This window comes from Heloderma suspectum, chromosome 1 (genome assembly GCF_057233095.1).
Source record: "Heloderma suspectum isolate Gila_16-S chromosome 1, 16-S_ref, whole genome shotgun sequence".
In the NCBI taxonomy this organism is placed as follows: domain Eukaryota; kingdom Metazoa; phylum Chordata; class Lepidosauria; order Squamata; family Helodermatidae; genus Heloderma; species Heloderma suspectum.
This window is the reverse complement of record NC_139458.1, coordinates 320,653,976-320,776,696: the sequence shown is the minus strand read 5'-3', so window position 1 is coordinate 320,776,696 and position 122,721 is coordinate 320,653,976. Positions and strand designations below refer to the sequence as shown.

Here is a 122,721-nt window from a genome sequence, read left to right as displayed (position 1 = left end):
CCAGATTTTCAGAGACACTCTTCTCCAACCAGCCTGCATGTGCAACTATTCTATGATTTTGGAGATTCAAGTTCTAGGGCCAGACACAGGTTTCTGAGGGAATTAAGAATCTAAAACTGGTCAGCCCTGTCTTGTGAAGTGCTGGAGTTTGCTCTTCTAGCTGTGAATGTGTCCTGACTACATTAATGTAAATAGGGAATGTACTATGTTGCTTCAACATATAAGATAGTTGACTTTTAGTTTACATTCTGGTGCTAGAAGGGGTTCTGATATCCTTATATAATGCTACCCCTTCATCATCAATTGAATATATAATTAACTGAGCTTCCTTAAAATGAAGATTTTTTAAAATGAAGGCTGCACTCAATATGCCAACAAATTTGGAACACTCAACAGTGGCCACAAGACTGGAAAAGGTCAGTTTACATTCCAATTCCAATTCCAAAGAAGGGCAACGCCAAAGAGTGTTCAAACAACCGTACAATTGCGCTCATTTCACATGCCAGCAAGGTTATGCTCAAAATCCTACAAGCTAGGCTTCAGCAGCATGTGAACCGAGAACTACCGGAAGTACAAGCTGGGTTTCGAAGAGGCAGAGGAACTAGAGATCAAATTGCCAACATTCGCTGGATCATGGAGAAAGCAAGAGAATTCCAGAAGAACGTCTATTTCTGCTTCATTGACTATGCTAAAGCCTTTGATTGTGTGGATCACTACAAACTGTGGCAAATTCTGACTGAGATGGGGGTACCAGACCACCTTACCTGTCTCCTGAGAAACCTGTATGAGGGTCAAGAAGCAACAGTAAGAACCAGACATGGAATTTGATTGGTTCAAAATTGGGAAAGGAGTGCGACAAGGCTGCATATTGTCGCCCTGCTTATTTAACTTATATGCAGAGTACATCATGAGAAACGCCGGATTGGATGAATCACAGGTCGGAATTAAGATTGTCAGGAGAATGATCAACAACCTCAGATACGCAGACGACACCACCCTAATGGCAGAAAGCGAAGAGGATCTCAAGAGCCTCTTGTTGAGGGTGAAAGTGGAGAGTGCAAAAGCTGGTTTGAAACTCAACTTTAAAAAAACGAAGATCATGGCATCTGGCCCCATCACTTCCTGGCATATAGAAGGGGAAGAAATGGAAGCAGTGACAGATTTTATTTTCTTGGGCTCCAAGATCACCGCAGACGGTGACTGTAGCCATGAAATTAAAAGACGCTTGCTCCTTGGGAGGAAAGCTATGGCAAACCTAGACAGCATAGTAAGAAGCAGAGTCATCACCTTGGTGACAAAGGTCCGTATAATCAAAGCTATGATTTTCCCAGTAGTAATGTATGGCTGTGAGAGCTGGACTATAAGGAAGGCTGAGCGCTGAAGAATTGATGCTTTCGAACTGTGGTGCTGGAGAAGACTCTTACGAGTCCCCTGGACTGCAAGGAGGTCAAATCAGTCAATCCTAAAGGAAATCAACCCTGAGTGCTCATTGGAAGGACAGATACTGAAGCTGAAGCTCAAATATTTTGGCCACCTAATGCGAAGAGAAAACTCCCTGGAAAAGACCCTGATGCTGGGAAAGATTGAAGGCAAAAGGAGAAGGGGATGGCAGAGGATGAGATGGCTAGATAGCATCACCGATGCAATGAATATGAATTTGAGCACACCCTGGGAGAGAGCGGAGGACAGGAAGGCCTGGCGTGCTATGGTCCATGGGGTCACAAAGAGTCGGACACAACTTAATGACTGAACAACAACAACAAACTGTTTTTGAACATAGCTATAATGTTTTATTTTTCTTTGGCAGTTTTAAACACAATAACCATATTCAAACTGTATATTTAAGGACACTGCAGGTCTTGGAAAGTGTCATTTTAGTTTTCCAAGTAAGTATTGCACATTGTGGTGAGTTGTGTTTAAAAGTGTATGAATCAGCATTTTTGAAAATTCTGATGAAAGGCTCATGTTCCTTCCTCAAAATTTGCAAGGATGCTGAATGGACATGTTGGATTTAGACTCCTTTGGAGAGGAACATGACTGAGCTGTTTTCGCTACAAGCCAAGTAACTGAGGGCCATTCCATACAGCAATCTTTAATATCATGCAATCAGCATAACTTCATTTTTCCCAGCAAAATTTTTGGCAAATTGAACTGGTTTTGCAAATGGACGTGTTTATACTATACAACACCACCTCTTTTCTACAAAATCTTCTGAAAGCAGTTTGAACATGGGCATGGTGTCTAGCTTTGTGATACGTTCCATGGGGTTTTCTTGGCAAGAATACTGGAGTGGGTTGCCATTTCCTTCTCCTGTGGACCACATTTTGTCAGAACTCTCCACCATGACCTGTCCGTCTTGGGTGGCCCTGCATGGCATAGCTTATGGCTTCACTGAGCTGAGGAAAGAAGGGAAGTGAAAAGCAAGGGAGAAAGGGGAAGATATATCCAACTGAATGCAGAGCTCCAGAGAATAGCAAGGAGAGACAAGAAGGCCTTCTTAAATGAACAATACAAAGAAATCGAGGAAAACAACAGAATGGGAAAGACTAGAGATCTTTTCAAGAAAATCGGAGATCTCAAGGGAACGTTTTGTGCAAAGATGGGCATGATAAAGGACAAAGAAGGCAGGGACCTAACAGAAGTAGATGAGATTAAGAAGAGGTGGAAAGAATACACAGCAGAACTATACAGGAAAGATCTGAATGTCCCTGATAGCCATGAAAATGTGGTCACTGAACTTGAGCCGGACATCCTAGAGAATGAAGTCAAGTGGGCCTTAGGAAACATTACTGACAACAAAGCTAGCGGAGATGACAGTATTCCAGTTGAGCTATTTCAAATCCTAAAAGATGATGCTGTTAAAGTGCTGCACTCAATATGTCAACAAATTTGGAACACTCAACAGTGGCCACAAGACCGGAAAAGGTCAGTTTACATTCCAATTCCAAAGAAGGGCAATGCCAAAGAGTGTTCAAACTACCGTACAATTGCGCTGATTTCACATGCCAGCAAGGTGATGCTCAAAATCCTACAAGCTAGGCTTCAGCAGCATGTGAACCGAGAACTACTGGAAGTACAAGCTGGGTTCCGAAGAGGCAGAGGAACTAGAGATCAAATCGCCAACATTCGCTGGATCATGGAGAAAGCAAGAGAATTCCAGAAGAACGTCTATTTCTGCTTCATTGACTATTTCTGCTTCATTGACTACGCTAAAGCCTTTGATTGTGTGGATCACAACAAACTGTGGCAAATTCTTAAAGAGATGGGAGTACCAGACCACCTTACCTGTCTCCTGAGAAACCTGTACGAGGGAAAAGAAGCAACAGTAAGAACCGGACATGGAACAACCGAGTGGTTCAAAATTGGGAAAGACGTACGACAAGGCTGTATATTGTCACCCTGCTTATTTAATTTATATGCAGAGTACATCATGAGAAACGTCCGGTTGGATGAATCATGGGTTGGAAGTAAGATTGCCGGGAGAATTATCAACAACCTCAGATATGGAGACGATACCACCCTAATGGCAGAAAGCGAAGAGGATCTCAAGAGCTTCTTGTTGAGGGTGAAAGTGGAGAGTGCAAAAGCTGGTTTGAAACTCAACTTTAAAAAAACGAAGATCATGGCATCTTGTCCCATCACTTTCTGGCATATGGAAGGGGAAGAAATGGGAGCAGTGACAGATGTTATTTTCTTGGGCTCCAAGATCACCGCAGACGGTGACTGTAGCCATGAAATTAAAAGACGCTTGCTCCTTGGGAGGAAAGCTATGGCAAACCTAGACAGCATAGTAAGAAGCAGAGACATTGCTGACTAAGGTCCGTATAATCAAAGCTATGGTTTTCCCAGTAGTAATGTATGGCTGTGAGAGCTGGACTATAAGGAAGACTGAGCGCCGAAGAATTGATGCCTTCGAACTGTGGTGCTGGAGAAGACTCTTACAAGTCCCCTGGACTGCAGGGAGGTCAAATCAGTCAATCCTAAAGAAAATCAACCCTGACTGCTCATTGGAAGGACAGATACTGAAGCTGAAGCTCAAATATTTTGGCCACCTAATGTGAAGAGAAAGCTCCCTGGAAAAGACCCTGATACCAGGAAAGATTGAAGGTAAAAGAAGGGGACGGCAGAGGATGAGATGGCTAGATAGCATCACCGATGCAATGAATATGAATTTGAGCACACTCCGGGAAAGAGTGGAGGACAGGAAGGCCTGGCGTGCTATGGTCCATGGGGTCACGAAGAGTCGGACATGACTTAATGATTGAACAACAACAAATGGTGTCTAGCCACATGGAAATGTGCTAAACCATTCACAAAGTGTGACAAGCAAACAGCATGTCATATGCATGTGTATTCAAAAGTACATCCCATGCACACCCTAATAAGTGTACACAGTACTGCTACAGTCCCAAAATTGATTCACATAATTGTCTCAAATGACTAGGTGTATGGTGGTGGGTAGTACCTGTTGGTTTCTTGTCCATGGCCAGCCCAGCATATTCCACTCACTATACATAGTTGCTCTTTGAGGTATTTCTCTAGTTCATTCGTTCATTTATTACATTTCTATAATGCCCAACAGTCAAAGTTCTCTGGGTGGTTTACAAAGTTTAAAACCTTAAGAATGCAATATAGTAACTTAATATAAAAACCATTTACATACCAAAAATATCAAAAGAAAGCATATGCTGTCAAATGCCTGGGAAGGTCTTAGCCTGGTGTTGAAGGATGCCTATGTTGGCGCCAGGCAGACCTCACTGGGGAGAGTGTTTCATAATTGGACTGGGCTGGGGAGACCACTGAGAAGGTCCTCTCCCATGTAGCCATCCTCTGAACCTCTCTTGGAGGAGGCACTTGGAAAATGGCCTCAGATGACAACTGGTAGCATATGGGTAGGTTCATACTGGGAGAGGCAGGCTGTCAGGTATTGCAGTATCAAGCCATGCATGGTTTTATAGGTCAAAACCAGTACCTTGAATTGGGCTCAGAAATGTACAGGAAGCCAGTGTGAGCGGGATGGAATATACTCAGACCTTCTAAGCATATCAATCTGGCCACTGCATTTTGCACAACATACTGCATTTTGAGCTGATGACTGTACTGGTGAGAAGAAAAAGATCTGTGACATAGAGCCTCATACTAGCCTTGTAAATCGGCACAAGAAGATTGAGATGTCATAATGATAACACCCACATCTTCTGGCATTAGGCTTTGTCTCCAGTCTGCTGTTTATCATATTTGAAAATTTGTAATATAAATGGCAGCGATTGAAGGTGGTCTGTATATAAAGCATGTGCTCTGAATGATGGCTTTCCTTACATGGTTGCATGGGTTTCATTCTCCGTTGGGTACTAGGGGGGTCTGGAAGCAGGGATCCTAGAAGGAGAATGCAGGCATTCATGCAACCTTATCCTATGCAGAGTTAGGTGCAATCCTATGTATGTCTAGACAAAAAAAGTCATAACCTCCCAACATGCCAGAGCCAGTATTTTTTGTCTAAACATGCATAAGATCGCCCCTGTAGGCACTCCTAAACCCATTGTAATCAATGGGCTTTAGGAGAATTCAGCGTTACATCCCCTCCTCTCCCGCCGGCCTTCCAATCCCGGTGGGTCTTTAAAGTAAATTCTTCATGCACCGCTAATCGCCCTTCCCCGCTTCGCCTCCTGGCTGTCTCCCGCCGGCCCCCCCTTTACGGTGCATTGTGGGAGCTATAGTTCTCCACGCCGGTCTCTGCATGTTCTCCACGTCGTGTTCAAAGGGTAAGTGGCCGTAGGAAGACTACAGTCCCCGTGGTGCTTTGCGCGCGCAGAAGGATTGCTCCCTCCGGGTGCGGGCGGCGGCTGGGCCGGAGCGTGTCGCGGGGGCGTCACGTCGGCTGGTCGCCCGTGAATAAGAAGGCGAGAGGGGTGGGGGCTGGGTTGCTGTGTGGTGTCGCCTGAGGGGGCCTCCCAGCGCCTCTCCCTTCCTCCGCTGCCCCCCACCCCCGCCGCCGCGGCGTCTCCTTCCGTAGCAGTTGGGCTCTGCGGTTCTCCGACTGGACAGGCGCGAGCGGGAGGGCGGGGGAAATGGCCGAGACCATCGCGGACACCAGGCGCCTCATCACCAAGCCGCAGAACCTCAACGACGCGTACGGCCCCCCGAGCAACTTCCTCGAGATCGACGTCAGCAATCCGCAGACGGTGGGGGTGGGCAGGGGCCGCTTCACCACCTACGAGGTCAGGGTCAAGGTGAGAGATCCCAACGAGGTCGCCTGCTGGGCGGGGTCGGAGCGGAGGCTGGGCTTGTTCCGGCGAGGGAGCCCCGCTGGAGTCTTGCGGCTGGTCCACGGGGATTCTGCCCTGCCTCTGCAACTTCCAGGTGGAAGGGCCTCTTCACTCCTGTGCCACTCGCTCCCAGGTGCGTGTGCTGCCTGGGGCTGTGGGAGAGCCGGTCTTCCCAGGCTGCAGTGCACCCCCTTCTCTCCGTTCCCCTGTTATCCCCACCCCAAGGTTAGGCGGGAGTCCTCCTTGGACGGCCCACTGGCTCCCTGGCACACCTTTGGACAAGATGCTGCAGTGCCAGGCGCATAGCCGATCCTCCGTGAGCATTCTGACTCGGCCAGGCTGACCGAGGCTGACAGCGTCTTCCTGTGCAGTTGAGGGTGGCGGAGGCGGCCGTGTTTGTGTGCGTACACACGCAGAGGAAATGCTTTAACACGTTCCAAGTGCTTTCCTTCAGCATCTCGTGGTCTGGAATCCCGCCTGACTGCCGTTACCTCAGTGTTTGTACTACGGTGCAGAAGCCAAGCCCGCACGCATAGCGAGGTTCTTAAACATAGATGGAGGTCCTAACTCGTGTGGCTTCCAGAATACTAGTGGTTGGAAGTGTGTGTGTTTCGGTGTTACTTATCTTTGCAATCCAGATATGCAGGTTGCTTTGTGTCTGCACTGTTCCTTGCTGGACCCATGTGCTGATCTACGCTAAGTTGTATGCATAGCTGGCTTCCTGTGCCCATTCTATGGGCAGGTCCCCATGATATTGCTCTGTTTTGGTTATCCACTACAGGAGATAGAACTTTTCAGAACTGTTGAAGCCATGGAAAAAGTTGTGTGTTTCAGTTTTTTCCTCCATTAAAAACAAACATTTTGGGGGAAATGGAAATATATTCAGTATTATTAAACCAAAACTTATTTTAGTGCTTTAGCGACATAAAATACATCATGTAACTTATACTATTTGGTGTATTTATGACATTTACAGAGCAGTCTTGCTTTTTAGGCCACCGTTTGGGGATAAAAACTCTCCCCAGGTGGCTTAACCTAAGACTCCTATGCATGTTTACCCAGAACTAAGATCCACTCCCCAGTAACTGCTCATCGGAATTCAGCTTCAGAAGTATAACTGTCTTATTTTCTAAAAGCAAAATTGTGTCTATAACAAATACTAGAGAGCTGCGCCCTATGATATGTAAGCACACATCTTAGTTTTTGCCATCTGGAAAAATAAAAGTTGAAAACAAATCACATGTTTTGTAGTAAATACAATATATTTAGACAAATAGTCTCATACAGTCACAATATTGAGGACAAGCAGCATATTTGGGTATTGAATTTATTTATTTATTTCTATACCGCCCAATAGCCGAAGCTCTCTGGGCGGTTCACAAAAATTAAAACCAAACAGCACACAATAAAACAATTTAAAATATATAGAACATTAAAACCACAATATAACAATACAGCCACAATAAAACCTAGCAGCAGTGCAGGATTTTAAAATATAGATTTAAAACAGCAAACTTTTAGCAAAGCTAAAAGTTTAGAAAGCTAAAATGCTACAATGCCTGGGAAAATAAAAAGGTCTTCACTTGGTGCTGAAATGAATACAATGTAGGTGCCAGGCGAACCTCACTAGGGAGCTCATTCCAGAGCCGGGGTGCCACAGCAGAAAAAGCCCTCCTCCTAGTAGCCACCCGCCTCACTTCCTTTGGCAGGGGCTCACGGAGAAGAGCCATTGACGATGATCTTAGGGTCTGGGCAGGCACATATGGGAGGAGGCGATCCTTCAGATAACCTGGCCCCAAGCCGTTAAGGGCTTTAAATATTAATACCAGCACTTTGAATCGGGCCTGGAAATGGACTGGCAGCCAGTGCAGCTGGAAAAGTACTGGCATAATATGAGCTCGCAGGTCAGTCCCTGTTAACAATCTTGCTGCCCTATTTTGGACCAGCTGAAGTTTCCGGACTGTTTTCAAAGGCAGCCCCACATATAACGCATTGCAGTAATCCAGACGAGAAGTTATCAGAGCATGGATAACTGTAGCTAGGCTATCGCCCAGATAAGGGCGTAGTTGGTATACCAGCCTAAGCTGATAAAAAGTGCTCCGTGCCACTGAGTTCACCTGTGCCTCAAGTGACAGTTCTGGATCCAAGAGCACCCTCAAACTACGAACGTGATCCTTTAGGGGGAGTGCAACCCCCCCCCCTCCCCGAACAGGTTGAATATCACCTAGCCGGGCAAACGAACCACCCGCTAACAGTACCTCCGTCTTGTCTGGATTGAGTTTCAGTTTATTGGCCCTCATCCAGTCCATTACTGTGTCCAGGCACTGATTCAGAACAGCCACTGCCTCACCTGGTTTTGATGAGAAAGAGAGGTAGAGCTGGGTGTCATCTGCATATTGATGGCACCTCAGCCCACACCTCCGGGTAACCTCCCCCAGCGGTTTCATGTAGATGTTAAACAGCATAGGGGATAAAATAGAGCCCTGTGGAACCCCATGGCACAATTGCCATGGCACAGAGCAATAACCCCTAGCACCACCTTCTGGAATCGGCCATCCAAGTAGGAGCGGAACCACTGTAGTACAGTGCCTCCAACTCCCAACCAGAAGGATACCATGGTCGATGGTATCGAAAGCAGCTGAGAGGTCCAGGAGAATCAACAGGGTCGCACTCCCCCTGTCCCTCTCCCGGCAGAGGTCATCCCACAGGGTGACCAAGGCAGTTTCCGCTCCAAAACCAGGCCTGAAGCCCGATTGAAATGGATCTAGATAATCCGTTTCATTCAACAGTGCCTGGAGTGTCCTACAACCGCCTGCTCAAGCACCTTGCCCAGGAAGGGGATGCTGGCCACTGGCCTATAATTGTTAACATCCTCTGGGTCCAGGTTAGGCTTTTTCAGGAGTGGTCTAATTACCGCCTCTTTTAAAGCGGCAGGCACCACTCCCTCTCTCAAGGAGGAATTTACAACCCCCTGGACCCAGCTGGACATCCCCTCCTTGTTTGATTTAATAAGCCATGAAGGGCAAGAGTCAAGCACACAAGTGGTCGATCGGACTTGGCCAAGCACCTTGTCCTCATCCTCAGTAACTGAAACTCATCCAATAAAACTGGACCAGACGGTGCTTGAACGCCTCTACCATTGGAACTGCATTAATCGTTGTGTCCAATTCATGACGAATCTGAGCGACTTTATCTTCAGAGTTCCTTGCAAACTTATCACAGCGTGCCGCCAAGGGTTCTACTGTCTCTCTCCCTGGCCCAGAATGTAATAGGCCGCGAACCACTCGGAAAATCTCCGCTGGATGACATTGAGAAGATGCAATGCTGGTGGACAAGAACTGTCTCTTTGCCACCCTCACCACCACAGAGTAGGCTTGATAGTGGGCTCTTACCTGTGTTCGGTCAGACTCAGCACGAGTTTTCCTCCACCTGTGTTCTAGCCATCTCCCCTCTTGCTTCATTGCCCTCAGCTCAGGTGTATACCAAGGAGCTGGCCGGGCTCTGCTCAGAGGGAGAGGGCGCTTGGGCGCGATCGTGTCAACCGCCCGAGTCATCTCTGCATTCCACAGAGCGACCTGGGCTTCGACAGGAGCATCAGCCATACCAGCAGGAAAATCCCCCAGAGCCCTCTGGAATCCATTGGAATCCATTAATCTTCAGGGGTGGACCATTTTAATAGGTCCCCCACCCTTGCAGAGGGGGAAGGCTGCCAGGAGTCTAAATCTCAGCCGGAAGTGATCTGACCATGACAAAGGGACGGATGTTAATTCCTCCACTTTCAGATCACCATCCTCCTGCCCAGTCGAGAAAACCAGATCAAGCGTTTGTCCTTCTATATGCGTTGGGCCAATGACATGTTGGGACAGCCCCATGGTTGTCATGGCGGCCATGAAGTCCTGAGCCACCCTGGATACAGCGGCCTCGGCATGGAAGTTGAGATGCCCCAGGACCATCATCCTAAGGGTCCTCAACACCAAGTCCAAGACCACCTCCGTCAGCTCAGGCAGGGAGTCTGATGGGCAGCGGGGTGGGCGGTACACCAACAGAATCCCTAATCTGTCCCGGGTACCCAACACAAGGTACAAACACTCAAGATCTGCACTCGAATGAGCAGGAAGCCTGGAGAGGGAGATTGAATTCCTATAGACCACGGCAGCCCCCCCTCCCTGACCCTCAAGTCGGTGTTGGTGCTGCACCAAGTACCCAGGGGGGCACAGCTGGGAGAGAGTGACCCCTCCCAGTTCCCCCACCCAGGTCTCAGTAATACATACCAGGTCAGCCCCCTCATCCACAATCAAATCATGGATGAGGGAGATTTTATTTTGGGCCGACCTAGCATTCAGCAGCAGCAGCACCAGACCCGAGGGCAGGCTGGTAAGGCTGCCAGAACCATCAGGCTGGGGGAAGAACCAGAAGAGGGAACAGCTGTAAGGTGTCTAGCCCCTCTTCTCCTTAGCTGGCTTGTTAATCCCCCAATGCCATACCTCCCCCTGCCCATGACCACAGTTATAGTGGCACCTCCCCAACCCCCTGAGTTGCTCAATAGTCCTTCCAGGCACATATTAAAATGTTAGGATATAAAATGTACAACAGTGTAAAATAATATAAGAGATAAAAGAGAACAGCAGCTAAGAAGGAGCAGATAAAATCCACGTTTGCCCCTTTCTCCCTGGTCTTTAAAGCTGCTGCCCTCTGCTGCTGCTATTTGCTGCTGGTATCTGTGGCTGCTGGTGTCTCTGGAGAGGCAGGTGGGTGGGTCTTCAGGTGCTGTTCCGTGCGACTCCAAGTGCGACACTAAGTGCGTACTTAGCGTTGCACTTGGCGCAACGCCGAGGCGCAGCCTCTGGCAGCCCCCGCCTTAAGTACCTGTTTGGCGGGGCAGAAGCAGGCTCAGGATCCACCTGGTACAGCTGGCTGGTCCTTCCCACAGGCTCCTTCCGGCTTGAAAACCCTTAACTCTTCAATAATGTGTTACTATATTCTAATGCTGTTGATTGTCTTGCATAAAAAACTTCATACTACACATTTTGAATGAATAAAACTTTTCACACATTCCACAAGAGAATATTTCATAGAAGATTTTTTCCCAGTATTCTACCAAATTTCCAATTTTTCCTTTGGGAAAAAAATCCTTGGAGAAAAATGGAACCCCTCCCCCGGGCCTTCACATCTGTATGCTCTACAGCAGGCATGAGCAGAAGGTCGATGTCCAGATGTTTTAGACCTCAGCTCCTAGAAGCCCCTGTTAGTATGGCTGATGGCGCGAATGGTGGCTGTTAAAATCCAAAAGATCTGGAGATCTACTTTCTGCCTACCCCTGCACTATAGCACCAGTTCTATTGTAGAAAGGCTCAGTCTGGACAAGCCCTTGGTATCAGAGATGAGTACAAATTTCCTTACTGGGTGACCAAAGGAACCAGTGCTATTGGAAGAACCAGAAGTCATATCCCCCTTGAAAGATTACAACTCCCACATGATAGTGGTTTGTCTGTTTGCCTGCCTGGTATCTGGTTAGCCAGTAGCATGTTCATTGCCTCTGTTTGGGTCTGTCACGATTCCCTTAGTCCCCACTTCACTTCAGTGCCCAAGCATACACCAACGAGAGGCTTCAGTCTACAGCTTTTAATCCATTGCTTCACAGGGTCATACAGATGGAAATTCGCAGAGGAACTGTCTACAACGAATGCCTTCAGGGAATCCAAATGGAATTTACGAGACTTGCCCACCGTTTGAAGAGGGATGCAGACTCGCTAGCCTAACTTAAGGGGGCGAGGTCCCTCTCCTCTCGTGAGGCCTCTAAGCTAGGGATGTATGAAACACTTACCTGGTTTCGTCCACGGACATCCGCGGTGGGAGCGAGGTGCTCCGTCCCTCCCCCCCAAATCCTCGACGGGGGGGAAGCGCTCCGTCCCTCTCCCCCCGGAATCCTGCCTGGCCAGCTCCGCTCTGCGGCCAGGCTGCAGAGCCGCCGGCCAGGCCAACCCACAGCGGGGCCTCCAGCCGCTGCCGGGCTGCTGCGGACACAAATGGCGTCCTGAGTAGGGGACGCCATTTGCGTCCCTATGGTAGCCTGTGATAGGCTACGTAAATATTTACGTAGCCTGTCACGGCTAAAGCGGGGACGCAAATGGCGTCCCTTACGCCATTTCCGTTCCCACTTTAGCTGTCATAGGCTACATAAATATTTACGTAGCCTATCATGGGCTACCATAGGGACGCAAATGGCGTCCCCTACTCAGGAGGATGCCATTTGCGTCCGCAGCAGCCCGGCAGCGGCTGGAGCTGCCGGAGCCGCCGCCGCCACCGGAGCTGCTGCCAGAGCCGCCACCAGGTAGGCTCTGTTCCGGGGGGCTTCTGCGGGGTGGTGGGGTGGGTTGCTCCGTCCCGCCACAGATTCTGGGGGGCTGAATTCACTGGAATTCGGCCCCCCTGGGATCCATGGCAGAATTCTCTAATATCCCTACTCTAAGCCCAGCTTCTCATGCAAGGCCAATCGGGTAGTCCGTCTAAGTTCTGCACCTGCCGTCTTTCTCCTTGCTCTGCGCCTGGCATCTATTAGGTCAATCTCCTGTTTGCTGCCTGTCATGGGGGTGAGGAGGGACCCTCACGCTCAGCCATCTGAACGTTTGTAATCTGAGAAGCAAGGCTACTCATATCTGGACTAGCCTGGGAAACGCCTCCCTCGTGTCTGATGATTCTCCTTCAGAATCTGAACCGCTATCCCACTCCCTGCGCTCACAAACACCCCTGACAGGGTCCATCTTTTGAATGTCAATGTCATTTCATTTCTGTATGTTTATTTGCACCCTGCTGTTCCCTCCTAAAGGAAGCCCAAAGTGGCATTCATTTAGGATATGTATTGTCTGAATGACTTCTCTCCATAGGTGACATAGCCTTCCTTGTTGGTTGGTAGCATTCCCTACATTCCTGTAACTTAAAGGCTAACCAGGGGAATGCATTCTGTCGTGGAATACCCCACAGTCATCATGTTGATTGTGTCACCATGATACTGAAGAGATAATCTCAAGGCTGATAAAAGTAAGTTAGTGTAAACTCATTCTTGGAGGTAGGGGAGAGGTTGTAAGGCCTCTTTAAAGTGAAATAGTGGATTGGGGCCAACCACTGCATCACACTGGTTGCTCCTCAGATGTGTTACTTGTGCACTTTGGAACATCTCAACAGATGTTCTTTCTCCTCTCCTTTCCTCTCCTCGATTTTCAAGTTATAGATTAGAACTGAGAAGCAAGGGTTGAATAAGTAATATTCTGCTTCTTGGTTGCACAATTTCTGAACTTATCAGAAATAATACTTTGCCTAAGACTGTTGCCCCAACCTTTGCCTATAATTATGTTCTTGCCTTTATAATATATTTTTTAAAAAACAACAACCACAACAAATGTATCGGTGTAGGCCTGGTATAAAACAAGAGATCTCTTGTTTCTGGTATTGCTCCTGATCTGTTCCACATACAAGTTTCTAGAAAAGCTGGGAATGATCATGTGAGCTAGATTTATTGGCCAATATGTTTATAGATTGCTGTAAGTAGTCCAAGTCTAGGATGATCTCTGGCCTATCTTATCTTAACTGCTTGTGTACATAAATGGGCCAGGGTGGAAATGTATGTGCTTAAGGCATGTGTGTTGGATAATTCAAAATGTGGAGCCATAGCACGTGCGCTGCTTTCAAAAGGTCCTGGGTTCAATCCCTGGCATCTCCAGTTAAGAGGACTTTGGGTAATGGGACTGGGGAAGACCTCTGTCTTAAGATCTTAGGAGAGCTGCTACTGGCTGGAGTAGATCATGCTGGGCCAGTGGACCAGTACTGTAACTTTGTATTAAGCATCTTGGTACTAGCTGAGGAAGAACTTCACTGGAACTATCAAGGTGGCAAAGCTTCAATGAATACAACCGTGTTTTCCTTTTAATCAGCTAGTTAGCCACTCTGGCATTTGGTTGTCCCTGCTTGTTACTTAAACTTGTATCCTGTTCTAGCCCAAACGCTCAGGATGTCTTGTACTTATTTATTACATTTCTCTACCGCCCAACAGCCAGAGCTCTCTGGGCAGTTCACAACAATTAAACCATAAAATATAAGATGATAAAAAACAATATAAAAAGTTAAAAGTGTAAAAAATAAAAATAACCAAATAGAACCTAGCCCAGTGCAATGATTTAAAATACAATACCATATTTAAAACAAACAAACTAAAATGCCTGGGGAAAATAAATAGGTCTTAAACTGATGCCAAAAAGAGCATAGTGTAGGCGCCAGGCAAGCCTTTCTGAGATGCTCATTCCACAACTGGGATGCCAAAACAGAAAAGGCCCTCTTCTTAGTAGTCACCCACCCCACTTCCTTTGGTGGGGGCTTCCAGAGAAGGAGCACTCAAGCTGATCTTAGGGTCTGGGCAAGTGTATATGGGAGTCCATTTAGGGCTTTGAAAGTTAATACCAGCACTTTGAATCAGGCCATTCTAAAACACGGAATAATTTCTTCTGCAGCCATTCTTTTGTAGATCTGCTTGTATGTTTAGGATCATTGTCTTGTTGCATGACCCACTTTTGGTTCAGCTCATGGACGAATGGCCTGACATTCCGCTCTAGAATCTTCTGATACACTGCAGAATTCATGGTTGTGTCAGTGATGGCAGGCCGTCCAGGTCTTGAGGCAGCAAAGCAGGCCCAAACCATTACATTCCCACCACCATGCTTGCCAGTTGGGATGAGGTTCTTCTTTTTGAACTCAGTGTTTCTTTTTTTGCCAAGTATAATGTTTCTCATTGAGGTCAAGAAATTCTACCTTTGACTCGTCTGTCCAGAGAACATTGTTCTAGAAGTCTTGGGGATCATCTATGTGATCTTTAGCAAACTTCAGATGGGCAGCAGTGTTCTTTTTAGAGAGCAAGTGGTTTCCTCCCAGCTATCCTTCCTTGAGTGCCATTCTTGTTTAGTCTTTTTCTGATCGTTAAGTCATGAACACTTGCATTAGCCAAACTGAGAATAGCCTGCAGATCCTTGGATGTTACTCTGGGGTTCTTTTTGATGTGCTGGTTTGTTCTTGGAGAGTTTTTGGTAGGATGAATGCACCTGGGTAGAGTGACTGTGGTACTGAACCTTCTCCGTTTGTAGACTACCTGTCTGACAGTGGATTGGTGGAGCCCCAAATCCTTAAAAAATGGTTTTGTAACCCTTTCTGGACTGATGAGCCACAATAACTGCTTTTCTGAGGTACTCAGATGTCTTTTGACTGTGGCATAACATATTTCCACACAACTGTATGGTGAAGACCAAACTCACAAAGTTTCTGATACTTTTATAGGATGGGTCCTCCCAAACTCAGCCCTGAAGATCTCCCTAATTAAACACCTGATTCTAATTATTGCCTTTAATTGAGCTGATGCAACCAAGAGATTCACTTTTGCACATACCCTGACTTTTAAGTACTCATTGTTTGCCTCATCTATACATCATGTTATGTCACAAAACACGGAATTGGTTAATATAAACCTATTGCATACTTAGAAAAGGATTAGTTTTGATTCATGAAGGATACCATGGTAAAACTATGGAATTTCCATAATTATAATTAGAGCTCACAAACTTTTTCTCGCCACTGTATCCAGATGAGAGGTTATCAGAGCGTGGATAACTGTAGCTAGGCTATCTGTCCGGAGAAGGCTGTTGTTATATCAGCCTAAGTTGATAAAAGGTGCTCCATGCCACCGAGTCCACCTGTGCCTTAAGTGACAATGATGGATTGAAGAGCACCCCCAAACTAGGAACCTTATCCTTTAGGGGGAGTGCAACCCCCTCCAGAACAGGTTGAACATCACTTAGCTGGGCAGATGAACGACCCACTAGCAGTACCTTTGTTTTGTTCGGATTGAGTCTCAGTTTATTGGCCCTCATCCAGTCCATTACCGTGCCCTAGCATTGATTCAGAACATCCACTCCCTCACCTGGATTTGATGAAAAAGAGTGAGAGAGCTGGGTGTCATCTGCATACTGGTGACACCTCAGTCCATATCTCTGGGATAATCTGGGATGGGATAATCTCCCCTAGCAGTTTCATGTAGATGTTAAACAGCATGGGGAATAAAATAGAGCCTTGTGGCACCCCATGGCATAACTGCCATGTAGGAGCAGAAGCACTGCAGAACAGTGCCTCCAACACCCAGGCAAGATAACCTTTCTGGAAAGACACCATGGTCAATGGTATCAAAAGCCACTGAGAGGTCCAAGACAATCAACAGGGTCACACTCCCCCTGTCCGTCTTCTAGCAAAGATCATCCCATAGGGTGACCAAGGCAGTTTCCATTCCAAAACCAGGCCTGAAGCCCGATTGAAGTGGATTTAGATAATCTGTTTCACTCAAGAGTGCCTGGAGTTGACCGGCAACCACCCTCTCAAGCACCTTGCCCAGGAAGGGGATATTAGAAACTGGCCTATAGCTGTTAACATCTTCTGGGTCCAAGTTAAGCTTTTTCAGGAGTGGCCTAATAACTGCCTCCTTTAAAGTGGCCAGCACCACTCCCTATCTCAAGGAGGAGTTGATAACCTCCCGGACCCAGCTGGACATCCCCTCCCTATTAGTAGTATTACCCTATGATGGGCAAGGGTCAAGCACCCAGGTGGTCAACTAGACATGGCCAAGCACGTTGTCCCCATCCTTGGGACTCAGCAGCTGAAACTCATCCAATAAAACAACTCATCCAATAAAACAACTGGATGATGTTCTGGACACCTCTACTAATCAATGAAAGTGTGCCTACTGTATACGTGTGCCCTTTATCAAGGCATAACCCAAGCAGAAAGGTCTTGCATTGCCTTCAGAAAATGCTCCACTATGAAGCTTGGAGGCACTGTGTTCTGGTAGGTACAGCCTACATATGGTACAAACTAAGCTCTTTAAGAACAAATTGTGCCTAGCAAGCCAATGCCAATCCCAGAGCACCTGTACCATAAGTATGTCCTTCTGTATACTACCCCATCACAAGGCTTGTGGACCAGCTGCAGCTTCTAGGCAAATCAGTCCTCGAGGGCAGCTCCAGTAGATGGTGGTAATATAGTGAAGACTCTGAAGGCATGTGTGGCAAGTTGCAAAATCCAAATCAAAGACACTGCAACCTATTCACCAGGTGGGGACAGTAAAACATATTCCTTGCTATTAACTTACTTGTATTGCTGTAACCTAATTTTATGAATGAATATGCCCTGGATGGTCTCCTAGATGATCTGTGGATCTGAATCACTATTTTAGCCAGTGCTCATTCTGAGGATGTGACATCCAGATACAGTGATGGGTCTTGAAACAGCAAGGCTGTGACCCGTGGGGGCCACGAAATGCATAACTTTGGTTTGACTTGCAAATGGATTTGTTTTGCCTGGACTCAGTTTCATTAGCTTCCTTGTGTCTAGCCTGGTAATGGTTGCTGAGCAGCACTAGACTTTTCTTATTATGTTTCTGTTCTGCCTTCAGAGACATGAGCCTGATGTGTGGAAGGTTAGCCCATTTTCTAAACAAACCTATTGTGCAGGGTTGGGCAACTTGTCCTCCAGATGTTTTGGCCTGCAACTGCCATCAGCCCTAGCTAGCATAGTCTGTGGTGAGGGATGATGGGAGTTGTAGGCTAAAGCATCTGGAGGGCTACAAGTTGCCCATCTCTGCTGTAGTGTTTATGTTAAGCAGGGTGCCGTAACCATGAAAATATGGAAGTTGTATCATTTTAAATCAATATGTACAAATTATCTGTGATCTTATGCTGCAGAACTTCCAAAGTGCTTTCCATGCAGGGGTAGGGAGGAAACTGGTATACAGGAAAACACTAGTAAACATGCCAAGCCTTATCTATGTCGTTTACTTTCCCTCATTGGGACTCTTGTGAAGATGAGAACATTCTTAATAGAACTAAATATTTATGAATTTAACACTTTACTGTAATACTCAAAACAGTAAGAGAACCTCAGAATGAGCATTGGCTAAAATATACTGATTCAGACCAACAGAGCATCTAGGAGACTAGCCAGGGAGTTTTCATTCATAAAATTTGGTTTATAAGTACCAGTGTAAAAAACAACCTCCAGGTTCAGTTTAATACCAGCTGTGGGGGACAACAATGGGAAAGGGCTGTTATCTTTATATCCTGCTTGTAGGCTTCCTAGAGTCAGCTGGTTGGCCACAAGATAGATTTTTGACCTGATCCAGCAGTTCTAGCTGCCTTCTGAATAAATTGTGGATTATTAATAAGTAAAATTCTCGCTTATGAATTAGATAAGTACTCTTGCCTCTCTGGAGGTACCTTATTGGACCATGGAATCAACAGTGGGGCAAGTCTTCAATGACACCTGTGCTGCGAACCAGCTCATTGTGTGCACATGTAATGACAACCCAGAGTATGGGATTGAATATGGGCTTTTGTTGAATTGTGGGTTGTGGTTGTTGTGTGCAAACCCCGCACTATGGTTTAACTATGGGTTGTTAACCATGAATAACCCGGATCTCACAATCCAACAACAAACCATGGCTTCTCTTCCTGGGTTGTTCATGGTTAACAACCCATAATGCAGGATTTGCATGTAACAACAATTTACGATTCAGCAACAACCCATACCCAACCTGTACTCTGGGTTGTCATTACATGTGAACCACGCCAGTGTTGCAGGCCATAACGTGCTTTTGAAATCTGTGATCTAAGATGACAGATGGCATCAGCTGAAATCTGAGTCATGAGTACTTTTTTGTGGGTGGGGGTATTTACTTAGCAATCTTCTAGCTCATGCTGACATTTGAACACAGAGTACCAGGAAATAATATTTCTGAAGTCGGATGCCTAATTTTGCTGTATAAAGATCTCTTTAATCTGTTTTAAACTTCGCTTTGATAGACAAAACTTGTGGTTCCTAAACTTTACTTTTTTACAGCCTGTTGAATCATCATCTTCAACCAAGAGCTGGAGTGTGCCCTAAGCTGCATCTGCTCCAATAAGTCTAGCATAGGCAAGCTTGAGTCAAGACAGTCATCATTTTAAACCAATAGTTTAAAAGTTGGAGCTGAACCCTAATTAATTGGAAGCCTGCCAGTTTCTGCCCTAGGAAAAGCAGAGTATGTATACTTGGGTATGCCTGAAATGGTTGAAAACAGTTGGCAGTTGATGTCTGTGATTCCTGATTCCACTATATAAATTGAGGATATGGCTGGAACCAGAGAGTATTTTCAAAGCAGGTAAAACCTGCATTCCTCCCCACTGATGTAGCTGTAAACCATTTAGATAGTTCGACTACAGTCTTAGCTACACTAAGATGCTTTGGGCATGAAAGGTAAGCGGAAGTGGCAAATGGACATCTGCTCCATTGGGTAAGCAGCTCTGTACTGCACCTAAGAAAAAGAAACCAAATCCACAGTTACAAGATGGGGGATACTTGGCTCAACAATACTACAAGCTAGGGATGGCGGAGAATTCCTCCACGGACTCCAATGAGGCCAGATCCCCCCAGAATCTGTGGTGGAATGGAACACTTACCTCCACCTCCCTGCAAAATCCTTTTCGGCCGGATCCTCTGGCTTCGGATTGCCAGCGATATGGCCACCATGCCATATTGCTGGATGAAGGGGATTGACTGTGGATGCAAATAGTAAATGGCTGCATTTAGCTTAAACTAAGAGCTTTACAGCTGCAAATGGCGTCCTGGACGCCATTTGTGGCCCTGTTTTTTCACGCAATAGGCAATGCAAATACTTGTGTAGTGTATCGCGTGAAAAAAAAGCAGGGACGCAAATAGCATCCAAGACGCCATTTGCAGCCATAAAGGTCTTAGTTTAAGCTAAATGCAGCCATTTACAGCTCCATTTACCTTAAACTAAGACCTTTACGGCTGCAAATGGCGTCCTAGACTCCATTTGCGTCCGCAGTCAATACCCCTCAGCCAGCGATACAGCATGGCGGCCCTATCGCTAGCGCTTCGGAGCTGGCCAGCAGCTCCATGAATTGCTGCGGAGTGGAGCCAGCTGAAGAGGATTCTGGGGGAAGGAATGGATCTCCTCCCCCCCACTGGTGGATTCCCCATGGACTGGCAGGTAGGGAATCCGCCCATCCCTATTACAAGCAAGAAGGATCTTGGAATTGTGGTAGATCACAAGCTGAATACAAGCCAACAATGTGATGTGGCTGCAAAAAAGGCAAATGGTATTATAGGCTGCATTAATAGAAGTATAGCTTCCAAATCACATGAAGTACTAGTTCCCCTCTACTCAGCACTGGTTAGGCGTCATTTTGAGTACTGTGTCCAGTTCTGGGTGCCACACTTTAAGAAGGATGCAGACAAACTGGAGAGGGTTCAGAGGAGGGCAACAAAGATGCTTCATGGGACTGGAAGCAAAGCCCTATGAGGAGATACTGAAAGAATTGGGCATGTTTTGCCTTGAGAAGAGAAGACTGAGGGGAGATATGATAGCGCTCTTCAAGTACTTGAAAGGTTGTCAGATAGAGGAAGGCCAGGATCTCTTCTCGATCATCCCAGAGTGCAGGACATGGAATAATAGGCTCAAGTTACAGGAAGCCAGATTCCATCTGAACATCAGGAAAAACTTCCTGACTGTTAGAGCAATATGACAATGGAACCAATTACCCAGGGAGGTAGTGGGCTCTCCCACACTGGAGGCATTCAAGATGAGGCTGGACAGCCATCTGTCAGGGATACTTTGACTTAGATTCCTGCATTGAGCAGGGGGTTGGACCTTATAGGCCCCTTCCAACCATACTATTTTTTGATTCTATGATTCCATGATTGACGATCTTGTAGATGTAGAAAACACAGTCCTCCATGTAACAGTGCAGAGCTGCTTAAAGCGGGTGTCCATTTGCCACTTCCACTTCCACTTTGTGCCCAAAGAGCTTCTGTTTGTATTAACTGATGGATCACAGTTCAGGCTACAATAAGAAGCTAAGGCCATCAACGGATGGCATAAACCCGGTTGTTTAGGTAGAGGCAGATGTTGTCCCCAGAGAACAGAAACTAAAAGTTTCCGGCCCCAATAAGGTAGAAAACTCTTCTCTAGTAAGGGCAATATCACTGATTTGGAGGGAGGGGGCAGTTCAAAAGTAACAGTGTTGGCATACTCTTGTCTCTAGCCCCTGGAAGCTGGCATAGTCAGTTAAAATACCAGTTGGGACAGATCTGATCTTCTGTGAAATATTTCATGAATGTGCTGACCAAGCGATAAGTGAGACCAGCAGCTAAACATTTGGGCCTGAATAGATCAATATCTGTAGTATCGTGCAGCTCTGAAACCTACAAAGACGAAAAAAATCCAACCATTCCCTATTCTACCTTTTATCAACTGGACATGGGCAAAGATAAAGCAATTGAATATAGAGCTGCCAGCACTAAGGTTTGCCTGTGTGTCTACAAAATAAACAGCTTAGATTTTGAGTTAAGTAGATATTTGTGCATATAATTGGTCAGCTAAGGGCGCGATCCTATGCATGCTTAGACAGAAAAAAGGCCTACAATTTCCAGCATTCCCCAGCAAGCTGGCTGGGGAATGCTGGAAGTCGTAGGCCTTTTCTCTGTCTAAACATGCATAGGATCGCACCCTAAATCAATGAGGCTAGTGGTCTGTAGGTTGTTGGAAGACTGTCCCCCTTTTAAAAAATGGGGTAGCATGTTTGAATTCCATCCCATAGGAATAATTGCAGTGGTATTATAAATACATAATTGGATACTACACAGTGTTTGAGTAAAAGCAAAATACTCTGGTGAATTTGTGTACCTTTGCCTTCAGAGTTCCGCAAAAGGTAAGAATCTCTTTTAGGTAAATGGAGAGATTCAAGGACCTGGGAGCACTAGTAAGAGGAAGAACCTTTGCCTTGCTAATTAAGAGATCCTGGCATCTACTTTCTAGGCAGGAAGGAAGATAAACCCGACTGCCCAATGGGAGGAGAAATCTGCTTTGAGTCCTCATTCCTGGATGTCTTTGGCAATCTGGCTGTTGGCCACAATTTTTTGCGTCCCAGTGGAAACTTCCGTGTGCGTGAGATTCCTTGAATATGGACTGCAGTGTGGAGAATATGCCTTGTTCATGTCCACTGGAGAGTTATCACTGTATTTTGAGGGTGGGGTGGGTGGGTGGATGTGTCTTTCATCTTGGTTAGGAGTCCCATCTGTCTGTAGGTTATGTGACTTATGGTTCTGATGAAGTTCCGTTTCTGTGAAAGTAGCACGTTTCTGATCCTGGATATGCAGTTGGATATGTATCCAATGTTAGTCAGAATAGGCCCATTGAAATGAATGGTACTTAAGTTAGTCATAACTAACAACTCTCATTCGTTTCAGTGGGTCTGTTCTAAGGAAGACTAACATTAGATACTACCTGCTATTGCCAGATGAGTAACTGTTCCTTTTGAATTGATCAGGTACATCCTGGATTTACTTTGACTGATAACTCTAACTTAATTTCTGCACTTGGTGATTTGTATTGCTGTGAGTGCTACAGTATTAGCATGCCTGCTAGATCCACTTTCCCCTGCTTCTGAGCCACAAAAGGGATGGGATTTTTCTTGTTTTTTTATCCCACTTATGCATTTATGACAGGGAGCTCTTTAAGTGTCTCAGCATCCCAAGGCTAAAACTAATTTATCAACCACACTTGATTTTGAGAGTGCGGAAGGCTTTGTGGCAATAGCTGGTATGACAGTGTGAATCTGCACGTAGCTTGAGTACATTGCTTTCACAAAAGACAAGGACAAATACATCTCTTTTACTTAAGTCAAAGTTACTATTGAGACTTCTAATGGAAACTCCTTTTTCCTAGCAAGCTTCAGATGAGATACTTAAAAGCTATTCTATATTACATTTACCACTTAACCTATATTAACTTTTAATACAAAGGAAATGGATGTAATCTTTCATGTTCAAATGTTTAAAAAAGTAATTGCTACCTTAAGCACTCCATGCAAGAAAGGCTTCATTGATAAGTTGTCTTAATGCTCGAACTAAACACGTATCTTATTCTTACCCTTTGGGCTTCCCATTATTAAGGAATTTAGGCACTGTGAAGAAATGGGAGGTGAGCAAGGCATCAAACTCCACTTTAACCACACTTCAGAATTTCTGAATTTTTTTATCTCAAATGGACAAGAACTGTAAATGAAGATAAGCACTGGGTGGGACAGGCTTTTCAATTGAAATGGCACTTTGTATGCCTCCATAGAATTGTGTTGTAGTCCAACAGCTAATGCGTGCTTTCTTATGGGGTTGCTCTCTTAAAATGCTCGTAGGTTTTAACACTTGCTTGCATTAAAGCTTTTTTTTTAATCTCTTGACTAATGTGAAGTAGTCTCTACTCTTTGAATGGCTTGGGACAGCTGATAGGAAATTGGATGCATTCTAGTTGAATGCAGAATGTTTTATTAGTGGAGTTGTGAAACTAGTGGTTGCTGGCAGTGGGCATGGACTTGCGTAATTTGGGGGAAGGCTTTTATTTGTTTTATTGCACTTGTATCCTGTCTTTCCTCTGAGGAACTCAAGGTGGTGTACATGTTTCTCCACCATTTCAACCTCACAACAACCCTGTGAGGCAGGCTAGGCTGAGAGATGGTGACCTAGTCAGCCACATGGCTAGAGTGGGGATTTGAATCTTGGTCTCCCAGGTTCGTGGATAGCACTGAAGCTCCACTTGGAGCCCTGACTTATTCTCTCTTCTCTCCAGAGTAGGAATAAATGTTAAATTCTCCCAATGGAGAGAAGTAAATAGCGGGGTCCCACAGGGATCTGTACTAGGACCAATGCTTTTCAACCTGTTCATAAATGATCTGGACTTAAGAGTGAGCAGTGAAGTGGCCAAGTTTGCCGATGACACCAAATTATTTAGGGTGGTTAAAACAAAAGGGGATTGTGAGGAGCTCCAAAAGGATCTCTCCAAACTGGGAGAATGGGCATCTAAATGGCAAATGGGATAATAATTATAATTATAATTATTTATATCCCACCTTTTCCCCAACACTGGGACTCAAGACGGCTTTACAACATTAAAAACTTGTACATTTAAAACATATAAATAGAAATATACGAAGGTTGAAAATGTATTTAAATCATCAATAAAATTAAAATTGTAGGAAATATCAGAATTTAAAAAACAACAGTATAAACTAGTAAGCAGTGTAAAGTAATGCATGCTGAGGCAAAAAATCCCAACTTCAAGTATAGCCTGATGGGATCTGAGCTAGTGGTGACTGACCAAGAGAGAGATCTTGGGGTTGTGGTGGACAGCTTGATGAAAATGTCAACCCAGTGTGTGGCTGCTGTAAAAAATGCAGATTTCATGTTAGGCATAATTAGAAAAGGAATTAAGAATAAAACTGCAAATATACTGCCCTGATACAAATCTATGGTGTGACCACACTTGGAATACTGTGTTTAGTTCTGGTCACCACACCTAAAAAAAGATATTGTAGAGCTGGACAAAGTGCAGAAAAGGGCAACTAAAATGATCAAGGGGCTGGAGCATCTCCCCTATGAGAGAAGGTTACAATAGCTGCGATTTTTTAGTTTGGGGAAAAAAAGGAGGGTAAGGGGAGACATGATAAAAGTGTACAAAATTATGCATGGTGTGAGGAATGTGGATAGGGAGACATTTTTCCCTCTCTCTCAAAATACTAGAACCCGGGGTCATCCCATGAAGCTGATTGGTCGGAGATTCAGGACAGATAAAAGGAAGTACTTCTTCACCCACGCATAGTTAAACTGTGGAATTCGCTACCACAGGATGTAGTGATGGCCACCAATTTGGATGGTTTTCAAAGGGGGTTGAACAAATTCCTGGAGGAAAAGGCTATCGGTGGCTACTAGTCTTGATGGCTATGTGCTACCTCCAGTACCAGAGGCAGTGAGCTTATGTACACCAGTTGTTGGGGAACATGGGTGGGAGGGTGCTGTTCTCCTTGTGGGTTCCTGTTTGACAGCTGGTTGGCCACTGTGTGAACAGCATGCTGGACTAGATGGACTCTTGGTCTGATCCAGCATGGCTCTTCTTATGTTCAGATGTAAGGACTAGATCTTCCCTGTCCTTTAAAAGCCATGCAGCCTTTACAGGTCTCTGTACTTCAAATCAGAAGTGCACAGATTGCAGTCCAGCATTCCGGTTTGTGAAAAGAATCAGATCTTGTGATTCAAGTGTATATTTAGCTTGTAGTACAGTCATACTACTCTGCCTCTGTATTGATTCCACGTCTAGCCAATGAGGCTGCTTGGGAGATAATACTGTATTCAGATAATTGTGGTTCTACTATATCTTTTCCTTTGAATGAATAATATTTTGTGTAATAAGTCAAAACTGAGGTCATGTATTTTTTATTGGAAGTGCTGAGTAAGAGGAAATGACCGTGTATATGTAATGCAGCTTTCAGCAACCTGCTTGCTTTCAAATCATGAAGCATACAGTTGGTCAGGTTGAAGCTAGTGAGCAGGCATTAGTTCACTTAAGGCACAATCCTATGCAAATTTAGACAGAAGGCCTACAACTCCCAGCATGCTCCAGTCAGCTGTGCTGGCTGGGGAATGGTGGGAGCTGTAGGACTTTTTTTTGTCTAAAAATGAATAGGATTGCACCATTAATGAACTTCTCTCATCAAGTGAAATGACACCAGCCTTCCTTAACCTGGCATATCCAGATCAGTTGAACTACAACTCCCATCACCACAACCAGCATGGCTATGGTGGTTGCAGATGATGGGAGTTGTAGTCTGGCTCATCTGAAAGGAATCAGGTGGGGAAGGCTGAGCAACCCCAATGTAAGATAACAGAAATGCCATGGCCTAGCTATGATGATGTGCTTTCAGTGCTATTGAAATTAGTGCTGTGCCGAACCCTGCTTCCTGTTTCAAGAAATTCTTCCCTCCCTGTGAAAGAGGCATTGTTTTTCTGCCTCTTTTGCAGAGTGGGAGCTCATTTCAAAGAAATGTCTAACTAGGAAGTAGGTTCCGTGTACCTTATTAATTGCCCATGGGGTCTGCTATCTATTTACTGTTAAAACACCATTTGCTCACAATATCATGGGGTTTTCAACTCGCAGCAATTCCTGGAATCCCCATTGCATCTGCACGTGATCTTGTTACAGCTGAGCTTTTTTCATATGATTAAAGGGTTTTACATTCTGTCCTTCTCTCCCCACACCCTCTTAGGAGGGTTAAACCAGGGGCGGACAAAAGGTAAATCTGGATCTACTGGTAGATCTCTTGGTGATTTGCAGTAGATTGGCAAGGATTTCTGACTCCCAATTGTTCAATAGTCATAACAAAATGACTGTCCCACATCGTAAATGATACTACTGAAATGAAGACAACTTAAGTGGGGGGAAGTAACTAGGAGTGTGGTTTTTGTGTGTGGAAGGACTGTGACCTGAGTTCAGTTCTAGTACTCCAAACAAATTCCTGGGCTTGGAATTCTTTAATTCTAAGTGCATCTCTTTTTGTCTCCAGTTGGTGGATCTTGAGGTTCTAGTAACACAACCGAAGGAGATCCTACACACCTGAAGTCTGCCCACCCGTAGGACAACTTTTAATAGCTCCCTCACATTCTGTTAGAGAAAATGACTTGCATCTGCTTTGACCTTGACAATATTATAGCAGAAGCTTAATTTTCTCCTCTAGTTGGTTAAGTTTCCTTTACTTCCAGCCAAGGGCATAGACAAGATACATGCTCTGTTCTTCCTACAACATGTACAACCATGCTCATATGGAAGAGCAAGGGAAACTGCTGCTTGTTCATATGTATGGAATCAGTGCTTGGGAGAGGGTGGTGATCCAGGTAGACTTAAAGAGGCAGTAGTGAGACTGCTAGTGAGACTGCAAATCAACCTCTACTTGAGCCCATAGACTAGTTCCAAATACCCCATTTCTGGGCATCATGGGCAAGTAGACTGTGGCAGAGCAGCTTCAAGTACTCCTGGATGATGCCAGTTATTTGGACCTAATTCAGTCTGGCTGGAATTTGGAACTGACACTGCCTTGATCACACTGGCTGTTGAACTTCCCCAGAAGAGATGGTACAGGGGAGTAACATGACCCTGTTGTTGTTTTTCCTAGATCTCTTGACTGTTGATAGCATCAATGTGGTATCCTGATCCAATTGGGGTTGGGAGTAGGGGGCATTGCTCTGCCTTAGGTCTGGTCATACCTTACCAGGAGATCTCAGAAGGTAGTGGTAGAAAGTTGGGAGCTCTTATGTGGGTTCTATAGGGATCTGTGATGTCTCCCATGCTTTGTAACTTCTACATGGAACTTCTGGGAGAGGATAATTGGGATGGATTATCGTTGGGTATCTTAGTGATGCCCAGCTCTTGTTCCTTCTAGCCTAACAAGGTGTGTGGTGGTAGCATTGACTACCTGAGGTCAGTAGTGGGCTAGATAGGGGTGAATAAACTAAAACTAATCCAGACTTGCAGTTGCTCTTGGTGGTTGTTCCTAAAGTTGGAGGAGTCATAGAATTGCCTGTCTGGGATGGGATTTTACTTCTAAGCTTCAGACTTGCTTTTTCAGAGGAGTGCTTTTTGATCCAGCTTGCCTCCTGGGTTCTCAGGTTGAAGATACTGCCAGAAGCATGTTCCTTTTGCTATGCCAGCTGCATCCTTGCTTCGAAAAGAGACCTTGTCACATTATTACGATGCACTGGTGACCTTTTGAGTAGAGAATTTAAGACACTGTTCATGAGAGTAACCCAGACTTCACTTGACCCAGAATGCAGCAGCCTGACAGGTGGTTTTTAGTAGGGCTGTGCACTGCTTCAGCCCGAGGCCCGAACCCTGAGTCGAAGAGGGCTGCTTCGGGTCATGTTGTGCCCCTTCCTAGGTGAAGCGGAGGGGGCACAAAGCGACACGGAGCGGGTCGGGGGCTCACTGAAGCACTCCTGGCACCTCCAGGTCCTTACCTGAGCCACCTTCACCACCACCACTGCCGCCTTCTCCTCACTGCCGCTGTGCCGCTACTTTCTCCACCGTTTGTGCTGCCGCCGCCACCACTGTCTTTGCCGCCGCCATCTCCTGAGGCCTGGACGCATGGAGACTCTTCTCTTGTTTCAAATGGCAACTTCCTGGAACTTCCAGGAGATTGCTATTTTAAAAATGGTGACTCCCTGGAAGGAGTCGCCGCGCGTTCAGGCCTCAGGAGATGGTGGTGGTGACGACGATGGTGAAGATGGCAGCAGCAGACAGCAGTGAAGATGGTACGATGGAGAAGGTGGCAGCTGTGGTGGCAGCAGAGAAGGAGGCGGCCCAGGTAAAGAGCTGGGAGGTTGCGCGGGGTCATTAGGGGGGGACCAATGCAGGTTTCGCCATCCAAATCCTGCTTCAGGGCCCTCCGAATCTGCCCGAGCTGGATCGGGCCCGCCTAGGAAGCTGCAAAGCCCTAGTTTTTAGCGGACAGGAGTATACAGTACCTTTCTTGCAAGAAATCCACTGACTGCTACTGGCAACGTGACTTACTTCAAGGTGCTTCTTCTTCTAAAAAACCTTATAGGACCTGTATCAGGGATACATTAAGGATTAGCTACTCCTATACGTACCTACCTCTTTGTTTGATGGGGTCCATTAATGAATCTCAGTGTCAGATGTAGTCTGTTTAAGAGCTTGGGTTGCCCTTGGCAGTCAGTAGACTGTTCTGTTGGTCCCCCAGACTTTATAGAATTGGTGATCTCTTGAGATTTGTCAGATTTGAGAACTGGCCCATTTATGTTGGGTGAAACTTTTAACCTCTCAGTTGTGATGCAGTTTGGTCTGCTGTTAAAATAGTGCTGCTGATTTAATTGGTATCTTTTCTCGGATATTCCAGTGTGTGGTTTTTAATATTCTCTCCTTTGAATGGCTTTTCATCATGCAACAAAATCATTTAAATAGAATCTTCAGATGTTTTACTTCAACAACACCAGGTGATCCGTATGTGGCACTTCTGTACATCCAAGGAAAGGTTACACTGATGACTGTTGGCCTGCTTCTGTTTCTGAGTCAATACTTAGGGCACGTAGGTCAGGGGTGCAGAATCTCTTTCAGCTTGAGTGCCAAATTCCATTTTGGACAAGCTTTCGATAGCCTCCTTCTAGTGGTGGGTGGGGCCAAAGGCAAAGGGGTGTGGCCCCAAAATACCGGCATATTTTCACTTAAATCTCTTCCTGCCAGTAACGAAGCCTTAGGGGAGGCATTTCAACCTTCTAGAAGGGGGAAAAACTGCACAAAGGTTGGAAAACTACCAGTCAGTAGTTGGGGGGGAAAGGGATGGGGCCAGAGGAGAGGGGCATGGCCATGTGGGAGATCCCAGGCCAGCTGGATTTGGCCTCTAGGCCTGAGGTTCTGTAGCCCTGATGTAGACAATAAGATGCTTGGGATGAGCGTCAAACAGAATAGGAAATTAAGGTGGTCGGTCATACAGTCATCTAACTGGTAGCTCCCTTAAAAAGATGTTGGTGACTGCTGAGAGTACCTGAACTCTGTCGACACTCCATTACTTTTTATCAACAGAAAAGCTTATTGATGTGTAATGGCTCTTTCTAGAAAATGTCTCGCTAGGCTTTGGGGTGTGCTTGCTGAAAGTCCTAAAATGATGCTAAATGATAAATGCAAGAGGGGAGAAATCTCTTTGGTTGTTGTTGTTGTTCAGTCGTTCAGTCATGTCCGACTCTTCGTGACCCCATGGACCATAGCACGCCAGGCCTTCCTGTCCTGCGCTCTCTCCCGGAGCGTGCTCAAGTTCATATTCATTGCATCCGTGATGCTATCTAGCCATCTCATCCTCTGCCGTCCCCTTCTCCTTTTGCCTTCAGTCTTTCCCAGCATCAGGGACTTTTCCAGGGAGTTTTCTCTTCGCATTAGGTGGCCAAAATATTGGAGCTTCAGCTTCATTATCTGTCCTTCCAATGAGCAGTCAGGGTTGATTTCCTTTAGGATGGACTGATTTGACCTCCTTGCAGTCCAGGGGACTCGTAAGAGTCTTCTCCAGCACCACAGTTTGAAAGCATCAATTGTTCGGCGCTCAGCCTTCCTTATAGTCCAGCTCTCACAGCCATACATTACTACTGGGAAAACCATAGCTTTGATTAGATGGACCTTTGTCGGCAAGGTGATGTCTCTGCTTCTTACTATGCTGTCTAGGTTGGCCATAGCTTTCTTCCCAAGGAGCAAGCGTCTTTTAATTTCATGGCTATAGTCACCGTCTGCGGTGATCTTGGAGCCCAAGAAAGTAAAATCTGTCACTGCTTCCATTTCTTCCCCTTCTATATGCCAGGAAGTGATAGGGCCAGATGACATGATCTTAGTTTTTTTAATGTTGAGTTTTAAACCAGCTTTTGCACTCTCCTCTTTCACCCTCAACAAGAGGCTCTTTAGATCCTCTTCGCTTTCTGCCATTAGGGTGGTATCGTCTGCATATCGGAGGTTGTTGATAATTCTCCCAGCAATCTTAATTCCGACCTCTGATTCATCCAACCCGACATTTCTCATGATGTACTCTGCATATAAGTTAAATAAGCAGGGTGACAATATGCAGCCTTGTCGTACTCCTTTCCCAATTTTGAACCAATCGGTTGTTCCATGTCTGGTTCTTACTGTTGCTTCTTGACCCTGGTACAGGTTTCTCAGGAGACAGGTAAGGTGGTCTGGTACTCCCATCACTTTAAGAATTTGCCACAGTTTGTTGTGATCCACACAATCAAAGGCTTTAGCGTAGTCAATGAAGCAGAAATAGACGTTTTTCTGGAATTCTCTTGCTTTCTCCATGATGCAGCGAATGTTGGAGATTTGATCTCTAGTTCCTCTGCCTCTTCGAAACCCAGCTTGTACTTCCGGTAGTTCTCGGTTCGCATACTGCTGAAGCCTAGCTTGTAGGATTTTGAGCATCACCTTGCTGGCATGTGAAATGAGCGCAATGGTGCGGTAGTTTGAACACTCTTTGGCGTTGCCCTTCTTTGGAATTGGAATGTAAACTGACCTTTTCCAGTCTTGTGGCCACTGTTGAGTGTTCCAGATTTGTTGGCATATTGAATGCAGCACTTTAACAGCATCATCTTTTAGGATTTTAAATAGCTCGGCTGGAATACTGTCATCTCCGCTAGCTTTGTTGTTACTAATGCTTCCTAAGGCCCACTTGACTTCACTCTCTAGGATGTCCGGCTCAAGTTCAGTGACCGCACTATCATGGCTATCAGGGACATTCAGATCTTTCCTGTATAGTTCTTCTGTGTATTCTTGCCACCTCTTCTTAATCTCATCTGCTTCTGTTAGGTCCCTGCCTTCTTTGTCCTTTATCATGCCCGTCTTTGCACAAAACGTTCCCTTGAGATCTCCAATTTTCTTGAAGAGATCTCTAGTCTTTCCCATTCTGTTGTTTTCCTCGATTTCTTTGCATTGTTCATTTAAAAAGGCCTTCTTGTCTCTCCTTGCTATTCTCTGGAACTCTGCATTCAGTTGGGTATATCTTCCCCTTTCTCCTTTGCTTTTCGCTTCCCTTCTTTCGTGAGCTACTTGTAAAGCCTCATCAGACAGCCACTTGGCTTTCTTGCATTTCTTTTTCTTTGGGACGGATTTCGTTGCTGCCTCCTGAACAATGTTACGGACCTCCGTCCATAGTTCCTCAGGCACTCTGTCTATCAGGTCTAATCCCTGAAATCTATTCCTCACCTCCACTGTATATTCATCAGGGATATGATTTAGGTCATACCTGAACGGTTTAGTGGTTTTCCCGACGTTCTTCAATTTAAGCCGAAATTTTGCAAGAAGCAGCTCATGATCTGAGCCACAGTCAGCTCCAGGTCTTGTTTTTACTGACTGTATGGAGCTTCTCCATCTTTGGCTGCAAAGGACATAATCAATCTGATTTCGATATTGACCATCTGGTGACGTCCATGTGTAGAGTCGCCTCTTGTGCTTTTGGAAAAGAGTGTTTGCTATGATCAGCATGTTCTCTTGGCAAAACTCTATTAGCTTTTGTCCTGCTTCATTTTGTACACCAAGGCCATGCCTGCCTGTTATCCCGGTGATTTCTTGACTTCCTACTTTAGCATTCCAATCCCCTATGATGAAGAGGACATCTTTTTTTGGTGTTAGTTCTAGAAGGTGTTGTAGGTCTTCATAGAACCGATCAACCTCAGCTTCTTCGGCCTCAGTGGTTGGGGCATAGACTTGAATTACTGTGATGTTGAATGGTTTGCCTTGGATTCGTACTGAGATCATTCTATCATTTTTAAGATTGTACCCCAGTACTGCTTTTCCCACCCTTTTGTTGACTATGAGTGCTACTCCATTTCTTCTAAGGGATTCTTGCCCACAATAGTAGATATGATGGTCACCTGAATTAAATTCGCCCATGCCTGTCCATTTTAGTTCGCTGATTCCCAAGATGTCGATGTTCAATCTTGCCATCTCATGTTTGACCACCTCCAGCTTACCTTGATTCATTGATCTGACATTCCAGGTTCCTAAACAATATTGTTCTTTACAGCATCGGATTTTCTTTTCACCGCCAGACACATCCACAGCTGAGTGTCCTTTCGGCTTTGGCCCAGCCGCTTCACTCTTTCTGGCGCTACTTGGAAATACCCTCTGCTCTTCCCCAGTAGCATATTGGACACCTTCCGACCTGAGGGGCTCATCTTCCGGCGTCATATCTTTTAGCCTTGTGATACGTTCCATGGGGTTTTCTTGGCAAGAATACTGGAGTGGGTTGCCATTTCCTTCTCCAGTGGACCACATTTTGTCAGAACTCTCTGCCATGACCTGTCCGTCTTGGGTGGCCCTGCACGGCATAGCTTATGGCTTCACTGAGTTACGCAAGCCCCTTCGCCACAACAAGGCAGTGATCCATGAAGGGGAATCTCTTTGGTAGACAATGGCAAAGGCATGAATTTGACCATCATGAACTTGCTGAAATCTTTCTTGGTCTGCTCACACTTAAGTGTTGTAATCTGGCACCATGCTGAACTGTCTTGTCCTTGCAAACTTGTTACTGAATGCCTCCATCAAATTCTGCCCTTGGCTGCAGCACTTGCAAGCCTGTTTTATCCTTTTCAAAAACATTGTAGGTGTTTCTTGTCGGTGTATACCAAATTGGTGCTAGACTATATCTCCAGAACAGATTTGCAGGGTACATGGAAGGCAGCAGGGGGGAGGGGAAATTCCATTTCCGTTCTGCTGGTAAAAGGACACTGTTGGATTTAAGCCAAAATGAAGACAGGTTCAACACATGCAAATTAACAACTGCTACTTAGTTGTGGAAAGAAAATCATGCAAGTTGGCTTGAAGTCCCTCTAGTAGGAGTGTTGTATAGGTTGTGCTAGACATATCACAAGTTATTCATCACTCCATGTTCTTAGACACCAGATGTAGCACACAAGATCTAGCAGCACTAATTCTGAAGAAGCAATCTTGAATTTCTAGAACGATGTACCAACTCCTTGCCATGCGACATCCTTCTGCCCAAGACCCTTAACTTGCGAAAGATGACTGAACAGGCAGAGTTAAGACTTCTGATGTGAAGAACTAAAAAATTCAACTGAGGATGGATATGCTAATGATTCTACCATTTCTAGGTGAAGGAAAAAACTACAACTGACTTTTCTTAAGCTGGTCAAATGAATATTTACTCTGAAGTTCTGAGTTCAGTGGGAATTCCTTCTAAGTATGAATAGGATTGCAGCCTTGGTTACATCTATCCCGGGGCGCACAACCTTTTCATACTCTGGGTCAGGAGCCACATGAACACACCAGCAATCCTGACACAGATTGCTCTTTTCTTGCTGCTAGCAGAAGTGCGGAAAGAGCTATCTTTATGAGGATTGTGGCGGCAGGGATTGGAGAGCTTTCTCACCCCCCAGGGATCCTGTTGCAGAAAGCTCTCTACTCACTCCCCCAGAAATCCTCCTAGAGATTGCTCATTCCTCCCTGGAAAGAGCAATCTATCATTGGCAACAACAATACATATGGTAGGGGGAGGGATTTGGCAGGGAGGTCAGGACACAGTCTCAGGGGGCACAGTTAAGGCCTTGGTGGCCCAGAGGTTTTGCACTCCTGCTGTAGCCAGAAACTCCCTAGAACAGCCTTCCCCAACCCGGCGCCCTCCAGATGTATTAGATCAAGTCCCATCATCCCCGGCCACTAGTCATTCTGGCTGGGTTGATGGAAGTTGTAGTCTAACACATCTGGAGGACTCTAGGCTGGGGAAGGCTGTCCTAGAATAACCTTTTTCTGACTATAAATTATATGAGATATATTACTCCTGTTAGCCTCTTGTCAAAGTATAAGGTCCAAAATTTAGCACAGCATGTCTTTACGGAAGAAGTGAAAATTGTGAGCTGGAATTTAGTATTTAGTATGCTCAGTCTTTACTGTTAATGTGGCACCTGCTTTTAGAAAATAACATTTTAAGGTGCAGTGGGAAGAGAACATTTTGTCTTAAGGCAGATTTGAGGGTGTCGAGGACACTTGCTGGGAAAAAGTGGGCATGGGAGTGATTAGCTGTAACCCATTGTGGTGGGATGGGCCAGGGAGGCCTGGGTTCAAATCCCCACTCTGCCATGAAGCTCACTGAGTAACTGGCCATGAAGTCACTATCTCTCAGTCTAATGTGCCTCACAGGGTTGTTGGGGGAAAAAATAGAGAAACATTATTTACCATACCCTGATGCCTTGGGGGAGGGGTGAGATTGGTAATAAACCCTGCTCTTGCTGCAGATTATCTCAGTTTTCCTCAGCGGTGTTTATTCTTCTCTCCCCACTCAAGCCAGGCTCTGGAACCAGCCCAGCTGTTGGGGAGGGGGTGTTATAGATGGAGTTAGGGACCTCTCCCTCCCACCAGTTATCTTAAAAATGCCCCCTCTCCCTGTGATACTTCATATCTCAAAACTTATAAAAAGGACTGCTTGTTGCTCTACATTTTAATGACTTTCCCACTTGCACGCATCTTGTGACTTACGGAAAAGTAATGCAAGACGGGCACTGCAGACACCATCTCAAATTTGGGAGGGACTTATGAATGCACCCTTGTTTAAAATGGAGTGCAAGAACTATCGTTGCTGCTTGAGAACAGGTTTGCTTAAGTGACTCAACTTGTCTAGATTTTTTTCCTCTTTATTCTCTACCACTCACCATACACTGAAATGAAGCTCTGTTTTGAGGCTGGCTTTACATGTTTTTCCTATATCTAAAATACTCTTGCTGCTGAAACATGTTGAGCAGTTGAAGGCATGGTTGTTTATTTCCGAACGTATATAAGGGCAGCACAGTTTTAATTACTGCCCTTCTATACTGCCCAATAGCCAAAGTTCCCTGGGTGGCTCACAAAACAAGACTTTACCCCATAAATGCAATAACATATAAAACATATATAAAAACATTAAATGGTTTAAAACAGAATAAAACTACAGTAAACAAATGCATGGACCACACAGAAGAAATCTAGATTTTCCAGAATATTTGGAGATACCCTTTGTATTAGGGCCATCACGCTTTTCCTGCAATCAAAGAAATGTTTTTGGCATGCTCTCAAATTCAAAATGGAGGTTGTTTTCAAAGCTTCATCTCTTTTAAAACTATACTCATATTTTCAGCAGGTTGTCAAAATGTTTATATTGTATCCTGATAGTGTTGGAATTTGCCAGCAGGAGGCAGTAGAAGAGCATTCTGTACACTTTGCCTGATTGCATAACTGTAAAGAGATGCTTGGCATTTGGTACCTCTTAGTAGCACGCCACTCTGTTGGCAATTGACTTGTATTAAGGCTACCATAACCTACTTGAAGAGCCGGCATCAAAATTGGTGCTATGGTAACAGGATAGCTTTGTCTAGAGAGACTTAATTCAGGAAATCTTTACTTGCAGGTGTGCTATAGATTTAAATAGAAATTGGTGGCCAAAATGAGAACAATTTTCCTTTAAAATATCTCAAGACAATTATAGAAATGGGGTAAGATGAGAAGTCTATGCATAATGAAAGGTGGCATATCAAATTCCTTTTCTTTGGTGTAGGAACCAGTGCTATACAGATCACTGTAATTCCCCTGACTGTGGCAATTCTTCCACTGTACGTCTGTAATCAGTAGTCTGAAATGACGGCACACTCATTGTGCTGGCCTGGTGATGCTTTGGGCTTCTTGACAAAGCACTGAGTTTGGGATGTTAAAGTGACTCCAAAAGCTAAGTATTCCAATGATGAATGTAAGAATGAACCCTGTCCAGAGGCTTCCAGTCTTAAAAGACAAGAACAATAAGGAAGGAGAGGCAGATAATGAGAGGACTAAGGCTCGAAAGAGATGCGTTATGAGACTTCCAGTGAGAAGTGTGCTCAACTCCCTCTGCCTCCCTTGAAATCAACTTTAAAGGTTTAACTTTGGGAGATTGTGTGAGATGTTGCTTTACTAGCAACAAACAAAATGGATATATCCCAGCTTTGTGTTAACTGGTGTAGTAGCCATAGGCCACCGGGAATTCCATGCAGGCAAGTGGGAAGTCTGGTTGAGAGAGATTACTCCATCCTTTCTCTGACAGGGTGCTTTGTTTCTGTGTTAACCGTGGAGGAAGGAAAGCCCCTTTTTCTATAACCAGCATGGAAATACAGAGCTGGCAGAGGGGGATGGATCCCTCTGTCCCTTCTCTGCCAGTGCACTTTGTAGAAGATTTTTCTTACCAGCCTCCCAAGTGGATGACGCTGCCTCTCTTCTGCAGATAGCATGGAAACACAGGCTACTAGCCTCACAGTAGGCAAGTCAGGTTTTTTAAAATAGGGTAATAACTTTTATGTGGGCTGTTTTAGAAAGCTGATTATATATACATATTCGTTGCTGTGCAGTGGGAGAGAAACAGCCAAATGTCTAGGAAGCCATTTAGCTCTTTAAACTGAATAGTATAAATAAGTCAGAGTTCTTGGGGGGCGAAATGGATCACATGACTAGGCAACAGGGTGGCCTCCAGATATTTTTGGAGTACAACTTCCATCAGCCTTAGCCAGTGCGGCCAGTGGAAAGGCATTATGAGAGTTGAAGTCCCAAACATCTGGAGGGTACCAGGTTGGACAGTTTTGATCTCTCTACACGATGAACAGTTGTACCAGCTATATCCATTTTTGTTAGCAGCACCATGACATGACATGCAAGGAAATGGTGACAGTACAGCAGTTGGACTGCTCTCTTTTAGGAGCTAGTTGGGAACTTTGGCTGGCTTGGTATATCTATCCTTGTCATAGGTTGTTCTGGCTTCCATCAAACTAAATCTGTATAGCAGTGTCAGAGCCCTTTCTGACTGTCCTTTTCAGAAGATTTTCTGCCTTGGTTTCCTTGGTTTTTTGTTTGTTTGTTTGTTTGTTTGGAGGCATGCCCATCTTGTGTAACAGCCAAAAGACTGTACATTGTTGCACTATACCTTCTGCGGTTCTTCTGTTATCTTGTCTAGCCCCGAATGTCAATATGACAGCAGTGAGCCAGTTTAGTGCTTAGCGTGTCAGACCACAAATGGGGAGACCTGTGAACTTGTGAAGCTCAGTGGATGACCTTGGGCCAGTCCATATCTCTCAGTCCAACCTACCTCACAAGGCTGTTCCAAGGATAAAGAGGGGAGAGCCATGTACATACTGCCTTGAGCTTCTTGGAGGAGGAATTGGTAGGATATAAATGTAGTCAATATATAAATAGGTTCTTTAAACAAATCTGAATTGTAACTAGATAGAAGGGGATGGGGGCAACACCAATACTGTAGCATTGCGCCTACATAACATAGGGGTCAAAAAACATTTGGCACTTAATTAACTGGATTAAGTATTTTATACTTCCTTTCAGCACTTGGATCCATCACAGGTAGAACTCAGTGTTATAGAATAGTATAAGAAGTGATGCCTTTCCTGTTCTTGAGGTAGCTAGCTGTGTGCCACAGGGTAGCTTTAGTCGTTGGCCTCCTCTCCTCTCCCAGAGCAACTAACCAGCTTCAAGGTTAGAGGAGTGCCATTCATGTCAGTTGTCTATACCACATTGGTGTAGATCAGCCTTTCCCCAACCTGGTGCCCTCCAGATATTTTGGACTTCAACTTCTATCAGCCCTAGCTAGTATGGCCAATGATCAGGAATGCTTGGAGTTGTAGTCCAAAACATCTGGAGGGCACCAAGCTGGGAAATGGTGATGTAGACCATCCATCTTGTCTTGAGTGTGCCTGTTAGAATCCTGAGTAGACGCTGCCTTAGCTGCTCAGTTCTAGATTTCCAGATGCATCTAGCTATCATGTGAAAATTTCAGTACTGTAAAAAATTAGTCTAGGCAGTTGGGATGAATGCACAACCTGCTAGAAGTACAGTTAAACTGTTGGAAGTGATACCTTTAGAGATGTAACAGAAGTGCTAACCAGCATAGAGAATCTCACACTTCTGTGAGTCTTTCAAGCCAGTTCTGAAGTAGCTTGTAGCCCTATTCAGGCATTCCTAATCTGTGGATAGTAAAAACACAAGGAAGGGAAGCGCACCAGCCCTGTCCCCCATGCCGTTGTTGCTTTCGTCACCCTCTACAGGTGGAGGGTGACTTTGGAAAGAGGAGAGCCGTGGAAAACCAGTGTTCTGGATTGCATGGAGAGAGAGCCCCCATGGATAGAAGGGCTCTCCTCTTCACAAATTCACCCTCCATGTGTAGAGGGGTGGGGCTAGTGCACTCCCCCTCCTCACGTGTTTACTATCCACAGATTAGGAATGCTTGAATAGGGCTTATATTTCAGTAGGAAGCTAAAAGAGTGGAACAGCCAAATGTGTTGGAGTATAATTGTGATTGTCAAAAGTTCAAAGGTGGAAAAGTGGGAAGGGTACAAGTACCGGTTCAGCTCACTTAACACTGTACTGCCGAGCGTTATATGTTGCTTGGAGATTAACTTTTATAGGCTTCCATACCAAGAAATAAGAATTTCTGAGGCACTCCTTTCAGTGCTTGGTCTTAACTTACTGAATAAAAGAGCAGTTAACAAGAAGGATTAAGTAACTTGAGAGGGTGGAATGTTAAAGGTAAAATCTCACCTGCAGAAAACACTAAAACTGTACAGGCTTTACACACTTACAATGACTTAATTTGGAAGGCTGAACTTCGCTAAGAAGCCAAAAGGTGAAATTAGAGAGCAGTAATCCACTGTTTTTATTTCTGGGAATCTTTACTCTGAGCTCTAGGGGAACTGTATAGTGGTGTTCCCTAGCTGGGATAAAAATACTTTCACAAAAGCCAGCATCTTTAAATACAAGCCTGACTTCTAGCATAAAGGAATTTGTTAAGAGTCTGTTTTTCTCTTCAGACATTAATACAATGAACTATGTTGTGCTTATCTGGGAAAACGCTAGTGCCTTCCTAATTCTGCTTGGGTTGGGTTTCGCACCGTATACATACAGATGCTGCTGTATATGATGGAATACCATAGACTTTACTACTAAAATGTGGGTTCTCAAGCCCTTCTACAGTAATCCTTCCCATAACCCACATATTTGATTAAGAGGTGGAGGAGGAGGAGGAAAGGAGATCTTGGATTAATTTTAGTAAGCCCCCATGGGCATGTTCTGGATAGCAGGTGCACGCTTTAGTCTACTCTGTCAGCTTTACCATTAGTAGCAGTTGTAATGGGTGAATCCTTATACAGCTTTTTAAATAAGATTCTTTAAAACAGCCATAAAGGATTGCTTAAAATGTTAACTGCAAATGTAAATACTGTTACTGGAAGCTGGAATTGGCTACAGCTCCCTGTGAACCTGGGTTTGCTGAATGTGTGAAATGCCCTTACTAGCTTCTGCAAGAGCGGCTGAGAGATTCTGCTCTTTTGGATCTGGTGCATACACATCTCTGGCCCTAGAATAAAAGGTGTGAGGGTGCGGGTGTGTTTTGAGGGTCTGCCCAGAAGGGTTGAGGAGAGGCTAGATGGTACCATTCTGTGTGTATGGTAGTGGATGGGCCATCCTGTGGGACAGGAGATCAAACTCTTGAGCCAGCACATATCCTGACTACCTTGGCAACAACCTTCTACATTTTAAAATGCTGCTAAATGCCAGTAAGGCTTCTGCCTGGATGTGCAAGCCAATCTGGTATCTGAAAGAAATCTGGTTGGATGAGGAGGGGGGAGTTAATCCCTGCTGCCCAACAGTCTTGCTGCCCAAGTTGATGCTTGTATCTTTTCTTAAGCTTCTCTTAAAGTGGAACCTCTTTTGCTGTGTGTTCTTGGCTTCTGCTTATCCTTTTATGAATATGTACGGACTTGTGCCCTAGTATGTGGATGTGATACTTGGAGATCGAAGGTAGACCTTCTCAATGCTTGCTGTTCCTATCTAGTTAAAAGCAGCCAGAGTAGGATTAACCAGTTGTGTGGTGGAATCATGAATGCTTCCTTAAGAGGCTGAGATATGAACTGTGTTAAAGGAAGCTGTGGAAGAAGCCTTCTTAGATCTCACTGTTTTGGAGAACAACCTATTACAAATCTCCATTATTTCAAGATGGTGGAATTCCAACTCCAGGCTTTCCTGCAGAATACATATTATCTTATTTATTTATTACATTTCTGTACTGCCCAATAGCTGAAGCTCTGGGCAGTTCTTCAACCTAGTTTGGGGAGGACAATCTTCTTTGGTTGCTCTGGATGTCCCAACTGGGTGGTGGTGGTGGTGGGGTGCCCCTGTTCTGCTGGATCCCTCAGTGGCTTTCACTACCATCAGCCATGGTCTTCTGTTGACTCCCTGCCAGGATGAGGGGCACCTCTTAATGGTACTTGCTTCAGAAGTCCAGTCTACAAGTTCCCCGAAAGGGAACATGACAGTCTAGACCAGCCTTCCTTAACGTGGTGCCATCCCAGTGTTTTGGACTCTAACTTACATTAGCTCTAGCCAGCATGGCTGACGTTTATGGGATGATGGGGGTTGTAGTGCAAAACATTGGAAGGGTACCAGGTTGGGGAAGGCTGGTCTAGACTCCAGTGTGATGCTGTGATTAGTTGTTAGCATGAACTTCTCTACAGTATCATTTTGGCTGGGTAGTGCTGCAATGCCACCATCAGCCTGCAGGTGCAGTGCAGGGGCGCTGTGAAAAGCCTCTGTTGCATGGTGTAAATAAGGGTAGAGGTAGATAGCGCATGGGATGTTTCAGAGTATGCAATCAGTACCTGAGAATTCTTGAACAATGTGCTGATCTGCCTGCACACAGAAGCAATAGAACCATCTACGTAAGTTTAAACCTCCATGCCCATCCTCCAGCAGTGGTAGGACGGATGGGCAGCCACTAGAGCTAAAGCAGTAAAATCCATTTGAAATCCACGCAGCTGCACAAGGCTGGCACTTGTGGTGTGTTCGTGTTCAATGAGAGGTGCATCTTGAGCGCAGTGTCCCTAAGGACAGGGACAGGGTACTGAAGCCCCGGTACGTCACTGCTGCCTTATTCAGTCAGGTGGAATTGACTGGCGGAACACCTTTCTTTCAGACAAACCTTCCCATCTTCAAACTGAAGGAGTCCTGTGTTAGGAGAAGATATAGTGACTTTGAATGGCTTCGAAGTGAACTAGAAAGAGAGAGTAAGGTAAGGCAAAAATGTTTTCTGGGGTGTTTAATGGCTTGATATTGGGGAGGATTGCCGACTTAATCCTAGGATTTATTATAATGGGAGCACATGCAGTACAAGCCACTCTGCATCCTCACAGCTCTGTTAAGCTTGGCACTCGTGTGTGTTTTTTCCACATTAAATCAGCAATGCATCTTGAGTGCCATGTTCCTAAGGGAAGGATCCAGTCCTAAGGATGGACCCAGTTAAGCCCATGTGCTTCTAAAACATCTTTGACTTTTATATAGCGCCTAGAAAATTTTAGGTGCTGTCTGTGTAAGGTAGGCACTCCAATTTTCAGTGTAATGGAGTTAATATATTACATCCCAACTGTCTTTCAGGTTGTTGTACCTCCTTTACCTGGAAAAGCTTTTCTCCGCCAATTGCCTTTTAGAGGAGATGATGGGATATTTGATGATTCCTTTATAGAAGAAAGGAAGCAGGGCCTTGAACAATTCATAAACAAGTAAGTGGAAGATTCTATTTCTTGTGTTGTCCAGAAACTTCAGTAATGAATTCCCAGGGGGGTAGCCATATTAGTCTGTTGCAGCAAAAACAACGGCCTTGTAGCTCTTTCAAAGACCAATACATTTATTATGGCAAAAGCTTTTGTGGACTAGAGTCCACTTTATCAGATGTATGACATGAAAGCATGTGCCATAATTTGTTAGTCTTTAAGGTGTCATAAGACTCCATGTTTTCAATAACAAAATGCATGATGGTACATGGGAGTTCCTAGCAATGGCATTAACATGCAGCCAGATCATACATGATGCATGCTGACACCCAACATTGCACTGTAAGCGTTTTCAGGTCCAGTGGGGCTTGTGCTAATACAAAGCAAAGCTCAGTTTACATGGTGAAAGACTCCTGAACTACTTTCCAGTGTTGAGCTGTGTAAGCGCCATCAAATATCCAAGCTGAACAGTGGACTACAAATGCTTAACACTTGCTGCAATGATTGAAGTATTTGTAGTGACCTGGGTTTTGTTTCTTAATTTATGCAAATTGCTGAAATTACAGCATGTAAAGATGGAATCATACAAATAAGGCTGGGGGGAGGGGGGGCGTACTTTTCATCAGCTGGAACAATTCGGTTATAATCTGACTACAAGCCTTTCAGACTGTGTAATGTACTTGCATATTTAATTTTTATGTCAAAGTGGGCTGAGGGAATGTCGTGTTTATCTTTACAATCTGAAGTGCCGCTTTGGTGGCTGCCTCTACAAAATCAGACTGGCTTATTTGCACACTTCGACCTTAGTGCTTGGGTTATGCCCTCAAATCGAGGAGGGGTAGTGAAGGTAAAGACACAGGAACTACGCCTCCTTAACAGTTTCTGCCAGCCAGCCTCTCCCAACCTGGCACCCTCCAGATGTGCTGGACTCCACTTCCCATCAGCCCCGGCCAGCATGGCCAATGGTCAGGAATGCTAGGAGTTCCATCTGGAGGGCAGCGGGTTCCTGGAAGGCTGCTCCAGGCTTTCCAACTCAGAAAGGAGGGCGGAATTATAGCAGGTAGTTGTGCTCTGCATCTAACGAGTACTTCCTTTCCTTCCGTTCCCTTCTGGAATTAAAACAGAAACGGGCCACCCAGGTATGATGCAAAACTGGGCCACGTTACTAAAGGAAGGCTATTCCTGCCGCTGCCCAGTTCTCCTTGGGGTTCGTGAGCAGGAGGGTAGACATTCTTGACTCGGTTGTGCCCCATCCCGTTGAGCTCCATGGAGGCAGGATCAGTGTTGCCAAATCAAAAGATTATGCTGAAGGCCCTGCCTGAGTTCATATGAAGAGAGCTTCGGGGGGATGTTTCCCAGCGGGCTGGCCAGGTTAGTCTGTTGCAGCAGCAAGAATGACGCAAAGAGTCTTGGGGAACTTTAGAGATTAACAAACTTATTTTGACAGAGACTTTTGTGGTAGCAGCTTTAAGTTGACTCAGACAATCTTGTACTTGTGCAGAGGCTCATTAATGTAAATGGCATCATAGAGCCAAATCTTTTTCAAATATGCACAACAGAAGTAGATCTGAGGCTGCTTGTTGCCATTGTAGTATTCCCTCCTGGGAAAACCCTTTTTTCTGTTGAAGTGGTGTCTTAATGTTAACCGAAATAGCTGTATAATGGCATCAAGTGCATGCTTAAGATGTAGCATGTCCCAGACTTGCTCCCTAGTTAAGAGAATTTGGGTTGCAGCAAGACCTAGGAAGGGTTGTCTGACTGAGCAGGACAGAGTCTGAAAGCAGTTGTCACTGCTGGGCTAGACAGACCATGAGTCTCTGCATAGGTTTCCATAATGCAGTTGTCATGTATCATCCAGAAGCACTAAAGCCTACATCAAAGTTCCCCAACCTGGTGCCATCCAGATATTTTGGGCTACAGTTCCTATCAGCCCTGACCGTTGGCCATGCTGGTTAGGGCTTATGAGAGTTGTAGTTCAAAACATCTAGAGCATTCTAGATTGGGGAAGGCTGCCTTAGATTCCTGGTTGCCTTCTATAACCATCCTAATCTATCTAGGTGGCTGTTGCTGATATAATAGGTTTGCCAATGAGCCTCTGCATGTAGGGTGTGGTAGGGTATGCTAAGAATTCCAGATAGCTAATGAATTCTGTGCTGTATTCACCCTTGTGATGGTGGTGGAGGCACTTCAGAACTCTGCCACAAAATCCTTGGTCAGGAATGAAATCTTTTTGCAGTATGAATGATCTGAAGTGATAGTGCCTCTTTAAAGTGCTTTGCACTTTCCACATGCTCTGTTAAAGGTGGATGCTAATCCTGGCAACAATTTGCATCTCTGCCATTTCTGGAAGCAAGGGGAAAAGTTCACTCTAGCACCATGAGTAGACGATGGACATGTTAAACACCACTTGTAAGACTACGAGATACAAGTGAACATCTCTTCCCAATATGGAGAAGGAGAATCCTGAATTTCAGCATATGTTTTTTAAAAATTATGGGGTATTTAGAAGAAAGTTGCTGACGAAATAGTCTTTCATGTTCAGATTGCAGAACAGATTTAAAATAGGAAGAGATCTAAAACTGGAAGATGTGATAACCTTTTGATTTTTAATTTCTAGAGTCGCAGGCCACCCATTGGCACAGAATGAGCGCTGTCTTCATATGTTCTTGCAAGATGAAGTAATAGACAAAAGCTACACGCCATCCAAAATAAGACATGCTTGAATGCTGCACAACACTTTAACTGGCATAAATGTTAGTGCTTAACTTACTTGGTCTAAGAGTTGTAGTTTAAGGTTTTAGCATGCTGCAGACAAACTGGCACAAGAAGCCTTTGGTATACTAATGGCACTGCTTGGTCTTTGCATTCATTTTATGGCATTAAAGAACTTTAGGCAAATCTGCTGTCAGACTATTGATTTAAATGGCTTTTAAAAATTAAATATTTCAAAATTCTTTTCTTCCTTTGCAATGACCTTGTGATGATTACTGACTTGGCCTTACTTGAACTTGCACTGTTCTGGTGTTGCACGTTCACTTTTATTTGATTAAAACACTAGAATGTTTCTGTAAAATAACTAGTATTCAACCTGCAGATTTGGTGACTAACATGGTGCATTGTTTTCAATACCCCCTTGTGTAAAATAAGCACTTCTGTAGTTGTATCCTTAAGCTTGGAAAAAACAAACCTTTGTACTAAATCAATGAGGGAACTATCTTTATATTGTGTAAAAAGAAATCAGATTTGTATACTATGATCATTTGTCTAAAGTTGTTTTAAAATAAAAAGTAAAAATACACGTAACGTCTCTTACTGCAATGGTGGGATAACAATAGTGCTGGATTTCCTCCTAGAAAAATTGTTCCACTGCAATGCATTGCAGGCTGGATGTACCTTCTGCTCATTAACATAAATGGTTCTGAAATTATTTGCCTTTATTCAACCTAAAATACTAAAATTCTCTCCTGGTAGGTTACAATCCTGCGCATTCTTGCTTGGGTGCAAGTCTCCTTAAACTAGTGCGACACCTGAGTAAATATGGATAGGATCAGGCGGTTGGTTCTAGCTGGGATATTGATACTTGTTGATACAGAACCTTTTGGTTTTGTCCTGGGTTTCCTTCCATAAGATTTCTAAAGACACCACACCAGTGGATCTGCAGTTACAGTTTACAAACTTCTGAATCAAGGTTGCAGTTCCCCTTGCTCTTATTCTAGATAGCAGCATTCACTGTAAGCTAGAATTGTCTTGCTAGGACTCTGAGAATTCTATTAGTCCAAAACAAACCTCTCAGCGCAGAAGCTTTTGTAGCTTATGAATGACCTTGCTATAACAGCTCTAATGCTCAGTCCTAGTACTGTGTGTATACTCTACTTGGAGTTGCCCATCAGGTGCTGAATCTGGACAGCCTCGCTTTACTTTTGTCTTTGTCTTTATTTTGGAGATGCCAGTGTAGTGGCTGAGCTTGTTTCCACTCTGCTTGACTATTTAGTCTGTCTCTTGTGGTTGTGGTTTCCTTTTCAAATGTCCCTACACCTAACTTCCATGTTGCAAGAAAGCATACAAGCGCAATCCAGCCCCAGTGCCAAAGCATGTGGCCCTCTTTTGAAAGCACACCTCCAGTTTGTAGACTTCAGTAAATCTTCAATTGAGATGGGTTACCTTGTTGGTTCTATCCTGATAATGCCCACTAAATGGTCAGAAAATCCACTAGATGGGGATTATTTGAGAAAGGCTGATTATACCAAGTCTAAGGCCTGGTATGGGACGCCCATAGATTTGTGTTAGCAAACCAGCCCTACCACTAGCCTGGCAGATCTGATGTTGCTATTCCTCCTGTTCCATGTTCTTTATTACGCTTGGGATTGAGCCACTGTGTTTCATGGCATCAATTTCATGAGCTTGGTCAACAACCCTTGTCAAGCTGTTTTCGAGGGCTGCTAATTTCTCCTTGTTCTAGCACTGTATCAAATACCACTTGAGTGTCCACTAACATTCAGGAATGATTTTGTTAGGAGAGGCCTTACAATCCTGGTTTCAAATGTGAAACATCATGTGTGGCCCTTTAGATCCAATTGCCTTGTTGGCAGTTGGATCCAAAAAGTGGATCCTGAAAAATGGGTTACTACAAGAAGAAAGCCTTCATGTCTACAACTGGGAGAGGATGGAACTGGTAATCTTGGACATATTAGTAAGTTAACTAGTTATAGCACTGAGTGGCATAGAATTCTCACTCCACTGGAATCTGGCAGAACTTCAGCAAGCCTAATGCAGAGCCAATTTTTATGTTTCATTTTAATTAGTTGATTAGCTAATTGCCCACCAGTTTGAGGGGAAAGAATTAGTTCTCATTTGATTCTAAGTGAGACATTTCCTTGGGATGAAACAGTAATTGGAAATCACTGTATCCTATTTCCAAAAACAAGTTAGTGCAAATTTTAGCACACTTCTACAGAAAACAAATAGCAGTTAAGTAGTAGTCATTTTGATGTTTCTTGTTTAATGGAATTATACTAAGATGAAATTGCAGCATCAGTGGGGAGCAATATTTAATCAAAGGCCATGTCATTTTAAACGTAATATATTTTTTATTCTTTGTAAATACAATGAGTACAACCTTAACTTCACAAATCAGTTAATCCACTTTTGTACAAGAGAAGTTTTACTCATTCTCTACTTCAAGTGCTGATTCTCCTTCCTCAGTGCTATTTCCTAAAACAAATAAAAACTTGAAAAGTACAGTGGTTATCTTAATTTTTTCCTACATTTTCCATAAGTATAGTCTCATCAAATTAAGCAGCTCTTAATATGTGTTTTTGTGGGGATGAGAAAGTATATGAGAGATAGAGGCTTTTATTGGGACCTGGAGTTTTCTAAAAAGCCACTAGAGAGTCTTAAAGACTTATTAGATTGTATCAATCAACCATCCTTTCCATCATTTGTAAGATGTTTCAGTTTATTGTAAGTTAAGTACCTTCTTGTACATCTCATTGACAAAGAGTTTGACTACCATTGCCTTTGGTTTCAGCACTATGCCAGTGGGACAGCGATCAGTTCACTGTATCGATCCTCTCCATTGTCTTTTATTTGGTTTTGCTGTTTAGTCTTCGCTTAACATGCATTTTTAAAAAACTTTTCCTTTAAAGCTCTTCTGTCTGAGATGTTAAACTGAACTGAAGTGTTGGCAAGTCTTAGGCGTGAAGTCCACCAATTTATTTTTGTTTTTTTAACAGGAGGCCTGGCCTATTGAATCCAAAAGATAATTGCCAGAAAGCGCCACTTAGAAGTTCATTATGAAGGCCACTTTTATTCTATGTTACAACTGAAGTAAATTTTTTGAGAACCTGCTGTTCAATGTTGACTCTCATATAAAAAGAATTCACCAGTAAGCTACTTAAAAAAAAAAAAAAAGACATGTGAAGGCCACCTCATGACACATTACAACAGAACAATGTTTGGTTACCCAATTTTTCAAAATATGAAAACAAACCCTAAAGTACTTTCTTTACCCTGTCAAACCTTCGAGCTAAATGACAGACTAGCACTGCCTTCGTTAACTATGAATGACAACTGAATTGGCTCCACCAAATTGCTACAGGAGAAGCAGCAGCCAAATTCAATCCGCGGCCATGTTTATGTTGCGCAGAGTCTTTTTCCAAGGACTTGTGTTGCTCTGTTCAAGGCTGCAGTACTGTATCTCTATTGGGTTTATTTTGTCAATAGATTAAATGTATCTGGGCTTCCACTTCTTGTAGAGCTTGTGAGCTGAGGCTTGTTCTCCATGGATTCAAAAGTTCTTCAGAAATGGTCACCCTGATCATTTTTGCCTCCCCCCAGGTCAGTCTATATGTCACTAGATTTGTACATATCTGAAAGCAGTCTTGTAATTGGCACATTCCCAATGGTTTTTTTGAAAAATACTTCTTCTATCGTAGTGGGGCTAATTGAACGTAAAGCTGGCAAAAGCAACAAGAGTTTCCCAAAACGACATGGTTGTGTGGGGTACCTGGAAGGCAAACATGAAAGTTAATGCTATAAAAAACAGTAGTGCTGTTGATCAATAATTCTATTGATCATTTGCTCTGAAAACATGTCAACCAAATAGCATTCTTCAGCTTTTAAAAACTTGAATCAGAATCTTGGATCTAGACACAGGGGTGGGCGACTTATGGCCCTCCATATGTTTTGGCCAACTCTCATCATCCCTCACCATTGGCCATGCTGCCTAGGGCTGATGAGAGTTGTCAGCCAAGACACCTGGAGGACTACAAGTTGCTTACCCCTGAGCTAGACCCATTCTGATGTGCTGCAGGGTTAGACAGACTTCAGGCTTGTCAGATCTTTTTTTTTTTTTTAACTAGAACCCCAACAAGATCCAAGTGCAAAATAGTATATCAGGAAATGGATATACACTTAGAATTAAGGGACAGGTGCCTCGAAGCACATGCTCAGCCAAGTATTTTATGTCAGTAGTAGAACTGAGCTCATAGTCCTTTCACCCCAAAATCTACTTGTGGTTCCCCCTCACCACCAAACCTTTCTTTTCTTGTGCTTTTGTTAAACAGAGGGGATTTAGAAACCCTTGCCAATCTACTCCATATCCTCCAAAGATCTACCAGTAGATCCAAATCTAGCTTCTACCTATCCCTAGTGGCCTGGTTTGCACAATCGTCATGACTTAAACAAGCCATGGTGGCTTGTTTAACCTGCTGCTGTGCATACCAGGTGCCATTTTTAAGTAACACTTTACTTCTATGTCGCCTTTTGGCCAAAAAACCCCCAAAGAAGCTCACAAAAATATACAAATATAATATTCAAACAATACACTAAACACAAATTTAAAGCAGAAATATCACAACCACCATTTAAAACTAAACAAATGAACAAACCCTGAAGCCCAAACACACCTACGTAATCAAAAGCAAAACCCATCCGCAAAAATGTCAGAGGAGAGTGGAATAATTTGCCTAATTACCCATGTAGCTTGTCATGATGTCTGCACCTGGGTGCCATGGCTTGTTGGAGGGGGAAACAACCCTCAAATAACCCAACGACAGGCCATGGGTTGATTCCCCCTCAAACAAGCCATTCTGCCTAGGTTTGGACAACACGACAAGCTGCTCCCATGTGGAAAATTAGGCAAATGGCATGTGGCAGATGCCATGGCTTAAACAAGCCGCCATGGTGCTGGACTGTGTTCAGTGAGTGCTGGACAGGTCTCTCTTCAGACATGAAGCATACACCTATAGATCCCGTTGATTTCAAATGGGAGGCCTAAGTGCTTAACTATGGCTTGGTCATGCTCTTTGATGACATATCCCCCAAGCCCCATCAGTTTAAATCCACCTCCCCCAATGGCCAATGCATGTGCTGGCTGGAGAAGTGGGAGTAGTCCCACACATGTGTAGGGCACCAGATTTATGGAAGGCAGATTTAAATTCTAAAAATATAAATGATAACCCCTGAAATCTTCCCAAAGCCCAACAAGATTAAAATCCCAAAATAACGCAATTGCGCTTTAACCCAGCAGATTAAAAACTAGGCCAGAGGAAAAACCCACCTGTTTTAAGAGTGCCAGTCACCTTCTGATCTTTGTAAAATAAATTAGTGCATAAATAATTTCTGATTAGGTATTCATTTTAAAACCATTGCCTTTCCTTTCTGTTTAATGCTTTCATCTGCATAGACTCCTTCTCTACTTCTTTAACTGGGATTAATTAACTTACTGCAGATACAGCAAATTCAAAGCTCAAAAAACAAAGGTCCAAATCTAGTGTCCTCACCTAGTATGAATGTAGCTGTTCAGGGTGAGCTGAGCTTCATCTTGAAGAGCTGCAATGGCGGCAGCATTTCTAAAACTTCTGAGTTCAGAACCGCTATGCGGAGGCACTGCAAAGCAGATAGGCCACTCTTCACTTATGCATCAGAACAGTCCAGTCAGCATTTACTACATCACTGTGTTACACTTGGTTCCCTAACAACTTTATAGTAGTGCCTGCAAGCATAAAGCATCGGAGTGGTTCAAGCAATTAGGGTAGGCACAGATGGTCGCCTGCTGAAAGCCCATGCCCTGAGCAATGACAAGAGTCCCCTGGACTTGGTCCTGCACTTCATTACTGTAACCTGCTTGTTCACTGGCTTCTCACTCTCGCCCAGACAGTGGTGGTGGTGAGAAGGGGCAGGGGCTGCCACTGCCTGCTGGCTCATTGGCTCTCTGCATGTCAAGCAAGCGGTTACAATGATGAGAACGAGGATGAGGGGCAAGAGCAGCTGGTGACAATGGTGGTGAGAAAACAGACTCGCCGAGGGAGAGGGCCCATCGAGGGTGCCTTGCCCAAGGGCCCTCAAAAACCTGGAGCCAGCACCGGGTTCAAGTTATCTGCTTATGGCATGCTACGATTTGGGTTTGTTGGCAGTTCACCCCATCCTGAAAGCACCCAGTGGATAACCATTTCAAGGAACATCCAGTACCATGACATTTTCAGTTAGTACCGAGGAACAAATGAAAGCTAAAGTGCCACATGTTTCATCCCAGCCTCCAAAGGCCAGCCAAAATAGAAAGATAATACAGGGCTGTGAATTCCAGTACCAGTGGGGCTGCCTCTGGGAAGGCATCCCCGCATGCTTACGATCTCCAGATACGGTGTGCTGATGGTAGCGTTAAGATTAAGATGGGCAGTCATGGTCAATGACAGTGTTTGCAACAAGACATAAAGGAAACCATGTCTCTTAGACTGCGTGGGGTTGTATAAGTCAAATTACAGCCCAGTTAAGAAGAGGATCTCCTCGGCACCAGCCTGCATAGCATAATAATCAATTCAATGCAATCTGCTACTGGAATGCTAGCAAGTCATCTGTTTTTATATTCCCCTTACCAGCTTTAAAAGTGACGATGCATTTGAGGCAGGCAAATTCCGTAGCATCTAACCGAAGCTGTCTAAATCTAGCCACAACCTCTTGTAACGCCTGGATCTCTGAGATAATTTTGTTCAGCTTTTGAGAATCTGTGTTGTCCCCATTCATGCCTAGAACACAAATGTGTGAAATAAATACACTAATAGGTCATATGAAGTATTTGATAGATTGATTTCTGGGGGGGGAAACCCATTAAAAATCACATGTATCAATAGCAATTCAATTGTCATTTTCTGAGATCTGCTTCAACACAAAACTGACTATATTGTAGGAAAGTTAGTATGAAATCTTCTCTTGCATGATAACAAACACAGTAATTTGCATTTAAATGACAATGCAAGCAGTCGTGAATGCAACAAAACAACATTATTTGCATTTAAATATAGATTTATAAATGACAGGTATACTCCATTGTTTGGAAGGGATTTGTTATTCTTTACATGTTGTCCTTTTTTCAATAATGTATTTTTATGGTAATTTGTATAACAAAGTCATTAAATTGTGCAATTCTTACCCGATACAGCCAGTAGGGTGTTAGCATCAACTGGAATGGCCCATTGTGCTATTCCTAGAACAAACAGTTCCCTCCAAGCATCTTCCAAAAGCATCAGCTGTCATACAATAGAGGTACAATATAACATGGTGTATAATTTATAGATTGATAAACAATTCCAATATGTAAATTTCTGTTGTTTCAAAAATGGCTTTAAAATGCCTGTACTGTTTCTCCATCCCACCCTGCTTGGAATATTTTAGTTATTCCTTTCTCATTTTGATCAAGAGTTTGTGAGCATCGCTAGATAAAATATTATAGAAATACCATAATGCGCGTGTGCGTGTGCGTGTGTGTGTGTGTGTGAGAGAGAGAGAGAGAGAGAGAGAGAGCACGCATGTGCATTTAGAGTTCTGTTCTGAAATCCTGGCTTCATATGTAGGGTACAGTGCAAAGACAATACATAAACATCTTGCTCTCCTAAGTGTGAAACCCGTAGGAAGCTCCACCCTTTCTCAAAAATGAACATCCCTATCCAGGAACTCCCCCCCCCCCTGCCCCCTGCTGTAAATAATTAGAGCTAAATGCAATACTGGAAAATTTTGTATTTTTCAAATTGAGTTGATTTCAACCAAACATTCTCCTTCTGCAAGTCCCATAACCAGCTTTCTTATGGGCATCTGCCCAATGAAACTGATCTGGTAGGTAAGCAAATTACTGCCATATAAGTCTTATTAGAACTTGTATAAAACCTTTTCTCTTTGGGATTGTTCAGGTAGTAGCATCCTTCACTGGACGGACAAGTGGATCCAGTTACCTTTTTCTCCCAGCCCATTTGTGGCAAGCCATTTTGTGGTTGTGGTCTGCACAGGCAGTGCTGGTTCTGCACTGGTCCTTTGTCAGCTGTGTGGGTCAGCAAGATCAGCACAGGCTGAAGCATGTTGAATGTAGGACTACAGGGGTCAAAGACTAGAAACAGCACTGTTTGTTAACCAGGCCTATGCATCCCCTGGTGCTATTTCTCTCCAGCAAATAAAATGGTTTCCCCTACAGCCACTTTTATGGGTAAATGGATCATTTAGCCACAAGGTGGTGGCAATGCTGGATAAGCTGTAAAAAAAAGAAGTCCTCCTAAGTAGTATATGAAGCCCTGCCCCAACTCCCCGTTGGTGACGAGGAATCTCATTGCTTAGTCTTTGGGAGGATGCTAGAGAGGTGAAGATGTGATATTTTTAGGAGTGCCTTCCTTTTGAACTGCCACTGTGGGATTAATGTTCTTCCTGTCCTGGCTTTGAGACTCTTAACAGCCCAGAGCCCTGGGACTCAAAACTTGACAGTCTTCAGAAATTGAGGAAGTTGATCTCCACCACCACCACTTCAAGGAATTATGGGGGCCAGCCCCTCTGCTTTCCCTTTCTCTGTCCCTCTGCCAAGCATAGCCAGAACAGGGCAGGTTTCTTTGAGTTCAGAGGGCAGAGTATCAGAGGTGGGGCTGGAAACACCTGTCTCATAGTATTGTCAGTGATCTCTGACATCTTCAATTGCCATTGTGTGATTGTGGCCTTTGGGTGGCTCAGCAGACTGGTTTTGCTTTTGTATTTGACGCCTAATCTATTGCCATATTTGTGGTCCGGAAGGAATGGTGTAATCCTTGCTCCTAAAGGCCTTGCAGTGCAAGCTGTGAAAAGTGGGAGGGGCATGGAATGGAGGGGGAAGAGAGTGGGATGTGAATTTATTTAGGAGAAAAGATGGCGGGAGCCAAGCCAGTAGAGGAGAAAAGATGGCGGGAGCCAAGCCAGTAGAGGAAAGAAGAGCAGCTGAGGAAAAAAACAAGAGAAGGCAGCAGAGTGAAGCAGAGCCATCAAGGAGAAAGGCGAGGGGAAGCAATGGAGTGGCTAAGACAAAGAGAAAGGAGATAGAGAGAGCAGCCCTCAGCCATTGAGGAAAGCTGAAACTCAATAGCAGTCTGGGGCACCATGAAAGCCATTGTCACTGTCCTAATTACAGTAACACTGTATGCATAATTAATTGTGGTTTAGGGTTAGAGTTATTTGTATTTGGTCTGTATGTTTAAACTTGTTATTTACTTAGAGAACAATCCTATCTAGATAGGTGGCCGCCTCTGAACTTGGAGGCGACTGCCTGTCCAAGGCAGGGCAGGGGAAGCCTGGAGGCGATCGCTCCCTCTGCGCTTCTCCTGCCCTGCTTTTTCGGCTAGACAGCCGATTGTGGCTGTCTAACTGCGGGACCACGGAGCGGGAAGGAGGCTGCTGTACAACACATAGGATGTGTCGTACGGGCAGTTACACTCTCCCCGCCCCAGAACACTCCCAGCCACGCCCCTTTCCAGCCGCTCTGCGCTCCTCTTGCGAGCGCGGAGGATGGGGCTATTCTGTGCTGCCTCCGAGGCAGCGCAGAAGTGGGGGGAGGTCGGTTCTCCAGGAACCGACCTCGGAGCATGGGCTCTGAGGTCGGTTCCCAGATAACAGCATATCCTATGGCCATCTAGCTGCTGTCTAGCAGCCATAGGATTGCTCCCTTAATGTTGTACTTACTGAACATCTTAAAGCCAAGTAAATATTTTTAGATATATTTATATGACTCCTAGTGGATTGCCAGCCTTTCTCTCCTTATTCTCATACTAAAACCTACTATGGTTGTGCATATCCCACTCTTACTCAGATGAACGAGTGGTCACCTGAGGAGTACTTCTCCTTCTGTTGCCACTGTGGCACCCACTAGCAATTATAAGACTACAGCTGCAGTCCTAAAAAACATTATTTTGCATGAAGTCCTATTAAACTCAGTGGGATTTACATCTAGCTAAAGGTGCCTAGGCTTGAGCTGCAAATAACACAAGAACATCAGTATGAAGAGCAGCTTCATCTCTCTTTTTGTCTCTCTCATATTGACTATGATTATTGGAACAAGAATTTGCATTTCATAGAAGCGGGAGAACAATAGAAGGAAAATGTCCACAATTCTTAATTTGGGGTAAGCTGAAACTTTACAACTCACAGTCTGGTCTCTAAAGCCCAGAGAGGATAATGGTGCCGTTAATGAAATCCTTGGGCTTTAAAAGGAGGATTAATTTCATGGAACAATTCATGAAACTTGCCTTTAATTTTGAACGTTAGATATGCAGCCTGTTCATTTACAATGACAGGATAATCTGATTCCTGACATGAATAATAGGCCTATTTTACAGAGATCTGTTCAGTGATAACTTTAATCTGCACTAAGCCATTCCTAGTATATTGATGGGACTCTTGTTTCTCCAAAAATCCCCCCCCCGCCACACCCCTCTTACTTCTACGTCCCATTTGCTCAGTTGGAATGTCTTTTTGGAGAAACAAAGCTCTGCCTTAAATAGAAGTCTTCCGTGCTGTTGGCAGTGTGGTAGCAGTGGAAGGAGGGCTACGGTGGAGCTGGGGTGCTGCTTCTACTTTAATTGGGTATCAGAGTTGTACCCCTTTCAGTAAGGTGGGCAGGGGTAGAGAGAGTATCGTTTGCTGTAAGTCAGCCGTCTGTGATCTCTCAGCGTCTGTTGTTCACACTAAATGCAATTTGCCATAATTCAAAGCAGGGATGTTGAACCTCTTTCAGCCCAAGGCCAAATGCAATTTCAGGGATGCTCTTGGGGGCTGCATTCCAGTGGTAGCTGAGGCTGAAGGCGAATGGGTTGGAGCCAAAATACCAGCATATTGTAGCCTAAGGCTCCTTGCTGCCAGTAACAGAGCGGTAGCGGAGGCATTTCGACCTTTTAGAATTTGGGGAAAACTGCACCGAAGCTGGGAAACCACCAAACAATTGGTGCCTGGGGGAAAGGGGGAAGAACCAGGGCAAGGGGGCTTGGCCAGCTGGGGAACCCCAGGTGGGCCAGATTTGGCCCCAGGCCTAAGGTTCAACATCTCTGTTTTAAAGTGTGTCAATTTAAAGGGGAGGGGAGAGATGGATCTCCTAAAACAAAGATTAGAGAAATGAATTTCACTCTTAAGTTTTGAACAAATCTTAATTAATTTAACTGAAGCATACAGTCCTGATCCAGAGGAGGTTAGTCTTGCCTACATCCTGCTGAAATCCACAGGAGAAGGGAGGCATTACTAATGTGACCTCAGCAGGACGCAAGTATGACTCCGCCCCAGTTCAGATGCAGCGTGGTCTCTGTGCAGCGCATCTCAGGAGGGTGCAGGGCTGCTGCGGCTGTGCTCTGAACTCCACAGAGATCACATGGAGGTGCCTTTTGTGCGAACTGGCATCTCCACATGGAGTTGCGCATGCTGCTCGCATGGCCTGTGCAATTGCAGCAACCCTGCGTAGAGCCACCGCCAGGGGCAAATCTCAGCAGCCATGCATATAGCCCCTACGAGGGGGCACCAGTTCATGCAAAGGACACCTCTGCAAAATCTCTGTTGGGGTAGCCTGCGAGTGATCCTGTGGGAGCCAATCTGGCTTGCTTCCGAGACAAAATGGGCTGCAAATCAATCAGTCCGATTAACCATATTTATGACCACTGCTGATTTTAAAAGCAACACCTTTGATTACATGGAGCTGGACTTCTTGGCTGAACTGAGAGGTGCTGCTGGGGTTGGAGCCCTTTGCCTGGAAGATTTGCCTGCTATCTGGAAGGCCTTTGTCCCAATGTCGGGCATTTGAGAGCCACTCAGTGACGAGAAACAGGCACTCTGAAGGATTCTTTCACATAGTCGAGTTCCTTGAGATTTTCACAGAAGATTCTGCTTCAAATGTCAACTGTTTCTCTGATTAAATCAGCTGCAACAGGGGTGGACAGAAGGGGACTGGGATCGACAGGTAGATCTTTGGGTGATTCACAGTAGATCAGCAAGGACTTCTGACTCCCAATTGTTTAACGATAAAAAGGCTCACACACAGCCTCCGTGACAACTTAGAATCTTCAGCTGGTGCAGAATGTGGCCGCCCGAGTATTGGTAGGGGCAAAGCAATTTGATCACATAATGTCTATACTGCACCAACTGCACTGGTTACCAGTGTGTTTCTGAGCCCAATTTAAAGTGCTGATTTTGACCTTTGAAGCCTTAAAAGGTTTAGGACCAAGTTAGCCTTCACCCATATCAGCCGGCCTGCACTTTAAGATCAAAAAGAGAGGCCTTTTTCATTTGCCCATCTATGGAAGCAGTTAGGTGGATGAACACATGTGAGAGGGCCTTCTCTGCGATGGCCCCACACCTTTGGAACAAGTTGCCATTGGAGGTCCAGCATGCTCTGTCATTGCAGGCTTTTAAGAAGGCCTTGAAAACATGTTTTACTATAGCCGTCTCTTGATATGACTGCTTTTGTTGCTGTTATCGCTGCTGTTGTTGCTGTTATCATTGCTGTTGCTGGTTTTATTGTCAGCTTTTATTGTTGTTTTTATTGCTATTTTATTATGTTTATTTTTTTATCGCTTTTAATAATTTAACTGTTTTTATGTATTTTATTGCTGTGAGCTGCCTTGGGAGGGCTTCTGCCCTGAGAGGCAGCCAAGACAGTCACTCAGTCAGTCAGTCAGTCAGTCAATCAATCAATGTTAGACTGCTGAAAGAAGAAAGCTTGGGAGGAAAACCAGGAGTGGATTTTTGTGTGGAAGAATGGTAAACTCTGTTCTAGTTCTGAAATTCCTAGGCTGTGAGCATGAGCTCAGTGGTGCCCTGTTCCCTTCATTCTGAATGTCTGCACCGAGCTCTGAAGTAGGTCCCATAAGCCTGCAGCCTGCACACCCCAGAGCAGGGCCTTTTGAAGCAGGGCCTTTTCTTCAGTGGCCCTATCATTGTGGATCATCTCCTCCTCCTCCCTCCTTCCCACTCTCTGTGGTGGCCTGCCAGGATTTGCCCCTAAAACATTTAGGCTTGGATCCAGCTTCTTGTCCTCCAGCAGGAGTATTTCCTGAGTGGAGTTCTGTGCAGAATGCTCCTGCCTACAGAAAATAGATTGGCAGGGGGAGGTGATCTTTGCTGATTCTTCCTTCCTTTGCAGCTTCCAGTGCCATTTTTCCCACTGTTCTGGAGGGTCCCTCAACCCTCCACAGCAGGGTTTTTTTTGGGGTGGTGGTGCTAGGGACTGCAGGGGGAAGAATTAATCAATGAAGATCACCTTGTCCCCCATTCCATCAGTGGAAATCCTCTGCTGCATTGAAGGAAGTAACCCTTCCATTCACAGGAGGACAATCGTGGACCCAACCAATTAAAAAGGGCTTGTATATGATTGACTTTGTGGTTTTAATTGTGGTATGTTTTGGATATTTTTTAAATTGTTCTGAATATTGTGACTTGCCTGCAATTTTTTAAATAAAGCCAGTCCAGTTCCCCACTGCAAGGCAGGACTATTAGCCACCAACTCCATCCAATCAACTTACTGCAGTACATGCTGAGCTACTTTCTGCTCTGTAGAAGGGCTCTTACTGTGCAATCAGCTCCAGATGACTCAAGCAAGCAAGCCAAGGAACATGTTATGGAAGAAGGCAACTGGACGAAGAGAAAAATTTCTTACACAATCTTAAATATGGCATGACCAAAACCCATTTACCAAGGCAAATCATCCTGGGGCACAATTCTACACTATCTCGCATCCTGTCTCTATTGCTGATGCCCGTCCAGAGTATGCTGGATATGTAGTGGTACATTTTAATTCATTTGGCTAATAATGCACCGCTGCTGGCCACATGGTCTAAATCCATCTTGAATCAGCATAAGGACAAGGATATCCCCCTAAAACTTACCTGATCTTGTAACGATAGAGTGGAAAAAGCTGGGACACTCTTTGCCCATTTGATGCTCATGAAGAGTAGCCTTGCCGCAGACTCGCAAACCGATTCAGTAGCCACTTCATAGAGATACATGGGTGTACCACTGACTTCATGTGGATACTAAGAATAAACAGGTTTTATTAGAAATATATTTTGGGAAGTAGTTGGCATGAACTTATGATTGGCTAAGAGTTGCCTATTTTTAATGAGTTACTTGGTTATTTAATCTGTTTCTTACAAAGAAAGGTATCATTGAGTTGAACGGGGGGTGGAGGAAGCAAAATGGGAGATGGAGAGACTAAGGGCACAATCCTATGCATGTTTGTACAGAAGAAGGCCCTACAACTCCCAGCAATCTCCAGCCAGCATGGTTGGCTGGAGAATGCATAGGATTGCACCCTTAAGGTACCAGTGCTTATCTTAAGGTCTTCCCAAAGAGAAAGTTATTATTCATTAATAATAATATTTATTATCATTTTAATGGATACTAGATTTTGGCAGAAAGAGATTTGCATTTTGCTTCGGAGGCAACAAGACAATAAATAAAAGTCAAATGGAAGAATTTTATATTCAAGAAGCCCAATACAATGAACCACTGTGCAAAGAAACAATTTCTTCTCCCCACAAAACCTGCTCTGGACAGTTGGGGGACCCTCTGGAACTGTGGGGGAGGTGGTGCTGAGGGCTGCAGAGGGTCACCTCCCCCCACACAACTTTCTATTGGCAGTTCTGTGTAAAACTATGCTCAGGGAATGTTCCTGCCAGTGAAAAGAGGTTTGACCCAACCCAGTCACCTGGTTCACTCAACACAACAGCCCACCGTGGCTTAATTTACCTGTGGGGAAACAAGCCATGGGTTATTTGAGGGTTATCTAACCCTCAAACAATCCCTGCCATCTGGATTCACATGACATGGCAAGCCATGGCAGGCCAGGCACCTGCACCCGCCATGCAAAAATGGTACCCATGGGCGCCCAGCACAATGTGACAGCCCCCACAGGTAAATTAACCCACAGTGGGCTGTGGTGTCATGCAAACACCCTGCATGCATAGTCAATAAGTGGATCACATATTTAACAAGGCTGTTCAGACTAAATCTACACATGATGACACAGAATGAAGTGGTTATAATGCATGGAAATATTTCAGACCGCTAGTGGAGAGTAACATTTCTTTATTGCTCCTCTGCTTAATGCTCTCCCTGCAAGAAGAGAACTAGTATACCAAGGAAAAGAATGGGCCAGAACCTTTGTCTCTGATGTGCTAGCTGTCTTTTTGCAGTGAGGATGTGTGTTTGAATATGGGGAAGCATTCAAAAATTGTATGCTCTTTCTTGTTCTGCAATATTTGTAGACCAGGCCTCAGAGATGAAACTAGGCAGGAATTGATAGCTATGGAGTACCAGAAGAACGTTATGACGTTCCAGAAAAATGTTGCACCCATATTCATAACTAAGCTTAGTCTACAGGTATAACTATTATGGGACTTCTGCCATAATGTGGAATTCACTTCCATCATCATACTGTCTAAAATTAGACAGAAGAAAATAAGGACCTTCTGATGTACTGTACATATAATGCTCATTTTCTCAAACCAAGGCAATTACCTGAGCACCATCCTTTTACTCCTACACACTGCAGAAGAGTTTTTTCTGCCTTCTGTACACTGTATGCAGTTCCTCCACAATAGCCTGTCCTGCACTGGTTTGTGAAGCCAGGGGCCATAGATGTTTGTAGTGTTTAAAATAAATAAATAAATAAATAAAAATTCACAGTAGATCTGCTTGTATGACAAGGCAAACACATTCTGTAACACTGGCTGGGCAGGTGGTTATGAAGAGGCAGATGGAATGAAGGCTAATGAACTCCCATGTGCATGTGCACATGCAAGCAACATTTTTTAAATGCACAAAAAAACACCCTCTCCATAAGCGTAAAATACAGGGACAGTGATATACCAGGGGAAAGTACCAGAAAAGAGCAGCTGTCCCTTAAGTAAGAACACTTGGGCCATATACATCTCTTGCTGCTAAGGTTCAGCCAAACCTGTTGCAGCCCTACCTCAGAAAGGTGCATGAGTCCAAAAATATGGTATGCCCCCAAACATAAGTATTTCTTCTAAATTGCTGCTGATTGGAGATAAGAGCTTTTCTGTCCTGGAAGAAGAGACAGGGCCTGGCTTGAAGAAGCAGCTGGTGAGCCAGATAGGGAAGCCCCGGGGTCTGTATCTGCCTGCAGGCCTGAAGTTCACCATGCCTTTGCTAAAGATTTGTTTTTCAAACCCTTGCCACTTAACCTGTGGTGAGTGAGAAGGCAGTGAGGACTTCTCCACTTTCTCCCCAAGGGGGAGTAACGTGCTGGCTCTTCAAGCAGCCTTTCCCAGCCCTGGGTCCCCAGATATTGTCGGACCACTACAACTCCTATCATCCCCATCCAGCACAGGAATGGTGGGAGTTGTCGTTCAACCACATCTGGGGACCCAAGGTTGGGAAAGGCTGCTCCTTGAGACTGACAAGTTTTACCACTTGCTTCGGCTAATCACGCATTTTAAGGAAATATTTGAGGTCACCCTCGGGGGTCATTCATTTAGGGATGCTTAGGCTGGCCAGACCCCTCCTAGTGCTTCCCATGGTATCATGACCTATGGCGTTACCCTGATGTTATGTGTCAGTCCGGACACAAATAGAGAGGGGGTGTTGATTCTACTGTCCTTGGGCTGGCTCCCAGCACAAAGTTTGGCAAAGTGGCAGGATATTCCCTCCATACCAGTAGGAGCAGGGGTAAATTTTGAAGTGTAGGATCTCATAATGATAGCACCCGTAACCCCAAGGATAGTTCAACATTCAGGCATCTGGGTTGATCCATTGTGTGTGTGTGTGTGTGTGTACACACACACACACACACACACACACACACCTTCCTCAGTAGCAGCAGTACATAGCCTAATACTCAGTTTATTAGGATCAGCTGAAAAAGGTGTTAGAGCTCCACTTCTCCACATTCCTGCTCCACTACATCGCTGATCCAAATATTATTGGATGGAGATGGAGTATGACAGTAGTAAGAGTATGGAACCCATCTATGCACCATCCTAAAGGGATTCTAACCACTTCAGAACCATCTATGACAGCAGAAGGTTGAACAGCTGACCAGGTGGCATAGTTAGTAGGACATGACCAAATTGCCCCTACACAGCAACCCATAAAAGTCAACCAGTTAATCATTACAATAATGCATAATATTTAGGGCTGCGAGTAAATCATTTACCAGTGATTTAGGCTGCAACCCTTAATAGACTTACTAGGGAGTAAACACCACAGAGCATACTGGGACTTCCTTCTGAGTAAACACACATAGGTGAGCACTATTAATTTGCCAAAGATCATTGATGCCAATGTATTATGCATTATTATCACAAATAAGGATCTTTTCCATTAATTTATCCAGGTGAATAACTGCAGCACAATCCACATGGGGGGAAACGGTGTAGGGGCCATTTGGGAAGGACCTCATTCTGTATCAAGACTGCAGAGCCTGGTTGCTTCTTCTGACATCTGCCAGGATACTGTTGCATTTCACCCGAATCAGTAAGAAAAAAGGAGCTGACCTTTGGAGTTGGTTGAGCCAAGCCCACCAAGCTTTGCCTTTCAGATGTTGTAGAAACAGCAGCCAGTTCTAGATTATGAGGTTCCAGCTGTGTAACAGCAGTGAAGAAAGCTGGGGCAGGTAGAGCTGCAGAGGGGAAGTGTGGCGTGGCTCCATTATCTTCCTTGTGTCCTCTGAAATACAGAGCTACTTGTTTCCTTATCGTAGATGTCCTTGGTCCCCTTTCATGTTGAACAGCTGGGAATAAAAACCCCGTGTTAGCATGCTACTTGGAGCCTAGCAAATACCCCTTTGAAGTATAGAAACATTTCATTGGATTAATTCGCTGTGCAATAATACATTTCTAATCGTATCTGTATAAAAACAGGCTAAAAATGGCTGTTGCCTATCATTTATGAGCACCAACACTTCACCATTTGCTGTGATGTTATGAAATGTTCACAAATACTCCAATTCTTGAGAGTAAAGGTATCATCAACAGATTTTTAATACATGGTACAAGTGAAATATTAATTTGTTTGGAGCAGGGTGAGGAACTCACATAAGAACAGGGGGAAGTCTATACCAATGGTGGAGTGGGGAGGGACAGGCAAGGGAAATTTAGAGATTGAGAGATGTGAGGTGGGAAGTCAAGGGACTAGCAAGGACAACGAGCATGTTTTGGGGTGGGGTGGGAAATGGATTTCACATATTAATGTGAACAAGCCAGCCAAATCAAAAGCTTCAATCTCCAATGATATATAACTGCCTTTAATTATGTCTGGGGACTGATTCAAATATTCAGTGGGGCAGGATGCAGAAAGAGATTGACAACACATCCTGCTTAGAAGATTGGATAATTGACTAATTAAGCAGTGTGACTAGCCTTCAAGAGAAATTAACATTATTTAAATATAGGCAACAAACAACTGGAAAATCACAAAATGGTCAGCTCTCCTTTTTGGGTGGACATTATTTAAATAGATCTTATTATAACTCTGATATGAGAAGCAGGGAATCCCTTATTTCTGTATCTCCAGTTCAAATTAGTTGCCTGGCATGTGGAAGAATGAAACATACTATCTTTGATGTGGTGATACTTATGTAATATGGTGTTGGTTGTGACTTCCAACAAGTGGAGCAAAGCAGTGTTCAGTTACTAGGATCACTTTGTGTGGATGGAGATATGCACTTTCATCTACACGAATGCCTCAATAATGGGGAACACAGGGGGTGATGCTCCTCTGTGTGCACGTGTGCATCCTGCGCAGGGGTTAAATATGCACTTCATCCTCACTGTTTGTTGCCCACTTTGATTTCTTGGGTCAGCCTTTTATTACCATTATGTGAGTAGCACATAATGGCAACTGGTTTCTTGGGGAGGGGCTAGCAGTCTCCCAGCTATGGGAAACATAGTGTTTGGCTGGATCTGATTCTGCAGCTCTAGGTGTACATACTGCCTCAGTTTGGGGGCCCATGAGCTGTGGCCCAACCAAAACAGACCAAAGGTCAGCTCCCCTAGAGACAATGGCCTGGCCAACCTGAATGGATGTGTACGTAGACATAAGCAAGCGAGTGCAGAAACATTGTGCAATGAGCTACTTCTACCACTGGGTGATTGCTGCTTCTGGACTCTCTCTGCTCCACCTTTTCCCTTCTTCCATTTCTGCAACTCAGTTTCCTCTACAGAAAGATTGTTTGATCACCAGAGCCTAGCAAAAATGCAAACAGCCCAAGGCAAGAAACAAACTTCACTGGGGTGCAGGACAAAATGAGAGAGAGAGAGAGAGAGAGAGAGAGAGAGAGAGAGAGAGAGACTAGCAAAGTAATGAGGTGGGGTTCAAGTTGACTGAAGCTGTGAGGAAGAACAGCACAAGAAAAGATAGGAGGTACAGAGGGAGGAAAAGGGGAGAAATGCTGGTTTCTTATATTGGTACTAATTATATTGCCGCATTTTCCAGTGAAAGGGGGCAGCAGTAATGGGTTGGGTTGGACTTACCCTGAAAAGAGAGCCAGTGGTAAGAGTGGGGAGAGCCAGTGTGGTATAGTGGTTAGAGTGTCAGACTGGGACTGGGGAGACCTGGGTTCAAGTCCCTACTTGGCCATGAAGTTCACTGGTGACTTTGGGCCAGTCACTGACATGTACTGACACCTACCTCACAGGGTTGTCGTGAGGATAAAATGGAGAGGAGGAGGATCATATATGCTGCCTTGGGCTCCTTGGAGGAAAAGGCAGAATGTAAATGTAATAAACAAAATAGGCTCAGCCTACCTGAGCCTATCCTAAAAGCAAGCCCTGATCCTGTCCCTGCTAATTTGCACCCTGTGACCCTTCATGAATATGTTGGCTTCCCTATGTGCAGTGACATCCTGTAGAGAGCCAATCTATATACACAGAAGGCAGATCTTCAGATGTTTCCTTGCCCCTGCAGGTAGCACAGTATCCAATGCTAGCCTGAGCTTGTACACACACACACAACACATCCAGTGTGCTCGCTCAATGGGGCTGCTGTATTTACATGATCAGCCTGTGTTTTTTGAAAGAGCCATAAAGAAATCAAACTGTTCTTACAATGCAGATGGATAAGTTGAATTTCTGCCCTGCTGACAGAATGACTGTTTAAAATTTGGGGAACCTGTCAGTGTAGACATCCAACGGGTTGTTTAAGGGTGCAACTGATCTCTGGCTGATAGTAATGACTTAATGTCAACAGTCAAGTCAGGGAGCTCCTTTTTTCCATCTCCTGATACATGTTCCTACTGGCATACCTTGAAACTCTTCAGCTGTTATTCTTGTACAATCTCATGTATGCCTACTCAGAAGGAAGTCCCACCTAGTTCAATGGGTCTCACTCCCAGGTAAATGTACACATGATAGCAGCCTAAATATGCTGTCCAAGAAAGCCATTTTCCTTGGGTTGGATCCAGATTTACTAAGGGGATATAGTAGTCATGAGTAACTTAAATCCCATTGATTTCAATGGGTCTACTTTGATTAAATCCGGATCCAACCCCAAATCAGTACTTGTGGCCCAAATGGGGCTTATGGAAAGCTACTTGTACAGTTGGAAGTCTGAAATACATTTATTTACAATACAAAGAGGTCCACCTTTGTAAAGGGAAAATGCTGTCGCTTTGAAAGGGCTACAGGGAGAGTTGTGGGGGAAACTGTAGTTGTTGACAGGGATCCTAAGGGCAGAGCTGTTTTCTGAGCAATGGTTGGTTTTCACAATCGCTGTATATGTTTGCTGGCCATTTGTCCCTGGGGCTGGAGGGAAAGGGTGGAAGGGTGCACAAGTACCGTCTTTATTCATGTTGACTTCCAGGCATTTCTTCAGCCGACACGCCCTGCATTGGTTCCTGTGAGTTTTGTCCACTGGGCAGCCTCCCTATAAAACAGAGATATATGCTCGTCGTGAAAGCAGGGACAAAAAAGTTGCACCAAGGACATTCCGGAAGAGGAAGGTGCCTGATGATCCAACTAAGAAGAACGTGCCCTTCTCCTCTCTGGAGTAATTCCCCCTTTCAGTTTACACTAAACCTATTTCGAATTTCTCCCAGCAAAAGGAGAGCGATGCCCTCGGCGTCTAGCAAGGTTGGTCGAGGAAGAAAGCAAGGAACTCCATGCATCAGGTTGTTCTAAAGCCGCCTTCCCCAACCTGGTGCCCTCCAGATGCTTTAGACTACAACTCCCAGCATTCTTGGCCACTGGCTATGTTGGTTGGGGCTGATGGGAGTTGAAGTCCCTAGACATCTAGAGGGCGCCAGGTTGGAGAAGGCGGTTTTTGAGAAGCTCTAGTTCGTCTTCAGCACCCTAGACAGCGAACTGCTCCACGGAGGCAGAAAGGCACGCCCTGAGCGAGACCCCTCTGAAAACGGGGCGTCCCCCTGCCCGCATTCTTATGTCTAGTGGAGCCTAGTGGCTCCTATGTCAGGGGGACAGTGGGTTTCAGCCAGAACTCTAAAGGAGCTGCCCAAAGTGCTGAACCCTCTCCCCAAAATGGGTTCAGCACCTTCGGCCCACTGACATAGGAGCCCACTCCTTACGGCACCCTTTCTGCCTACGTCCCCAGCCATAGGAAGTTCTCCTCCCCCTCCCACCCTGCCCTTGGTCTCTTCCAGGTTTCATGAATTGTGTGGATCAGGGCGCTCACACCGAGTCAGATTTTGCCTGCGAAAGGCCTTTGCAGTCATCGCGGGCTCAATGGCCCGCCGCTTTTCTGCCCCTACTGGTCAATATCTAGTCACCCACCGGGCAGGATCCTACCAAGACCAAGGCGGAATAACACGGAGATGAAACCAGCATCTATCGCATCAACATGAGCCATGCCTTTAGACCCTGCACGGACACGAAGATCCCTGTTTGTTAGTAGGGCTGGACGGCGCGGGGTAAAGGAAGAGACCGCCTACAGGTTCTGTCTGACACCGTTCGTAACCCAAGTCACTCCGGTTTAAAACCGGGTGTGAGGAACCAAGAAGCAGGGGCAGAGAGGTTATGGTGATCCTTTTTTTGCGGGGTTAAGATTACGTTTTACTCTCTACGCGCCTGGAGTATTTGTATATAGGCGGGTTATAAATTGAATAAATAATAAGATAATAATAACGAAAGCAGAAATAGACCAAATCGTTCACAACAACTTGGAAAGTTTACTGCGGCCCGTCCCCAACCCAGTGCCCACCAGATGTGCTGGACTACAACTCTCACCAACCCCATTGGCCATGCTTGCTGGGGATGATGGAACTTGTAGTCCAGCACATCTGGAGAACTCCAGGTTGGAAAAGGCTGGGTTAGAGGAAGGTAAATTTAGCCTAGCTTAAACAATGGGTTCTCTCTCCGCCCCCAACATTTTATCCTCATAACGACTTTGTGAGGTAAGTTAGCCCGAGAGAGAGCGCGACTGGCTGACGGTAACCCACTTAGTTCCATAGATAGTAATTAAATCTGGGTCTCTCCGACACTCTAACACCCACTGCACCACACTGACTAAACATGGAAAAGACCAGGCAGCTCCTTCGCACACGTGCATTTCAGTCCTTACCAGCTGAAATGCGAGCGCTCGTGTTACATTTATAGCGCAATCCTAGGCACGTTTACTCAGAGGTCAGTCCCATTGAGCTCAATGAGACTCACTCAAGGTAAGTGTGTATAGAATTGCTTTAATATCGGTCTCAAATTGTTTTCTTTATGTAACAGTGAATATGTTTCTTAAATTTAATTTTATTTCATTTTGCAGCATTCCCATCAGCTCAAAACTGCAACTTAAAAAACATTAGCACTCCTATCCTAATTTTATTTCCTTGGAGGCAATAAGTATTAATTTCAGTGGGATCCACTACCAAATAAATGTGGGTTGAGATAGTACTCCCTTTCACTTTCAAACCTGGCATTACAAGCCTAACACCAAGATCCGATGCAGACTGATTAAACGGGAATAACTCCCACTGAACCCCTTCATGGATCACTGCCTTGTTGTGGTGAAGGGCTTTGCATAACTCAGTGAAGCCATAAGCTATGCCATGCAGGGCCACCCAAGACGGACAGGTCATGGCGGAGAGTTCTGACAAAATGTGGTCCACTGGAGAAGGAAATGGCAACCCACTCCAGTATTCTTGCCAAGAAAACCCCATGGAACGTATCACAAGGCTAAAAGAGATGACGCCGGAAGATGAGACCCTCAGGTCGGAAGGTGTCCAATATACTACTGGGGAAGAGCAGAGGGTATTTCCAAGTAGCGCCAGAAAGAGTGAAGCGGCTGGGCCAGAGCTGAAAGGACACTCAGCTGTGGATGTGTCTGGTGCTGAAAAGAAAGTCTGATGCTGTAAAGAACAATATTGTTTAGGAACCTGGAATGTCAGATCAATGAATCAAGGTAAGCTGGAGGTGGTCAAACATGAGATGGCAAGATTGAACATCGACATCTTGGGAATCAGCGAACTAAAATGGACAGGCATGGGCGAATTTAATTCAGGTGACCATCATATCTACTATTGTGGGCAAGAATCCCTTAGAAGAAATGGAGTAGCACTCATAGTCAACAAAAGGGTGGGAAAAGCAGTACTGGGGTACAATCTCAAAAACGATAGAATGATCTCAGTACGAATCCAAGGCAAACCATTCAACATCACGGTAATTCAAGTCTATGCCCCAACCACTGAGGCCGAAGAAGCTGAGGTTGATCTGTTCTATGAAGACCTACAATACCTTCTAGAACTCACACCAAAAAAAGATGTCCTCTTCATCATAGGGGATTGGAATGCTAAAGTAGGAAGTCAAGAAATCACCGGGATAACAGGCAAGCATGGCCTTGGTGTACAAAATGAAGCAGGACAAAGGCTAATAGAGTTTTGCCAAGAGAACACGCTGATCATAGCAAACACTCTTTTCCAACAGCACAAGAGGCGACTCTATACATGGACATCACCAGATAGCCAATATTGAAATCAGATTGATTATGTCCTTTGCAGCCAAAGATGGAGAAGCTCTATACAGTCAGTAAAAACAAAACCTGGAGCTGACTGTGGCTCAGATCATGAGCTTCTTATTGCAAAATTTCGGCTGAAATTGAAGAACGTAGGGAAAACCACTAAACCATTCAGGTATGACCTAAATCATATCCCTTATGAATATACAGTGGAGGTGAGGAATAGATTTCTGGGATTAGACCTGATAGACAGAGTGCCTGAGGAACTATGGAAGGAGGTCCGTAACATTGTTCAGGAGGCAGCAACTCAATCCATCCCAAAGAAAAAGAAATGCAAGAAAGCAAAGTGGCTGTCTGATGAGGCTTTACAAGTAGCTGAGGAAAGAAGGGAAACAAAAAGCAAGGGAGAAAGGGGAAGATATACCCAGCTGAATGCAGAGTTCCAGAGAATAGCAAGGAGAGACAAGAAGGCCTTTTTAAATGAACAATGCAAAGAAATCATGGAAAATAATAGAATGGGAAAGACTAGAGATCTCTTCAAGAAAATCGGAGATCTCAAGGGAACGTTTTGTGCAAAGACGGGCATGATAAAGGACAAAGAAGGCAGGGACCTAACAGAAGCAGATGAGATTTAGAAGAGGTGGAAAGAATACACAGAAGAACTATACAGGAAAGATCTGAATGTCCCTGATAGCCATGATAGTGTGGTCACTGAACTTGAGCCGGACATCCTAGAGAGTGAAGTCAAGTGGGCCTTAGGAAGCATTAGTAACAACAAAGCTAGCGGAGATGACAGTATTCCAGCTGAACTATTTAAAATCCTACAAGATGATGCTGTTAAAGTGCTGCACTCAATATGCCAACAAATTTGGAACACTCAACAGTGGCCACAAGACTGGAAAAGGTCAGTTTACATTCCAATTCCAATTCCAAAGAACGGCAATGCTAAAGAGTGTTCAAACTACCGTACAATTGCGCTCATTTCACATGCCAGCAAGGTTATGCTCAAAATCCTACAAGCTAGGCTTCAGCAGTATGCGAACTGAGAACTACCGGAAGTACAAGCTGGGTTCCGAAGAGGCAGAGGAACTAGAGATCAAATCGCCAACATTCGCTGGATCATGGAGAAAGCAAGAGAATTCCAGAAAAACGTCTATTTCTGCTTCATTGACTACGCTAAAGCCTTGGATTGTGTGGATCACAACAAACTGTGGCAAATTCTGAAAGAGATGGGGGCACCAGACCACCTTACCAGTCTCCTGAGAAACCTGTACCAGGGTCAAGAAGCAACAGTGAGAACCAGACATGGAACAAGCGATTGGTTCCAAATTGGGAAAAGAGTACGACAAGGCTGCATATTGTCGCCCCGCTTATTGAACTTATATGCAGAATACATCATGAGAAACGCCGGGTTGGATGAATCACAGGTCAGAATTAAGATTGCTGGGAGAATTATCAACAACCTCAGATACGCAGACGATACCACCCTAATGGCAGAAAGCGAAGAGGATCTCAAGAGCCTCTTGTTGAGGGTGAAAGTGGAGAGTGCAAAAGCTGGTTTGAAACTCAACATTCAAAAAACGAAGATCATAGCATCTGGCCCCATCACTTCCTGGCATATAGAAGGGGAAGAAATGGAAGCAGTGACAGATGTTATTTTCTTGGGTTCCAAGATCACCGCAGATGGTGACTGTAGCCATGAAATTAAAAGACGCTTGCTCCTTGGGAGGAAAGCTATGGGCAAAGCTAGACAGCATAGTAAGAAGCAGAGACATCACCTTGCTGACAAAGGTCCATATAATCAAAGCTATGGTTTTCCCAGTAGTAATGTATGGCTGTGAGAGCTGGACTATAAGGAAGGCTGAGCGCCGAAGAAGTGATGCTTTCAAACTGTGGTGCTGGAGAAGACTCTTACGAGTCCCCTGGACTGCAAGGAGGTCAAATCAGTCAATCCTAAAGGAAATCAACCCTGAGTTCTCATTGGAAGGACAGATACTGAAGCTGAAGCTCAAATATTTTGGCCACCTAATGCGAAGAGAAAACTCCCTGGAAAAGACCCTGATGCTGGGAAAGATTGAAGGCAAAAGGAGAAGAGGGCGGCAGAGGATGAGATGGCTAGATAGCATCACTGTTGCAATGAATATGAACTTGAGCACACTCCGGGAGAGAGCAGAGGACAGGAAGGCCTGGCATGCTATGGTCCATGGGGTCACGAAGAGTTGGACACGACTTAATGACCGAACAACAATAACAACAAACTCCCACTGAAATCAAGTCTTTTGGGCAAACATGTTTAGCATTGCACTACTACACTTGATATCTGACCTTTAAAAAGGTCCACTGATGACTGCCTATGGCTGCAAATCTATACACACTTAGGGTGCAATCCTATACATGTTTAAACAAATAAAAAAGCTCCACATCTCCTAGCATGCCCCAGCCAGCCATGCTTGCTGGGGGGAATTGGGAGTTGTAGGACTTTTTTCTGTCTAAACATGCATAGGATTGCACCCTTACCTGGTGTAGAAGCTCAAAGGGATTTACTTCCAAGTAGATTGCGCTGTAATGCATTAAGCTGGGATCTGGGTACACCTCCCCGTAGGCCTTTAAGGGCCATGGCTGGGACACCAATGAGAAAAGTGGTGGCTACCGAAAGGAGATCTTTCAACGTTCAAAAATACTTTGGCAGTCATAGGCTGTAGTTCTCTTGTGTTTAGAGATTTCCTCTGAGCAGGAAACCGTTTCAGGGGTGTCCAGAAATAGCCCTCCCTTCCCCAAATGGATCTCGAATTTTAGGGAATGTAGAAGGAAATGCAGCTTAACTCCTGCTCCACCAGGTGTAAATACTTCAACTCAGAATCATCCCCGGCCAGCACAGCTTCCTCTAGAGTAGGGGCAGGAATGAGTGACCCTCTAGATGTGGTTGGACTGCAGCTCCTATTATCTCTCCCCATTGGCCATGATGGCTGGGACAGAGGATAGCTGGCTGGGGACGATGGGAGATGTAGTCCAATAACATCTGTGGAGGGCACCCTGTCTGGCAAGGCTGAAACCCAGGATCGCCACGAGGCCAGGTCACCATTTCCCCTTGGCAGCCTCTGCAGCCTCCTTTGGGGCTTTCAGCCTGCCCCCACCCCCGCGGCTCTTTGCATTAGATTCCTGCACTGAGCAGGGGGTTGGACTGGATGGTCTTGTAGGCCCCTTCCAACCCTACTATTCTATGACTCTATGATGGTAGCCCATGCGAGCTGCGCTTGAGGATGAGCCGGTCCCATTCGCCCCACGGCAGGGAGCGCAGCTATGGGGCCGCATTAGAATGTCGCGGGGCGGGGCGGGATGGATGATCCGCAGGCCGGGCGACTCGCTCTCCACGCGCCAGTCAGGCAAAAGCCTTGCTGGAGCAGTCCAAAGGTCCGTCCAGTCCCGTCCGCATCCTGCTCCCCCCGGCCCCCATTGGCCAACCAGGAGCCCCCCGGAAGCCCAGCAGCAGGGCTGCTCCGAGGTCAGGCAAACCTGGACCGCCCGTCCTTCTCCCGGGCGTCGGGCGGAGCCGCGGCTTGGCCGGCGCTCCTGTCCAAGCAGCGCCGGTCCGCGAAGACCAGTCTCCGCCCTGAACGGCGAAGGGCGCACTCTGCACGTTTAGACGGGAAAAGGTCCTACTACCCTCCCCCCCCCCCGCATTCCCCAACCAGCATGGTTGGCTGGAGAATGCTGGGAGTTGTAGGACTTCTTTCTGTCTAAGCATTCATGGGATTGCACCCGACGGACAGAGTAAGAAAGCGTGCTTCGTGGGAGCATATCCAGAGTGCCTTTCGCTCCGCAAGGCCAGCACATAGGCCTCTGAGATGAGGAGGAAGGCGTCCAGAAAAACACGACCCCTGCCTGGCACCTCTCTTGCTAGAGATTCCTCTTGACCGGGGCGGCGAAGGTGTGGTCCTCCAGATGGTGTTAGACTGCAACACTCATTGTCCGTCACAACTGGCCACGATGGCTGGGACTGATGGGAGTTGCAGTCCAACAGCTTCTCTAGAGGGCCCCATACTCCCCAGCCCTGCCCCTAGAATTTGGGCACAGGCCAAGGGACCTCTAGTGCAATCGACTGAAAGGCTTTAACAGACTGAGGCTGCAATCCTATACCTACTTAAGCCGGAATAAGCTCCATTGAACTCAGTGGGACTTACTTCAATGTAGACATTTATTTTATTACATTTATATCCCGCCTTCCCACTAAAAGTACTTTCTTACAGGATTGCGCTTTAACTGTGTTTAGGGTTTGGTGTAGAATAATATAATCGGTTGATTTTGCAATCTGGGGGTTTAATCCTGAGGGAGCTGAGACATAGTTGGGGCAAGTTCCACCCAAAGTTAGGCGCTGCCAAGTCCCATTTCAGTGGGAGAGATGGAGGCTGCAATCCTATACTCCCTTATCCTGGAATACGCCCCATTGATCTCAGTGGGACTTACTTTTGAGTAGACATGTAGAGGATTGCACTGTTAGACGCGTGCTTAACTCTCCCATTGAAATCAATGGCGCTAAACTTTGACTGGACCGTCTTGTTGGATTTCGCTGCCTTGAATTCCTTTCAAAAATTCCTCAGCGTGCCACCAAGATCAGAAAAGTGAAGTTGTCTGGCTTCTTACTTCACTGTTTAAACTGCAAGATTGACGCTGTTACTGCATTAGCCGAGGAACATCCATCCATTCCCAGCGCCAGGCTATGTAATCAAAAATGCCCCCGACTACCTAAAGGCTATTAAGTGCAAAGAATTCAGAGCCTCCCCCGGCTTACGCAAGCAGTGCTGTGAAGGCAATTCCCCCAGCACAGCCGTCAAAAGACAGTGTCCCCAGCAGTAACAGCGCAAGCCTGTGCATGGTTCACTCAGAAATAAGTCCTATTGAGTTAAACTGGATTTTCTCCCAGTGTGTCCAGGGGTGCAGCCTAAATGCCCGCCTCCAAAATACCACTTACCCTGAGATACTTTATTTGAATCGCCTAATCATTGGATTATTTGGCTCAAAATAAGGCGCCCGCAGTTCGCTCCTACACATGTTACTCAGAAGGAAGTCCCACTGAGTTCAATTATACTTACTCCCTGTTGTCCCACTGAGTTCAATGGGGTTTACTCTCTAGTGTTGAGGATTGCAGCCTTATACTGCAGTACTACACATCTGTACTCAGAAGAAAGCCCCACTGACTTCAAATTGGATTAACTCCCAGGTAAGCAACTATAGAATTGCAACTTTTACCGCCTATTACTTCGATCCTAGACGTGCCATCCGGATCCTTTGGAGAACAAGGAGCGACTAATACCCTTGAAATCAGTGAGTTTAGGCATATCTAGTATTCACTTACCTGGGAGTAAGCCCCACTGAACTCAGTGGAACTTACTTCTAAGTAGTTATGTGTAAGGGTAGCACTGTAAATCTGCATATATATTTTGTCCAAAATACTTTGCCAGGGGACTGTAAGTTCCATTTATTTTGAGTGGGGTTAACCTCCAGATAAATAAACACTGCTACCCCAAGCAAACTTACTTCGAGGGAATGCTCGCAACTTTTTCTCTTGTCTCTCAGGGTTCCTGAGCCTAAAACAGATGCATGCCAAGCAGACATTCAGCGGCTGAAGCTTTCCCATCACTCCATCAACATGCTGGAAAAAGCTTAACGGCGCAACACTATACGTGTCTATTCACAAGTAAGCCCCATTGAGTTCAATCGGTTTTACACCGGGCATATAGGACTGCAGCATAAATTTCTGCTTTATGTTAAAGCATAAATGTTTTTTTGTTAAAGGCGTGGGAGACCTACGGTGTGTGTGTAGGTGAGAGGAAAGGAATCGCCAGGCTTACTTTGAATCAGACCGGGGGGGGGGGCTAGGGAGGCCTGCCCCTCCAATTTTCTTTGCCCCCCTAATTTTTAAAACAAATAATATTTTAAAAAAAGTTTACAATTTTGTCTTTAAAAGGCCTGCTAACCAGATGAACTCCCCCTGCCCCCCCAAATCTTTTTTGAAGGTCCCCCCCACCAGAACTTTTGGGCTATTTACGGGCCTGCTTTGAACTTCCATTCAAAGCAATAAAACCTGCAGCCCAAACCTATGCTTGCTTATTAGGAAGTAAATCTTACAAACGGGCTTTTCCCCAAGCGGCTAAGGGAGGCAGAGGGGAAAGAAAACGTGTTTTGCGGTGCAAGAGCATACCAGTCTACTTGGAATGCATTGAACTCAATGGTACTTTGTTGTTGTTCAGTCGTTAAGCTTCTAGTAGCCTTTCCCAACGTGATGCTATCCAGAGGCTTTGGACTACAGCTCCCATCAACCCTGGCCATACTGGGACATACTGTGTGGGATTGATGGGAGTTGTAGTCCAAAATATCTGGAGGCTGCCACACATTGGGGAAGGCTGTCTTAGGGCGCAATCTGGGGAATGGTGGGAGTTGTAGGACTTTCTTCTGCCTAAACATGCATAGGATTGCACCCTTAGGGTGTAAACCCTATGCGAATTTGCTCGGAAGTAATTCCCATTTTCTTTCCAATCGCCTGGCATTTTCTGTGGAATGTGCATAGCATTGCGCTGCAGCATTACTCCACTGGTTTGCAGTCACTGATTCTTCCCCGATTGATTGAAATGATCACTAGCCTCGCCTATAGGGGAGGAATGAAAAAACGACTTACAGTGTAATCCTATGCTTGTCTATTCACAAGTCCCACTGAGTTCAGTAGAGCTTACTCCCTATACTTAAGTGCGTATAGGATGGCGGTTTTAAAGCAACTTGTCTTACCATGCGTTTTGGGTTGTTCTGGAGCCGCCTCCCCCCCCCCCCCCAATCTCCCAGTTCTAATCCTTCCATTGATTTCGTAAGAATCCTTCGCCTTTGTAGAACGGGTATTTAACATTCCTGGGGGAGGAAAAGCGGAATCGCTCAAGACTGGGGGGAGGGGGGATCTTTCTTTCGTTGTGTGTGGGGGGGCGTGGAGATTAAAAAAACCACCGCAATAATGTTACAGCTGTGCATTTAGATGAAAATACTGTATGATTTCTTGTAAAGGAAAGGTAGATATAAGTATAAGGTTGGTTCAAAGTAAGATTGCCATCCTAACACAACCCTAATCATGAAGGAAATCCCGTTGATTTCCATGGGTCTTCCAACGATCGGGGGACTAAGCCGTAGTATGGGAATGTGGGAGAGAAATACAAGTTAAAAGGAGAGAAAAGAAGCTCTCAGGACTGGTCTGCAGTTGCAGCAGAATTTGATGGTAGTAGAAAGAAACTCCTAAGGTGTTATAGTGTCCTGTACCATCTCAGATTACAGGCAAGTATGGTGCCCCACTTGTAATGTTCCCCTGCATTAAAAAAAATCTCTGCCAGTAAAAATGGAGGAGAAGGGTTCTAGCCCAACATGCTCCCTCCTATAGCAGACTTCTACTTGCAGGGATTTTGTTTTTGTTTTTGTTAATATTTGGGAGAGTTCAAGAAATGTGATCTCTCTCATGCAGTCTGAAGTGGTACCCAGGGGAGTGGCTAGAACCTAAAAGATTATAGGCAAATCATCATAGGCCCACTCTGAGAATAATTAGGTATTGCCAACTTTTTGAAGAAGGGTTCAAGGCTGAATAATATTAATATGGCGACTTATATGATTACTAGAATGTATTTAAATTTTACAGAAGGCAAGCCAAGTAATTTTCAATCCAAATCACAAATAAATTCTTCACCTAATTTTTCTCCACACCTAGATCACCCCAAATCAATAGTTTCTCTTCAGTTAATTTACCACAATTCATTTCCCACCCAGATCCTTCCCCAAATCAAATTCTCCTTCAACTAATTACCCCCATTTATCACAATCCCCCCTCCCATCACCCCTAAATTTACGCTCGAGAAAAGTATGACATACTTTGGGTGGGGGTCAGAGAAGAAGGTGGGATGTGTATGTGTATCAGAGAAAACTCTACAAGGGGGGGGGGATACTAAATAGCTCTTCAAAAATTTCTCTCTCTCTCCTTGTTTAGCACCAAGAGCAGCAACCAGGAAGGCTGACCAGATGGCAAGGAAAGAGGGCTGCTATACTTTGAACAGAAGGGTTCAAGAGGGAATTGCTGCAGACGCTGCCCAAAATGATGGGCAGTGTGAAAAGCTGCATGTTCCAGTATTCCTTCCTGCACACAACTATTAAAAAGTACAAGAGCTCTGTAACTTTCTTTGCAGGGCTGGTGGGAGAAAGAAATAATGTCTGTAGACAAAATGAAAAGGGGACAGGCTGAAGTTACAGGATAATGCGGTATGAGGCATGTCTGGAAGAAAGCAGGAGAAGAGAATTATATATGTGTGTTTTTCAGGAGCCAGATGCATTTGGAAAGCTAGCAAGCAGGGCATGAAGGCAACAGCCCCCCCCCCCGCACTCCTCCCCCCAGTAATTGGCGTAGAGGTATACTGCATTTGTAAATGGAGGTGCCATTATCATAAGAGAGAACAATAAGGGAGAGGGAATGAAGATGCAGGTTTTTGAGCAGGGCTGAGAAATTGGTCATGGAGATGTAAAGGAGAAAGAGGAGGACTTCTTGGTACTACAGGAAGTAAGGGATCCTGGAAAGGAAGAGAGAGAGAGAGATGAATGGTGTGGGGCCAAGGATGGTCTTCTGTTACCTTTCACCAGCCCAGCACTGTGCCCTGACATGGCATGGCAGCAACCACCCCCTTCTCCATCTGCAGCTGGTTGGCCCCATTCTGCTCCCTGTTGCAGGAGAAGCCAGAACCTTCAGGCCACCTGCAGGCATCACCGACACTTCTCCACTGCATGGCCTGGATCAAGGATGGGGAACCTCAAGCCTGGGGGGCCAACTCTGGCCCTCCTGGGGTCCCAAACTGGGCCCACCTAATGGTCTCACCCCTGTACCCTTTCCTTCAATAACCAATTGTTTGGTGGTTCTCCAGCTTTTGTGCAGCCCCCCCCCCACACACACATTCTAAAAGGTTGAAATGCCTCTACTAAGGCTTTATTACTTGCAGTAAGTGCATTACACTAAAATATGCTGGCACATTTTGTACATTTGGCCCTGCCCACCATTTGAATGTGGCCCCTGATAGCTTCTCTGAAACTGGATTTGGCCCTCCAGCTGAAAGAGGTTCCCCATCTCTGGCCTAGACGATGGGCAAAGGAGAACAGGAGGGCCCAAGGCCTGGGTGTACAGGCAAAGAACAGCAACCTTCCGAAACTGCACCTGCTTCTTGTAGGGCTGGGATGAGATGGACATGCAGTGCATACAAGAGCACGAAGGGTGTCTAGAGGCAGATAAGGTACTGGTTGGAGTTAGATGCACAGTTACTATCTGCCCAACATCTCCTTTGCTGTCTCATGCACTGCCTAACAAGAGGAAAGGCTGAGGCATCCACCCGCTCTCCCTCTTCTTCCAGGCCTCTCCCCAGCCAGTTGCTGTTGCTGCTGCTTGAACAACTTGCCTGGCCTCAGTGTGCTCCCTAACTCCCCACTCCCTACCTCTGAGAAAGAAACTGGGTGGGGTGGGGTGGGGTGGGGTGGGGTGGGGGAAATAACATCCACACACCTGGAGGCTGGCTGAAATTCAAGGCACTCAGAAAAAAGTGTTGGGGCACAAGCCCCCTGTGCCCATGACTACAATGCCCATGAGTATACTGCATTACTCCATTCTGCCACATCATTCATTCATGAGTAAGACCTTCCCTCCATCAAGACGTTTCCAAATAGAGGGATGTTTTCTTCCTTGCTGACATCCTGACCCTAACCATATTTCTTTCTGAGTCTCCTTGAAAATAACTCCCATGTTGCAATTTATTGCCTGCTAGGGGCCCATGCACATGTATTTGAGATGTAACTACTTCCACTGAAATCAATGGGACTTCCATCTTCATGCTATCTGACTACAAACAAACATGGAGCCTGCTGAGCATCACAAGTCATAAATGAGTCCATTGCAACCCTGAAGTTCCTGGCACTTCAGTGTGATACTAATTAAAGAACTGATGAGCTGGATCCAGCAAAAGTTAAGCACTTTTAAATTCTATCGATTTCAGTGGGAGAGTGACACATGCACTGAAATCTCTCCAATTGATCTTGATGTGCTAATCAATGCAGCACTTTTACTCAGAAGTAAGGCCAGTGGCTGTTTACTCCCTAATGTGTTTAGGGTCACAACCATGCAGCTCAGTCCTCGCCATGTTTATTCAGAAGTACAGCTGACATCCTATGCATGCATATTTGGGAGAAAGCCCCATTGGATTAAGTCAGATTTGCTTCTGCATCAAGATGTGTAGGGTTGGGCTGCAAATCCCACTGATAGCAATGGGGCTTATGTCCAAGTAAGTGTGCATAGGATTGCAGCCTTAAAGCAGCCAGTATTGACTGGATCAGAGGCTAAGGCCTCCCTTTTTCCTCCATGAAATGAAAATGTATAATATCTTTCCTGACCTCCACAGTTTATCTTGCATGAATCATGAGATTCTGAGGATCCTGTTTCTGCCTGCCTGTTTCAAAATCATCCAGTTTTGAAATCAAGAAGCCTCCTTCACTGTAAGCTCATTAGGGTAAAGTATGTACTCTAACATATAGAATGATGCACCACAACACTGTGACTGTTAATGTGAACCCATCCCATGGCTCACATACGTAGTGGCACACAATTCCAAGGATGAATAAGAGACCTAGGTGCAAAAGTGTCATGCACTTGCCCTAAGATTTAGAAATAGTCTGGCCCAGACAGGAGGGGAATTTAGTAGGATGGTTGAAGATGGTGCTGTTGCAACTGGTACCTGGTTTCCAGATTTGCAGACGTAAGTCCTGTTTCTTCTGATGCTTCGTTTGAAAAATCCTGAGCATCCATCGCAGGCGTAAACCCCATAATGCTTGCCGGAGCTGCGGTCACCACACACTTTACATGGGATGTCTAATATCCGGCCTGAAAGTAAAGATGGGAGAGAGTGAGAAGAGGGTAAACAACCTGGTCTCTAGAGAGTGATGGGCAGCAGAACTGGGCTACTGGTAGTAATGGTGATTATGATGATCATAGAATCATAGAGTTGGAAGAGTCCTGAAAGGTCATCTAGTTCAACCCTCTGCTGATGCAGGATATCCGCTGCTGCTACACCTTCCAGGACAACCACCTTTTACTACTTACCAGCCACAAGCTCATTTCAGGGGCTGTTGGCTTTGATCAAGCTAAGACGCCCTAAACGTTGCAGGAGTAACAGCAGATGTTCCTGCTGATGGAGGGAAAGAGAAGTGACTATTTCTTTGGGGTTGCTGTCCTAAGCATCTGTGTAGCCCGATCTGGTGCATACTTGCTCAGAGGTAATTGCTAGCGATTTCACTGGGACTGACTCCCAAGTAAGCGTGCACAGGATTTCAAACTGAGTAGGCAGTGGTCCCATTTAACTCAGATGACTTATTTCTGAATAAACATGCATCGATTTAATGTATTGGTCACGTTTATCTTCACAACAACAACCTTCACAACAACCCTGTGGGGTAGGGCGCCAGTTGCTTCTCGGCCTCTGGCAGCAAAATGTCCTGGGCCGCTCTCCAACAGCTCTCACAGTTAGGAAGCCTCTCCTGATAGTGATCTGGAATTTATTTCTCTGCCATGTCCACCTGTTCGTTCTCGTCTTGCTCTCTTCGGATTGTGCCACAGGTGCTCAAGCAGGGCTTTGCTGACCCACTGAAATCGAAGGAGAGTTTTGCTTTCAGGGTTTATGGGCTTAATCTTCTGTTGGGGGGGCAACACCCCCCCGCAACTTCCCAAGTGAAAGCTTCGTGTGTGTCCCCCCCCCCCCCCGCTGCCGGACAGACGTAAGCGGCCCTTCACCCAGCTGAGTAAAACAAAATAGGAACACACCAAAAGCCCTGAGATCACAAACTTCTGTGGGACTGCCATCTCAACCCACCAGTTGATGTTTTTACTAGGGGGACTTCTCTCTCTCTTGGATGATCGTGCTTAGTGGCAGGCCGTAGCCAGCCTAAGAGTTCAGGGGGCGGCACCAAAAAGGGGCGGGGGGGGGAGTTCGTCTGGATTGCAGGCCTTTTAAAGACAAGACTGTAAACTTTTAAAAAGTATTCATTTCTAAAAAAAAAAAAAAAAATTAAGGAGGCAGAGAAAATTTGTGGGGGCAGCCCCCGCCCCCCGGCCTGCTTAGCGGTCAGCCTGCGCCTGTAAGCCCGCTTCCTCAGAAGTTCCATTGCAGCCGCTGGAATTTGCCAGCCAATCAACGGCTGTTGGATTGGAGTATTACTCAGAAGGAAATCCCTTTAAAGAAACATGTTTAGGATCCGGCAATAAGTTGCAGTTCCCCACAGCTATAAAAACGGACTTCTTCCCCCTTTTTTTAAAAGCTACTCTTAACACCGGCATTCAAGTACTACAGAGATTTCCCTGTTATTTTTCTCCTCCGCCCCCATTTTCTCCCCTCCCCTTCCCTTCCCGCGAATTAATGCTAAAACTTGCTTTGACTTTAATCTGGCGCCCTCCAGATGTTTTTGGACTTCGAGTTCCATCAGTCCCAACCACCATGTCCAATGGTCAGGAATGCTGGGAGTTGTAGGTCAAGATATCTGGAGGGCGCCCGGTTGGGGAAGGCTGCTTTAATGGTTCTGATTTGAAGTCCTTAGGTGCGCTGAGACTGATCCTGAGCAATCCACAGCTCTCCTGCGTGCTTTCGCTTTCTTCGTGCAGGCTATGGGTAGATGGGTACAGTCTAAAATCGTAGCCCTATCGGCATGTGCGTGGAAGCAAGTCACTTTGATTTCATTGGCACTTACTTCTAAGTAAGTATGTTTAGGGGCAGCAGCCTCACATCCCCCATCCTAAGTAACTGAGGTGAGCGTCTAACCGACGGGTTCAATCGGGATTTAAGTTCCACCGAAGTTGCTGTCCTGTCCTAGCTCGAAGGCTTGGGAGCACGTCCCGTTGAAACCGTTTTGAGGAAATAGGTACCGACAGCGGGTGTCAGGCACAACTCTTGCACTTCTGTGCATACTTATTTGGGAGGAAGCCCAGCTGAACAAAGCGGGGTTACTTTGGCGTAGACGTGCATAGAATTTGGCAGCACTTAATCCAAAACAGCTCTGGACCGAGTGAGTTGAGGATTGAGGCATAAATGCGATCAGGACCAGAGCCTTACAGCCCTCTCGGATGCATGCTTACTCCGAAGTGAGCGTGTATGGGACTGCAGCTTAATATTAGAGCCCGATCTTGTGCGTTTGGACCCAGTGAGGTTTACTCCCAAGTAAATTGTCACAGGAGCCTAGCCTTACAGAGAGTTGTAGCCAATGTTAGTCTAGTTTAAGACCCATTCATTTCAGTGGAGCCATAGCTCAGAGTGACAGAGCACATGCTTTACATGCAGAAGGTCTCAGGTTCGATCCCCGGCTTCTCCGGGTAGGGCGTGGAAAGGATCCTGCCTGAAACCCTGGAGAGCCGCTGCCAGTCAGTGTCAACAATACTGGGCTAGATGGACCAATGACCTGACCCCGTATGAGGCAGCGTCCTGAGCAGGTCTAACACTGGATACAACCCAGAACAAATCTGCGCATGTTTCCTCGGAAGTTAAGTCCCAGTGTGGCCAGGGTTCTTACTTCCAGGTAAGTGTGCATAAGACTACAGCCTTAAAGCTGTGCACCCAATCCAAATGACTTGGAAGTAAATTACATTGTAATCAAAGGGGCTTGAAGATTTGGGTGTAAGATGCTCCCTACATCTTACTTGTATTTATTTGAACGGAGCTGATAGAGATTCAAGAAGAGGAATGTTCCGGAAAGAAAACTCGCCTCTGCCAAGACCATCTTAAGGTCCCGTCCTCCCCAATAGATCTCTGGCCTAGGACAAAGAGAAGGCTTGGAGGAGCAACGGTGTGTGTGGGGAGGGCACCCTGGTGGGGTGGGGTGGGGTGGGGGTTGAATTCCGATCAGATTCCTCCGCTCTCTGGAGAATCGAGAGAGGGATGCTTTCAGACCTAGTTTCTTCGAGGGAGGGGTGGCCTCTAAAACAATGCCTCCCCGGCAGACAATAGGGACATTAGATAAAGTGTTAACTTAATGATTTCCCCCCATTGAAAACTCGTTTGTCTGCCTCCAATCAGCGCAAGCTGCTAGCAGCCGGCTTCTCTGCTAAATGAAAGTCGACAGCTGCTGTATGCGGCCCCGACGGGAGGAATGAGGATTAGGGTTAGGGCGCTGGGGAGGGGGCAGGAAAGCAAATCAGTAACAACAGGTCCAGCTAAGGGACAACGTCGGGGGATTCTCCACCCCGCTGGCCTCCTCTCGGGCTGGTGTGTGCGTGCGTGCGTGCGTGTGTGCTGGGGGTGGCTGAAAGGTAGGCGATCTCCAGGAAAGCGAGCCGGCAGAGCCCGGCTTGGCTTCTCGAGCTCTGTAATTATACGCCCTCCTTGCCACCTGCCTATTGGGTCGCCAGTGACCCGTCAAAAAGAGTAGCATGGGAATTCGGATTGCACACAATGGCCCCAGGGGAGAGCACTCGACTCCCCCCGAGACGCGCACACACATACACAGACCCCGCCCGCACCTCGCCAGCCGTCTCTCTCTCTCCCCCCCCCCCCGCCCCTTCAGCAGCCACCGCTAGACTTTCCTCACTCGAAGGGGGAAAAGGCAAGGAAATCGGACATGTTACGGTGCCATCCCCTGGTGTTGGATGTCAGCCACTTCTCGCCGTCGGACGAAATGCACAGCTCTCCGCACGCAAATCCCAGGCTCGCCTTCTCGGCCCTGGGCTACTTGAGAGCAAACCTCCTCGCCCCGCTTCCTCTACGGAGAGAGCACGCACACAACCCTGCTGTTTTCAACTTTCCTGCCCCAAGCCGATTTCAACGGCTGCTGGCTAAATGTCCCAGTGGAAATCGAAGTCCTTTCGCTTCGATTGTCGCCACTGCTCAGACAAGGCTGCTGCGATTCCCTGCGCGCCTACTCTGGAATAGGTATCCTTGAGCAGAGTGAGACTTACTTCCGAATTTAAGGAGGGGGGGGGGAGAGAAGTAGAGGATTAAGTTTCAGGACTCCAAGCTTCTCTAGGGCCGAGGATGTCTGTTTCAAAGCTCCGTCCCCCAACAGATCCAACCCCAAGGGGAGATTCCACCAGCTAGATGATAGATGCCGTTTAAGGCTGGGCTTGGAGGTTGGAAATATTCTAACCGGGTTTACTGGAAAGTTCAGTCCCACTGAAAACTCTGGGACTGACTTCTGCGCAAACATAGGATTGAGCTGCAAATATATTTACCGGGAGGTAAATATATGAGCTTGTTTCCAAGTATTTGTGAAGGTTCCCCCCCTAAAAATCGAGATACTTGGTTTTCAGTGGGGGGTGAGACCAAATGAATTAATATACACTTGGTTTTAAAAGAAATTTTAAAAATCTAAAAGGGCAACCCCCCTGAGCCATAAACATTTCAGAAAATATGAAATAGCTCTTTCATGACTACCTTATATATAATCTCTCGAGCCCCAACTTGAATAAGAAATAAGATACATAAATAACTAAATATAACTATTTTTAAAAAATGTATAACTTTGGTCCACAAGGTACTTAATTTCGGAGAAGCCCCAGTTACTTTATGGGCGTACAGTGCAATTTTATACACGTCTACTCTGAAATAAGCCTCAGTGTTCAATGGAGCTTGCTCCGAGGTAAGTATGTATAGGATTGCAGCCTTTCTCCCGGAACAAGCGGAACTGCACTTGTAGCCGGATCCTCATCAATTATTTCCGCTGAACTACGTCCCACTAAGTTTCCAAGTGCTTGTACACACATATATTTAGGATTCAGGTTGTAAAACTACACATATTTACTTCGGAGCCAGTCCTTCGGATCTCCTGCTTCCAAGTATACATGCGTAGGATACACTAGAGATATTGGAAATTGCAAAATATTCTAGCAGTGAATATATAATATATAATATAATATAATATAATATAATATAATATAATATAATATAATATAATGGAAAAGACACATTTGTGATACCTCGCTGACTATAGGTACACAGCTGACTGACAAATCAATGACAGCTTACTTTTAACTTCAGTGGGACCCCACATATTAAATCATGTTACATATTACTCATTGTATGAATTTTGTTTATCTTAAATACACGTCCTTTGAATCTCTTACACTGGTTTCATTAATACTCGTTGGGATTCTCCCAAACACCTGTGGAACCGCTTATACTGCACAGATTCTGGATCGATTCGGTCCCATTCACACCTGTTGATATGTCCCATTCACACGTCCTCTACCTGATCCCCAAGAGCATGCCTATATTTCATTCTGCTCCATTTTTAAATAGATATACAACACAATCCGATACATGTCTCCTCGAAACTGAATCCTATTGAGTTCCTCACTCCCAAGTAAGTGGGCATAAGACTACAGCCATAATATTATAGGCAACGCCTGTTGAATATGCCTGTTTATTTAGTTCCGTCCTGACACCCACCCACCAGTTATAAATTGACATTATATTCACCTCTGTAGACTTTCTTTCTCCCCCTCCTCTACAAGATTAAGTATTAGGCATCGAAATACACAATATAATTACACACTACAGTTATAGGGGACAATCCAGCCGAAGTTGAGCGCTTTGAAGTCCCATCGATGCCAAGGGGAGAACCGAGAACTCGATTAACGCCTCCTGAAGATGGGTCTCAACTTCGGCAGGATGTCTGTTATATAGCAATGCCGCTTCCCGCGCCTCCGCCGTCCGTCAGCCGCCTTCTGCTCTAAACTTTGGCCCATTTCCCTGGCTTTCGCCCCCTCCCCTTTCCTGCAAGTCTTGCTGGCATTTGGAGGGGGGAGGGCCCAATTCCCTCCGCCCATTAAGGCCGCCCCAGCAACCGGGACTGTTGCACTGAGAAACATTCCGGGGCCAGCCGAAAGAAGCCAGCCAGGCGAGCGAGGGACCCCGTTAACTTGACACGAGGTCACCAGCTCGCTGATTAACCCCTGTTTAAAGGCCCCAGAAGTCTAGGGCGAAAGGCCGGCGGGACTCGGGCGGTGCTGGGAAACCGTTTGCAGCATCCCCCGACGGGGCGTCCCGGGGGCTCTTTTCTTCCCCTCTTTTTTGTGCGCGCCTCGTAATTGCTTAAAGATATCTGGCAGCTTCGATTACTGTAATTACCATCAGAGGCTGTTGAAAGAAGTGAGGCTGCTTTGCGAGGGCTCCTCGGCGGGGTCTTATTACCACCCATGCAGAGCCATCACATCTGACATCACTCCAGCCTGGCGGAAGGGAACGCCGAGGCAGCCCCGGGCCCAGCAGAGAGAGGAGCCTCAGCCGCCCGCCGCCCCCTGTGGCTCGGGGGGAGCCAGCCTTCCCCAAACGCCCGGCCCAAGGCTCCCTTCCGCCCCCTCTCCCGACAGATCGCCCGCTAGTCCTCAAGACAGGGCAGCGATCCATCCTGCAGGCTGGAAGTCAAGGAATCCGCGAGATTGCCTTCAAAGTCACTCAGAAGTAAGGCCTATTGAGTTAAATGGTGATTGTTCCCAGGCAAGTGGGTAGAGGACTGTCGCCTGAAAGCCACCTTGATATGAACGAGAGAAGGCGAAAGCGTGTTTATTCAGAAGAAAGTTGCCCGCGATTTCAGGGCGACTGATTCCCTATTTCACTAGCCCAGGGTTGCAGCCTTGAGCACGTGCTTCCATTGAAATAAACGGGGTTTGAAATAATAATAACAATAATATTTTTCGGATGAGGCCTAGAGAATCTATTTCACCATTTGAGTTCCAAGAACGGCCGTTTAGATCCAGCACTCAAATGGCTCAAATCGAAGGTTTAATGGTCGAGTGCAAACGCCACCCACAGTCATTAAAGTCAACGGGGGTTGGGGGCTTTAATGTTGATTGACGTCAATCGGGATGTGAAGGGACTCAGTGAACGGCGGAATACTAAGAAAGTACTCCCGTGTGAAAGCTTTCGAACCAGAAACTGCAGGACGTGCAACTGACCGAGGTCCTTTTTCGAGCCTGGCTTCAAAAGCCAGATCAACCGCAACTTCAGATCCCCTTCACCCCAAGCAGGCGGGTCCTGGTTTATGAAGCTGTCTGACCGGATTTCTTTCCAGCCAGGCGAATCTTCCATTTGCCCGGCCTGCGAACTCTCGCTTCTTTCGAGAGGACGCGTTTCTTTTGAACTACCGAGCTGCTGCAGCCTGTGTTCCGGAGAGCACTGGGAAGTGGGCCTCTTTGGGGCTGACTTCCCAGTAACACCCCGATCACACTAGACATAGCCGGTAGTTCCACCTCGGCAAACCCATCAGAGGTCAAAGTGTTTCGGATCAGGGTTGAAGAATTTATTTGGGGCACAAGTGGGAAAGATGCCGCATCCCTGCCGTTCCAATCACTCCGGGCTGCATCCAATGTTAGTCTAACATCAGCCCCGTTCATTTCAAAGGGTCTGCTCTAAACAGGACCAACAGCACACGGCAACCGCAGAGAAGTAACCTGTTGTTAAAACGTATCCCCCTCTATTTTACGGCTCGATTTATTCCAGAGTCCGGATTTTCCCTTACGGACAAGTTCTCAGATCCTTCGTGGCAATCCGTGCTAGGAGGTCCTATCGATCCTGTCTTCTTTCCCTCCGCCTCCCCCGGAGCTACGAGGCCAGACACGGCTAGAGGAAGGCGGTAGCCAGTACCCTCGGAGGAAGCCTCGTGGTATGTAGCGGAACCTACTTCCAAGCAACCACCCAAAGGCTCGGGCTTCGTTAGTCGGGCCACAAAAGAGGTTGGCCAGATAATGAGAGCCATCCGTTTTTTGCTACTTCTCCTAAGAATCCATAAACTCATTCGGCTCACATTCTCCCAGTGCCGTTTTATATCCTGTTGCCTTAATTTTATTTTTATTGTTTTCAAGAACGGTGATAAAACACACTGGAAATGCTCGTCTAACTTTCCATCCATCCAAAAGGTTTTGCTATCAGATCCATTCCGTTAATCTCCCCACGCCCGACTCAAACTATTTTGCTTCAGTTTAAAGCAAGCTATTTTAATTTTTGGGGGTTAGTTTAGTTTAAACCAGATTTACTGGTTTAAAGTGCGTGTCTGTGTAATTACTTCTTGTCATCCACTCTACTACACAAGTAAAGAATATCGATTTCAGAATTTATTGACTGATTTTGCTTCTTGGGGAAAAGTTTTGAATGAGGGATAATATCAAGCGATGCCAGGATAACAGCATGAGGAATAAAGTTAGTCTGTAGATGCAGCAAAACAGGCACACAGTAGAAGATAGTGAAAAAGCAGCGGAGGGTGGGAGGGAGATAAAGCGAGAGGAGTCGTGAGTTCGTATGAAGCCGTCTTTCAGCAGATCAATGTACACGCACGTGTTTTTCGGCTCCTTTTTTATTTTCTTTCTCACAAGCTTTTTTTTTTTTAATGTAATTATAGTAGGACGATTTCGCTGTAAAACGGCCTAACCCTAACTCGTCACACACCAAATTGGATTGTGCATATTACTGACCCTATCACTCATATTACGACAAACTCCAAAAGTCCCTTTCTGGATTTCTGGGGTTTGAAGCAACTCCTAGCCAGAGCAGTCAATCAGACTTTCAAGCAAAATTTAAAATCCCCAGTTATGAGGTGTACCCGGATTTAGGATTAAGGAAATGTGACTTTTAAATTGTTTCTGCTTCCCTCTTTTGCAGGATTATGCGGTAAGGCTGGAAATGGTGTGCAAAGTATTCCTGTTAAATCCTCTTTCCACAGAGCCCTCCCCCGCCCCTTCCTTTGCGAGTCTGTGGCATTCAACTATTTGGAAGTTTCAAAAAAAATAATAAGGTCTTAATTGCAGCAGCAGAAAGTTGTGTAGATCGTTAAATACAATCTTTCGGCTTTGGATTTCACCAAACATTCCCTGCTTCGAGGCAAAGAGATCTGCAGCAAAATGCCTGACTGAATCCAGAAACAAATACACAAACTTTCCGCCCGCCCCTTCGCATAGAGAAAGTGGCTCCGAAGTTATGTCCAGCCCCGCGCCGGCTGCACCAGAACTGCCCTCTGGGAAAGATCCCGGCTGGACGCCCCCCCAACCCCCAACCAAGCCCCTAACCAAGGCCCTGGATCCTCCACAGGTTTACTTGGAAGTAAGCCCCGTGGACTTACTCCGAAGTAAGTGTGGTTTGAAACGGAGGCTACCAATCGGCTGGGAGCGGCTCCCAGGTCAGTGAACCGCCTGAAATTGACTAGTCTCGGCCCAGCGCTCCCCCCTCGGAAGAAACCCCTCTCGCGCGGGCCGCCACCGCCCAGCATTACCCACTTGTTGATCCTGCCGGCTTGCTCATTCTGGAGCCCCTCGGGACGGCTCCGGCGGCGGCGGCTTCTTCCGGAGGCGGAGGAGGTCGCCCGCTGCTTTGGGACGCAGAGTCGCCCTCGGCTGGCCTGGCGTTCTTTCCGTCCGCTGCTCCGGCTGCACTTCGGATGGCGTGACAGGTGCCTCAGAATCGCACCCGCCGGGCGAAGCGACGCATCCTCCCCCCCTCCCCCCTCCCCCAAGAATCGCTTTGGCTGTTTCTTGGAGAGGGCGATTGCGAAAGGGGGAACTTTTGCCGGCTGCCTTGGTCGTTCAGTTCTTCTTCGGGGGGTGGGGTGGGGGGAGAGAGAGGGAAGGAGGGAGGGAGAAAACCACCAATAACCAATTCCTTGCCAGGCGCTCAGAAGTTGGTGTTGGAGGAAGGGATGGTGGTGGTCCGGGGGGGGGGGAGTAAAATGTGGGAGGGGGGAAATTAACAGCAACACGATCAGACGAGGGAAAGAAGCAGGACTGGTGAGCTAGGCTGAGCAGCTCCGTGCTCCTAGGCAGAGATCAGAGGGTGAAAAATAATAAAAAGGAGGGGAGGGGGGCGGGGGGCTTAGAGGAGGCAGGGTCTGGTTCTCAGAAAGTGAATGGCACCGCCAACGAGCAAGAAAAGTGAAAGGTTTCCAGAAGTTCATCACACTAGCTGACTTTGTGCTTTGAGCCTCCAGCCTGAAGCGCCTATAATATCCCCCAGGAGCTCTGACAGGCAGCCAGCGGGGAGGGGAATGGACGCTCCCCCGGGCTCCCCTCTCCCTCCTTCTCCACCACAGCGATCCAGTTCCTGGCGATCTGCGTGACGTCAGCTCGGGGCTGGAAAGGGGTGGGCGTGTTAAATGCTAATGATATGAATGAACCTCCAAGCGGCTTCTGCACAGGACTTTGGAGAGCTGATTTCTGAGTCTTGCCTCGCCTCGCCTTTCTGAACAGTAACGAAAAGTGTTTTTACAAAGGATTTTTTTTTTTTTTTTAAGGGGTGGGCGGGTGGGGAGATCGTCTTGGCGCCTCTGCGATTTTCTTAATGGCGATTTTGGTCATCAACTCTCCCTCGGGACTTTTTAAAAACAGAGCGCGAGAGCGCGCGAGAAAAGTGTCGCTTCAGGCCATGCGGGGGCGTGTTTAAAAGTTGGCGCTGGCGGGCGAAGGTGAAAAGAGAGGCGACCTTTCGCAAGGCTCGCTCGCCCAGGCCCACGTTGCTGATGCGAGGGAGGCGGCGGCGAGGGGTGTGACAAGGGATTTCTACTTTCTCTCCCCCCTCCGCCCCCATAGCGCTCCCGATCCGCAGGGGGAGCGGGGGGACGGGGACGGGGGACAAAGCCCTGAATGATCCCAGGCACAGTTACTAGGATGAGGTCGCCCTCGTTGCGCGAAGTAGGACGTTCTGGTCGGGCTGCAGCCTGGCTGCGAAGGGAATGAGCGGCTGTTCGGACTAGCAAGGCGAGGTGGCGAAGGGTGTGGGCGGGGATGAGTCCCCAGCGGTTCAAAGTCCACGCCGCCCAGGAACTCACCGTGTGGCTCGGCTCCACGCGGTTCTCTTGGTCTCTGCAGAGCTGTTAAGGTCCGCAGTATGCGGGTGATAATGATGATAATAATACTGGTCGACCTGTCAGGATTGTTGTAAGGATTATTGTGACAGGGACGCTCAAACAGCTCAGACTAATTATGGTGGTTATTGCATCATCAGCCAGCGTTCAAAATGCTTCGGAGCAGTCACGTTACACAGAACTCTTATTCAGGTGAAGAGTTCAAACCAATACAATCATATGTGTGAGGGAGCGTGTAAGAGAAAGAGAGAGATTTATAGTTTATGCACACATACCTGAGTCGCCACACTGACTACACACTCACACGATTACGTGGACATCTTATTATGTGGGCATCTCTAGCTCTGAAAGGTCTGATCTCGTTTGCCTAGAATGACAGGGACGTTATATCATGTACCCAAAGATTATCTACTCCAGCCAACTGGTGCCCTCCAGATGCGTGTTGGACTACATAATTCCTGACTATTAGCCATGCTGGCTGGACATGACGGGAGTTGTGGTCCGACACATCTGGAGGGCACCAGGTTGGGAAAGGCTGATCTAGTCCAAATATGCCACTGTCCCCTTCGAGGAAATCTCAAGGTTACATCCAAACCACAGTCAAGGCCTCCCTCTCCTTTACAGGTTATATTAGTTTGACACAGTTCAGACGGCAGCCAAAAAATGCGCTCTCCCCCACCTCCCACCCGGTCCCCAGAAATGCTTGTTCTCTTCAAGTGAGAGACTCAATAGTGAGCTAAGCGATCAGGCAAAATCCTACGAAGTTACTAGTCCATATGACCTGGAGGAAAGTCTCAGCTAAAGCCCTGGCAAGAAGACAGCCTCAGCCACGGAGCCTTTAGAAGAAGAAGAAAAATCGCTGTACCCGGTCCATATCTCCTGATACCTCATCTCTGGTTGGAGCAACCTCGGACATCCAGGAGGAAATGGGGCGCTTCTTCAGAAAGGTTGGGCGGGGGGGGGGGGGACACAGGCAACAACAGCACCAGCCACGGACAACAGATCTCCGGACTCCAGCGGGCCACAGCCGACCTTTAAAAGCGGCCTCGCCTCTCCTGGCGCCCTCCAGATGTTCTGCACGTCAGCTCCCATCAGCCTGGTCAATGGTCAGGAATGTTGGAAGTTGCCGTCCAAAACGTTTGGAGGGCACCGTGTTGGGCAAAGCTGTTTTAAAGGATGGCCCTTATTGACTTGTTTTATTTGAATCCGCTTTATTTATTTTACTTTATAAATAAACTCGGACCGACCCGCCCTCCTTCTTTGTCCCCAGGCGGCTAACAAACAGACTGGAACGGAATCTCCTGAGAAGAACGACTGGACATAAAATGCAATAAAAAACGACAGAGCTTGGCTTCGAATTCCAGACCACCGCCTTCTCCCGGAATATACCCTACCCAGTTTCAGGAAATTCTTCACGGAACGAACGCCAGCGGCATCCCAAAGGAAGCTCCCGTATCATTTTTGACTCCAGGATCAGGCAAAAATCTACAGGATGCTCTCAGCCAGTGAATGGTAGGAGCGGCACCCATTTTGGATGGAGGGGGGAAGAAAAAGAGTCCCTACTTAATTTCAGAGGCAGCCGCAGTAGGCCCTTCCGTGCAGACGGGGATGGGCTGGTACTCAAATCTGCAGCTCGGTGGCCCCGCCTCCCCGCGCCCCAAATCACAGGGTGTTGCTAACTACCTCGTTGTAAGTTGTCGCCCATCCTCTCAGCCCCCAACTGATAAAAAGGACCTAGTTAAAGAGAGCCATTATCCGAGCTCCTGATCTTTAAGAGATTACCCAACTCGAACTTTAAACCCAATCAGAGGCTCTGTCAGTAGAACAAGAGCTTATTAACCTCTCCCAGGGAAGGGGGCTTGTTTGGGGCTTTACATCGTTCCGATCGGGGGTGTGTGTGTACGTGGATGGGAGGAAGAGGGGCTACAGAGGAGGCGGGGGGGCTGCAGAGGAGGCGGGGGGGCTGGTAGAAGACTCTCTCGTTCAATCCCATCAACTGGGGTGGGATGGAAGGAGCTCGAAGCATTGTTGTGCGGGCATGTCAAGGGGATGTGTCCCCCCCACCCCCACCCCCCAGCGTCGTAGATCTTGCTGCGGATCAGCAGTCAGCACGTTTAATTAAATCGGCTACAGTTCCCTAACGATACAACGAGGAGGGGGGATCCCCTTGGCTCTGAGTCTCCGCTGCCGAGTTGGTCGTGGTGTCTTTATTGCTTCGGGATTTGCAGCAAATAATCCCTTTGGTTTAAAAGAGGAAATACTTTGTGGGGGTAGGGGTGCGGGTGGGGTAGAGATCAACTTTACAGGTAATCACAGGTTACTTTTTTGCTTTGTTTCAGGGTCTTCTGAAAGAAGACTCTAAGAATCGCAGGCCTCGATGGAGACCCCACTTAGGTACGAACAGCTGCAAATAAACCCCCTGGCAATGGGAGCGGTATGCAGGTCATTGGGACGGATCTTGCGCAGGAGAAGCTCCCGATGGGTCGTGCTCACGGTGTATAAAACATTATGGAACCCACATGGTATCGAACCCACATGGTATCGACCCACAAGCCGACGCCGAGACGAGATTCGCAGGTAGAGGCAGTGGAGGCTGGTGGCTCCGATTTTGGTGGGGCTAAGAATCTATTCAGGGTTTCAGTCAGAACCAGCCAGCGCTACAGGCCCACCAAAATCGGAACCATCAGCTTCCACTGGGTAGAGGAATACCGCTGCTGGACCTGGGAGCATCCAGGTAGAGGCAGAAATAGACCTGCTGTCAGCTAGCTGGGAAATCCCTGTCTCCAGTTTGGAGCTGAGTGATACTGACGTGCCACACGGTGGTTATTCCGAAGCAAGTCCCACTGAATTCCGTGGGAAGTGCAAGGCTGCTCCCAGATTAAGAGCTGTGATCCTATACTCACTTATCCAGGAGTAAGTCCCACTGAACTCAATGGGGTTTACTTCTGGGTAGACATATATAGGGTTGCATTGTAAAGAAATCTTACAGAGCAATCCTCCTATGCATGTTTGCTTGGAAGCAAGTTCTACTGTGTCGAATGGAACTTATTCCCAAGTAAATGTGCGTAGGATTTCAGCCTTGCAGCAGAATCCCAGGCACGTTTACTCAGAAGTAAGACCCACTGAGTTCAATAGGTCTTACTTCTTGGTAAGTGTGTATGAGATTGCAGCCTTAGTTGATCAATTTCATGAGTCCATTAACTGATTAAATCTGTATACTTCTGTATCCCTACCCTATGGAATTCCTTCCTGGGAGATACACAGCTGGCCCAGTCTGTTGTTTTAAGGAGGGCTTTAAGAACATCTTTGTTTGCCCTGGCTTTTAATTGAAAGCCTTCTCTTTCTGCTGCTCAGTTAAGTTTTTTTTGTTTGGTTCTAGACTGGATGTCACTGTAACTGGCTTATTTTAAATTTGTTGTTTAAAATTGATTTTATTATTTTTCTAAACATTGAAATGCATAATGGATGTTTTATATTGTAACCTACCTTAGGAAGGCATGAAAGGTGGCTCAGAAATATATTAAATAAATACAATGTTGATGTTTCCATGCAACGATTAATCATTTAGATTAATACATTCTAAAACTTTTAACCAGCTAAAATGCTGGGTCCAGAAGGACCCCCAAGCTGCAAACCTGATACTTTGGAGGGAGTGCAACCCTATCCAAAACAGGCTAAATACCCAATCCCAGATTAGGTTGGCTGCTGATCAAAAGTACCTCTGTCTTGTCAGATTGAGCCTCAAATTCAGCGCATTATTGCATCCAAACAACAGTTCAGGACTTCAACAAAGTGAGATAGAACTGGGTACATCATCAGCATAACAATAAGACAAAACCTCAAAACTCTGGATGACACTCCCCCCCCCCCCCGTGGCTTCATGTAGATATTAAAAAGTATAGGGGACAAAATAGAGCCTGAAGATCCTTATTGGCCAATAGCCAAAGGGCTGAGAAATAACCCCCCAACAACAATAGAGTTCAGCCAGATAGGACCAGAACCACTGAAAACAGTGCCTCCAAGTCCCTGGCCAAACATCCCCAAAGGATACCATGGTGGATGTTATCGAATGCTACTGACAAGTCCAGCAGACCCAACAGGGACACACTGCCCCTGTCTGATTTCCAGTGCAGGTCATCCACCTAGGCTGTTTCTATCCCCAAACTGGGCCTGAACCCAGATTGGAAAGGATCCAAATAATCAGCATCATCCAAAAAAGCCTGGAGTTGGGTTTATCTAATCAATTAATCAGCTGAACATTGCAGACTTAAGTAATTGTGCTTAAGATGGCCTAGTTCACGCAACCCTTGAATTCATCCCCTGATTTTTCTAAACTTGATTTTGCTAGACCTGAGAACTGACAGCTTAATCTGTGAACTGATTCCATGGGAAAGAATTGCATTTGAGGTGAAGGTCTATCTGTCATGTTATATTGCACATACAACTACAAGTCATTACTTGATGTTCTAGTGAACAAGTAATAAATATGCATGTGTGACTCGGTTCCCAGTGACTGGCAGTGGAATGTTTGAATTGGCTGTATGGAAATCCTGTTCTGTTTGAAGTGAAATTACATGAAAGTTCTGTCTGTAGTGTTGCACATATATGTATAACCACTTGATGATGCAGTCACACTATGAATATGCATGTGAGAACCAGGCCTAAATTTCTGCAGTTTCAATTAATGACCTGAATACATGAATAGCTGTGTAGATCTAGAACCCCAAATCTCAGCTCAGACACAAGGCTATACAGGGAGGAACTAGAAGGCTGTATCCAGTGTTAGTCTAATATCTGTCTCATTCATTTCATTAGGTCTACTCTAAGCAGGACTAATTTTTTATACAATCCAGAGAGTTCACATATTTACCTGCCAGAATGGTTGCCAACTAATCAGTTGCCCAGCCCTGCCCTTAATGTATGTCTGCCACTGAAAATGGCAAGTGCTGGTCCCGCTCCCCCATCAGTAACATCTACAGAACTTGTCTGTGTCCTGATTTCATGACATTCCACATTTCCCTGCCTCCCACCTGCAGCAGCCAATAATGTGGAATAGGAAATAGGGTAAATAAATGCAGAATTTCCTGATGGCAGGATACAGATACGTTCTTTAAGATATTATGGAGGGAGGGAGGACAAACTAGATATGTGTTTACCATTTTTTTTGGTGTCAGCTAATGCATTTTAGAGTCACTTCTAGTTTGGTCCTAAATCTCTGTCACAGGTACAAAGTTCTTTTTGGAAAGAATCATAGTATTTTTTTAACGAATTCAGACCAAATGTTGACAGTTTGGCCCCAGTGTGAATCCTAGTATTTTGACTGACCTAGTACTAGGATATCACAAAAACTCTCCTTCCCTCACTTGGCTGTAGACATCCAGAATTTTACAGGCATAGTTTGTCTGAATGTATTATTTACAGGAATATTCTATCACAAGTGACTGTTGTATGATATATCATTACAATTAGTATCCTTATCATTAGTATTTAGCTACTGGGTTGTAGGATTTAATCCTAGTTGTATTTCATGCTTATGGTTCTTTCTATGGCTGTGTATTTTACTGCACATTAGGCTATGATTATATATATATATATATATTCATTCATTCATTCATTCATTCATTCATTCATTCCTTGGGGCAGTTTCTTTGGGTTTGATGCAATGCTGGCCATCCACTAGTGGAATGGAAACAATTAGTGGAACAGATTTCCCCTCCCCCCTGCACATACCCCAATCTGTTCCGGATGGTTGGGGGACCCCCTGGAGCAGCTTTGGGGCATGCAGGGGGGCTGCAGGGAGGAGGAGAGGACAGGGAATACCCATTACACCAGCAGACCTTTGCTCACATGACTGTTGGATCCACACACACCCTGCTCGGTGTTTCTGTGCTCCGACAAGATTTTGGTTTCTCCATTGTTCCTGAGCAGCACAAGCAAGGAGCAAAATCAGAGTTCACAAAGGAGTTAGCAGACTCAGCCTCCTTTCCTTTCCAGGACTGTGCTCACCTTTCTCTTTGCTACAAGATGCTGTGATGGCCATTGGCTGATATGGCTTTAAAAGGAGATTAGGCTAATGCATGGAGACTAGGTCTGCCAATGGCCACATGCCTCTGAATGGCCATATGCATATAATGGTAATAAACCTCAGAATACCAGTTGTGAGAGAGGGCTAGTGCCTTCAAGCCCTGCTTGTGGGCTTCCCAGATACATCTAGTTGACCATTGTGGGAAGAAGGATGGTGGATTAGATGGTCTGATCCAGCAGGGCACTTTTTTTGTTCTTGTGGTAGGTGTCAACCCAAGTCCAGCAGACAATTCTATTAGGTCAAATGGCAAAAGAGATTGCTGTTACTAGTTGCAGCAAGTTGAGCTATAGATGTTCGGTGTGAACATATAGATGTCCTTTCTTCTTCTAGGTGCATCTTCCTTCTCTAGACACTGCAAAATGGGTGGCTAGACCAAGGATGTGCAACAGGAGTTTGGTATACCCCTGCAGGACTAATATCTGGGACAAATGTACTGCTTGCCTAATGGACTGGCAGACTGACTATCATATTCAACCATGTAGCCAAATAAGTTCTTGAATAGAGAAGCAAACAATCCATGTAGCCCATGGTCGGCATCTTTCTTTTTTCTAATGTGATCTGAAATTAATAAACATGTTCATCATATCAGTATCTACCTAATCCTCTACATTTATAACTTATACATTCTAGATTTTCTAAAAAATAAAATCTAAGATGCTCACGTTTTTTTCAGAATTTGGAAAGAGGAATTTCCTAAAAGTGTGTTTCTCTTATCATGATAATACAAAGGTGGGGGAGATTTGCGGGAGGAAATTAGTAGGAGGGGATGTTGTCTCTTCCTCTGCCAATTGATTTTTTCCTCCCTAATTGTATTGTTATTGGTATTGTTATTTATTACCTTCTCCCAAGTTGGGATTTAAAAAGCAGAGATGAGAGTCTACTGGGGGAAACAGCCAAAATGGAGGAGAGGCAGTTGTAGGAGAGGTTTCACATCCCACCCTCTAATCGTCCCCTGCAAATGGCCCCCTACTGCTTCTTCCCCATTGTCTTAGCAAACACAGGGGTGAGGACCATATATTTACCAATATAACATCTAGTTTTGCCCAGAATGAGAGCGGGGGAGAGAGAACAGATGTATCTGGGAACTAACAGTATATTGTTTAGTAAGACAACTCTATTGGAATTAAGACAAAGCCCCAATCAATGAACACTTTTGAAGTTTAGAACATTATGAAACATTTATAATCATGTTTCCCTGACTCTCATGTTAAAGTAGTTAGGGTTTCTCATGTTAGAATTAATTGAATTTTGATCTTGGTGTGGAAAATACTTTCACAGTGATCCATCTACCTCTACATATTTGTGTCATGAATTGTGAGTAGAATTAGGCAACATAAGAAAATATGTAGTATATATGATTAGTATTCCTTCAAATTGGCTGGGATCCCTCTCTCAGCTTTTTTTGTTTGTTTCCTGGGAGGAAAACTATGTATGTCAGGAGTATTGAACCTCTTTCAACCATAGGAACAAATTCAATTTCTGATACGCTTGGGGGGGGGGGATGCATTCCAGTGGTGGGCAGGGCCAAAGGGGGGATGGCAAAAATGCAAGCATATTTTAGCTTAAACCACCCAGTGCCAGTCACTAAGCCTTAGGAGAGGCATTTCAACCTTTTAGAGTGGGGGAAAAACAGCACAAAAGCTGGGAAACCATCAAATGTTTGGTTGTTGAAGGAAATGGGGCGGAGCCAGGGGAGGGGTGTGTGGCCATCTGGGGAACCTCAGACAGGCCAGGTTTGGGACCCCAGGAGGGCCAGTTTTAGCTTGTGGGCCTGAGGTTAAACACCCCTGGTGTACATGGATCAGGGACAGGAGCTAAGTCTAGGCAGGATCAAGACCAAGACAATTTTGGGCCCGACAAGAAGGAAGCAGGCAAACAGACTGGACTGGGCAAGGAATTAAGCAAGTGTCAGAACAGAGGAAAGACAAAGAACAAAGGAATTAAACCAAGAGCATGAGGGATACCGGCTTTCCGACTGACCAACTAGCCAGAAGCTTCCTTGTTTAGAGGCCCATAGGAGGTAAAGTCCAAAGAGGGCAGAGGGCAGCAGAGAGTCCCAGGTGAGGAGAACTGCAAAGCAGCAGAGCAAGCTAGAAATATTGATTGTGAACTCTCTCTAATGTACCTTCAGTGAGTGGCAAAGGGAGGAATAACACCAGAGCCCAGACCGGTTGCACTGACAAAAGCTATCAGTCACCAGGCATTCTCCTGGTCCCGTCATTCAGAGGAGAAGCAGCACAGGCAATTCACTTGCAGCAATGAAATGCCCCATTAATCACATCTGCCTTCAGAAAAGGAAAGGCCAGCCCCTGCCTGACTTGTGAGCCTCCACCGGTAGGTATTTGACCATTTGAAGACAAATTCCTTCAGAAAGTGGTTCTAACTAACAGGGGTCTGGATTTACTTGGTAATTAACTTCTCAGAGAAGCAGATTTATTGTTCCAGTTGTTAACTTCGGCCAAAGTTACTCTAAGAGGAAATGTGTCTAACCTAAAACCGTTCACTGAATAAAGGGCAGTGTGGCTTCACTTAGGTTGTTATCACTCCCCACCCCCACCAACTGGCCCTGAACACAAGTGGGGGGTAAAACGTCTTTTCTGCATGGCAAGTTGTTAAAGGGTTAGAAGCAGCCTGCAATTCAGGCTTCAATCAGCAATGCCTACAGAAGCAGTATTTCTTAATCTTTAAAAACTCAGCTCCATATTCTAAACATAATTTGGGTGCAACCCTATCCATGTTTAGACAGAAAAAAGTCCTAGAATTCCAAGCTTGTACCCTTAACCTTCGGAGACAGGCCCCTGGGCAACCCAGCTTCATCGGCAACTTAGTGGAGATCCACACACAGAGGAATAGACAGGACACACATCTTTGACTGTCAAGACTATCCGCATAGAAAGAAATGTATAATGTCACACCAACAACAGCCTGACCCATTTTTCCATGCCAGATTGACTTTATGGGGAATTCCAGCTTTAAAAATGGAAAAGAAAATATTTTTTGTGGCAGACCTGGATGGATAAGATGATTGTTGTTGTTGTTGTTGTTCAGTCGTTCAGTCGTGTCCGACTCTTCGTGACCCCATGGACCACAGCACGTCAGGCCTTCCTGTCCTCCGCTCTCTCCCGGGGTGTGCTCAAGAAGATGATTTTTACCCTGGATTAATTATTGGATGTTAATGGGTTTATGCCATTTTCAGCTTTGCGAGATAAATTTGATTTGCCTGCTACAGCTGAATGGCAGTATTTGCAGTTGCAACATTTGTTAGAATCTAGATTCGGTCCTGCTGCTTTTACCGCCTCAGAGTCCCCTTTGCTACTGGAAACACTTATTGAAGCTGACCAGGTATATCGACCATGATTCATGTTTGTAAATACTTATTAACATGCAATAAATATGATACATTGGGTCTTCAGCAGGAATGGAACAGGGAACTGGAATGTCCTATTTTGCCTAATCAATGGGCTGCCGTTTTGGTGCTGGTATCTGATATACCTATGACCTCCAGTTATGTCTTATTCAGCAAAAACTCTTGTTTCAGATGTATTCGACACCACAATGTATTTTCACTAAAGATTTGTCTAACTCAGCAAATTGTTGGAGGTGTAATACAGTTAGGGCGCAATCCTATGGGGATAGGCGGCTGCCTCTGAACATGGAGGCGACCACCTATCTAATGCAGGGCAGGAGAAGCACAGAGGGGATCATTCCCTCCGCACTTTTCCTGCTCTGCATTTGCGGCTAGACAGCCGATTTCGGCTGTGTAGCCGTGGGAAGGCGGAGTGGGGGTGGAGGCTGCCGGACAACACGTAGGATGTGTCATACCTTCATTTCCGCCTTCCCTGCCCTGTAATGCCTCCCAGAATGCCCTGTTTTGGCCTCTCTGCACTTCTCTTCTGAGCACGGAGCGCGAGGCCATTCCGTGCTGCCTGTGAGGCAGTGTGGAAGGGGGGAAGGTCGGTTCTCCAGGAACCGACCTCAGAGTACGGGCTCCAAGGTCAGTTCCTGGAAAACTACATATCCTATGGCCGTCTAGCCGCTGACTAGCAGCCGTAGGATTGCTTCCTCCATGCTTCTTTTATTTATGTGTTTTGGATATGCCCAATAGTTGCCTCCCTTTGGAAGAAAGTTATCATACAGATAAACTCTGTATTGGAAAGCTTTTTAATATTTACTGATGTACATGTTCTCTTGAATTATTTACCATCTTCTTGGAATGCAATGCATGGTCAGTGTAAATGGATTTTTTGTGCCCTCTTGACTGCTAAAAGAGTGCTACTACAACACTGGAAAGTTAAAAGCTCATCGTCTATAAAGCAATGGATTGAAGATCTAACAACACTAGCAACATTTGAAAGAGAGGTATATAGGCGCCACTCACAAATGAACTTATATTTGGATATTTGGTCTGCTTTTACTGAAGTTTATGTGTAATCTATTCCTTTTCCCTTTCCTTTTCTTTTAAAAAAAAGAAAGTTGTAATATTTGAAACTGAGGCCTTTAAAGCATGTAGTTACACTTGAGATTTAATTTGGGGGGGGTTGTTGTTGAAACTTACAATAAAAAATTGATTTAAAAACATACAAAGAAATATCTTTAGAACATTTGACATTAGAAGTGTCAAATAATGTCAAATGTCAAATTAAATTGCCAGTGTCATGCTGCCCTTATACAAATCTATAGTGCAACTGCACTTGGAATACTGTGTATAGTTCTGGTCAACACACCTCAAAAAAGATATTGTAGAGTTGGAAAAGGTGCAGAAAAGGGCAAACAAAATGATCAAGGGACTGGAGCATCTCTCCTATGAAAGAAGGTTACAACAGCTGGGATTGTTTAGTTTGGGAAAAAAGGAGGGTATAGGGAGACATGATAAAGGTGTACAAAAAAAGCAAGGGGAAAAGCAGAGGTGTACAAAATTATGCATGGTGCAGAGACAGTTGATAGGGATATATTTTTCTCCATTTCTCATAATACTAGAACCTGGGGTCATCAAACAAAGCTGACTGGTGGGAGATTCAGATCAAATAAAAGGAAGTATTTCTTCACACAGCACATAGTTAAACTATGGATTTTGCTACCATAAGATGTCATGATAGCCACCAACTTGGATGGATTTAAGAGGAGATTAGACAAATTCATGGTGGCTAAGGCTCTCTATGACTACTAGTCCTAATGGTTATATGCTACCTCCAGTATCAGAGACAGCATGCCTAGAATCATAGAATCCTAGAATCATAGAATAGTAGGGTTGGAAGGGGCCTACAAGGCCATCAAGTCCAACCCCCTGCTCAATGCAGGAATCCAAGTCAGAGCATCCCTGACAGATGGCTGTCCAGCCTCCTCTTGAACGCCTCCAGTGTGGGAGAGCCCACCACCTCCCTAGGGAATTGGTTCCATTGTCGTATTGCTCTAACAGTCAGGAAGTTTTTCCTGATGTTCAGCCGCAATCTGGCTTCCTGTCACTTGAGCCCATTATTCTGTGTCCTGCACTCTGGGATGATCAAGAAGAGATCCTGGCCTTCCTCTCTGTGACAACCTTTCAAGTACTTGAAGAGCGCTATCGTGTCTCCCCTCAGTCTTCTCTTCTCAAGGCTAAACATGCCCAGTTCTTTCAGTCTCTCTTCATAGGGCTTTGTTTCCAGTCCCCTGATCATCTTTGTTGCCCTCCTCTGAACCCTCTCCAGTTTGTCTGCATCCTTCTTAAAGTGTGGTGCCCAGAACTGGACACAGTACTCTAGATGAGGCCTAACCAGTGCTGAGTAGAGGGGAACTAGTGCTTCCCGGGATTTGGAAGCTATGCTTCTATGAATGCAGCCCAAAAGAGTATTGGCCTTTTTTGCAGCCACATCACATTGTTGGCTTGTATTCAGCTTGTGATCGACAACAATTCCAAGATCCTTCTCTCTTGTAGTGTTGTTGAGCCATGTACCCCCCATCTTGTAACTGTGCATTTGGTTTCTTTTTCCTAGGTGCAGAACTTGGCATTTATCCCTATTAAATGTCATTCTGTTGTTTTCTGCCCAGCACTCCAATCTATCAAGATCACTTTGAATTTTGTTTCTGTTTTCCAAAGTATTAGCTATCCCACCCAGTTTTGTGTCATCTGCAAATTTGATCAGCATTCCCTGCACCTCCTCCTCCAAGTCATTAATCAAAATGTTGAAGAGCACTGGGCCCAGGACTGAGCCCTGCGGTACCCCGCTTGTTACCTCTCCCCAGTTTGAGAAGGTCCCATTGATAAGCACTCTTTGAATCTGATCCTGTAGCCAACGGTGGATCCACCGGATCGTTGTTTCATCTAGCCCACTTTGAGCTAGTTTGCTCATCAGGATATCATGGGGCACTTTGTCGAAAGCTTTGCTGAAGTCGAGGTATATGATGTCTACAGCATTCCCACGGTCCACAAGGGAGGTTACTTGATCAAAAAATGAGATCAGATTCGTCTGGCAGGACTTGTTTTTGACAAATCCATGTTGGCTTCGAGTAATCACTGCATTGTTGCTGGGGAACAAAAACAGGATGCTATTGCACCCATGTCCTGCTTAGGGGTTTCCCACAGGTAGCTGGTTAGCCATGGTATGACAGAATGCTGGACTAGATGGACCCTTGGTCTGATCCAGAGTGGCTCTTCATAGTTTCTTAATAACGCTTACACCAAAATGCACTAAAAACAATAAGAGAGAAAAGCCCAATGGAAAGTAATGGATTTACATTCTCAGATGTGTCTTGATCAAAACGTGGTATGTGCTGTGCAGGCTGGGGCCCTGGTGCATATATCAAGTTCCACATGAGTAGGGACACCTATGCATGTATGCACATCAGGACTTCACAGAGTTTTAGAGCTAGATAAACTATGCTTGTGATATAAATGTTAGGGTATGGAGGGAGGTAAAGAATTCTGTTTGCCACTCCTACAGTGCAGCCCCCCCCCCACTACCATGAAAAGAGCATGTTGATCAAAGGATTGTGAACAAATTGAAAGGTGTTTAATCAGTTTCAAGCTGACTTGCTTTTAACCAGTTAACTGCATACAGTATTACAACATCTCCTTACACATCAGGTTCCGAAGATATTTAGTCAATGCCATTTAAAATTGCTTCTGTTCTGCACAATGGTGCTTTGCACTGCATATAGTTATTTATCAGGCCTGTGTATTTTTTTAAAAAAATATGACCATCCTCTCTCTTCATTATTAGTGTCCAGGGAGGCCCACAATAGTTAAATCTCTACCTAAAATAACCATCAATACTCAGATAAAATCTAGCTAGAAGATAAAGAACAATAAAATCAGTAAACATATCAACAGGTGGGAAGTATAGTCATGTTTTACCCAGGACCAGCTCAAGGGTAAGGCATCGTCAGGCACCTGTTGAGGGCCCACATCCCAGCAGGCAAGAACTCTCTGGATTCACTCCTCCTCTTCAGCACTGCCACCTCCTTGTTCATCTGCCTCTTGCTCTGGCCCAGACAATAGTGGTAGTGAGAAGGAGGAGCAGTAGATGCCACTGCCTGCTTGCTCACTGGCTCTCTGCCTGTCAAGCAAGCAAGCAAGCATGTGGGAGCAATGATGAGAAAGAGGCGGAGCAGCAACAGCAGCTGGTGACAGTGGGGGCAAGAAGGTAGACTCCTCAAGGGATGGTGCCCATTAAGGGTGTCTTGCCTAAGGGCCCTCAGAAACATGGACCCAGCGCTGGTTGCACCAAAGGCCCAGTGAAACAGCAGCTCCCATCCTCATGATGCAACAGCCAATGTTGTATTAAAATGTCGTCTTTGTGTACTGTTCTGTTACTGTGGCTTTAGAATTCATGATGAATAATATTTGATAAGGCAGCTTCTTATTCCTAGGAGCTGCATTATATTCTGACACTTCCACAGGAAGTGAATGAGGTCCATAAATACGTGTGATTGCTTTCACCATAATTCTTATTATTAGCTCCCTCCAGGGATGCTGTTACATAAACAAAAGCATCAGCTTGTTTCTGTTCCTAAAGGTGATTCAGATTATGTACTGGATTCTGGAAGAAGGCTTATAACATAAACACTCTCTAAACATACTAAGCATGATCCAAAATTCCACAAGGCACTCATGTGCTTAGGGAGCTTTCTCTGTCTTCTGTGGGGGAGTGTTCTGTATTTGACACATGAAACTCTGTAAGCACAGAACCCCCACAGTTTTGTGAATTAGCAAATGCTCTGGGTACCTGCTGAAGTACCCACATTGGATGTGCAGCACATTTCAAAGAAAAAGAGATGCCCCTGCACATACAGGGCATGATATACTCATTATAGCATATGTACAGAGCACAAATAGAGCACCATATATGCATTACGTGTGCACCTGTGTGCTGAACTGTGACAATTATGGAGAAGATCCATTTAAATCCAAATAATATATTCAGGATAGGAGAAGGAAGTGTACAACACTTCTCATTCTTTTATCAACTAAAGAGAATGACAGAGACGCATGACTTCAGACTAATCTATTTATTATTATAAATGGCATGTCTGTGCTAATTCCATTGGGGGTATGAGCAAATGCTGCAATGTGCTTGGATCACTGATGATCACATAATTTGATGTGGCTAACACATGGGGAAAGCAAGCATGTGATTCTAATGTATTTGTATTCATCATTCCATGAATGAATCAGAACTGTGGCAACATGCATTGTGTCTGTCAATCCACAGCAAGAAGACAGAGCAAAGAGGTGGGTGTTGTCATAGACACCTTTAGTTCTAGGTGTAATGCTTTGTTTGCAAAGGATTATCATCATGCATTGAAACAACATTTTTAAAGCAAAAAGAGATGACTGCAAATGCACCTAGCAGATTAGTGTGCATTTCCGCAGCACTAGTATTTAACCACTCTCCTGCCCTCACTAGCAGTTGTTTAAATATTGTTGACACTTTGCATATAAGGCCATTGACAGTAAGTGGTTCCAACTAGTGAGTACTTGTCAAAGACCTCCTGGGGTTTTGCTCTGTATGAGATTGAAGTATCCAATCACCTCATGGATAAACAACAGGTCCTTGTCTTTCAGTTTTCTCTTCTCAGCATAGGAGAAAGTGACTCAGAAATATGCTCAACAGTAAGTAGCCAAGGTGCGTATTTCTTCATTAAAAGGAGAGAATGAGCTGGGCTGACATATTCAGCCCCAAGGGCTTCAATAGAAAATGTATTATGAGCTCAAGCACAACTGTTTATTTTATGTATGCATAATTATTACCATGAAATGCACACAAGTTGTCAACTTCTTCCCTCCCCTCTCCCCGCAACATGCTGCTGCACATACCTTGGAACTGAACTAGTAACAGAATTTTTAAAAAGGAAATACTATGATTTTACAATCAAATAAATTGGGTTTTTAGGGCTTCTCTCATCCATTTGGAGGCAAAGCCATAAACTACAATGAACAGGGTGCCACATCAAATCCAGAATCCCTTACACTGTGTATGTATATACAAGTGTGCCTGCTTGCAGTTTACACTTCACATGTTTGATGGGGGAAAATAACATGAATAATTACTATTAAAGGACTAGAATAATACTAATATTAATTCTACATAATATGAAGGGTTGTATAAATGGAAGTTTCTTTAAAATATGATATGAAGTTGTATCATTTACAATGTAATTAAAAAGATAAAATGATTTGGACATGTACAGAGCCACCACAATGTGAACATGTCCAAACTGAGTAACCTATGGATCACTAGCAATCCACCCTCCCTCTTTCTCCACTGTTGCAATTTTTACATAGCTCAGTTCAGGGCGCAATCCTATGCATGTTTAGACAGAAAAAGGTCCTACAACTCCCAGCATTCCCCAGCCAGCAGGCTAGGGAGTGCTGGGAGTTGTAGGACTTTTTTTCTGTCTAAACATGCATAGGATTGTGCTCTCAGTCTCACATCAACCTAGGTCCCCTTATGCATTTTATACTGAGTGTGTTTTCCAAGCACCCACCATGTGGCAATCATGTGTTAAAATGGTGACTGAGCCCCAGTTCACACATAACCTGGGGTATTTGCTCAGTGGAGGAGGAGCATGACCCTCCCTCCCCACATAAAATAGGAGGAGTCTCCATATACACACCATATTGCACCAGGGATTAATCTGTGTGATTTGTCACCCTCCTAAAATACTTGAACAGGACTTTGGCATGATTAGGCATATGTGCAGAGGCCCCAGCTGATATATGATGTGGCTGCAAAAAAGGCAAATGCTCTTTTGGGCTGCATTAAGAGAAGCATAGCTTCCAAATCCCGGGAAGTACTAGTTCCCCTCTACTCAGCACTGGTTAGGCCTCATCTGGAGTACTGTGTCCAGTTCTGGGCACCACACTTTAAGAAGGATGCAGACAAACTGGAGAGGGTTCAGAGGAGGGCAACAAAGATGATCAGAGGGGTGGAAACAAAGCCCTATGAAGAGAGACTGAAAGAACTGGGCATGTTTAGCCTTGAGAAGAGAAGACTGAGGGGAGATATGATAGCACTCTTCAAGTACTTGAAAGGTTGTCACAGAGAAGAAGGCCAGGATCTCTTCTTGATCATCCCAGAGTGCAGGACATGGAATAATGGGCTCAAGTGACAGGAAGCCAGATTCCATCTGAACATCAGGAAAAACTTCCTGACTGTTAGAGCAATATGACAATGGAACCAATTACCTGGGGAGGTGGTGGGCTCTCCCACACTGGAGGCGTTCAAGAGGAGGCTGGACAGCCATCTGTCAGGGATGCTCTGACTTGGATTCCTGCATTGAGCAGGGGGTTGGACTTGATGGCCTTGTAGGCCCCTTCCAATCCTACTATTCTATGATCCTAGGATTCTATGTTACGTCATCTGCATGTTGGAGGGGAGGGGGCACACAGCTATTCCACCACACAAATGCCTCTCGTAATACATTAACCAGGTTTGACTAGTAGATGTGGAAGAGGTTTCTATAACACAAAAATACTGCCTCTTCCTGCTCTTCCACATTTACTAACCCATCACCGTCCTGAATTAAAATTGGAGGTGGGTGGGGGGAGAACTGAGTACATTTATCAAATATTATGCTGATTTCAGAATTAGGTATTTGTCTTTATAGAACATGACATTTTTCTAGCGGAAAACAAAACAAAAACACTTTTCCAAGAGAATATTCTACTACTCTTGATAGCCTGATCCTCCAAAACAGGATGATAGTATATTCATCTTTTGCATGAACCTCTCTTGTTCCGACACTGATGACCATCAGACGTTTGACAGTTACTGAGTTTAATATCTTTGAACTTTTCACTGATCAATCAAAACCTTTCACTGAAATTTCAGAAGCTGCAAATTCTGAAAGAGAATTTTCCAACCCAGTGGATTTTGTGACAAGTTTGTAGTGATGTTATTTCTTAAGGAATGGATCCAGATTTAAGTGCATGCAGGTGAGCTGGCTGAAGCAGATTCCACCTCCTCCTTACCACAACAGACCCAGACCCCCCAAATGCTACACAGAGGGTGGGGGATCTTGCTGAATGGGGAAGACTGTGAAGGGGGTCTCCTGAAAATCAAGTGGAAGCACTTTTCATGAGCAGAGCCTTCCCCTCTAAAGAAGACAGATCATGGATCCAATCCTATGGGCCAATTCATACAAACAAACAAGCTGCCATGATTTAAATAAGCCATGGTGGCTTGCTTTAATCCCCAGCACATGCTTGCACCATCTTCCTAATTACCCACCTGGATATGGCTTGTCATGTTGTCCGAACCAGGCAGCAGGCTTGTTTGAGGGGGGAAAAATCCTGAAATAACCCTACACCAGGCCATGGGTGACACAACAAGCTGCGCCCAGGCAGCCATGCACCGGGGATTAAAACAAATCACAGTGGCTTATTTTGATCATGCAAACTGGGACTATGTCTTTACCACACTCACAGGGCAACCCTATAGGGGCTGTTCACACAACACGATAGCCCACCATGTGTTATTTAACCCACGGTGAAGCTGTAGCACATGTTGCTGCCATTTTGAATATGCAACCTGCACTTGGGGGTTGTCATGTCAGGAGAATCCGGCAAGCATGGGTTATGCAAGGGTCTTTGCCATGCTCGCAGGGCAATCCTATTGGGGCTGTTTATATGACAGCCCACCATATGTTATTTAACCCACAGTGAGGCTGTGGTGTGTCCAGGATGTGTGTGGCCACCATTTTGAATATGCAATGACTGCTTGGGGGTCATTGTGTCGTGCGAACCTGGCGAGAGTGGGTTATGTGAGGGTTAAATGTAGACCAGTCTGAGAGCTGGTCTAAATGCTTCAAATGGGAGGGAAATGGCGCAATGAATTCCAGATCTCCCTTGCTTCTGCCTTGCTGGCAGGAGAGGAGCCTGGCAGGGCTTAGGAAATGTCAGAGCAATCCAAATAAATGCTGACTGGATTTGGATGACACACCGTGGTTCATCGCGGGTGATTTAACCCATGAAGAGCTGTGGCACCTGCAGCCGCCAGTTTGAATATGTATCTTGGGATGTTGGGGGAATTCATCTGGGGAGGGGGGTCAAATCAGCTGAGCTTTTGGCGGCTCAGACCCCTGAACTCCGGTTTGCTTGCCCATGAGCTGGCCCGACCTGTGTTGAGTCGGGCCAGCTCATACCATTCTGCTGCTGCCACCATTGCTGACTGCTGTGCACAGCTCTTTTGCTCAAAAGAGTCATGCAGTGTGGCCAGCAGGTGACAGTGGTGGTGGTAGGGAGGGAAGGAGCCATGCTGCACTTGCTGGCCGTTGTGCGCAAGTGTCTCCTTCTCCCTGCTGGAACCCCAGCAGGGAGAAGGAGACACTTATGCATAATGACCAGCACTGCAATTTATCTCTCCTTGTCTCTCCTTCTCCCTGCTGGGCTGCCATGGCTGGGAATCCGTGAGTTCTGATGGGGAGCCCACAGTTGGGTTTGCGAATGCAAGCTGAGCAGGGGTCTCTGGGGAAATAGGTTGAGTCCCAAGATTTCCCTGTGCCAGACATCCCTATATGCATCTCCCACTTCGGAGTTGCTGTGTTGTGAGCTCAGCAAGTGTGGGTTAAGAGAAGGTTGTTGGCCCCAGCGAGGCAGAAGGGAGGGAGGACTGGCATTCACTGCTCTATTTCCCTCCCATTGTGAGCATTTAGACCAGCTTTCAGAGTGGTTCACATTTTCCCCTGTGTTGGGGAGTGGTGGAGGGCTGGGAGGGCTTTGGATACTGAGTATCCAGAGCCTTTCCACTTTGCCCATTTCCACCCCCTCCCTGCCCACTTCCCCACTTCCGGCATCAGAGAAGGATGGGCTGCAGAAACATCCACAAGGGAAGGCAGATCTCAGGGGGAGAGATCCAATTCAGCCCTGGAGGGGGAGACCCAATCTCCTCTATGGCCCATGGGATGATGTTTCAGGAGCCATAGGATTGCATCGTTGGTGGTTTTATAAATTTAGTCATTTTCTGACTCTCTGTGTTCATGTGGTAAAGTTATTCAGTGGTGGTGGTGGTGGTGGTGGTGGTAATGCAATTTCAGGAGAGGGCACAGATTCATCACAACATCCAAAGGCCTTATCTATGATAAATTCAAGATTATATTGCACCATCAATCCATCAGTGTATTTTAAGAGCATGTGCTGTGGTTACTTAACAATAACCAGAGATATAGGTGCTGAGAAAGAATCACAGGTGTCCTTAGAGCACAGGGAGAGTGATGCCCTTGGAGAGTGTCAGAAAACCATTTGAGACAATGGATCCTTTCCATGGATCACTTAAAACCCTGCTCTGCTCTGTCTGGTTTTGGAGACTGTCTTAAGCTGTTCCTTTAAAATGTAAGAGCTGAGGACTTGCTTTAAAAGATATTAAAGCTAAGCTGCTCAGGAGACTAAATTCTGCACCAGATTTTTTAGTTGTATGATGCATCTATTGATGCACAAAGTATAGGTATCCCAATTCCTCCTTTTTAGGTGTGGACGGGAAGGAGAGATTTTAAAAAGACTTTTACAATCTGCAGTTCTGAAAGGAAAGGATCAGAATGCAACCCTAAAGAATTATGGTGTATCTTCAACGTATTCTCACAGCAGCAAACCTGTGTTTGTGTTGTACCCCTCCACATGTAAGTGGAAGTTCATACGATTAAAAGTCCCCCTGTACAGAAAGGTTCCTTGCACATAGAAAACTATAAGGTCAGGTGAGGCTTAAACCTTCTTTCTGAAATCTAGTGTTCTGTGTGAAGGGATTTTTATTTTTTATTTTTCTATGGAGGAAGAGTGATAACTTGGCCTATACGACACACTTCTGTTGATATTACCTCATATTTTGAGTTTAAATATTCTTATGACTCTTGACGTGTGTGTGTGTGTGCATGCATTTGAGCAGTTCTATTAATACAGGCTATAAAGCAGGGGTGGCCAACATGTGCCCCCTGGCATCTAGTGTAGCCCCTGCCACCACCCCTATGCTGATTAAAATTGAGTAGTGTGGCAGCAAAAAAATCAGTAGTTTGCCACTGAATATGGGTGGCAAGCCACAATGGAGGCTTGAAAGGAACAAATTTTGCTAAAACTAAATTGGTCCCATTTAAGCCACTGCTGTGGTTTGCTGCCAAAATTTGGCAACAAACCACTGTTGTTGTTGTTCTTGTTGTTGTTGTTTTGCCAATGCCACCATGCCAGGGGTGCGATGCATGGTGGTGGGGAATCCAGGGAGTCAAAAGTGCCCCCCAAAGCCCCAAAGTTGCCCACCCCTGCTATAAAGCTCACCCAATGAGTGTTCTTACTTTCGGTCTACTGTAGTTTTTTATACAATTTACAAGTATAGCTCAGTCACTCCTGCTGGGAATACGCAGATTGCTCTATTCAGTGATGGGTAGTAAAGAAATATGGTTGCTAGACAGTAGCAAAGGCTTTCTTTTCCCCACTGTTGTGCGCTGGACAGATGTACCCAACCACATCAAGTTATATAAAATGCCGCCATCACACCCATCTTAGAAGAACCTGTTTAGATCATTCCTATTGATCTGTTAGTGAGGCATTTGGAGGCTGCCAAACCAGCCTGGCCCTAATGCAATGCTACGTAGTAATCATGACAATGACATATAAAATACGCCCCCCCCCCCAAGGCTTTAAGAAGTCAAAGCAGCTGTACAAAGAAGCTTACCCGCTACATCTGTCTCGAGATGAACAGAGCTGCCTCATCCACCCCAAGGCTTCTTTGCCTCTACCTCAGACCGTGTGTTCTTAGCTACTGCACCTGCCCAGGGTAGGCCTACAAAGAGAGAGGGAGAGAGAGAGAGAGAGGTGCACCTTGAAAAATAATAATAATTATTATTAGCAATACTAATTCTGTGGCTTTTTTTTAAAGATTGCTGCTGACAAATCTATCTATTTGGGGCAAATTGTCAGTGAGAAACTTCCGCTCGAACTCTTTGGGACAAAACTGGCTCTTTGAAAGGATAAATCCCATTGCATGAAGGCCGGAACAATGGGCAAATGTGTTGCTGTTGCCTTTGCTGCTGCTGCTGCTGCTGGGCCCAGGCCTCTGACAAAGGGCGGATTAATTGGTGCCGTGGCTGACTGGTTCGAGATGGCTCCACTCAGAGTGCACTGCGGGGAGCCCCATTGACTGGGTCCTGAGTCCCACTTTTCACAAACTCCAAACAAAAGTCAATTTCTTTCTTATAAGGCCAGGGAGAGAGAGAGAGAGAGAGAGAGAGAGAGAAATCGCTTGGTGTTTGAGCTGGGGAAGGTGACTTGTTGGATTAGAAGACGTCATGCTCTCCCTGGCTGTCTCTCTCATGCTTTAAAGTTCTGTCCCCAAGAACACAAAAGTTAAGAGAGAGATTGTGAGAGAGAGACAGAGAGAGAGAGAGAATAAAAGCGAGTCATCTACTTGGATGTGTATGTCTCTTTCTCTCTGTTGTGTAGGTTAAACTTGATATCCTATTTGGAGACTACTAAGGTGAACATAACAGCATAAAGGTGGTGAGATGGGTGCATACATTAGCAATACAATCCTTTACTCAGAAATAAGTCCCATTGAGTTCAATGAGTCATACTCCCAACTAAGTGTGCAACCTAAGGGTAGTAATGCTAAGTCTTTATTTATTGCAAGATCATTCCTTCAAGTTTTCTGCATCGCTTTGATGGACACTGAATACTCCCTTTATTTTAACAAGGCCTTGAGAGAGGCCCTGCTGCCCGCTCATGTTTATGGGATTACCAGAGATGTCTATCATTTTAAAGGCTGTTCTCTCAGAGTTGTTATTACAGAACATCACAGTCACATAAACATAATGGATGTATTCTACCTCAGAATGCAGCAACTCTATCATACGTTCATGGAAAAGACACCACCAATCCACTTGCCATGCCCCTTACCTGGAAAATCTAGAACTCATATGCTTTTAAATTTTATTTTGCAAGCTTTTCCTTGTAAAATGAGAAACAGATATCAACCAGCATATGGAAGTGAGTTTTAAATTTCCCCCTTGTATTGACACATCAATGTGACATCAGGCACAGAGAAGACCATTGGAAATGAACACAAACAAAACATAACTGGTACATATCATTATTTATTAATGTATTGTTATATCATCATCACCATCATCTTAACCCTTCTCTTCAGCTGAAAAGGACTCCAAGAACAGCTTACAAGTCAGAAGAAACTTATGATTTAAACAGAAGGAGTCAAATGGAAAGAAAGGGGAAATCAAATGTTCCCAGCTCCCTGTGGATTTTGGTTTCCTGCAGTTTTTCAAGAGGCAGAGTTTAGAATAGATTTTTGTGTACTACTTAATTACTACAGTCATTATGATGATTGCATAATAGTTTATTCCTTATTTCATCTCGTATTCAGATTTTTTTTTTTTTTAAATGTGATTCTTATAACACCACACAAGAGGAAAAGACAAAAACATACCCTGTGCCTGCTGGATCCCTCATTTCATTAGTGTAATATAATGGATGTGTTCCACCTCCTTAGGATATGAGACAATCAAACATTGCTGGTGTTATCTGGGGCACACTTTCTTGGTGGTATTTTTAAAAGAAGAAATAACATTTCCCTTCTATCCCTTCCCCCACTCCTACAGTAGATATTTTGACACCGTTTTCCTTGGTTTTCCATCTATTTTGGGTGAATTGATGTGACATATATGAAAAATATATCAATCTGGTTCTACTTCACTTAAAGGGCCTTGAAATATTGCTTAGGTGTAATTATGTGGGATCTAAACTTTGTTTTTTTGTTTTTTTTAAGAGAAAGCAACTGGATCTACATACCAATTAAGCTGGAGGGCTTTGATAATCATCCCTCCCTTTAACAGCAAACTCAGTATGGTCCACTGAGAAACAAGAGGGAGATAACAGCAGGTACAAGGGAACCCCAAAATTTGTGGAAGTGCAATCTTAAAAAAAAAGAAACAAAGCCACTAAAGGGGTGACTCCCCCCACCTCCCCCCCACAATAAGAACATACCATAATGAAGGGGTTTGGATGATAAGGGTGGGGGGAAGAATGGAACGTGGAGGGCTCATGGGAAAAGAAAACTGAGGGTGGATCAGATGTATCCTAAAGGAGGACATGGCTGGCTCCCTCAAGAGGAGCATTCTTGTAAGGAACTGAAAAAGCACTGCAATATTTTGTTGCAAATCCCACTTGTTTATACTAATTTACAGCATATTCCTAAAACTGTGTTGTGCTAGCAAATCAGTGAGGGGGGTTCTACTCTATTGAGAGGGTTCACCCTTAAAGGAAGCCTAAAATAATTTTAAATAAACAAATAGAAATAAAAATGCTTAGCATGGACTGTAGAGATTGTTGTGTCAGTGCAACAGAACCGAATAGTAAGCCTGCCACTCCAACTGTAAATATTTTATTTGTGGGGTGAGGGGGGCATCCCATTAATTGCAATAGGGCATATTTTCAAGTAAGGCCTAGTCTATCTAAATATCACATAAAATGCTTCTTAGACTGCAGATGGGGGTTTGCGTGACTGAATGCTCTACTCATATTTAAAAACCAAACCAAACCTCCATCCTGCATATTATAGACAATTAGATGCCAGGCAGGAAGGCAGCCCTACTACCCTTTCTCCCTGACATAGTTTTCTACGTGTAGGAATCTAATTTCTACATGCTGATCACTTTGTAATCTTTTGAATCCACAGCGTAACTTCAGGCATGGGTTTCGCTGGCGTAGTCGAGGCTGCTAACCAATCAAGGGCGCGGTCCTATGTACTGGGACTCATAAGCCCCCGAACTCGGAGGCTTGAGAGTATCCCATGCAGATCCGGAGGTGCCTTGCGCCTCCCACGTTGCAGTTTAGCTAGACAGGCATTTTCGCCTATCTAGCAGAGGTTTCGAGGAGGGGAAAGGAAAGAGGCTGGGGAGGTGATAGGAAAAGGCTTAAGCCAGTCACCCCGGCCTCTTCCCCCCTCCCCAGGAACGCCCCCCCGCCCTGTTTACTGAGCCCAGAGAGGCAGCTGGTGCGGTTCTCTCCATCCTGGTCGGGAGCGGGAGGTGAGCACGGTTTCCTGGCTCCGAATTCAGAGCCCTGTCTTCAGGCATGGAACCAGGAATCCAACAAAATCTTATGTCCCCCAGATACTGTCTAGGGGACATAGGATTGCTCCCTAAATAATTTTTAGTTATCTTTTAACCTACCAATTAATGGAGGAAACAATTCCATACCCCCTAGACAGCATCTGAGGGGACACAGAATAGTTCAGATTCCCAGATCCAACTAGGAATCGGAGCTCTAACCCCCCACCCCCTCGCAGCTTGCAGAGAAAGAACTGCGCAGGTTGATGTCCAAGATCGGGAATGACCTGGAAGATGGGGGGGAGGGGAGAGAGAAAGGTGGCGTTTCAGTGGGCGGGGAGGGGAAGAGACTGGAGAGACCAGGATACGAGCTCTCCTAAGGCCTTCCAGCCTCCTTCCCTCCCCCTCCCAGATGCTTTCACTAGACAGGCAAAAAAGCTCATCTAGCAAAAATGCAGGACGGGGAGGCAAAGATAGGATGATTGTAAGCCCCCAAGTTAGGAGGCTTATGATCATCGCAGTAGGACTGCACACACAGGGTGCAATCCTATGGGATGCACCCTGGGTACCTGTAACCCTCTGAACGCCGAGGCTTATGAGTATCCTATGTAGAGTGGGAGGTGTGTTGCGCCTCCTGCTCTGCATTTAAGCTAGACAGGCAAATTTGCCCATCTAGCAGAGACTTCAGGGAGAGGGAGGGAAGGAGGCTTGGACAGCCATAGGATTCAGCATACGGCTGCTGCCCCGGTCTTCTCCCCTCCCCTTCTGCCCCTGGGAATGCCCCATTTCCCCTGTCTCTGCAATCTGTTTTCCAAGCGCAGAAAAGTAGCTGGCTCAGTTCTCTCTGCACTGGCTATGAGGGGGATGGGGATGGGGTGGGGATGCAGTTTCCTGGCTCTTTGCTCAGAGCCCCGTATCCAAGCTCTGGACCAGGAAACCAAATAATCCTATTGCCCACCCCCCATGCTGTCTGGCTGGCATAGGATTGCTCTCCTCAAGTGTAGTATATCCCATTGAGTTCAATGGGACTTACATCCAGGTAAGTGTGTATAGGATTGCATACTAAATATATTTTCATATTTCTTTAATCTCAATATGAGTACCTTAGACTAAAGAAAGAGTAAGATACGTTAGGGCGTATATAAACCTTCAATTCATTATCAAAATGAAATACCTTCTTTAATACTTTTTAGAACTACGTGCAAATGACCTCTCAAAATTCTCCACTGTATTTGTGGGCAGAAAAATTGTGAACAGGGGTGGGGTGGGACAATTTCACTGAATTTCTCCAGGGGAAGGAGGAATACCCCAATAGTTTTTCACAGGTAGGGCTCACCATTTGCAGGGGTTGTAGCATAGCCTTTCCCTTTTTTTCAAGTTTTTCATTTTTTTGTGCTGCCACTGCAAGTAGCAACACAATCAACTGGGTTGGCAGCCTAGCCCCCATTTTGCATCCTCCATAATGTGTGTGTGTGTGTGTGTGTATGTGGGCAGTGTTGTGCCTAGCTCAAGGGAACAGGTGGAACTAGTGCTGTGCCAGACTCTGTCCTCCAATTTCTTGAAAGTTTTCTTCCCCCATAAAAGAAGCTTCCATTTTTCTGCCTCATTCTCAGGGCATTTTATAATCTATTTTGAATTTGTTTTGGTGGTGTTTTTGAGCCTACCCAATCACTGCAAGATGGCTAAGGGTGCTATGTGTGTATTTTTCTTTCTATTAACAGCTCTTCATTGGTCTATAGCCTCCCAGGCTGCTTGCGCTTCCTGATCTGAAAAACCCCTATGGCAGGAATTATCTCATGATATCTTCGCCTGGGCTTTAATTGAAGTGAAGCTACAGGCTGTCAGAGATATGATTCTACAATAAAAAACAGACCACTTACAAACATGCCTCAGCTACCTTATAAGTAAGGTAAACACAAGAACCCATGAAAATTTCTCTGAAAATTTCTTCTCCTTTGAATTTTTTCTTGAAAGCAATTTCTTCCCTATCAAAGTGAATGAAAATAGTTTTAAAAAAAAGTGGAAGAAATTTTCAGCACAGTGCCAATATTTTTAATTCTCTATTATTGTAATGTATCAGAGCTATTTATTACATTTCTATACCCTTTCTATAATTTCTAGCTCTCTCATTAAAATTAATCGTTGATGGTTAAAATTCTCCCCATCAATTAATCAACTTAAAGCAGTAGCTGATTAATGTGCCAATTAAACTGATGGAAGGGTGAGACCCTATATATTCACACCAAAGCTCAACTGTCCAATGAGTCATCCATGTAGTTTGCTCTTAGCAAATATCAAGAGGAGCAACAATTCAGAGACAGCTTTAGCTTATGGGAATGTTTACTAATAAGTTGTATGGAAAAACTATTTCACTGAAATTGGGGCACATTCATGCATCCCTAAGAGCTAACCTCATAGATCATGGCTTATCTATGAGGTTAGAACAATTGAGCATTTTAGTTAGTTAGTTAATTAATTACATTTATATCTTGACTTTTTTCCACTTGCAAAGAACCCAAGGTGGCTTACATGATCCTCCTCTTCTCCATTTTATCCTCACAACAACCCTGGGAGGTAGGCTGGGCGGAGAGTAAGTGACTGGCTCAAAGTCACCCAGTGAGCTTCATGGCTGAGTGGGGACTAGAACCTGGATCTCCTGAGTCCCAGTTCAAGACTCTAGCCACTGTGTCACATTGAGTGCTAGGTAATTAACGGACAAAGCAATGAAGGTAGAAAAAATCCCTGTTGGTGTGAAGTGAAGATACTTTCTAATCTCCAGATAGGATTTCCAGGTAAGAACCCAGAGATCCTTTATGTTTCTTTAATAACTCCATAAACAAGTCACAGCTGCAGTTTTTTCTGATTTGTCCTGTGTCAATGATCCAGCTTATGTGAAGGTGAAGGGGAGAGGTGGAGGAAGCAGGAAGGAAAGGTGGTCTCTAACCAGCGATAGCAGAACTCCCAGCAGTTCCCTCCTCTAGCTAGAGCTAGTCGGTGATGCACACACTAAATCCTTGTCTAACGTTCTGGTCACCATTTTAAAAATCCACAGTGTGCTTGAGCCCAGTTATCCTGTCCTTCCATCGGTCCTTTTGCTCATCCTGATTTCTTTCCTGCCAAAGTAAGCAGTACTAATGTCTTTCCCCCCAGCAGGGAGGAAGGCCCTGAAGTGGTATGAGAGAAGGAGGTCAGGTTGAGAGAATTTGGCTGCATCCCATTTTGCATCTGTGAAGCTATTAAAGGGACAGGCAGGATCTTGAGGTTGCAGATTAGCAAGCCTGTCCCCTGAAGGCTTTCCTGTCTTTGGACTGCTTGTTAGGATTCCATTTCTCTATATTGGAGATGCAGAAGCTCCAGCCCACGGGCCTAATCCAGCCCACAAGGTTCTGTATCCAGCCTGCTGAACTTCCTTGGGTTCTTCCAATGGGCGGGGCTTGGCTTCCCAGGAGAAATCCCTGCTGTTATCTCCAGCCTCAGTTTGGTGATAACAATGGGGCTGCAGGGGACTTGGCTGCTTTTCCTAGCACTTTCTGAGTCTTCCTTTGCATATCTCTTGCCACCCATGATGGGAACGGTGAGAGGTACATGGAGGACAAGAGCTCAACCAGTGTTGAGAAAGAGTAAAAGGCAGTGGCATCTGCAAAATGTAAATGTGGGAGAAACTGCCTTCCTAGGCTATGGATGTCAATGGCACTTCCTGACTTGTACACATGATTAAGACCTTAGAGGGCAGAATATACTTCAATAATTAATATTATTGATTCCATCCCAACACTATTATGACTATGATTATCATTCTTCAATCACCATAATCTATTGCTGAAGATGCCCTTTTTAAAAGGAGACCACCAAGCAGCCAAAGGCCACTCCCAGAACAGGACTTAGCATTTGTATCAAAGGTGGAGGAAAGATCAAGGAGAAATAGGCTGGAGAAGGAGCTATTTCATCTGCATGAAAGAAGGTCATTAGTGAGAGGATCTCCACTGGAGTGAAGTGTCTGAAACCAAACTGGAGAGCATCAGAGAGGAATAGAAATGAGTTCAAGAGACTGGGAGTAAGTAAATTCATCATGGGAAGACAAGAATGGCAAATAGGAAGAGGTGAATGTGATGACCTTGAGAGAGATAGGAAAAGCTGAGAGGGTAAGAAAAATGACACAGGCACAAGAAAGATGTGGAGTACAAAAAAAAAATATTAAAGAAAAGCAGGACTGGGAAAATGTTTCAAATTCCTAGGTGTCACTATCATACTTGTGTCAGCATGGATAAAAATGTCAATATTCATAGCAGCACCATTACCTTGTTAGAGATCCAAAGTATTTTTTTTCTAGGCAGGAAGAAATACACATAGAAAAAAAGAAGACATCATTATCAATCTCTCACTGTCCTTTTGAAAAGTTGAAATTCCCACTCTATTTTTATCTAAAAAACTTTTGAACATAAAACTAAGGACTTTGATTATTGGAATGTGTCTGTAACTTTGCAGGGGTGTGCTGTGGCTCCAACTTTCAGAATGGGACCATTGCAATTTGATTTTGCACTTTGAAAATAGTGGATCCTGGATTTAAAACAGTGTGATTTTCATGTACAGTAGATATTGAATAATCTGATTATTCTACTCCTCTCTTATACAGTGATGCCTTTCTTTTTATTTTCAAGATCATGCCACTCTACTTATATGAGTATGGCGAGAATGTGAGTGAGAGGGGCCTATAATGGCTAAAATGTGTTGATGTTTCACAAAATAAAGAAAGCTTATAACAGCTGTTCAAGCTGCAGATGAGCAATATGGAGAGCGCAGCCAATCTTGCTCTGACCCCCTTCACTCACATGTGGTGAGTGGTGCTTTTGCCATTGGCACAGGGGAGAGGTGGGGTAGGGTTTAGCTTAGCAGGTGTCGCTAGGAGGTGCCAAGATCAGCAGTACTAAGCCAGGTGTCAGGGCTGGGCTGTCTGGTACGAGTCAGGAGGGGCATCAGGAACAGAGGACAAACAAAGAAGCAGGATTGGGGAACAAGCCAGGATTCAGGGCCAAAGGAAACACGAGACACCCAGAGGCACGCCAGAGATCAGGAGTACCTTTCTGGTCAAGCAAAGTTTCACTGAGACAGGAAGCCCTCTTATACTCCTTCCTGCCTAAAAGGAGCCAATGGTCAGCCTGGGTGGAATCAATCTGTAAGGTTCATCAGCAATCCATAAGGTTTGTTGCTGAGAAGTAACAGTGACACAGCTCACCATACAGGGCAGCAGTCAATAGTTCCGGATACCAGTATTGCCCTAAAACAGGGGTGGGCAACTAGTAGCCATCCAGATGTTTTGGCCTACAACTACCATCGTCTTCACCATTGGCTATGCTGGTTAGGGCTGATGGGAACAGTAGGCCAAAACATCTGGAAGGCCACAAGTTGCCCAGGCCTGCCCACCCCTAATTATTGGGCTGCATCTGGCTGTAAAATGGCACAGGCCACCATAGACTTGGGATGTGATATTAAGTAAGGTTAGTTGCAGTTGCAGATCCTGTTTATAAGATAAAAAAGTTGGAGTCCTTATCCACTCCAGCAAATGTGATTGCCTCATTATTACTGGGTCCAGGGGCAAAATAGACACATGTATCAAGTAATTATTTGTTTCTCATTTAGGTATGAAGTGACTTCCTTGCAAAAGCTGACATGAAATGACTAACAATTTGATGTGAACATCTGTAATGGTGCAATTCCTCACCCCTTTTTTCCAGTTTTCAACACTCCTTAAAAATATTTGTGAATTAATTTACATTGGCCTCATGTGTCATCACTCTCAATTGCCTTCATTTGTTGTAAGTTATGTCATCACATAGCCGAATATTATTAGCTACATAGCATTGTCACAATCCCTGATTGGATGGAATTACCTAAGTGGCTAATGCAGGATTGTAGAAGAAGCAGCTAGCAAAAAAGAAGAAAAAAGTGGTACTGAAGAAGCACCAGAGCCAAGGAGGTGGAGGTGAATATTCATACAATGTAAGTGGGTTTTTTGTAGGGATATCATGAGAATTCAAACTGGTGTCTTGCATAGGCAAACACCACTGTCTGAATTATGGTGAGCAAAATCAATTTTGCTTGAAGCCCTCCTCTGCCATTTCCCCCTGTCTGAAGGGCCCTGGTGGCAGGCAGAGGTGGTGGGGCTGTGGTAGCAGCAGGCAATTGCATTACCCAGTGGACCAACTTTTCCACTGGGGAGTGATACTCAAGTCCCACAACCTCTGGCAGAAATGTGTGGAGCATCATTTTCCTTCCAGGGATTCTGACACTTGTAGCCCCAGTCCATGACAGGAGAAGCTCCTCCACCAGGGACAGGGAATGTCCACTGCTTCTGCTCTGTCCACCACCTTTGTGCACCTGCAGGTATAGTTTTGGGCCTTGCCTTTGGGGCAGGAAGATGTGGAAGGAGGAAGTGATGGGCAAACAGGGCTTTTTCAATAGTTCAGTTGGAACACACCAAAAGCCATGAGATCTTTTGGGATGATCAGGAGGGTAATCTTCCATCCCTACATTGTTGGTTTTTTGGAGACAGGGGAATTTACTCCACGGACATCTCTAGTTGCTACCCATAAATTGAAATGGGAAAGTATGTTCTGTGCAGCTCTACTTCTACCTATCTACCTGCTGTTGTGATATCTGATGCAATTAGTTGGGGGCAGTCCACTCTTTAGGGATTTGAGAAGAATCATCAAACAAAAGGAAGAGCCACAGCCTCAGATTTATATATGCTGGATTCCTCCTGCTTTCTAGGAAGTCCCTCAGTGAGTCCAAATTTGACTGGTTTTGTGAATGAGCCCACTGTGGTCTGACAATGGTCTACTTATAGTAAGACAATAATATAGAATAGAAAGACTTCTTAAGAAGAAGAACCTCTCTGTCACTCAGACTAGCGATTTAATAGATCATCCTCTCCTCACCTTCCAAAAGCAGAATTCTGGCTCTGTGTATTATGAAAATGTATAACATCAAATACTTTGCCAGGCATCGTTGACTTCAAGGATGATCATGTTACACTCTTGAACCCCACTTCTGTAGAGGTGAAAAGTTTCAGGAGCTTCAGCATTTACTCAGACTTCAGTTTCCTGAGACTGAGGACACTGGAGACTTGTGGTGTTTCTTTCATAAAAGGTTTATTTACCCTGTGCTCAGGACAAGAGTCCTCAACATTGGCAGTCCAACAGCTTCCTGCTCTCCCTCAGCTGGTACAGATCTACTGCAGAGAGCCAAAATCTTAGATCCACTCTCTGTCAGACTGATTTCCTGCTTCACCACAGG

General features: G+C 45.3%; 2 protein-coding genes across 2 annotated transcripts; one reads left to right on the top strand and one right to left on the bottom strand.

Annotated features, from left to right (window-relative positions):
- Positions 1–5,804: 5,804 nt before the first annotated feature.
- On the top strand, positions 5,805–45,576 carry SNX3 (sorting nexin 3). The gene is made up of 4 exons (XM_084827232.1): positions 5,805–6,230; positions 41,705–41,800; positions 42,163–42,287; positions 44,896–45,576. Exons 1-4 carry the CDS (start codon positions 6,069–6,071, stop codon positions 44,999–45,001), a joined length of 489 nt encoding a protein of 162 aa, XP_084683358.1. The 5' UTR covers positions 5,805–6,068; the 3' UTR covers positions 45,002–45,576.
- Positions 45,577–48,242: 2,666 nt separating this feature from the next.
- On the bottom strand, positions 48,243–89,456 carry NR2E1 (nuclear receptor subfamily 2 group E member 1). Its single transcript, XM_084827231.1, has 9 exons — positions 89,245–89,456; positions 79,739–79,884; positions 65,834–65,921; positions 62,555–62,790; positions 58,922–59,068; positions 52,207–52,303; positions 51,653–51,802; positions 50,561–50,666; positions 48,243–48,783 (listed from the first exon to the last, which is right to left on the bottom strand). Exons 1-9 carry the CDS (start codon positions 89,267–89,269, stop codon positions 48,621–48,623), a joined length of 1,158 nt encoding a protein of 385 aa, XP_084683357.1. The 5' UTR covers positions 89,270–89,456; the 3' UTR covers positions 48,243–48,620.
- Between the last annotated feature and the right edge of the window lie 33,265 nt (positions 89,457–122,721).

What these genes read in the sequence shown, in the direction of transcription:
- SNX3 (XM_084827232.1), top strand. Translation starts at nt 6,069, where the DNA reads ATGGCCGAGACCATCGCGGACACCAGGCGCCTCATCACCAAGCCGCAG. An exon ending in CCTACGAGGTCAGGGTCAAG is followed by an intron (nt 6,231 to 41,704) that starts GTGAGAGATCCC and finishes CCTTTCTTTCAG; the next exon opens with ACAAACCTTCCCATCTTCAA. An exon ending in AACTAGAAAGAGAGAGTAAG is followed by an intron (nt 41,801 to 42,162) that starts GTAAGGCAAAAA and finishes ACTGTCTTTCAG; the next exon opens with GTTGTTGTACCTCCTTTACC.
- NR2E1 (XM_084827231.1), bottom strand. Translation starts at nt 89,269, where the DNA reads ATGAGCAAGCCGGCAGGATCAACAA. An exon ending in CAAGCCGGCAGGATCAACAA is followed by an intron (nt 79,885 to 89,244) that starts GTGGGTAATGCT and finishes CTTTACTTTCAG; the next exon opens with GCCGGATATTAGACATCCCA. An exon ending in AGTCAACATGAATAAAGACG is followed by an intron (nt 62,791 to 65,833) that starts GTACTTGTGCAC and finishes TTTTATTCCCAG; the next exon opens with CTGTTCAACATGAAAGGGGA.